Source organism: Prionailurus viverrinus, chromosome B1 (assembly GCF_022837055.1).
Source record: "Prionailurus viverrinus isolate Anna chromosome B1, UM_Priviv_1.0, whole genome shotgun sequence".
Lineage (NCBI taxonomy): Eukaryota > Metazoa > Chordata > Mammalia > Carnivora > Felidae > Prionailurus > Prionailurus viverrinus.
The window spans coordinates 161,226,624-161,348,519 of NC_062564.1; the positions used below are offsets into that span (position 1 = coordinate 161,226,624).

The 121,896-nt window shown below is 37.7% G+C and overlaps 1 protein-coding gene and 1 pseudogene across 4 annotated transcripts; one reads left to right on the forward strand and one right to left on the reverse strand.

The window, feature by feature from the left end:
• Nucleotides 1-45,588: 45,588 nt before the first annotated feature.
• Nucleotides 45,589-121,472, reverse strand: CEP135 (centrosomal protein 135). Of its 4 annotated transcripts, none has more exons than XM_047856707.1 (26): nt 121,252-121,472; nt 117,664-117,821; nt 115,842-116,032; nt 114,305-114,472; nt 111,345-111,486; nt 108,942-109,026; nt 104,924-105,052; nt 103,073-103,288; nt 99,644-99,709; nt 97,172-97,310; nt 93,873-94,096; nt 88,945-89,097; nt 88,034-88,186; nt 84,012-84,089; nt 76,057-76,208; nt 72,546-72,661; nt 72,320-72,474; nt 71,634-71,689; nt 70,741-70,909; nt 69,826-69,936; nt 69,300-69,485; nt 56,901-57,110; nt 55,861-56,063; nt 54,872-54,976; nt 52,052-52,165; nt 45,589-47,139 (listed from the first exon to the last, which is right to left on the reverse strand). In XM_047856707.1, the coding sequence occupies exons 2-25, from the start codon at nt 117,774-117,776 to the stop codon at nt 52,063-52,065; spliced, it is 3,423 nt and encodes a 1,140-aa protein (XP_047712663.1). In that variant the 5' UTR covers nt 117,777-117,821; nt 121,252-121,472; the 3' UTR covers nt 45,589-47,139; nt 52,052-52,062. The 4 variants fall into 4 exon arrangements, with proteins under 4 accessions (XP_047712663.1, XP_047712662.1, XP_047712664.1 ...); XM_047856706.1 differs by having other exon boundaries at nt 121,246-121,472; XM_047856708.1 differs by lacking the exon at nt 104,924-105,052 and having other exon boundaries at nt 121,246-121,472.
• Nucleotides 119,562-119,696, forward strand: LOC125165108 (uncharacterized; annotated as a pseudogene).
• Nucleotides 121,473-121,896: the final 424 nt, after the last annotated feature.

Consider the following 121,896-nt stretch of genomic DNA (forward strand, 5'->3'; position numbering starts at 1 on the left):
TGGACTCTGTGCTGACAGCTCAGAGCCTGCAACCTGCTTCAGATTCTGTGTCTCCCTCTCTCTCTTCCCCTCCCCCACCCCCTCCCCCACTCGCACTCTCTCTCTTTCTCTCAAAAATAAATAAATGTTAAAAAAATTTTTTAAATAAATTTAAAAAAAATTTTTTTTAAAGAAATGCTCAAGGGAGTCCTACAAGGTGAAATGAAAAGATACTAGGCAGTAACTCAAAACTGTATGGAAAAATAAAGATCTCAATAAAGATAAATACATGGGCAATTATAAAAGCTATTGTATTGTAACAATGGTTTGTAACTGTATTCTTTGTTTTCTACATGATTTAAAGACCAATACATTTAAAGAAAAAAGACAGTACTAGTGTGAGAGCTAGTATTACTATAACTTTGGTATGTAACTCCCAATCTTGTTTTCTACATAATTTAAGAAACTCATGCATTTAAAAAGGATTATTCATTTAGGATTTGGGGCACACAATGTATGAATGTAATTTTGTGACAACTACCAACAGGGGTGGGAATGAAGCTATAAAAAAGAGTTTTTGTATGTCATTAAAGTTAAGCTGCTATAAAAATCGTGTAAGAGTGTTTTGACTTTAGGATGTTAAGTGAAATTCTCATAGTAATCACAAAGAAAATAGCTATAAAGAAAATGAGAAAGGGATTTATAAACGTATTACTACAAAAAAAATCAACTAAACACAAAAGAAGACTATAATATATGAAATGAAGAACAAAAAAGCTATAGGACATATAGAAAACAAACAGTACAATAACAGACGACCTTCCTTATCAGTAATTACTTCAAATATAATTGGATTAAACTCACCAATTAAAAGGCAGAGATTGGCAGAGTGGATAAAAATACATGACCTAACTATAAACTGTCTACAAGAGACTCACTTGAGATCCAAAGACACAAACAGGTTAAAAGTAAAAGGATGGAAGAGATATTCCATACAGAAAGTAACCAAAAGAGAGCCAAGGTGGCTACTCTGGTATCAGACAAAACAGACTTTAAATCAAAAAATATTACAAGACACAAAAAAGAATACTCAATACTAATAATAGATTCAATACAGCAAGAAGATATAACAATCATAAACACACATCTAATGATAGATCACAAAAATATATGAAGCAAAAACTTCACATGGGACATCTTCCAGGACAGACCATATGCTGGGCCACAAACTAAGTCTCAATAGATTCAAACAACCAATGGACTTAAACAACCAATAGAGCAAAGAAAAAAGCACAAGAAAAATTAGAAAATACTTACGAGATAAAATGAAAACACAAGAAACCAAAATTAATGGGATACAGCAAAAAGTGCTGAGAGAAATTTATAGCTATGAACACTTACATTAAAAAAAAAAATAGAGGGGCGCCTGGGTGGCTCAGTCGGTTAAGCGTCTGACTTCGGCTCAGGTCATGATCTCGCGGTCCGTGAGTTCAAGCCCCGCGTCGGTTTCTGTGCTGACAGCTCAGAGCCTGGAGCCCATTTCAGATTCTGTGTCTCCCTCTCTCTCTGCCCCTCCCCTGTTCATGCTCTGTTTCTCTCTGTCTCAAAAATAAATAAACGTTAAAAAAAAAAAAAATAGAGCTCCAATCAACAACTTAACTCTACAACTTAAGGAATTGTTAAAAGAACAAACTAAACCCAAAGCTAGCAGAAGGTAGAAAATAAAAATTAAAGCAGAGATAATTTTTTGATAATTACTGAATGATAATTAATGAAATAGAGAATAGGGGCACTTGGGTGGCTCAGTCAGTTGAGTGTCTGATTTCAGCTCAGGTTATGGTCTTATGTTTTGTAGTTTTGAACCCAGCATCAGGATCTCTGCTGACAGTGCAGAGCCTGCTTTTGATCCTCTGTCTCTGTCTCTGTCTCTCTCTCTCTCTCTCTCTCTCTCTGCCTCACCCCCTCCCCCACAATCTCTCTCTCAAAAATAAATAAGCATTTAAAAAAAAAAGAACATATAAATTGAAAAAAATCAATGAAACCAAAATTTGGTTCTTTTAAAAGATGAATAAAATTGACAAACTTTTTGTCAGATGAACCAAAAGAAAAAAAAAAAAAAAAAGAAAGGACTCAAATTACTGAAATCAGAAGTGAAAGTGGGGACATCACTACTGATTCCACGAAACAAAAAGGATTATAAGTACTATGGACAACTGTATGCCAAAAAGTTGAATAACCTAGACAAAATGGGCAAATTCCTTAAAACACAAAACCTACTAAGATTAAGTCATGAAGAAAGAGAAAATCTAAATATACCTATAACAAATAAAGAAATAGAATCATTAACCCAAAATCTCCCAAAAAAGAAGAGTCCTGGGCCTGAGAGTTTCACTATGAATTCTACCTAACATTTAAAGAACTAATACCAATCCTTCTCAAACATTTCAAAAGAATTAAAGAGGTGGAAACACTTCCTAACCCATTCTATGAGGCCAGCATAACCCTGATACCAAAGCCAAAGACATTAAAAGAAAACTACAGACTAATATCTCTTAGAATTATTGATGCAAAAATCTTCAGCAAAAGGGGTGCCGGGGTGGCTCAGTCAGTAAAGCATCTACCTCTTGATTTCAGCTCAGGTCATGATCTCATGGTTCATGAGATTGACCCCTGCATCAGGCTGACAGCGCGGAGCCTACTTGGGATTCTCTCTCCCCCTCTCTCTGCCCCTCCCCCACTTGCATGCATGCTCTTTCTCTCTTTTTCTCTTTCTCTCAAAATAAACATTTTTTAAAAAATCTTCAACAAAATACTAGCAAACAGAACTCAGCAGCATATTAAAAAGATTATACACCTTGATCAAGTAGGATTTATTCCTAGAATGCAAGGATGGTTCACCATATAAAAAAGACTGAGCAATGTAATATGTCACATCAATAAAATGAAGAAAAAAATACCACATGATCATCTCAATTGATGCAGGAAAAAAAAATCTAACAAAACTCAACATCTTTTCATGATAAAAACACTCAACAAAATGGAAACAGAAGGAAACTACCTCAAATTAATAAAAGTCATATATTAAAAAAAAAACTCACAGCCGAGTTTTTTGTTCCACAGAAACAGAGATCACCAAGAGTACTGGACTACTCCTCAGCTGGCCCCTCCATGAAAGTTTGGGAAAGGAAGGGAGAATTCTTATGTTCTGATTTTAGAATTCCAAATTTAGAGTGATTAGAAAAATAAAGCAGTGTTTTTATTTCCACTTAAAAAACCCTCATAGCAAACATCATACTCAGTGGTGAAAGACTGAAAGTCTTTCCTCTAAAATCAGGAACAAAGTAAGATATTTGTTTTTATTAAGTCTATTCAACATAGTACTGGAAATTCTAGCCAGAGCAATTAGGCAAGAAAAAGAAATAAAAAGTATCCAAATTGAAAAGGAAGGAGTGAAATTATTTCTGTTTGCAGATGATATGATCTTATATGTAGAAAATCCCAAAGACTCCAAACACTCACACTCACACTCACTCACACACACACACACACACACACACACACATACACACACACAGGTGTTAAGATAGATGAATTCAGCAGAGTAACAGGATACAAAGTCAACACAAAATTATAAGTTGTGTTTCTACACATAAACAATTAGCCATGTGGAAAGGAAATTACAAAAACAAATCCATTTACAATAGCACCAGAAAGAATAAAATACTTAGGAATTAACTTAACCAAAGAGGTAAAAGACTTATACAGTTAAAACTACAGAACAAGCGCACCTGGCTGGCTCAGTCATTACAGCATGTGACTTGATCTCACAGTTATGGGTTCAAGCCCCACGATGGGCATAGATTTTACTTTAAATAAATAAATAAGTAACTACAAAACATTACTTAAAGAAATTAAGGAAGACATAAACAAATGGAAACACGTCACATGTTCATGGGTTGGAAGACTTGGTATTATTAAAACGTCAGTACTACCCAAAGTAATCTACAGATTCAATGTAATCCCCATTAAAATCCTGAAGGTGTTTTTAGACAGAAATAGAAAAACTCATCCAAAAATTCACATGGAATCTCTGGGGCTGATAATAATCAAAACAATCTTGAAAAAGAAGAACAAAACTGGAGGACACACACTTCCTAATTTCTAAACTTACTACAAAGCTATAGTAATCAAAACAGCGTAGTACTGGCGTAAAGAGAGACCTACAAACCAATACAATAAAGTAGAAAGCCCAGAAATAGACTCCTACATATATGGTCAAATGATTCTGACAAGGGTGCTAAGACCAGTCAATGTGGAAAAAAAAGTCTCAACAAATGGTGCTAGGAAAACTTAACGTTCACATGCAAAAGAAGGAAACTAGGTCATTACCTAACACCATATACAAAAATTAACTCAAAATGGATCAAGGACCAAAAAGTAAGAACTAAAACAATAAAACTCTTAAAGAAAACATGGGACAAAAGCTTCAACACGTTGGATTTGGCAACAACTTCAACACCAAAGGCACAGATAACAAAAGACAAAATAGATAAATTGGACTTTGCAAAAATTTTTAAATTCTATACATTGGAAGATACTATCCATGGAATAAAAAGGCAACCCACAGAATAGAAAAAAAAAATTGCAGCAAATCATATAATGGATAAGGGATTAATACATAGAATACATAGAGAACTTCTAAAATTTAACAACAAAAAGGCAAACAACCCATATAAAAAGCAGACAAAGGACTCTTCTCCAAAAAAGATATAGAAATGGCCAATGAGCACACAAAAAGATGCTCAACATCACTAATCATTAGAGAAATGAAAATCAATCAAAATGACAATTAGACATCACCTCACATTCAGGATGGTTATTATCAAAAAACAAACAAACGAAAAACAAAAACAAAAAAAACAGGGGCACCTGGGTGGCTCAGTCGGTTAAGCATCTGACTTTTGATTTCGGCTCAGGTCGTAATCTCACGGTTTGTGGGTTTGAGACCCATGTCGGGCTCTGCACTGTCTACACGGAGCCTGCTTGGAATTCTCTCTCTCTCCCTCTCTCTGCCCCTCCCAGACTCATGCTTTCTTGCTCTCGCTCTCTCTCACTCTCTCAGGAAAAAAAAAAGTGTTGGCAAGGATGTGGAGAAATTGGAACCACTGTGCACTGTTGGCAGTGATGTAAAATGGTAGAGCCACTGCAGAAAACAGTATGGCGGCTCCTCAAAAAATTAAAAATGGAATTACCATATGATCCAGCAATTCCACTTCTAGGTCTACACCCACAAGAACTGAAAGCAGGATCTCGAAGAGATACTTGTACACCCATGTTCACAATAGCGTTATATACAATAGCTAGGATATGGAAGCAACCCAAGCATCGATCGACAGATGAATGGATAAGCACAATGTGGTACATACATTGAGTGATACTCCCCTGCTTTTCAAAAGTTTATGTGCCACTTCACTTTTACAAAAGACTCACATTAATACTTAGTTTCACTAACTTAAAGAAATCTGAAGAGGATTTTTAATTTTACAAAAAAAAAAAGGCAAAAAGTAAAAACAGCATTCAGCATTTGTTTTACAGCAAGTGATTACAGAGGCAGCACCCATTCTGAACAGTGAGAGTGGCCCTGCCAAGCTCCTTCCCCAGGAAATACACTCAGCATCTCAGCATCAAGCCTCCATAGCTCTGAACTGTGTCTGTGAACACCCGTGCTTTATTGTGACTTATTTTGTGCATCCATTAGCAAGAGATGTCATAAATCCATGATCAGTAAAGCCTAAGAGGTTATTTTTGGGGTCTGGGAATGCTCAAAATATTTTTCATGTAAATTAATTGTAATTGTTTCTTCACTTTCTGCCATTTCAGCTTACAAAGGGTTTCCTAGGAATGCTCTACTTTCAGGCAGGAGGAGAAACTTGTATTACCTATTGTAACAAGTAATAACCGTGAGGATGTGGAGAAATCAGAACGCTTGTGCACTGCTGGTGAAATTTTAAAATGGTATGGTCAGGGACATCTGGGTGGCTCAGTCAGTTTAGCAACTGAGTCTTGATTTCGGCTCAGGTCATGATCTAGCAGTTTGCGGGATCGAGCTCCCCTTCAGGCTTGCACTGACAACACAGAGACTTCCTGGGATTCTCTCCATCCTCTCTCTCTGCCCTCTCCTTCTCTCTCTCTCTCAAAATAAATAAATAAATAAACATTTTTAAAAAATGGTATGTGGGAATGCAAGCTGGTGCAGCCACTCTGGAAAACAGTATGGAGGTTTCTCAAAAAACTAAAAGTAGAAGTACCCTATGATCCAGCAATGGCACCACTAAGTATTTATCCACGGGATACAGGTGTGCTGTTTCAAAGGGACACATGCAACCCCATGTTTATAGCAGCACTATCGACAATAGCCAAAGTATGGAAAGAGCCCAAATGTCCATCGATGGATGAATGGATAAAGAAGATGTGGTGTATATATATAATGCAGTACTACTCAGCAATCAAAAAGAATGAAATCTTGCCATTTGCAACTACGTGGATGGAAATGGAGGATATTATGCTAAGCAAAATTAGTCAGAGAAAGACAAAAATCATATGACTTTACTCATATGAGAACTTTAAGAGACAAAACAGATGAACATAAGGGAAGGGAAACAAAAATAATATAAAAACAGGGAGGGGGCCAAAACATAAGAGACTCATAAATATGGAGAACAAACTGAGGATTATTGGAGGGGTTGTGGGAGGGGGGATGGTCTAAATGGGTAAGGGGCACTAAGGAATCTACTCCTGAAATCATTATTGCACTATATGCTAACTAGCTTGGATGTAAATTTAAAAAAATAAAAAAACAAAATTAAAAACTAAAAAAAAAGAAAACCCCCCCAAAAATGGTATGGTCACTGCAGAAAATGATATATGGCAGGACCTCAAAAAGTTAAACATAAAATTACCATATGATTCCAGCAATTTTACTGGCAGGTATATATGCAAAAGAATAGAAAGCAGCCACTCAAAAAGATACTTATTCAACAAAGTTCATGGCAGTATTATTCACAATTGCCAAAAGGCAGACAACCCAAATGTCCATCAATAGATGAATAAATTTTTTTAAGATGTTATATAGATACAATTTTATTCTGCCAAAAAAAGGAATAAGGTCTAATATATGCTACAACATGGATGAATCTTTAAAATATTACACTAAGTGAAGTAAATCACCTACAAAAGGACAAATATTGTGTGATTCCATTTATATGCAGAATCTATGACAGGCAAATTTCATAGAGACAGAAAGTAAAGTAGAGGTTACCAGGGGATGGGGGAATGAGGAGTTACTGTTTAACAGGTCAAGAGTTTCTGTTTGGGATGATGAAAAAGTTCTGGAAATGAACAGTGGAGATGGTTGTGTGACATTCTCAGTGTACTTAATACTAATGAACTATACACTCCAAATGGTTAAAATGGTAAACTTATGTTATATATATTTTGCCATAATAAAAATACTTTTCGGGGCACCAGTGGCTCAGTGAATTAAGCATTTGATTTCAACTCAGGGTCATGATCTCATGGTTGTGAGATCAAGCCTCAAGTTGGGCTCCAAGCTGCTTGAGATTCTCTCTCTCTCTCTCTCTTTCTCTCTCTGTCCCTCCCTACTCCCATGTGCACACATGCTCACTCTCTCTCAAAATAAATAAACATTAAAAAAAAATAAAACAGGGGCACCTCGGTGGCTCAGTCAGTTAAGCATCTGACTTCGGCTCAGGTCATGATCTCACAGTTTGTAAGAGCCCCACATCAGGCTCTCTGCTGTTAGCACAGAGCCCACTGCAGATCCTGGTTCCCTCTCTCTATGCCCCTTCCCCTCTTGTGTTCTCTCTCTCTCTCAAAAATAAAATTCATAAATAAATAAATAATAAAATAAATATATTTTTAACCATTTGAGGGAAAAACCAAGAACACTGAAAATTCAAATATAATAATCAAATACTAGCATGACCTGATTAGTACAGTGTCCAAACAGAATTCCCCTTTCTCTCTCCCTCCTCCCCTTCCTTCCTTCCTTCTTTCCTTCCTTCCTTTTTTAGGTCTTTCCTTCTTTCTCAGGTTTTACAGCAAATAACTAAACATTTTGAGGAAGACAGATGCATGAGGGAATTTTAATGAGAATTTCGTTTTAAAAGGATAAATCATATTACAACAGAGACTGGCAGAATGAGGTAATCTATAGCAGGGATTATAAACAACCAGCAGGCAAAACCAAAACCCCAGAAGGTACTTCTATCTTCAGTAAAAGGGAAAACGAAGAAAGAACAAAAATACATGTGCAAGCCCCAAATTTTAAGTCCCTCAGTTCTAGGACAACTCCTTGTAACTATCTTAAAGGATAAGATGAGTTAAATAATTCAGGCAGAGCCAGTTTCACTGGCTGTGAACTACTAGGCAAGGAAACAAAGAAACATAGCCTGGATTCCATGCCAGCAAAGGTCAAGGATCACATCTTACACCATCTCTAAATGTACAGCCTACCACTCTAGCTTCCCAACGCTGCAGACACACTTTGTGGGAAATCAGTTTAAAACTCTCATGGTCCTCAATAGGTAGTTAAGTTCAGATTTCCCAACCTAATATCTCATAGAAAGAACAAGCCAGTTTCATCCATGTTCTTCTGCTGATTACTGCTCAACTATTTCACATCTCCAAGAAAAAGGTTATGGCCAAAGAAAAATGTTTGCATTCTTTAGCCTTTCACTTGATTTGACAAGGATCATCTATAAACCAAACTTTAAGAAATCAGGATAGACCTAACTTACTAATGATTCTTTAAAAAAAAAAATCATAATGTCACCGTTATGATTGTAACTGGCAGAAATGGTCTCCTAAGATGCATTCCAGCTCTAATTAAAACAGGGCTGTCCCAGAGCTCCCACTTAATTTTAATTTATATTAAAATAACTCAGAAGAGCTATTCGATATATTGAACAACCACCTTAAATCCAGTTGGTTAAATGTTAGCATCTTCCCTTTCCATTAGCCATAGGTTTAAGATGGATAATGTGCTGAGGGAGAGAGGCAGCATCCAAATTACCAACACAAGTGGCCTTTTTTCAGGCCAAAGAAATTGTTTTCTAAAAATGAGATTATGCTATACTTAGTCAAGCTATTTAAAAGATGGAGTGCTAAAAAGATTCTGTCCATCAATAACCATATCAGTGGAACTAATCAAAACTGTAAGAACAGCATCTAAAAACTCATTTTAATCAATGTTGAAGAGATTGAACTCCCACAGCTTTTCACTTAATTATACCGATGATCTGAAAGCTGGAAGAGATTCCAAATATTCTGACAGCTCTTCCACTTCATTCAGAGTTCTCTGGACTACTCTATGCAGAAACAGGACCACTGTTTCACTCCGCTCACTCAGCTTTACTTTTGTTAAAGCACTTACTACAACCTGACATTACATGATATAGTTACATGTTTACTAGTTACTATCCCTCTCCCACCAGAATATCACCTCCATAGCAAGAGGCCCTGTGTGTTTGCTCTTCTATCCCACCGCATCAACAACAGCACTTGGCACAGACCAAGCCTTTAGTAACTACTGTATCTGTTTACTGACTGACTGAATAATTCTTGCCCAATACCCTTTTATTTTATACATGAGATAATTTGAGGCCCAGAGGAGTAAAATGACTTGTGCAAGGTCATTAGGCTAACTAGAGGGAAAGCCACACTTAGAACCAGGCCTCTCAAATCCCAGTCATCCTTCCACTGTCAATGCAATTATGCCACTCTGCTTTTGATGGCTCTCCATTGCCTTACAAAAAAAAAAAAAAAAAAAAAAAAAAAAAGTCAGCACTCCTTACCTTTTTCAAATCTCTCCAAATTTTGCCTGACCCACTTTTCTAGTGCTATTTCTGCCACTCCTTTTCACGCCATATGTTCCTGCTACCTCAGTATACCATGGCTTCCATGCTTACCTTTCCATCTCCTCCCCATCTATCCAAATTCTCCCCACCCTTCAAGACCCAGCTCAATTATCACTTCCTCTGTAAGCTTCCTCCTTATCTTTCTTTATCCTTCGTCACCAGAATATTCACTTCTTCTTCTCAGTTCCCATGGCATTTTGACCTATTGGAGCATACTTTACATTCTGCCTTGTCTTTCTTCTTTACTAGACTGTGAGTTCTTCATTTTTTTAAATATTTTTTTAATTTTATTTATTTTGAGAGAGAGTATGAGCAGGGGAGGGGCAGAGAGAGAAGGAGAGAGAGAGATCCCAAGCAGGCTAAGGTTAAGTACGTGTAACCGACTAAGCCATCCAGGCACCCAGCGAGTTCTTCATTTTTATATTTACTAGCAACTTCATAGTGCCTGATATGAACAGCTGATCAAGGGGAAAAGGAAGGAATACAGGGGAGGTGTGCTACCCTTCTATGCTCAGTATGACTCCCAATGTAACAACACCCTCCCAGCATCCCAACTGGCTGCTCCAACAACAAAGGACAAAAGTTAGCTACGGTTAAAAAAGGGAGGTGACATTAAACAAGACAGCACATGGGAGTGCCTGGGTGTCTCAGTCAGTTGGGTGTCTGACTCTTGGTTTTAGCTCAGGTCATGATCTCATGGTTTGTGAGTTCGAGCCCCGTATTGGGCTCACACTGGCAGTGCAAAAGCCTGCTTGGAATTCTCTCCTCTTCTTTCTGCCCCTCCCCTGCTCATGCACACATGTGTGCTGTACTCTATCAAATAAATAAATAAATAAATAAAATAAACAAACAAACTTTAAAAAAATGACAGCACATGAAATCAGCTAGTGAAATGTAGAACACAAATTATATTACATTGTTCTGCAATAATGTAAAAAATGCTACCTTCTTTTCTTAAGTTAACTCTGCAACAAAGTTATTAATACTTTTGCATTCAAGTAATCTGCACTCCCCCAACCTTTGTTCTTTTCATGCTTTACCCATGGTGCCCAGCCCAGGGTGTGTATTCAAGGCATGTCTGCTGACTAAAGATAAACTGGGTTTCCAATGACTCAGGCTGGATGGGATGTGGGTGGTCATGGTGCTTGTAAAAATTAATGATAGGATACTTCATTTAGAATGAAGTAGAGGGACAGGAGGGGGGTGGGTACTTTTCACACCCAGCACTCAGGTCAATTTCAGACCCAAAGGGAAGTGGCACATTGCATGCAGGTGGATACTACCTTACTATCAAAGCTGGAGGAAGGAATGTTTCCTCCTCCCCCTCCCCAACAGCCCAGCCACAGACAGGTAGTCACAATTCAGCCAATAAGAAGCCACTATACTTCCAACACCCAGTTTACTCCAGTGGACTTTTACTTCATAATTGTCCCTCCCAACACCTCCCTTTCCTCTATAAAAGAGCAGTCCTCTGCTTTGTTCTCCAGTCTTGCCCATGGTACTGCCATAGCTTCCATGTCCCAGACTACAATTCTCTGCTATTGCCAAATAAACACATCCTTTGTTGGTAAAATAAATGGCAGTTTTATTTTTTAAGGTCAACTAATTTTTCATTAAACTTCATACCAGAAGGCACTGTTACTTATTTTGGCCTACTCAAAGGTAACCATTAACAGATTGCGATCTTGTTTTGTTTCTTTATATCTAGGATCAACCGAGTTTTTTTTAACAGACAAAATGCATAGAAAGATGGTAATTGGGAAATATTTTTATAAGCCAACCCTCTGGAAGTAAACCTGTATCTTCTTTCAACCTCCACACCACCCCTACTAGCTAGTATGGATGATGAGATTAATTGAAATGTCAGGGGTTCCCTGACCGTCATTGTTCACTAGTTGTCATTAGGTCACTGATAACAAACTGATAGTGACTTAGAACTGTGTGGGCCAAAAAGAAAGACTAGACCTGAAGGTGCATAAAGTGAACATCTTTAGGATGTTAATTTGAGCTGCCCATGCTGATCAAGAAACAAAAATCTTAACTAGAAATAATAAAGACAACAAATTTGGTCCTGAGGTTTTCTTCTTTTTTATCGTTGCCAATTAAAGACCAGTATGTTTGATTCATCACATCAATAAAAGAAAGGACAAGAACCATATGATTCTCTCAATAGACGCAGAGAAAGCATTTGACAAAATACAGCATCCTTTCTTGATTAAAAACCCTCAAGAAAGTAGGGATAGAAGGAGCATACCTCGAGATCATAAAAGTCATATATGAATGACCCAACGCTAATATCATCCTCAATGGGGAAAAACTGAGAGCTTTCCCGCTAAAGTCAGGAACAAGACAGGGATGTCCACTCTCGCCACTGTTATTCAACATAGTATTGGAAGTCTTAGCCTCTGCAATCAGACAACACAAAGAAATAAAAGGCATCCAAATCGGCCAGGAGGAGGTCAAACTTTCACTCTTCGCAGATGACATGATACTCCATATGGAAAACCCAAAAGATTCCACCAAAAAACTGCTAGAATTGATTCATGAATTCAGCAAAGTTGCAGGATATAAAATCAACACACAGAAATTGGCTGCATTTCTATACACCAATAATGAATCAACAGAAAGAGAAATCAAGGAATCAAACCCATTTACAGTTGCACAAAAAAACATAAAATACCTAGGAATAAATCTAACCAAAGAGGTGAAAAATCTATACACTGAAAACTATAGAAAGCTTATGAAAGAAATTGAAGAAGACACAAAAAAAATGGAAAAAGATTCCATGCTCCTGGGTAGGAAGAACAAATATTGTTAAAATGCCAATACTACCCAAAGCATTCTACATATTCAACACAATCCTTATCAACATAACACCAGCATTCTTCACAGAGCTAGAACAAATAATCCTAAAATTTGTATGGAACCAGAAAAGACCCCAAATAGCCAAAGCAATCTTGAAAAAGAAAACCAAAGCAAGAGGCATCACAATCCCAGACTTCAAGCTATACTACAGAGCTGTAATCGTCAAGACAGTATGGTAGTGGCACACGAACAGACACTCAGATCAATGGAACAGAATAGAGAACCCAGAAATGGACCCACAAACGTATAGCCAACTAATCTTTGACAAAGCAGGAAAGAATATCCAATGGAATAAAGACAGTCTCTTCAGCAAGTGGTGCTGGGAAAACTGGGACAGCGACATGCAGAAGAATGAACCTGGACCACTTTCTTACACCATACACAAAAATAAACTCAAAATGGATGAAAGACCTCAATGTAAGACAGGAAGGCATCAAAATCCTCGAGGAGAAAGCAGGCAAAAACCTCTTTGATCTTGCCCGCAGCAATTTCTTACTCAACACGAGTCCGGAGGCAAGGGAAACAAAAGCAAAAATGAACTACTGGGACCTCATCAAAATAAAAAGCTTCTGCACAGCGAAGGAAACAATCAGCAAAACTAAAAGGCAGCTGACAGAATGGGAGAAGATATTTGCAAATGATATATCAGATAAAGGGTTAGTATCAAAAATCTACAAAGAACTGATCAAACTCAACACCCAAAAAACAAATAATCCAGTGAAGAAATGGGCAAGACATGAATAGACACTTCTCCAAAGAAGACATCCAAATAGCCAACCGACACATGAAAAAATGCTCAACATCACTCATCATCAGAGAAATACAAATCAAAACCACAATGATGGCTCACCTCACACCTGTCAGAATGGCTAACATTAACAACTCAGGCAACACTAGATGTTGGCGAGGATGCGGAGAAAGAGGATCTCTTTTGCATTGTTGGTAGCAATGCAAGTTGGTGCAGCCACTCTGGAAAACAGTATGGAGGTTCCTCAAAAAACTAAAAATAGAACTACCCTATGACCCAGCAATTGCACCACTAGGCATTTATCCACAGGATACAGGTGTGCTGTTTCAAAGGGACACATGGACCCCCATGTTTATAGCAGCACTATCGACAATAGCCAAAGTATGGAAAGAGCCCAAATGTCCATCAATGGATGAATGGATAAAGAAGAAGTGGTATATATATACAATGGAGTATTACTCGGCAATCAGAAAGAGTGAAATCTTGCCATTTGCAACTACGTGGATGGAAATGAAGGGTATTATGCTAAGTGAAATTAGTCAGTCAGAGAAAGAACAAAAATCATGACTTCACTCCTATGAGGACTTTAAGAGACAAAACAGATGAACATAAGGGAAGGGAAACAAAAATAATATAAAAACAGGGAGGGGGACAAAACAGAAGACACTCATAAATATGGAGAACAAACTGAGGGTTATTGGAGGGGTTGTGGGAGCGGGGGTGGTCTAAATGGGTAAGGGGACTAAGGAATCTACTCCTGAAATCATTATTGCACTATATGCTAATTTGGATGTAAATTTTAAAAGAAATTAAATTAAATTTAAAAAAAAGAGGAAGTCAGGAAGATTCAAAGCATGATAAGGATTCAACACACCATTGGTGACTTGAAGATGTGTGGGTGTGGGGAAGGCACATGATGAAGACTCTCTAGAAGCTGAGAAAGGCCCTGAATGACAGCCAACAAAGAAACAGGAACCTCAGTACCACAACCAGTAGAACTAGATTCTACCAGAAACGTGAATGAGCTTGGAAGTATATTATTCCCTAGACTCTCCATCTAAGAGCCCAAAGTGGCTAATATCATCATTTTTGGCTTTGTGAGGCGCTAAGCAGCGAATCCAATTGAGCCTGCTCAGACATCTAACTTACAGAACTCTGATAATAAATGAGTGCTGTTTTAAGTTTGAAAAAAAAAAAAAAAAAAAGACGAATATGTTCATAAAACTGACAAGAAGCCCACATTCTGGGGCCATGGCTTTGTACCAGCCAACTCTGGCTACTTCTTCCTCAACTGGAACATCAGGAGCTTTCAGGGTTAGAAGAGAAAAACTAACACCTCATAGCTATTTCTTCAAAACACAGGCTAAGTAAGCACTCTCTCTTCTATTTAGCTCTTTTCCTCCCCAAAAGATACAGCCTGAAAATCTTGCTGCTTTGCCCATCAAGGTTTATTCAACACTATCTGAAATTTTTGTAATAAGTACATTTTAAAAGGCCTTTTTAATGAGCACCGTCTTATTTATCTGAGTTACAACGGTTAATGTCTAATATCTTAATGTGTTTTTCTCAGAAGTAAATAAAGCTATAAGGCCTCTGGCCTATAGAGGAAGCTAAAACTGAGTCTAAAAATCACCATTATAAGCAAAACAAACTCTCCCTCCTATCTATGTATGCGCGTGCATACAATCACACACAAATTGGCATTAACACCTAATATATAATGACTCAAGAACATATCTTGCAACTTAATGATAATTGCAAGCACTAAATGGTCCTCTAACAGTTCAAAGAGCTCCATCTTCCAGAGCACCTAACCTATTAGCAAGAAGAGATTACAGACAACGGAAAGAACTCAGCTCAGTTACTTAACCTCTGAACCTTAGCCTTCTCATCTGTAAAATGAGGGGCTGATCTAGAACAGTGCTGAGCAGTAGAATGCAAGCCACAAATGTGAACTGGATATATACTTTTTAATTTTCTAGTAGGCACATTTAAAAAAGCAAAAAGAAACAGGTAGAATTAATTTTAATAATGTTTTATTCAATCTAACATAGCTAAAACTTTCCTTCAACATATAATCAACATTTTGAAAGTATTAATGATGTATTTTACATTCATTTTTCATACCAAGTATTTGAAACCTACCCCACATCTCAATTTGGACAAGCCACATTTCAAAGGCTCAACAGCCACATGGGACCAGTGGCACCATATGAGACAGCACAAATCTAGATGATCTTTGAATTCCTCTCAATACTGGACGTAATTTTAACAAAGGGGAGAAGAGATGTATACATCAAAGTAGACTTAGAAAAACTGTTAAGTTTTTAAATTCAGTGAAGTTGGATCTGTAAACAATTGAGTAGGTGGTGTGATCTACTACTTGCAGACTTAACCTGTTCACGTTACCATAGCCACCATCCTACAAACGTAACAGAGAGATTAAGCACATTCAGGACAGCGTACAACTGCTTAATGAATGAGACTTCTAGAAAATCCTAACTACGAAAAAACAACTGTTAAAATGAGACTTCAACAGAAACAACAAAAGAAAAATAATTGACAACCATGTTATCTTCCACATATTAAGATAATGCTATGAAACACAATTTGCACATGCTTTTGGAATTATTTCTCTAATTACTCAACATCCACTGTTCTAGAAAGAGTCACGCTGTTCCTCTCACACTGCCTTGCTTATTAGTCCCTTTGTGATCAATGATCTGCCTTCGCCAGATGGCCAGTCTGGGTTAAGACTACAATATGAGATCAGAGAACAAAGCAAAGCTAACTGGCCTTCCCAGGAACTGAACCTGTGACCCTGACCTCATTATCTCTAGAAAATAGTTAACCCCTCACAAACGTGCCTGGGCAGCTGCATCATAAATAGTGCCAACAAAGTCCACTGCTGCGTCTGTCACAATACTCTGGTAGAGAAAAAGTCACTCTAAATTTATGAAGAACTTTGCAAAATGAAGAAAATTCTGCATGCTTCCTTTAAAGTAGTCTGGAGTTCAGCAGCAGTGTCTTACTAGCTCTGCTGGATCAGTCACGAGCTCCCTGAGAACATTAGCTGCGGCCCCCACCTAAGACCACACATGGCTTTATCAAGGGGGTTCAGTTGTACTGATGTTTCCTCTCCCCAAATCAGTGGGCATGTCCTTTCCTTTCTATGTCTCCTATGTGAGGAAACCATGGGTTAACAACTATATACAAGAATTTTCACAGATTATTTATTGAATCCAGCTTATCTCACATTTAAATAATAACCAAATTTCTCTATTGCATCCCCTCCCTGCCTGCTCCCCTTTCCCTCTTAGTGCCAGCCAATCCCTCACCAGGTGAGTGGGGTGAGGCCAGTGGACTTCTGGGTGGATTGTTCTTACCTTCCCTGGTAAAAGCCCAACACCTTTTTAGTAAATTGTCCTTCCTTTCTTGTTATTGAGAATAATAACTCTTAGCAGCTGCTTCTTGCTCTTAAATTCTAACAACCTGTCTCTAACGAGCTCAGTACTTACTTCTGATTTAAATATTTCCCTGAAGTGTTTCAGGGATGCTGTTTCTGTATCTTTTCCTTAAACATTTAATAATTTAACACAGTACCAGTTTCAGAAGCAAGTTTATCGAAATTTCCACTTAAGCTTCATAGTAGGCTTTTGAAAAATTCTACAAACATCTGGAAGAGCTGGTGAAGATTTTTAAATCTGACTGAAAATATTCATTGTCACATTTCAAATGGAATCACCTTTCCACATGCAAACTTACTACAATATAAAAGCTATGACATATGGTTGGGCTATTTGGCTTCTTAAATGTTTCTGATAACATGTCTCTAGAAGACATTCAACATCTCTTAAAGGTTTTTTCTCCATTTGTTTTATTTCCACAAAGTTACTTCAGAATTTTTTTAATTTATGGATTAAGAGTCTATAATCCTGCACTTCTCATACATCTGTGGAAATCATACATATATGTAAATCTAATATATGCATATGTATCTGCCTCAAAGCTACTAGTATAAATAAACATCTAAGTTGATTTTGCTCTTCTTATCTCCAAGGATTTTCACATCAAGAATAATAGTACTATCAAAATGTTGTACACCTAAAACTAATAACATTGTATGTCAATTATACTTAAAAAAAAAAAAAACAAAAACAAAAACATAGAACAGTGCAAAATATAATGGTAACCAAGTTTAGTATCGAATTACAACAACCATTCAATAGCTGGAACGTTTCTTGATGCTCACAGAAACTATACCAATTCACTGAAGGGTCAAGTGTTAGACAATAGGAATAACTTAATAAATTAAACATAAGACATAAGCTTACTAAATATGGACACATTTCATTAGGGGAAAAACCATTTCTTGAGGGCTAACCTAAGGATGAAATCTGATACTGAACAATAAATAAAATAATATATTCACTTTTATCTCATCTTAACAGAAAATGAAGACTGAGGAACAGAAATGTATGGATTTTCAAACCACATAAATAAACCATGAAACTGCTGTTCTTTGTCTAATATATCAACATGATCTACACAAACTCTGATTTTAAAATTATCAGATCTGAATAGACTAACATCAATTCAACAAATAAACTATTTAAACATACAGTTAAAAGTTTAAAGCTCCATGTACACAGACACTAAAATGCAAAAGGAACATAATTTTATATACCTTTAAGTACCTGGTAGTCATCTTATTTATAAAAGACACTCCCACATGTCAACAGCAGTAGGCAAACCATACCCTACAAGAGTCTGAATCTGTAAGATGTAAATGTGAAAGAAATAGTGAAATCTGCTTTTCTATTGTCATTTAAAATCATCTATTCGTAAATTCTCAGTACTACTTATAAAACATATTCCCTTATGGCATTCTTTCTTTCTGACAATATTTTTAAAAGAGGAAATTTCCAGAAATAAAATAAAATACTGCTAAAAATTAAGAAGCACTTGCAAAGAACTAAAATAAAAAAAAATTAATAGGGCATTTAGTTGTGCTTCATTTCAAGTACTTTACAAAATAAATACTTTAACTGCCCAGTGATTTTGAGACAAATCAATATACTATAAAATACTCTTGCAGCTCTTAAGTCTTCATTCTGTGCCTTAACAAAAGCTGGCATTCATTCGTAATGAAGTCTTTTTATAGTTACACAGCTATTTCATGTCTCTTTTGAAGACATATTAAACCTTTGGGTGCTCAATAAAACTGACCAATTAATTGACTTTATCGTAAAAACCTGAGAAGCTATTCCCAAATATTTACATCAAAGAGCAGACAAAGTCAAAATGAATTACTAGTCTATCCAATGTTTTCTTACTTGACTAAGTTGAAAATTTTCTTCAAGTGGGTCCTTTCAAAGGAAACCACAAAAGATGTACCACAAGGGGTAAATTCTCGATACCGACATTCAAATTTACATAAAAGGAATGATGTATCTACAGAAACCATTGTGACATATCAGAACAGAGGGTGAGGGGCAAGGCAGCAGAGAACTTTGGGGTCAAACAGAACTCAGTGTGAATTCTTGCTTCATCTCTCCTAACCTTATGACCTTGGGCAAGTTAATAAAACCTCTCTGAGTCTTAATCTCAATTATCAAATGGAAACACAAGGCCAAATTACAGGCTGCTCTGAGCACTAAATTAGATAACATATATAAATAGACTGCTTACCACAGTACCTAAATCATAATAAATACTCAATAAATAAATGAAATTACTAAGAAATGTTTAAGAATCTATTTTCAGTGTAATTTAATATTCAAATTCCAACTGGTGTAAATTATTAAAAGGAAAAATACAAAGATTCATTAGCAGATTTTTCTTTCATTTAGCCTGATCATCCATTACGTTAGTGCTTTTCAACCTGCAGGTCCTAGCCCATTAATGGAATCTGAAATCATTTAGTGGTTCTTAACTAGCATCTTTAAATAAGATAGAATAAAAATATAAGAATGCATTGCACATCAGAAGTCTAAGCATTGATTCATGAGGTCCTTTAAACATACTTGTAATGTGTTTGTATACTAGATGGCAATATAAAATTCACCTCTTACTGTACAAAAAACATTAAAATCCACTGCTTTATAATAATGAAAATAAAAATAATTAGTTGACGCTGAATGCCTCGTGTGTTCTAGACCTTGTGCTAAACACATACATGATTTCATGCGATCCTTCCAAAAACCCAATAAGGTAGGTACTATTACTTCCACCATTCTACAGATGAGGAAACTGAGACTTAGAGACATTAAGTCACTTGCCAAAGATGCAGTGCTATTAACTGGTAAATCGAGGGTTCAAATTTAGTCACCTAACTCTAGAACCTTCAGTAAGTACTAGGTTGTAAAACAGGTTTTCCTAATATAAAAGTTATTCAAAAAGTAGATTTTTTCATGAAGCCTAATTTGATAGTGATTTTCTGGAGTACAGTATATCCTGAAAAAGGCAGTGTGACTCAGAGGTGAAAACACTAGGCATGAGATCCAGCTTCTGTCCCTGGCATTGCTGCTTCAGTGGCAAGGAGTTGGCAAGTCATTTAATCTCGCTGTGTCTGGATTTCCTCACCTACAAAACGGGAATGATAATATCTGGCCTGCCTCCCCATAGGCCACTGTGAGAAAGTATATGTACATACAACAAGTGAAATACTCTATTGTGCTACTCAGTTATCTGAGATGATCACTGATACCACCCAAGGGGCCTCATTCTTCATGGAAACATACATCAAATATGATCAAAAAAGGAAGGTCACCAGGCTTTTATAAACTGTATGTGGAAACATTCTGCAGTTTTGACACATAGCAAGCCTTCAGTAACTGTTCATTAAACTAAAAGAACTAATTCAATCTGTATACATATTTTATCCATTTGTATTTTATTTTTCATCGATTCATTCTTTCCATAACTATTTAAGTTTATTTATTGAGAGACAGAGACAGCACGAGCAGGGAATGGGCACAGAGAGAGGGAGAGAGAGAATCCCAAGCAGGTCCCGCATCTTCAGCATGGAGCCCAACCTGCGGCTCGAACCCACGAACTGTGAGATCATGACCTGAGCTGAAACCAAGAGCTGGCTGTTTAACCAACTGAGCCACACAGGCACCCCTCTTTCCATAACTATTTATTGAACACCTACTCTATGCCAAATTCGAAATGTGGACTACAAACAAAGACTATAAACCGTCCCTTGCACTGGAGAATTTCACATTAATTTCAATTAATTTTTGTAAAATACAATTTCTTCATCTAGCAATAATAATGGCTTATAGTTATTATAGTGCTTGATAGTTTAGAAAGAATTATGTGGTAGCTTTTGTTTCCTGCACCAACTGCCTAAGTATGTCAAGTCAGTATTACTATTTACTGACTCCAAATTCAGTGCTAAGTACGGTCTTTAGAGTGAAAGTTTCTCGATGTCAGAAGTGACCATAAAAATAAGCTTTTGAAGAAAATACATTTTAATACGGGAAAGGGGCAATCTAGTAGCATGATTTTTCTTTCCTTCACATTTCAGAGTTGAAGTAATCTATAGTGCAAACATATCACCTACAGAAGATGCATTTTTCAAAATGTTTCTTTAAAAACTGTGGCTTTGAAATTTCTTCTACAATTTTCTGTTGAATATATTGAACCAGGATTCAGTTTCCTCATAGAATAAAGGAAGCAATAGTGTAGGTGTGTTTCCTTTGTTGACATTTTAAAATTACTCAAAATTGTTGTATTCAGATTTCAAAGTCACATACAATACCAAATAATTGTTAGCCATTTTATACACAATTTAACAACTAGGATAGGTAATTTTTACAGGTGAACACCAATTTACTGACAACTTAATGAACTGAAATTTGCTACACAGTATTTACTAAGACCCGTTTACTAAAATTGCCTTATTCTTTGTATTCTAACCACTCCCTCTTCATCACCACCACCCCCAACATACTCACACTCCCTCACCTACACCAGATCAGTTTCTGGGCCATTATTCGTAAAACCATATTAAAATTTCACAACACATGGTCCTAGTTACTAGGTTCCCCCCCCACTCCCCTCCACCTGAGCCAATGTGTCTTTATATACACATTCTCTCTGAAAATCCAGAATTCAGACAATATTACGATACCTCTTTTCTGAGAACAACAAACATAAAATGTAAACGTTTGCCTTTCTGTTTACTGATAACCATGAATAAAACCCATACCCCACCTACCGTATCCGTAGGGTTAGGAGGTCCAATCTCACCACTACAGAGCTCTGCAAGAAATGACGGTTACAGGACCAGGAAAACCATCTCAAGAACGCCTGGGAGAAGATAAGGAAAACACATTTTACACCACTGGCACTGTGCAGTCTCCCGGCTCCAGCCCTTGGTAAACAGGGAGAACCTTTGTCTTGCCTCAGCCATCAAACTGGTGGCTCATCAGAATTGGGGCAACAAGAGTTTGTGCGAAATGGCTTGGCAGAGGTTAAACAAAGCAATGCAGCTCCGGCGTGGGGAGAGGGCTGAGCACGGTCAGCGTCCGAGATCGCAGACGGCGAGGTCTCGCTGTGCCCCCTTCGCAGCTGGGACCCGACCCTGGGACCCCGGGACCCCGGGATAGGATGCCGCGGCGCGGGAAGGAGAGAGGGAATTAGAAGGTCCCACGCTCTCGGCAAGTTCCCGGGGCGCAGCCCGTCCGCAGGTTCCCTCGCGTGAGATCCAAAGCGGCGCACACCCTGCGCCGGTTCCTCGGGGAGGGTCCGCATCGTACACGCGGGGACACCGCCCCAAATTCCACCGGCCGGCCACACCGAGCCCACGCCCCCAGGGCAAGGGCAAGGTCGGGAATCCCGGGGCGTCGCGGGGGTGCAGCCCGGGGGGGTCGCGAGTGCAGGGGGAGAAGCCCGCCCGCTGCCCCCATTGTCTGGCTCTGGCCGCGGGCCGACAGGGCGCTCACCTGAGTCCCCGCCTGGCTCCGTGGCTGGCAGAGCGATTGGACGGCGACCGGCGGTCCCGCGCGGGCGGCGGACGCGACCCAGCCAGCGGCTGCCCCGCAGCACGGGCAGCCTCCGCAGCAGCACCAGCAGCGCACCCGCCCCTCAGGCGGCCGCGGCCTCCATTGCTCTCCCCGCCGCCGCCACCGCGCGGCACTGCGCGCCCGGCCCCGCGCGGCGTGGTCACGTGCTCCGCCGGCGCCTCGGGCGCTCGGACCCGCGCCGCCGCCCCGCCCGGTTTCGCCCTGGACCGCCGGTCGCCGCCGGGCACCCGGCGCCCGAGTTCTCGCGCCCGCAGGGAAAGGCGCGCGCGGGACAGCTCCCCTCCCTGGAGGTGCCCAGACAGCGGGAGCCGGCCAAGGGAAGGGTTTGGGATTGGTGAACGCCTTCCCAGCACTGCAGGGGATGGCTCGAGGGACCGCTGAACGCGTGGGGGTCTGAGGTTGCTGTGGGGGGCTCAGAGGGAAGCTCGCGTGGGGTGAGAGCCCGGGACCATCAGTCACCACCCCGCCGCGGGCAAAGCTGGCCCCTGGTTAACTGGGTGAGCCGGAGACTAATGCGAGCCACCTGGATTCTAGAGGGAGTTTACCACTACCCCCAACACCGGCCCCGCCCCCGCCGCAGAGGCCCAACAGTGAGAGAGAGCACTGGGACTCCTTCCTGAAAGTCAAGCAAGTTGAAAGATGCCACACGAAATAGAAAGGTTCAAAATTGCTTTGCTGAGCCTCTGTACATCAGAACAGAGTGACATTGACTTTACTTATTGTCCCCAGCCATAATGAAATTAAATCTTGAATTTGATATTTTAAGGAAGCTATGTTAACTTTTCGTCTTGTGTCGTAACTGGGAACACAGACTTTTTCTCCATACTTTTTTTTTTTTTTTAGTTTATTTATTTTGAAAGAGAGAGAGAGAGAACGAGCAGAGGAGGAGCAGAGAGAAGGGGGACAGAGGAGCCAAAGTGGAATCTGAAGCAGGCTCTGTGCTGACAGCGAGAGCCAGATGTGGGGCTCCAACTCATGAACAATGAGATCATGACCTGAGCCAAATTTGGATGCTTAACTAACTGAGCCACCCAGGCGTCCTTCTCCATACTTTTTGCTTTAACTTTAAGTGGAACCCGGAAAGCATTTTCTAGTGATCTTTTCCTTCACTATACATGCAAAGATGCTAAAAATAATTTAGTATCGGGGCGCCTGGGTGGAGCAGTCGGTTAAGCGTCCGACTTCAGCCAGGTCACGATCTCGCGGTCCGGGAGTTCGAGCCCCGCGTCAGGCTCTGGGCTAATGGCTCGGAGCCTGGAGCCTGTTTCCGATTCTGTGTCTCCCTCTCTCTCTCTGCCCCTCCCCTGTTCATGCTCTGTCTCTCTCTGTCCCAAAAATAAATAAACGTTGAAAAAAAAATTTAAAAAAAAATAATAATTTAGTATCATTATAAATCAGGAAATTGGAAACAAAGGAAAAAAAAATCCTCTGTGACAAAAGATGACAGGTAACCCTAATCAGGTACTTGATATTGAGTGAGATATCCCAATGCCAAAAACAGGACTATTGATTGTAATGTATGTGCATAGCTTTGAAGAATAAATCTGCATGTTGCTTTATCGACTGGTTTTTTCTAAACTTTTTAATTACCAGCATGAAATATAGTTGTGTATTTTTGTGAATATAGGTTTCACTCAGTTGTTCAATGTTTGCATATTCCAAATGATGCCTGCTTAATTCCAAATAAACATAATGAAGAATTTTACAAAGGACTCAGCAAGTTTCTTCTGATTTGAGGATCACCATAGTGTACACCTGAAACTAACACTGTTAACTAAACTGGAATAAAAAAAAAAATCCAATTTGATCAAAGAGCACTAGGAGTTCTCAGCCAAAAATTTGTGCTGGACATATAACTGAGGTCTTTTCCTAGACATACTTAGTCTCGCCAACTACCTGAAAACATAATCTATAAAAATTCATATTTACATAAGCCAAGTGTAGATCTACTGTCTTTTAATTTTACAGGGAAAGTTACCCAAATTATACAGCCTTCAAATATTGAAAGAGTTCTAGAGAATTTATGCTCACGATAGAACTTTCCAGTTGGACTTTGTGTCTCATGGCCTCAGAAATCAGAAGCTATCATGGCACCACTTTTGACAGATGCTGTTTTTTCCCTCAGTATTCTTTTGTTTCAAGTTTCTGTTTAAATTCTAGTTAGTTAACATATAGTGTAATGTTGGTTTCCGGAGTAGAATTTAAGTGATTCATCACCTACCTATAACACCCAATGCTCATGACAAGTGCCCTCCTATCACCCATTTAGCCCATCCCCCATGCACCTCCCATTCAGCAATCTTCAGTTTGTTCTCTGTAGTTAATAGTCTTTTATACTTTGCCTCTCCCTCTTTTTTTCTTCCTCCCCCTATGTCCAACTGTTTTGTTTCTTAAAATCTACATGAGTGAAATCATATGGTATTTGTCTTCCTCTGATTTATTTCACTTAGCATAATACACTCTAGCTCCATCTATGTCATTGCAAATGGCAAGATTTCACTCTTTTTGATGGCTGAGTAATATTATATGTATTTACCACATCTTCTTTATTCATCAGTTGATGGACATTTAGGCTCTTTCCATAATTTGGCAATTGTTGATGGCACTGCTATAAATATCGGGTGCATGTGCCCCTTAGAATCAGTTTTTTTTTTTAATTTTTTAATGTCTTTATTTTTGAGAGACAATGTGGGAGCAGGCAAGGGGCAGAGAGAGAGGGAGGCACAGAATCTAAGCAGGCTCCAGGCTCTGAGCTATTGGCACAGAGCCCGATGCAGGGCTCAAACTCACAAACCGTGAGATCATGACCTGAGCTCGAGTTGGACGCCCAACTGAGTGAGCCACCCAGGTGCCCCAGAATCAATATTTTTGTATCCTTTGGGTAAATACGTAGTAGTGCAATAGCTGAGTCATAAGGTAGTTCTATATTTAACTTTTTGAGGAACCTCCATACTGTATTCCAGGGTGGTTCCCTCACTTTTCAAACACATTGTTTGAAAATCATAGTTCGTACATATGGGGCTAATAATATTGTGACACATCAAACCAAGTATTAGCCCACTCTTCCACTTTTGAAATAGCTGCCTGTCGGTTAAGACATAGATTTTCAGAGACCCTAATACAATACAAAAGATGCAGAACATTTGGAAATTTTTAAACATTTAACCACTTAACTGCTATATTAGAGGTTATGGAAAGGATGTGCAAAAGAGATTATATGGTTAAATCAGTAATTCTTGGATGTGAGTAATTTTGCCCTCTAGGAGACATTGGCAGTGTCTGGAGACATTTTTGGTTGCCAGAACCTAGTGGGGAGAGGCCAGGTATGCAGCTAAGCCTCCTACAATGCACAGGACAGCCCCCACAATCAAGATTTATCTAGTCCAAAATGTCAATAGCACCAAGGTTAAGAACCCCTAAGTTAAGACGATTGACTTCCAAAGCCTCTTGATTCTATACTCCATCATGTTTGCTTATCAACCCTTTCCATGTACATTAACATCAAATTTTCTTAGTGCTCAGTAAAGAAGTACCATAACAAAGTCTTTCACTGAGTGAAGAGACTAATAAGCTGAGTGGGACAAAAAGCAGTTATGCAAATAAAAGTCATTTGGATAATAAATAAAGAAAAAAAGATAGGAAAAAACTAAAGTAGTAGAAATATTGTGGTGTGGGAGGATCTTAACTGTCCTTGTGACTTTTTTAGAGCCCTGTTGGATCTTCCCAATAGCCTTGACCTCCAAAATGAAAAAACTGAAGTATACCATCATTTTGAAAGTTTCCATTAAACAGGAATAAGGTTAGTAATTCCTTCCTGACCACTCCAGGGGATGAGCTGTTGTGAATATTTAGAATTCAATGTGAGTGAGATGGACTTATTTAGATGGCTCAGAGGGGTGCCTGGGTGGCTCAGTTGGTTGGGCAACTGACTCTGCTCAGGTCATGATCTCACAGTTGATGAATTCAAGCCCCTTGTCGAGCTCTGTGTTGACAGCTCAGAGCCTGGAGCCTAGTTCAGATTCTGTGTCTCCCCTCTCTCTACCCCTCCCCTGCTCACGCTCTGTGTCTCTCTGTCTCTCAATAATAAATAAACATTTTAAAAAATTTTAAATGGTTCAGAAGTCAGAAAATAGCTTCCGGGTTGAGGTGAGAAATCAGAACACCTATCCTATCTATTGTGCCTATTTTCTGCCTCTATGCATGGGTCTGTCATTCAAACTTTAAACACTTCATCAAATCTGTGAAATGGGGATTACTGTTGAATCTCACATAGCAAACATCTAAATTACAAAGTTATGATGATATGTAAAAGTAAAGGAACAAGAAGGTATAGTAGGTAAATACTAATTAAAAAAAAAAAGCATGTGGGACAACTGGATATCCAGATGCAAAAGGATGAAGCTGAACAACTATCTCACACCACTTACAAAAATTAATTCAAAATGGATCATAGATCTAAAGGAAAGGGCTAAAACTATAAAACTCTTAGATGAAAACATAAGAGTAAATCTTTACATCCTTGAGTTAGACAATGGTTTCTTAGATGACACCCAAATGCACAAGCAACAATAACAAAAAATAAATAAAAGTAAACTACATCAAAATTAAAAACCTTTGAAATGATACCAGCGAGAGAGTGAAAATATGACCCACAGAATGAAAAAAATATATTTGAAAATCATATGTCTGATACATATGATTTGTATATGTATTTGTATTTGTATACATATACATTTGTATACATATACATATGTATATGTATTTGTATTTGTATATGACTTGCATACAGAACATATAAAGAACTTATACAACTCAATAATTAAAAAGGCAAAGGACTGGGGTGCCTGGGTGGCTCAGTCGATCAAGCATCTGACCTCAGCTCATGTCATGAACTCGTGGTTTGTGGGTTCGAGCCCCGTGTCTGTCTGTGTGCTGACAGCTCAAAGCCTGAAGCCTGCTTCAGATGCTGTGTCTCCCTCTCTCTCTGCCCCTGCCCCGCTTGCACTTTGTCTCTCTGTCTCTCAAAAATGAATAAACATTAAAAAAAATTTTAATGAGCAAAGGATCTAAATAGATACACAAATAGCCAGTAAGCAAAGGAAAAGATGAGTAACACCATTAACTATCAGGGATACACAAATCAAAATCACAATGAAATACCCGCTAGATAAGAACATGTGTTGGTGAGAATGTAGAATAATTAGAACACTCATACATTGCTAGTAATGTTGTGAAATGGTGCAGCCACTTTAGGAAACAATTGGCAGTTCCTTAAAATGTTGAATATGAAGTTATCATGTGACCCAGAATTCTACTCCAAGGTATATACTCAAGAGAAATGAAAACATGTCAGTGCAAAACATGTACATGAATGTTTACAGTAGCATTGCTTATAATGGCCAAAAAGTGGAAACAATCCAAATATCCATCAACTGATGAATGAATTGAACAAAAATGTGTTATTATCCATACAGTGGAATACTATTTGGCAATAAAAAGAAATGAAATATTGATAAATCACACTGTATGGGTGAACCTTGGAAATCTTATGCTAAGAAAAAGAAGCCAGACATAAAGACCACATATTGTATGATTCTATTTATACCAAATGTCCAGACAGGCAAATGTATCTATAGAGACAGTAGTAGCTTCATGGTTGGAGGAAGAAAGTTGGGGAAAATGGTGAGTAGCTCTTAGTATGAGGTTTCTTTTGGGGATGATGAAAATGTTCTAAAATTTATTGTGGTAATGGTTGCAGAATTCTGTGAATATAATAAAAATCATTAAATCATACAATTTAAATGGATGAATTGTATGAATAAATATAAATTATATTTCAATAAAGCTGTAGCAATATTAATACCTGATAAAAGAGATGTCAAGATAAAAGTTATCAAATGCTAAAAGGTACAAGCCAAGAAAGTAAAAAATTACAAAAAGGTACAAGCCAACAAAAAAACACAACAGTCCTGAAACTTTACATATCAAACAATAGAGCTTTTGAATTATTTAATCCAAAAACTGAGAAAAAAGGAAAAGTTAAAAATTTGCTCTTATACTGGGAGACTTTTAACTTTTCTTAGAAATTCACAAATCACACAACAATAACCATACAGAATTAACAAGCTTGATCCAAAAGATAACAGGTAACCATACAGAATTAACAAGCTTGATCCAAAAGATAACAGGTATTTTGTCCTAGACAAACAGAAAGTAATGTATTCTGGGGCACCTGGGTGGTTCAGTCGGTTAAGCATCCAACTTCAGCTCAGGTCATGATATCACGGGTTCCTGAGTTTGAGCCCCATGTCAGGCTCCGTGCTAACAGCTCAGAGCCTGGAGCCTGCTTGGGATTCTGTGACTCCCTCTCTCTCTGCCCTTCCCTGCTCATGCTCTCTCTCTCTCTCTCTCTCAAAAATAAAATAAGCATTAAATTAAAAAAAAATACATTCTGTACAAAACTATTGGGAACAATCACAAAAACTAACCAAGTTTTAGGCCAAAAAAATGAAACCTCAATAAATTTCAAAAAACAAAATCCATGCAGACAGGATTCTTTGATCAAAATTCAATAAAATGGGGGCATCTGGGTGGCTCAGTCAGTTAAGCATCCAACTCTTGTTTTTGGCTCAGGTCATGATCTCACGGCTCATGAGATAGAGTCCTACATGGAGCTCTGCACTGATGGTTTGGAGCCTGCTTGGGATTCTCTGTCTCCCTCTCTCTCTGCCCCTCCCTCACTCTCTCTCTCTCAAAAATAAATAACCACTTTTTAAAAAAACTCAATATAATGGAAATTTGTAATACTTATGTGAAAAAGTTAATACTTCCTTTTAAATAAGACCTGTGTTGGGGCACCTGAGTGGCTCAGTCTGTTGAGCTTCTGACTTCGGTTCTGGCCATGATCTCATGGTTCATGGTTCAAACCCTGCCTCAGGCTCTGTGCTGACAGCTCAGAGCCTGGAGCCTGCTTCAGATTCTGTGCTTCCCTCTCTCTCTGCTCCTCCCCCCGTCACACTCTGTCTCTCTCTCCCCTTCTCAAAAATAAATAAACATTAAAAAAAATTTTTTTAAATAAACAAGTCCTATGTTAAAAATAGGGTGACCATATTTTCCAGTTCACCCAGAACAGTCCTGACTTATACTTATTGTTCTGATATAATCTTTATATTTCATTGTCAAAAGTGTCCCAATTTGGATGATAAGTTATATAATGACCTCAGTTAAGAAATAATCCAGAACTGAAATTGGAATTTATTTAGAAAGCAATGACAAATAATGACAAAACACCTGTTGGGATACAGCCAGAGGTTCTCAGAGGAAATTTTGTAGCTTTTAATTAATATGTTAGAAAATAAGAAAGACTAAAAATAAACTAAGCAGATAACTCAAAAATGAAAACAAATAAAAATAAAAAAGCAGAAAGAAGGAAGGAATGAAAAGAGAAGTCAATGAAATAGAAAACAAATCAAATAGTAGATTTGATCAATAAAATAGAAAGTTGATTCTTAGGGAAAAATTGGCCAGTGTCTGGTCAATCAGTGAAGAGACACACAGAAAAAGAAACACTGTACAAGAAAAGAGACATTACTAAGGTACAGATTTTTGAAAACTCTATATAAAATAGATGTTTCTGAAAAACTGAATTATCAAAACTGACTTGAGAAAGGGGAGAATATCTGAATAGATCCATATTTGTTGAAGAAATTGAAAAGGTGGTCAAATGTTTTCCTCAAAAATAGATGTCTACCCAGGTGATTTCATGAGTCAGCTCTAACAAACTTTTAAGGAGGCATCAATTCCCATGTAATGCACAGGATTCCAGAGCATGGGAAAAGAGGCATTTCATAACTTATTCTAGGAGGCCGACATAATTATGACATCAAACTAGACAGTGCTGCTTTCACACAAAAGATGACTATGGGTCAGTCCCACTGACAGGCACAGATAAAAGATCTGAATAAAATACTAGAAAATCAAAACCAGCAGTGCATTAAAAATAGTAACACAGTTCGAATTATACCCTTAAAAATTGTTAATATGGTAGGGGGCGCCTAGGTGCCGAAGTCAGTCAGTTAACCATCCAACTCTTGATTTTGGCTCAGGTCATGATCTTGCAGTTCATGAGATTGAACCCTGCATCTGGCTCTGTGCTTACAGCATGGAACCTGCTTGAGACTCTCTCTCCCTCTCTCTCTGCCCCTCCCTCACTCACATTCTCTCTCTCAAAATCAATAAATAAACTTAAAAAAATTGTTACTGTGGTAAGTTGTATATATATGTTACCACAATAAAAGAAATTAACATTACAAGTATTGGGAGTTATTTTCCACTCCCAACTAAGCTCTTATTCTGCCATTTTAGAACAGAGGCCCTGACAGTTTTTGCTCTGGACTATCTTTCAAAAATGTTTGTCTAGCTTTGGAGGGCATAGATAGTGTCACTCTAGCCCAGGGGGACAGATTTGTTTGCTGTCCAATATAAAAAGATAATGTCTCCCCTCCTCCCTTTCCCCGGGGAAAGGTTGGGCAGGTTTGCTTGAAGCTGCTTATAAAAGATGGAAGTTTCTTAATTTCTGGTTTCTCAGCTGTGATATAAACCCACTCTATGTGCAGCATCCATCTACGCCTACTTGTGTGATCCCCGTGGGATTTGGGGACATGAGGAATTGGTGTAAAACACATGTTGCCCACTGTGTGTGCAGTAATAAAGAGCTTTGTCTCTGATCCAGAAGTCTCGTATCTTCTGTTGGCACTGAAGAACCTGTGACAGGCTAACCTGCCAGGTTGGAATAGGTGAAAAATCTCAGACCACTCACAGTTCTTCACAGTTTGGGCAACAAGGATAGGCTGCTGACAGATGTGGAAGAGAAAGGATGAGGTTAGGGGATATAGGAAGATTACACAGAAACTGGTGGTGAATGTTCTCACCCAATAGTCCGCAACACTCCTACAGTATTTTATTCAGTCCTGTTCATGAATATTTAGAATCTGAGCAATGAGAGGTGGGTTTGAGACAAATTGTCTGAATGGTGTTCTCTTCGGGTAGGATAGGAGATGCAAGCCTGTGAGGGCCCCAGATAAAAGGCAGTATGACTATGGCTGCTAGATCAAGAGATCTCTAAAGCTGAAATAAATGATGTCAGCAGAAAGGGTACAGAATTTTGGTTTTGTTGAGCCTGGGCCACCATCAGCCACTTGAAAGTAAAAATCAGCACAAAGCTTTGCTTTCTGAGGAGAGCTAGTCTCTCCTTCTGTGCCCTCTGATCTCTCCTTCCTTCTCTTTCCTGACCTCAGGAATGTCCTGCTACTTTAAGGGAGCAAATGATTGGGTCAAGATCTCCCTGTTCCCATGGAAGACTGAAGGCCATACACACTCTGTACAAATATACTGAGGAACTTCAGGGAAGGAAGGGACTCAAATTCCTACAGCTCCTTTTGGGTATAGACATCCAAGTCACCATCCTACCTGGTCCAAGAATGCTCAGATTTAACTGATGGTATTTGGACAGGGTTCTGAATGGGGACCAGAAGCTAATATGACTTTACTGGTATGACTTGTTGGACTAATTCAATGCACTGTTGTCGCTTGCATGAATAGTAGGAATTGAGGTGTTATATGTTTATATTCCCATCTTGTGTCAGAGGGGATTAGCTCCATCCAGGAAGAGCAGAAAGTAGCCATGCTTGTGGGACAAACTCACTGCCATTTGTCACTAGATGGTGAGCCAGGAGTTAGCATGCGTGCCTCTACTTCTGATTTCAAAGTTTTTACCCTGAAGATGATATCCTGTTGGTTGGCAAGTCAGAAGTTTCCATTTCAAGGCCCCAGACACTCACACTTAGCACTGGCAGGGCTGGCTGATAACTCTCAACAAAATTCAGAGGACTGTTTGCCAACTAAAGTTTCTTGGAACTGTATGGGCAGATTCACAATGTTCAATTCTTCTGGCTGTATCTCCAGCCACGGCCCAACAAAAAGGAGGTTGAGCATCTTGTGGGACTTTTGGGGAACAGGAGATAGTGTGTGCCTCTACTGGGCGTTCTATTTGGTCCTCTACATCAGCTAATTCACAAATCAGCATTCTTTGAGCGGAGCCCAAACCAATAGCAATGAATGCTTTCTTTGTCCCCTACAAAGAACCTACATTGCAGCCTGGCAAAAAAATCATATGGTCTGCCTGAATCAAGAAACTGCAGTGGCTGGCAATCTAACCTGCTTCTATATCTGTCATCCCTGTCCATGTGCTATGAGAACATAAACATTCATGTGGGCATGGCTGCTCTTGAGCCATTTTGTCATGCCTAATTGCCATCAGTGGCCACTCTCAAACATGGACTCTGCCTTGTATATGTACAAATGCACAGATAGGCACAATCTTTTTTTTTTTAGTACAATCTTTTAAAAATCTGATTGCTACAAATTCATAGGCTTCTCCTGACTGCTGAGCCACTTATGTATGCCTATCAAGGCTGCAACTACTCAGTGACATAGCTCATGTTTCTTAAACAAACCAGTGTAATGATGATCTAAATCAAGTTTCAAAAGAACCCCTAAACTAGAGTGACTAAGTGACTCTTTGGGTTGTCTGTAGGGGGGAGAGATGGCCACAGCCTATCTCTCTATTGTGGATGAGGGTTGCTTTTTGGCTCATCTATTGCCCCATTAACAATATTACCAGAGATTAGCAGATCAGTCTACATTGCAGGACTCATAATGAATAACAGATTGACTTCAGACTACATCCTGGATGTCTAAAATAACACCCACTGATGCCCATATTTACTCAGAATCAGCTGTGTGTATAATCCTGGGAAGCATGGTTGAGGTCAGTACTGCTGGTCAGCATCTTCCTGCTGCCTAGAATCTTATTGATATTAGCCTTAACTAATACTTTATGAGACAAATTGAACAGTTCTGGTCCCAGCCTCTTTTGGTCAGATTAAGCAGTGTGGCCATGGAGTGGCACGCTTATATAAGAACTTAAGGTTGGCCAAGAAGATATTGGGTCAAGGTGTAGATTATTTTTGGGAGAGGCTGCCATGGACTCTGAATATCCCTGTATATTCTTGTGGTGGGTATGCCAAGAATGCAAGGCCCTAACTGATCTTTACCCAGGACATTTTTCAGTATTGTGTTTGCAGTGAGCATTGTGTTTGCAGTGAGCAACATGGAGGGGTGTGGCAATGTCTCCTTCTGGGACAAAGAGCAGGATTACTTATTGCTTGTTATCAAGGAAATGGATTCCCTAAACTTAGTGTTCCTAGGCTGTGACATGAACCTCTGCATGTTGGTATTCATCTGGGCCCCGCCACACTTTCCCCTTGGTGTTTGGGGGGCTAAGGAGAACCAGATCAGACATGATGCTTATGCTGCTTGCTGTGCTGTGAGTAATAAAGGCCTCAGTCTCTGACCCAGGAGTCTCCTATTTTCTACCAGCATCTAGTAAACTGGGATATGTTAGCTTATTAGCTAATAATTAAGGAAAAATATGATCCCACACACTTATATTTGACTATCTTTCAATTTCTTTAACACATATTGTTCTAGTTGAGCTCTATGTTATTTCTTGTACCAAATTTCAGCTTTTTTTTATTTTCATGCACTAATTTCATACATTATATTAGCACATAACCATTCTTCATTCTTTTATTTTCTTGGACCTGATGTATTTGTAATTATTTTTCCCTTTTGTTTTGATTTTTGTATATTTTTCTTGGTAAGTTTTATTTCAAATAAAGTTTATTAATCAGTTCTTTTATAGATTCAACTCTTGGCTTGTTAATCTCAACTTTTGCAGTTGACATTACTGTTCTCTAACTCATTGTTTTCTATCCATCCTTATTTAGCTGTTATTTTGAGAAGGCGCAGAAAGTAAGGGTTGCTATTGCTTTTTACCAATATCTTATTTCTTGATTAACATATTTAAAGTTATAGTTTCCCTCTACTCCTACTTCAGCTGTGTCCCACAGTTTTGATTCTAGTGGTTTATTTATCAGTCTAAATTATTTCATCTTACGATTTTCATCTTTATTAAAGGATAATTTAGAAGGATAATTTTTAGTTTCCAAATACAATGAAGTTTTTCCTATCCTTTTATTATTTTCTATTATTTCTTTTTTAATTTAATTTTTAAAAACTTGGGGCGCCTGAGTGGCGCAGTCGGTTAAGCATCCGACTTCAGCCAGGTCACGATCTCACGGTCCGTGAGTTCGAGCCCCGCGTCAGGCTCTGGGCTGATGGCTCAGAGCCTGGAGCCTGTTTCCGATTCTGTCTCCCCCTCTCTCTCTGCCCCTCCCCCGTTCATGCTCTGTCTCTCTCTGTCCCAAAAATAAATAAACGTTGAAAAACTTAAATCCAAATTAGTTAACATATAGTGTAATAATGATTCCAGGAATAAAATTTAGTGACTTATACACCCAGTGCTCATCCCAACAAGTGCCCATTGCTCAACCAGCTTATCCCCATACCCAACACCCCAGCAGCAACCCCCAGGTTGTTCTCTGTATTTAAGAGTTTCTTATGGTTTGTCACCCTCTCTGTTTTTATCTTATTTTTTCTTCCCTTCCCCTATGTTCATCTATTTTGTTTCTTAAATTCCACATATGAGTGAAATCATATACTTGTCTTTCTCAGACTGACTTATTTCACTTAGCGTAATACCCTCAAGTTCCATCCATGTTGTTGCAAATGGCAAGATTTCATTCTTTTTGATCACCAAATAATATTCCACTGATATATATACCACATCTTCTTTATCCATTCATCAATTAATGGACATTTGGGCTCTTTCCACACTTTGGCTATTGTTGATAGTGCTGCTATATGCATTGGAGTGCACATGCCCCTTCAAAACAGCACTCCTGTATCCTTTGAATACCTAGTAGTGCAATTTCTGGGTCGTAGGGTAGTTCTATTTTTAATTTTTTTGAGGAAACTCCATACTGTTTTCCAGAGTGGCTGCACCAGTTTGCATTCCCACTAGCAGTGCAAAAAAGTTCCTCTTACTCTGCATCCTTGCCAACATCTGTCATTGCTTGAGTTGTTAATGTTAGCCATTCTGACAGGTGTGAGGTGGTGTCTCATTGTGGTTTTAATTTGTATTTCCCTGATGATGAGTGATGTTGAGCATCTTTTCATGTGCCTGTTACCCATCTGGATGTCTTCTTTGGAAAAAAGTGTCTATTCATGTCTTTTGCCCATTTCTTCACTGGATTATTTGTTTTTTGGGTGTTGAGTTTGATAAGTTCTTTATAGATTTTGGATTGGTCTATAGTTCTCCTTTTTAGTGGGGTCTTTGTTGTGTTTTGGAATTAAGGTAATGTTGGCCTCATAGAATGAGTTTGGAAGTTTTCCTTCCATTCCTATTTTTTTGGGAACAGCTTCAAAAGAATAGGTGTTAGCTCTTCTTTAAATGTTTGGTAGAATTCCCCTGGAAATCCATCCACCCTAGACTCTTGTTTGTTGGGAGATTCTTGATTACTGATTCAATTTCTTTGCTGGTTACGGGTCTATTCAAATTGTCTATTTCTTCCCATTTCAGTTCTGGTAGTTTATATGTTTCTAGGAATTTGTCCATTTCTTCCAGATTGCCCAATTTGTTGGCATATAATTGCTCATAATATTCTCTTATTTGTTTGTATTTCTGTGGTGGTGATTGTGATCTCTCCTCTTTCATTTGTGGTTTTATTTATTGGGTCCTTTCCTTTTTCTTTTTGATCAAACTGGCTAGGGGTTTATCAATTTTTTTAATTATTTCAAAGCTCCTGGCTTCATTGGTCTGTTCTACTGTTGTTGTTGTTTTCAATATCATTGATTTCTGCTCTAATCTTTATAATTTCCCTTCTTCTGCTGGTTTTGGGCTTTATTTTCTATGCTTTTTCCAGCTCTTTTAGGTGTAAGGTTAGGTTGTGTATTTGAGACCTTTCTTCCTTCTTTAGGAAGGCCTGGAAGGCTGTATACTTCCCTCTTATGACCGCCTTTGCTGCATCCCAGAGATTTTGGATTGCCGTGTTTTCATTTTCTTTGGCTTCCATGTACTATTTACTGTTCTCTTTAACTTCTTGGTTAGCCCATTCGTTTTTTAGTAGGATGTTCTTTAATCTCCAAGTACTCATGGTCTTTCCAAATTTTTTCTTGTGGTTGATTTTGAGTTTCATAGCACTGTGTATGAAAATATACAGGGTATGATCTTGATCTTTTTGTACTTGTGGAGGTATGATTTGTGACCCAGTATGTGATCTATTCTGGAGAATATTTCATGTGCACTCAAGAAGAATGTGTATTCTTCTCTTTAGGATGAAATATTCTGAATATATCTGTTAAGTCCATCCAGTTCAGTGTATCATTCAAAGCCATTGTTTCCTTCTTGATTTTCTTTTTGCATGATCTGTCCATTGTTGTAAGTGGGATATTGAAATCCCCTACTATTATGATATTATTATCAATGAGTTTCTCTATGTTTGTGATTAATTGGCTTATATATTTGGGTGCTTTCACGTTGGAGGCATAAATATTTACAATTGTTATATCTTCTTGGTGGATACACCCCTTAATTATGATATAATGCCCTTCTTCATCTGTTACAGTATTTTAAAATCTAGTTTGTCTGATATAAGTATGTCTACTGCAGCTTTCTTTTGACGACTATTAGCATGATATATGGTTTTCCATCCCCTTACTTTCAATCTGCAGGTGTCTTTAGGTCTAATATTAGTCTTTTGTAAGTAGCATATAGATGGGTCTTGTTTTCTTATCCATTCTGATACCCTATGTCTTTTGATTGGAGCATTTAGTCCATTTACATTTTGAGTAAGTACTGAAAGGTACAAATTTAGTGCCATTGTGTTGCTTGTAGAGTTGGTGTTTCTGGTGATTTTCTCTGGTCCTTTCTAGTCTTTGTTGCATTTGGTCTTTTTGTTTTGTTTTATCTTTTCACCACTCAAAAAGTCCCCCTTAAAATTTCTTGCAAGGTTTAGTGGTCATGACTTCCTTTAGATTGCGTTTGTCTGAGAAACTCTTGATCTCTCCTTCTATTTTCAATGACAGCCTTGCTGGATAAAGAATTCATGGCCATATATTTTTCTGATTCAGCACGTTGAATATATCCTTTCACTCCTTTCTCTTTGCCATGTTTCTGTGGATAGGTCTGCTGGGAACCTGATCTGTCTTCCCTTATAGTCCAAGGACTTTTATTCCCTTGCTGCTTTCATAATTCTTTCCTTTCTGTGTATTTTGAGAATTTGACTATGATATGTATTGGTGATGGTCGATTTTGTTAAATCTAATGGGAGTTCTGTGTGCTTCTTGGATTTTGATGTCTCTATCCTTGACCAGATTAGAAAAGTTTTCTACTATAATTTGCTCACATAAACCTTCTGCCCCTTTCTCTCTTTATCTTCTGGGACTGCTATGATTCGAATGTTACTCCTTTTTAATAAATCACTGAGTTCTTTAAGTCTTGTACTGTGATCTTTTGCCTTTGTTTCCCTCTTTTTTTCTGCTTCATTATTTTCCATAATTTTACCTTCTATATTGCTGATTTGCTTCTCTGCTTCATCCATCCTTGCCATCATGGCATCCATTCGAGATTGCATCTCAGTTATAGCATTTCTTAATTTCAGCCTGACTAGATTTTATTTCTTTTATCTCTGCAGAAAGATTTTCTGGTGTATTCTATGCTTTTTTTCAACCCCAGCTAGCATTCTTATTATCATGATTCTAAATTCTAGTTCAGACATCTTACTTATGTCTGTGTTGATTAAGTCCCTGGCTGACATTTCTTCCTATTCTTTCTTTTGGGGTGAATTCCTTCATTTTGTCACTCTGGAGGAAGAAAAAAGTTAATAAAATTAAAAATTAAAATTAAAAAATTAAAAACAGGGGCGCCTGGGTGGCTCAGTCGGTTAAGTGGCCGACTTCGGCTTGGGTCATGATTTCGCCGTCCGTGGATTTGAGCCCCGCGTCAGGCTCTGTGCTGACAGCTTGGAGCCTGGAGCCTGTTTCAGATTCTGTGTCTCCCTCTCTCTGACCCTCCACAGTTCATGCTCTGTCTCTCTCTGTCTCAAAAATAAATAAACGTTAAAAAATTTAAAAAAAAATTAAAAACAAAACAAAATATCAAATAAAGGAAGCTAGGACCTAGGTGTGCTTCATTCTGCTTGTTGAAAGAAGCTTGATAGAACAGAGAAAAAAGGGAAAGGAAAGGGGAAAAAAAGTTAAGAAAAATTTAAAAATTAAAAAAATTATATAATAAAATAGAATAAAATAAAATAAAGAAATTGAAATAAAATAAAAATTTCTTAAAAATAAAAAATCAAGTCAAAACAATTTCTCTTTCTGTATCCAAGAAAGAGAAAGAAAGAAAGAAAAAGAAAACCATTTAAGCAAAAACATAAGCAAAGAAAACCAACAAATAAGTTGAACCAACAAATGGAATGTAACCTGAATGAAGTTATATCCGGTTTCCCCTAATCGAAACTATGAAACACTCTATAGTCCATACACTAAACAGGTGGAGTGACTTGTTCTGGTCTTCTTTGGAATGTGTTTGTAGGGCACAGTTGGGAAGGACTTGGTGTAAGGCTCCCTTCTCCACTAGGTGGAACTGCTTAACTTACTGGGGTGGATCAGTGTGCATGTGTGCATGTACAGCAGAGGTGGAAATGGCTTCATCCAGTTCCCTAGTCTCTAGCACAGGAACTTTGTCACTCCCTGACCATTGATCAAGCACCCCTCCTTTGTCTCAGGCCTCCATCCACTCCCTGCCTCTACCCTGTCTGTGTCCAAGCCATCAGCCTGCCAGACGGTACCTCCCTCCAGAGTTTTATCTCAGATGACGTTTTGTTCCAAAACCCTACACTTCAGAAACCCCTGTGGCCTGAACCCACACCGACTTTCTGGGGGAGGGTCTCGCTGAGCAATCGCTGGGTGCCAGCTTGCCCCAGAAAATGTTTGTGGAATCATGCAGTAGTAGAGGTTCAGAGATTATGGCAAATCACAACACACAGCCGTTGCTAGGTTTTACCACATTCTGACATCTTTGTCCCAATACCAGCAAACATGTCTTCTCTCCTGGGTCTGCTGGGACCTTTGCCTGTGGGGAGGCTGTATGGCCTCTACCAGATGCACTCCAAGTAGGGAAACTGCTTCTCTCCATGTGGCACAGAAATCCCTCAGACCCTGCTGCTTGTTCCTGAGGATTTGCCCTACTCCCCACCAGAGCACTGCCAGGCACTAAACTCTGAAACTTCAGACTGCACTCCACTGTTTATAGAATCCTGGTGGTATTGAAACCCTTTCCTTTTTCCCCGTCAATGGTTTTGGGAAACAGAGTTCTTGTTCAGTCTCCTGCGAGTGTTTTCATTCTTTCTCTTTCTCTCCAGCTACTTTCTGGAGGAAGGCTTTTCTTGCATGATCCTGATGCACCTCTTTCTCTGTCCTCTTTCTGTAAAAACGGCTGTCTACCCTCCATGGCTTTTCTCTCTCCCCTAGTTCACCTCTCTCACTGAGTACCTGCCGAGATCTGTGGCTCAAATTATTCAGATCATTGAGTTAATCCCCAGATCAATTTCCTAAGTGTTCAAAATGGTTTGGTACTGATCTAGCTGCATTTCAGGGACAAGACAAGCTCAGGGTCTCCATGCTGCTCTGCCATCTTAACTCCTCCCTATTACTTTCTAATTTTATGCAACATGGTCAGAGAAATGATATATGATTTAATCCTTTTGAATTTGAGGCATCCTTTAAGGGCTAACATATGCTCTATTTTTAAATATGAGAGATGTGCTTGAAGAAAATGTGTATTTTGCTTGTTGGATGCGAACTTTTATATATGTATATGTATATATATATATATATATATACACACATACAGCTGTACGTTTGAAATGGCTGTACATTTATGTTCTATTGTTGTTCTTGTTCACCAGTCTATAACACCTTGCTTTTGTCTTTTTTTCTTTTCCCTAGAATTCTATCTAGTCAGATAAGATTAGTACTCTAGTTTTCTCTTGGTTCCCATTTGCCTGATGAATCTTTTCCTTTTATTTTCAAATTTTCTATGTATTTTTTTATTTTAAATTTATCTCTCTTGTGGCTGACATTCTGGTTCTTTTTAAAAATTTTTTAATGTTTATTTATTTTTGAGAGAGAGAGAGAGAGAGAGAGAGACAGATCGTGAGTGAGGGAAAGGCAGGGAGAGGCTGAGACACAAAATCCGAAGCCTGATCCAGGCTCTGAGCTGTCAACACAGAGCCCAATGCAGGGCTTGAACTCACAGTGAGATTATGACCTGAGCCAAAGTCGGATGCTTAACCACCTGAGCCATTCAGGTGCCCCTCACATAATGTTTTTTAAGATCCAATCTGACTCTGCCATTTAATTGAAGAATTTTATCCACTTACATTTATTTTGGCTACTCTTACATAAAGATTTACTCCTGCTATCTTTCAAATTTTCTAATATACTTTCTATAGAGATCATGTTTTCTTCTGCTGGTTTAAATATTAAATCACTTTAAAAATTGTCTAAAAGTGAATTCACCATTACTAGTAATATGTCCACAAGCAAGTGTTGCCTGTGTCCTCATCTATGAGAATAAAGAATATGATTACTGTGGGAATTAAATGAGGTAACACATGTAAAATTCTCAGAATAGTGCCCAGGAAGAATAAAGTTCTAGAAAAGTGTTTTAGTATTATATCATTATGACAGTTGCTTTTGACTCATAGCTGTGTTGTTTCTCCCTGTTGATTTCAGTATTTGTATCTTCTCCCAATAACACAAATGTTTGGGGTGCCTGGGTGGCTCAGTCAGCTGAGCTTCCGACTTTGGCTCAGGTCATGATCTCACAGCTCGTGAGTTCAAGCCCCGCATTGGGCTCTGTGCTGACAGCTCAGAGCCTGGAGCCTGCTTCTGATTCTGTGTCTCCCTCTCTTTCTGCCCCTCCCCAACTCGTGCCACATCCTCTCTCTCAAAAATAAATATTGAAAATCTTTTTAAAAAACACAAATATTTTACCTTTTCTCATGTTTTTATTGTCTTTCTTCTTCCTATCTAGCATGTTGGTATTATCCAGATCCTAGAAATTTTGGTCTGAATTTTTATAGATTCCCTCCCTCCCTTTTCTCCTTTCTTCCTTCCTTCTTTCCTTCCTTCCTTCCATCCTTCCTTCCTTCCTCCCACCCCCTTCCTTCTCTTTTTATTAACATAATAGACTGTACTAAAATATTTGATTAATTCACAAATCTCTTGCAGTATCTCCTACACTTACTTCTCTAATTGATTCCTTCCTCCAAAAGTGTTTCAACAGCTAGTTAAAAGTTTCAAAATTATTTTCTTTCAGAATTCTAAAAATAATATGTGATGCTTGGCTCTAGTGTAGCTATTGAGAAATTTGATGCTGTCTTAGTCTGTTTGGATTGCTATTGCAATATGCCATAGACTGGGTAGCTTATAAAAAAATTGAAATTTACTCCTCACAGTTCTGGAGGCTGGATGTTCAAGATGAAGGTGCCAACACAGTTGAGTTCTTTGGGGTTGTACACTACCAACTTCTTGTTGTGTCCTCACATGTCAGAGAGGGTGAGAGAGTTCTGTGAGGTTAGTTTTAACAAGGGCACTAATCCCATTTACTAGGGCTTCACCCTCATGACTTAATTACCTCCCAAAGACCCTACCTCCTAACATCATTACATTGGGGAGTAGGGTTTTCACATAGGAATTTGGTGTCGGCGGGGCGGGGGGGCACATTCAGTCCATAAGAGATGTAAATTTTTGATCCTTGTTCCTTTTCAGGTGACCTGTTTCTCTCTGAGCCTTTTAAAATTTGTTTCCTTGTCTTCATTTATTAAAAAAATTTTTTTAACTTGAGAGACAGAGAGAGAGAGAGAGAGAGTATGTGTGTGGGGGGGACTGGGACAGAGAGAGAGAATCTTAAGCAAGCTCCATGCTCAGCATGGAGCTCGATGCAGGGCTTGATCCCATGACTCTGGGATCATGACCTGAGACCAATTCAAGACAGACACAATTGATTGAGCTACTCAGGTGCCTCAAAAGATTTTATTATTTTTTTAAGTTTATTTTTGAGAGAGAGTGTGTGTGTAAGCATGGAAGGGGCGGGGGGGGGGGGGAGGAGAGAGAGAGAGAGAGAGAGAGAGAGAGAATCCCAAACAGGCTCTGTGCTGTCAGCATGGAACCCAGCTTGGGGCTTGCACCCATGAATCATGAGATCATGACCTGAGCTGAAATCAAGAGTTGGACACTTAAATGACTGAGCCACCCAGGCACTGCAAAAAATTTTAAGTAGTCTCTACACCTAATGTGAGGCTTAAACTCACAAACCTGAGATCAAGAGTCGCATGCTCTACCAACTGAGCCAGCCAGGTGCCCCTCTTCCCTTGTCTTTAATATTGTGTCTAGATGTGGGTTTTCCCCTTCCTTTCTACTTGGCTTTTTCTGAGCCCACTTATTTTTTTAATGTTTATTTATTTTTGAGAGAGCAAGTGAGCGAGAGAGTAAGCATGAGTAGGAGAAGAGCAGAGAGAGAAGGGGAGACACAGAATCTGAAGCAGGCTCCAAGCTCTGAGCTGTCAGTACAGAGCCAGACGTGGGGCTCGAACTCACGAACCAGATTATGATCTAGGCGCTTAAGTTGGACGCTTAACTGACAGAGCCACCTAGGCTCCCCTTTCTGAGCCCTTTTAATAAAGACCTCAGACTGTATCCTTTGATTTGGTGACATTTATCTCCATTATTCCTTAAAATATTTTTTGCACTCCTAATATTTCTCTCTTGTGAGGCTCAGTATTACCTGGATCTTGGCATTCCTACACATACCCTCCATAATGCTTTTCTTTTACACATTCAATCTCTTTTTCTGATGCCTTCCGGAAGAAGTCCTTAATCTCATCTTCAAATGCACTTAGTTTAAAGCTATGTCTGTATCGAATCCTTCCTCAAAGGAAGATAGCAGCAGTATCAAATAAGAACAAAATATAACAAAAAGCACTAACAAGAAATATTAAGTGTGAAAAAGGAAACAAAGAACACATGGAAGTTGGTACCTTGACAAAAAATGGTTTGGAGTAATGCGAATAAAGCATCATTGGGATTGTTCAAGAAGGAAAGGTGGTGATGAAGTGAGTATAGATTAACACTTGTTAAGGATTTTTTGTTCTACAGGGTGTAAAAAAAATGGGATGGTCAGGTCTGGCAGGGTTTAAAAATGGGAAATTAAAAGGATGCCTGGGTGACTCAGTCAGTTAAGCATCTGACTCTGGATTTCGGTGCAGGTCATGATCTCACGGTCATGAGATTGAGCCCTGTGTTGAGCCCCACTTCAGGCTCCGTGTTGGATGTGGAGTGTGCTTGATTCTCTCTCCTCCTTCTGCCCCTCCCCTGCTCACGTTCTTTCTCTCATGCATGGGAGGTATGCATGCAAGTGGGAACAAACCAAGTGAGCAAAAATGACTCAGGAAATGTGGTGTTAATTATAGAATCTTTTGACTAGTAGAAAGAATGAATACTGGTTATAACTAGATAAAATAGCTAGACGGTAGAGATGGTTCATGTTATAAGAGGGAAGGAAGTTCTACGGATACAGATGTATTGTTAATAGATTTGAAGGGTGAGAAAGTTTCCCTAGTGTTTCCATTTTCTCAATGAAAGAAGAAACAACCTGAGAGCAAGAAAGAGAGGGATTGAAGGTCTGAATAAAGAGGTGTGAAATGCTTGTTGGGGAGAGGTTAAGTGTGAATTGACCAGGAAAATGTATAGGATCCTCACACAATGCTGTGGGCCCTTGATTTTCAGGGTCATAAATTTCAAGTGAAATTGGAACCAGCATGGCTGGTTTTTTCTCTATCCCTGTTCAGCTGCTTAGGTACAGATGCAGCATAGTTGAAGTAGTTGGATACAAACAAGATTTGAGTTTTCAGTTTAGAGGGACAAGAGAATTAATGTATATGCAAAGAAAATGAAGCCTATGCAAGATAGAGGAAAGTGAGGGACTTATAGACAAAGAATAGGGGAGAGAATCAATTGTCTGGAGATCCTAGTTGAGTCAAAGGATTGGTTAGGCATGACTGAGTGACCTAGAAAGAGGTGTGAGTAGCATGCTAGAAGCTGAGGTTTTTGGAGGTAATGATAAGATCTACAGCAGTGTTTTCAAGCTACAGGTTGAGTCCCATTAGTAGGTCAGTTTGGTGGATCAGTTTCTAAATTAACACTTTAAATCCACTACACATTAGAATCATCTAGAGAACCTAAAATTAAAAATTAAAATGCCCACACCTAATTCCCAGAGATTCTGATTTATTTGGACAAGTGTAGGGTTCAGAAATCAGTTTTTCATTAAAACTGTCCAGGTAACACCAATGCAGGCCTGGTCAATAACCACTGTTCCAAGATAGTGAAATTAAAAAGACTGATGATAGAATAAAAGACAGTAAATCTTCTAAGAACTGGGGAGAGGGGGAGATCAGATGTGTGGTAAGTTGTAATAAGGTGATGTGGCAGGTGGCATAGTCAATGTAGTTAAGGTTCTCAACACAGAGCATATGAAAGAAAAATGTAAACACACAAGCCTGTTCAATCATTTTGTACATGGATTTCAAACAGAAACTTTGACTTCATTTCTTGAACTAGAAATAAATCAAAACCATTAAAAAAAAAGTATCTCACACATTAAGTACAAGGATTTACCCAAATCCTACCATGATAAAGTTTGAATTGTTAATTTTAGAGTTAAGATTATTGCTAAAATTTAAGAAAAAACTATTTGTAAGAGAAAATAAATTGACTGGAAAGTTTAATGGAAAATCTATGTCAAGCGTAATTTAAAAATTTTTAAAACAAATTAAAAACATCTACAAATGGTGAGAACATTCAGTATTTTAAGATAAAACTAATTTAGGAAAATTGTAGTAACATGGTTAAGAAAATAATTATGGCAAGCTACACATTTTTAAATTACGAAAAACATTAAAAATAAAATATCTAATAAAATAGGCTTTGCTATTGCTTTGGGGGAAAAGGTGGGAATATTTTTTATTTTATTTACATATATTTATTAAAAGATTTTCCATATGACATTGCAAATTAGTCCCATTTCTCTTGTATTTTGCTATATGAATTCACACAAAGGAGATGGAATACATAAAATTACAAATATGGTAGAAAAATAAACCACATCACACTCAAATACACAGTGAATTACTGCAAATGGCATATACCATATCCCAGACATATAAGGCATATTAGTTTTAGAAAAGAGCAATGCCCACCCCCAGGTACACACAAACACACATACACAAATTCCACTGTGTTAAAACCACAAGAGGAAACAAACTGTATCATAACCAACTGGTCTTCCACTTTCTTATGTTCGTTCTTAAGTTCTTCTTTTTCAATCATAATGAAACCTACCAAGAAAAGGATTTTCTCCAAATGTGTATGGTTCAAACACGATTAGTTTTTGAATCTGACATTCTATTTTGTACTTCTGTTCTTTTATTAATGTGTGTATATATATACATATTTAGATATACCTAAATTCCTTAAAACTACAACCTTGAAAATTAATTGTAAAAAGTTGTTTTCTATTTACATGCCACAGTTCAGTGTTTACATACTATTCTGTAAGACTAATAAATTACAACATACAAGTTTAGAAGCAAAAACTGGTATTATTGAATGTATACTGGCATTTTAACAAAATCTTTTCCTATATTTACCCCATATACTTTTATGGTCTGAATTTTTTTCTTAATACAGGGAGGAATTTTATTTACTGAAAAAGTGTCCCAAATTTCTGTTCTATTGTTTTACAAAATTCTGAATGTGGCTTTTAGTTTGATTTTGATAGAATTTGTATTAAGTGAAGAGTCCATGTGATAACCAAAATAATAAAATATTGCATATAATATATAAATGTATCTTTCCCATCACAGTTCTTCAAGTTGACAATAACAAATGATATACAGTAATTATTATTTTATCAAGACCTCTGCTATTGTGAAAATAGACCTGAATATATTACCCTTGATGATAGACAGCAAATTGGTGAACAATTTTACATTTAGAAGAAAAAGCATGACAGCACAGCATCAAGATTGATAATCCTATATGAATGTATTAAAGATATGGGTTATAAACACAGGCATGAAAACTGAAAACACTTTGAAAATAAGTATTGTAAGAATATTTATATACACATATGGCTCATTATGAAAAAGATTATTAAAGCATAATGTGAACAATACATTATATTAATTCACAGTATAAACACACACTTTGAGGAGCAATTTAAGTGAGGAATAATATAAATATAGATATAACATTAGTTAGCACTATTAATACATATTTTGTTCTGTCATATATATAAAAATATACACATAGATATGGCTCTTTTAAACCAAAATTTTTATATAAATATTCACTGATTTAAATAAAAGTTGACAGAGGTAGAATTTGTGTCAATGTTCATGATTTTCAAGAACAAGTACTTCAAATATTTCATTACTGTTCTGTCCTTTAAAAAATCCACAGAGGTAACTCATTGAAAGCCACCATTCTGAAAAAGGGGGGACAGGAAAGGGGAGTTAAGAGAAAAATGAAAAACAAAAATTACTTGATAAATTCACAAAAAACTAAGAGACTGTTTTCAGTTTTAACCAAAATTATAATCTCTAATAAAGCCTTTGCCCATAATCAAGTTATAGTTAACAGCTCTATACTTCAAAATATATTCCCCTCAGACCACCCAAGCACATCAAAGCATATGAGGACTAAATGAATGATACAGAGTGAAAAGAAAGGGGTAACACAGGATGTTAACTGAGAAAAATCACTCAAAATGAGGAATAATATGATGTCTAAGTTAATGTACAAGTACTGTAAATTGTGTCTGAGTCTTAAAACAGCATATTATGGACAAATATTTTTTACCTTATGTGCTATCTAATCACCACCCCAATTAAAACACACACACACACACACACACACACACACACACACACACACACTAAAATATGAAAAATTCCACAATGGAAACATGTGATGAACTGATAACTATTTTATTTATTTAAATAAAAAAAATGTTTAATGCTTATTTTTGAGACAGAGAGAGACAGCACAAGCTGGGGAAAGGCAGAGAGAGAGGAGACACAGAATCTCAAGCAGGCTCTGAGCTGTCAGCCCAGAGTCCCATGCGGGGCTCAAACCCATGAACTGTGAGATCATGACCTGAGCCAAAGTTGGACGCTCAACCGACTGAGCCACCCAGGCACCTGATAACTATTTTAAAATGGCATTTTTGAGGAGCACGTGGCTGGATCCATTTAGTGGAGCATGTGGTTCTTGCTCTTGGGGTCCTGGTTTCAAGCCCCACATTGGGCATAGTGATTACTTAAAAAATAAAACAAAAAATAAATCATCTCTTGTAAAATTCCAAATGTAAATACTATCTCCTGGCAGAAGGAAAGAAAAGGAGAAAGGAAAGGAGAAAGAAAAAAAAAAAAAAGAAAAGAAAAATAAAAAGAATAAAATGGCATTTTGAAAATACTTTTAATGATTAGATGCTCTCAACAATTTATTAAGGGGAAAAACCCCAAAGAACAGAACAAAACAAAATATAAGATAGGATAAAAAATTATTTTGAGTATGATCTCTATTACAATTATATATGTATGGCTATGAATGTGTGTGTATATTTATTACAAATCAAACAAGAAGGAAGTATATACCAAAATGCTAATTGATATTTTCTCTGGGTTATAGAATTAAAAGTGATTTTGACTTGAACATACATTTTCACAACAGCCAAGAGATAGGAGGAACCCAAGTATCTACCAACTCATAAATGGTATATTCATACAGTGGAATATTGTTTAGCACCAAAAAAGAAAGAAATTCTGACACATGCTCCAATATGGATGAACCCTGAAAGCACTGTAAGTCACAAGGACAAACACTGTATAGTTCCAATTATATGAGTTAAACAGAGTAGTCAAATTCACAGAGACAGAAATTGCAATGGCAGTTGCCAGGAGCTGTGGGGAGGGGAGACTGGGAGTTAATGTTTATTTCATGGGTAGAGTTTCAGTTGAGGAAGATAAAAAAGTTCTGGAGATGGATGAAGGACATTATTTTTTCACAATAATGTGAATGTACTAATTGTCAGAGAAATGTGGACTTAAAAATAGTTAGAATGATAAATTTGATGTTATGTATATTTTACCACAATAAAAAAAAAACGTTTAAAAAACTGATTTGGGGGGGCACCTGGGTGGTTCAGTCGGTTAAGCGTCTGACTTCGGCTCAGGTCATGATCTCGCAGTCAGTGAGTTCGGGTCCCGCGTTGGGCTCTGTGCTGACAGCTCAGAGCCTGGATGGAGCCTGTTTCAGATTCTGTGTCTCCCTCTCTCTCTATTCCTCCCCCACTCACGCTCTCTCTCTCTCTCTCTCTCTAAGATGAATAAAGGTTAAAAAAAAATTTTTTTTTAAGTGATTTTGGTGTCCTTCTTTATATTTTTATATTTTATGTTTTCTCGCTGAGGATATAGTAGTTAAACACAGAATTACTATATGACCCAGAAACTCTACTCTTAGTTACTCCCAGAAGATTTGAAAACAGGTACTTGAACACCAATGTTCACAGCAGCATTATTCACAATAGCTAGAAGGTGAAAACGACCCAGGTGTCCATCAACTGATGAGTGGACAAACAAAATGTGGCATAAACACACAAAGGAGTATTATTCAAGCATAAAAAAACAAACAAATTGTGTCAACATATGAGTCCTGAAAACATTATGCTAAGTAAAATGAGCCTGACACAAAAGGACAAATACAGTATGATTTCACTTATATGAAAAGCTAGAATAGGCAAGAGACAGAAAAGTAGATTAGAGACTTTCAGGGCCTGGGGAGGTAGACAGGGGACTGAAGAATTATGGCCTAAAGGATATAGAGTATCTGTCTGGAGTGATGAAAAAATTTTGGAAATAGTGGTTTTGGTTGTACAACATTATGAATTTAATGCCACTGAGTCGCACACTTTAAAAACAGTTAAGATAGCAAAGTTCATGTTACATATATTTTATCACAATTAAAAAGTGTTCTAATTTGGGGGGTCTGGCTGGCTCACTTGGTGGAGCATGTGACTGTTGATCTCAGGGTTGTGAGTTTGAGCTGCATGTTGGACATAGAGATTATTTAAAAAAAAACGTTTAAAACAAACAAAACAGAAAGTTTTCTAAATAATCACAGCTTTAGAGATTGCTAAATCCAGCATGTTCTAAATCAGTGGTTCTGAAAGTATAATATGGGTATCTCTGGAGTCTCCAAGACCTTTTTTGAGCATCTATAAGGTAAAGCCTATTTTCATAAAACCAAAGAATTATTTGTTTTTTTCACTCTTATTCTCTCACAGGTACACAGCAGAGTTTTCCAGAGGCTACATAGTGTGAAAAGCCAGGGAGTAAATATTTTAGATTTGTGGGCCACGGGGTCTCTGTCACAACTACTCAATTCCACCTCTGTAGGAAAGCAGTCTTAGACAATGTGTAAACAAACAGGTGTGGCTATGCTAGATTTACAAAAATTGGCAGTGGAGTGGATTTGGCCCACAGACCTTAGTTTACCAATCTCTGGTCTAAAATGCAGCTGTGAATCCAGTATGAGAAAATGTATGTGTCACAACTGTTACAAGGCTTTATAACGAGAAGCTGAACCTCCATCTAATCACATTCAAATTAATGCAGCAGCTTAGAAGTTGTGAGGACACAGTGATTGTAGCCAGCACTGAGAAGTAGTCCTCAAAGTGAAAGAGGAAAATGCATGTTTTAGTCAAACAAACACACACAAAAGAAAAGTACAGCAATCAGGACTCATTTAAACCTACGCCCTACAAATACCAATAAAACCTGGCGGATCAGTATGTCAAAACACACTACATAATTAATGTTCATAATGAGAATTCTGAGTCATTGAGGAAATGCTTAATTATCTTCTATATGCTTCTACTTAAAATAAGGCAAAGAAATGCATATTTTTAAAAAAGAATGACTTTACTATTTCTGTCAGCAAGCCTGCATTTTGCGGTCAACCTACCTTTCAAGCCCTGGTCCTGCAGGACTTCTTTCCCATTCATTCCCATCTCCAATGAATCAGCACATCCCTTTGACCCTTCTTCTGTTAAATGTATCCTACCTCTTTACAACCACTTTGCTCTGTCTACTCAAGCTTGAACATATGCATGTCCAGTGACCCAACAACTTCACTCCTACGTGTATACTCAAAAGAAATGCACACATCTGGTCACCAACACACAGGTACTAGAATAGAATGTTCATCGTTAACTCTACAATAGCCCAAACTGGAAATTACCAAATGCCCATCAACAATAAAATGGGTAAATGGACTGTGGGGAGTTCATGCAATGTAATACTATGCAGCAACAAGACTGAACAACCTACAAGAACACACACCAGTACGAATGAATCTCACAGATGTACTGTGGAGGAAAACAAGCCAGAAATGTAAGATTTTGTTTAAGAAGTGTCCAAAAACAGGCAAAAGAAATCTATGTTTTTAATAGGCAGAATAGTTACTTCTGGAGCAGGGCTTATAAGCAGGAGAGAGCCCAAGAGGGATGTGTTTTGTTTCTTGATCTGGGTGTAGGTTATTCACAGGTGTATTCAGTTTGTGAAAACTCACTGAGCTGTATGCTAGGATACGGCACTTTTCTATATATATGTCATTTGTTTTTAAAATTTGTCCTAGCTTTCAACATTATTCCACAGATCCTGAACTGAATATACTGTTCCTCTCATAGCTCTTTCTGGTCTCTGCCTCTCATTTCTATCTTCCCCAATATGGCCCAAATATAGTTATGAAGTTAATCCACCATCTTAATCCCTCCCTTGTACCCATATTATACACAGAAGCACCTTCAACGGCTCCCCTTGACTTACAGAGATAAGACTACAACCTCTAGTTGAGCCTCACATTCAATATACCCTCTGTGTCCCACCCTGCCTGCCATGCCTTTCTCCCTCATTATTCCCCGACAACCTGCCATTCCTGTCAGATTGAGTCTACTGTGTCATGTGCATTCCCATTTGTACACTGTTGTCTATACTTTTACCACCTGTTATTTGTATGTTGAATTTGGCACTTCATCAAGTGTTACTGTGTGATATCTCATCCTGTCATTTAATATTTTGCTGTGGATGCCTTTTCTTCTTTAATTGAGGTATAATCTACATACATTAAAATGCGTGGACTGTTAATGTTCAGGTCAATGAGTTTTTACAATTGTATATACCGGTGCAGCCATCACCAAGACGCAGAACCCTTCATTACTTCACAAAATTCCCCTGATCACCTTTGTAGGCAATCTCCCCTCCCTCCACACTGAAAACTACTTTCTGAATTTTTATAATTACAGATTAGTTTTGCTTGTCCTAGTGTTGCATACTTACCTTTATGATAATTAACAGCTTATATGTTCAGGAGAATGTAAAGGAGACCTCAGAGTTGAACTAAGGGGTGGTGTGGGAAGACCATGTCGACGCATCTCTTGGATTGCTCTTTCTCTGTCAGTAAAGATCAAGGAAGAGATTATACAATTAAGTGGTATACAAAATATACGATGTTGTGATTTTTACTGATTAATTTCTCCTCAATTAACTAATGAGTATTTCTACTAAATTTAAATGCAATGTTCTTATAATTTTTAAGTAGTGAGTAAAAGATTTCAATGAAAGGAATATGTACTATAGGAGGTTGTTCAAAGCCCCTCTGAATACAGATTTGCAAAGTTGGTTCCCACCTCTGCCCCTTCCTTTCCCACCTCTTCTTGAACATAAATCTAGCTTCTTCCTTCTTCCTAAAAACTCCCAATGTCAGAAGTGAAATAACCCTTTTCTCTACTACACCCTCCTCCCCTGTGTCTGGGTCAGCTCCACAAAGCATGGTGACTGTGTTTCTACTTCTTTTGTGGGCTATTCAGGGTCTCTGGCCTAGACTTTCTGTATTATATTCCTCAGTATCCAAGATTTCTACTTAGTTGGGTATTTCACAAACTACTTTTTCATTACGAACCCCCTTAAAGAAACTTTTTAAGATATTCCCTCCCCCCAAATTATCCACTCTTCCCAATGAAATTTTAACATATAGATATGTTATTTATGTACTGAGGTCCTCTGGCAGGTTACGAGTCATTGTAATACCTAAAGTTTTTTTGCCACTCCCTCAACCCCCAAGAACCAATATTGTTCCCTGGGGTGGCGATAATGGCACTTTAAGAATGCATAACCTAGTTGGATGATAAGGAAAAGGAGATGTCCTGTTGGCCTACGTTTCTTCGGGGACCAGGAACAAGGGAAAAAGAGGAATTAAGGGGGTCTTATAGCCCTACGCAGTAGGACCCCCCTTGGACTGAAGAGAATTTAAGTTATCATTAAGAAATAGAAATCATGTATGTACAGTTTAGCACACTGAGAAACGAAATCTTCTCAATTACGAGAAATTAGTAACACTGGTTTTATGTATTGATGCTTTTCTTCATTTCTCAGGCTTCCTTTCTCTTTGAAATCATAAATATCGATTTCCTAGCAAATTTTGTCTATACTACAAATGGCATATCTTTCAAAAGTTTTGATGCAAATAGAAAATAAGAGAAATAAAAAAACTGACTCGATAAGCAGCAATTTGACCACTATTTGCGTACGAAATCTCAGGAATGTTTATGTCTATGGTATTAATACAGCAAGAAAGAGTAATGAAAGAAAAGTAGCTTGACAATTGATTTGCAAATTAGACTTCAATTTTAGCTGTGAAAGCAAGTTTCATCCCTGTTTGTGGCACTTGGAGATTAAGGTTTTCAATATACAAAGCAAATGAACTGAAATAAAAGTGAGTATGAAAATTAGAAAACTACTAAGCGGGAGGGAATATACTGTATATAAGAGCATGGGGTTTAAAATTAAACAGATCTGTCTTTATTTCAAAATTTTATTTATCTTTTTAATTCACATTTAGTTAACATAAAATGGTTTGTTAGTTTCAGGTGTATAAGATATATTTTGATTTTAGTTTTGGCTCTGCCATTTATTATTTGTGTGACTTCAGTTTCCTGTAATATATGCATAATAATAGATTATTAGTAGCATTAATCAGATATGTATATGGTATCTGGCACATACTTATCAATTGCTCTTATGATCATCATCACTTTTGTGATGATCTGTATTTGGAGTTTCCTATTGGACCACATTGTGCTTTTTTTTTTAATTTTTATTTTTTTAATGTTTATTTATTTCTGAGACAGAGAGAGACAGAGCATGAGTAGGGGAGGGGCAGAAAGAGAGGGAGACATAGAATCAGAAGCAGGCTCCAGGCTCTGAGCTGTCAGCACAGAGCCCGACGTGGGGCTTGAACTCACAGACCGTGAGATCATGCACCCGGGCTGAAGTCGGACGCTTAACAGACTGAGCCACCCAGGCGCCCCATTTTTAAATTTTTTTCAAAGTTTATTTACTTGAGAGAGAGAAAGAGAGAGAGAGAGAGAGAGCGCACGAGCAGGGGAGGGACAGAGAGAGAGGGAGACACAGAATCTGAAGCAGGCTCCAGGCTCTGAGCTGTCAGTGCAGAGCCTGATGCGGGGCTCGAACCCACAAACTGCGAGATCACAACCTCAGCCGGAGTCCGATACTTAACTGACTGAGCCACCCAGCAACTCCAGTTTGGGGTCTTGTAGCATCCTTACTCGCCTGTTGATTCCCTATTATATTCTTTCAAATAATGCCCTGATTTTGCCCTGAGGAATGCTATAGAAAACATGTAGGCAATATTTGCTACTTTATTTACTGTAAGGATATTATCTCCCACAACACTTTTGACTTTTTAGGAAGAAATATCAGAAGAAGTTTATTTATTTATTTTTTTAATTTTTTTTTTTTTAACGTTTATTTATTTTTGAGACAGGGAGAGACAGAGCATGAACAGGGGAGGGTCAGAGAGAGGGAGATATGAAGCAGGCTATTCACAGAATATGAAGCAGGCTTCAGGCTCTGAGCTGTCAGCACAGAGCCCGACGCAGGGCTAGAACTCATGGACCACAAGATCATGACCTGAGCTGAAGTCGGCTGCCTAACCGACTGAGCCACCCAGGCGCCCCAGAAGAAGTTTATTTTTGTATGAACACTGAAAGAAAGTTGGCTATTTTTAAGTCCTATTAAATCTTTTTTGGGACAGGGAATAAATAAAAACACTGTCCAATGCACAAATCTTTTTCTTACCGTTCATATCTTTCAGTTGAAATCTGCCTTTTCATAGAATCATGATCGGTTTGTAACTGTGTCACTTTAGCCCGAAGCATGGTGTTTTCCCGGCCTAGACTAGTTCTTAAAAATAAAATTTAAAAATAAATAAATAAATAAGTAACAAATATGTTGTTTTGTAGAGTCTAGTGCTATGGAGTTTTGTTTATGCTAGTAATAAATACAAATGGAGGTGATAATTAGGACAAGAAAAGAACAAGTCTTTTTAACACTACTTTTCTCAACTTCAGGAGCTTCTATCACTAAGTTTTCTTTCGTTCATTCATTCATTCATCTTATTTATTTAACAAACAGTTAAACTAAACTTCCAGTATGTGCTAGGCACTGTAGCAATGCTGGAAATACAAATTTGAATAAGACATGAATTATAACATCAAGATGTAAAGTATCTTCATTGGCTCTTTCTGGACTCTTGCCTCAGAAAGACAAATATTATTAACTTCTTTTAAAAGTTAACTATTCTACTTGTACTATCTACTCCAGATTTTCTCCCCTCTTCCATCAAATATGTCCAAATCTGGCCGTCTAATAGACACTATCATCAATCTCCTAAAAGGTAATTAATCACTAAACTTATGTGAGTCAAACTACATGCCATTTTGATGTCTTTTTCTAGTCCACACAGTAAAAGACACAGATGGCTTTCCCCATCCTGAAATGCTCTCCCCTTTGCTGACTCCTGTTTGTTCACAACTCAACTACAGGCATTTTTCTAAAGTTCACTCATTCACTTCCATGGGTACCATCTCTGTGGTGAAGATACACAAATCTGTATCTCCAAACACAATGTATCTCCTTAAACTAAACCCCCAAATTCCTAAAAGCAGCCACAATGTAAGTAAAATATTTTGGTTTTGTACCACCGTACACACTCCCATCCCCTTCTCTCACCAAAAATTATTTTTGACAAGCGATTTTCTTTAAACAGGTTGATTTATGCCACTTACAATTTGCTTTCTGAAAGGGTTAACTTCTCTTTAAGTAGCTGAATTTCTGTATCCTTCTCATGGGAGGTTAAATGAGAATGAAATTCTTTATCTCTATTTGTAGCCAACAATGATTCAAGGCTTTTAATTGTATGTCTCTCACTTGCCAGTTGTTTCTTCAACAGCTCTGCTTCTGATTTTACATTTTCTAATTCCACCACAACCTACAGGGAAAACAAAGTAAGATTACTTCAGTACAATTTGAGACTCACTCTAAAAAATTATTTGTAGAGCTATATACACTTATCAGTTGCTTTATTTTGGGTACCAGTTAAAGATTTTGAACCATTTCTTTAAGTGTAAGAAAGTCATCTTATTTTCAAAATAATTTTTGCTTATTTGGTATAAGACCTATTGCTATGAGTTTCACTCATACTTCCTTGCCAAGAGAGGGTCATTAACATAAAATCCTAAAATGTGGCCATCCTATCAGAAAGGAAGCCCTTCTGATCTATTATGTGTACTCTGACCAGACAGTCAAGCCAGCACTGGAGCTTCTCAGTAGCTGAAAATAAAGATACTATTAAATGAATGAAAACTGAAAACATCTGTATTTGAAAACATGCACTGGGATGTTTAAAGTAATGCTCAGTTTGAGAATGGGAAGTTCCAGGTAACTAGACTTTGAAAATTAAGTAAGATTTAAATGCCTTGAGATTTTATCAGAAAGACTACTCTATTTAGGAAATAATGAACTGCTCAGTCCTTCATTTAAATCTTACCTTCAAACAGAGAAAGAATATACTGGGATATGTTCCTATTGTATAATAACAACACTCCTATTTTCCTAAATATCCATCTATTCCAAAACAGAAAGCACCTAATTTCATCACTATGCTTGCTAGAAAAATCTTGGCAAAGAATCTAGTTTTCAAAATCCTGTAGTCAAAAGTAACTCCTTAAAGGGAAACAAACTTTATCAAAAGTGCTTGATAAAATAAAACAATGAGAGTAAGGCTCAATAAAATAATGTGCTACAATGAAGTCTTTTAAGTCCTTACCCTCTCAAACTCCAGGTTTTTGGAATTCAGTTGTTGGGTCATAAGATCTTTGCCTGAATCCAGCTTAATGCAAAGTTCTCTGAGAGACGACAAATCATTCAACGCTGCTGCTTTTGCATCTTCTTGGTGTCTCAGCTCTTCTTCTAATCTAGACATGGCTTTTGCCATTGATGAGATCTGAGACTCATAAGCATGATGTGCATTTATGTGCTGAGAATAGAAAAAGAAACCGGTAAAAAGTTAAAGTAACCCAGTAATTTTAAAGGCTTGAATCTGTGCAGCCATGACCTCACTTTAAAAAAAAATAGTAGAGCCAAGTTTTGCACATTTTAAGATACTCTGATGGAGCTCCCGGCTATTTAAAGATGGCCTATTTAATGCTTAACCCAATGAATTGTATATAACTACTAACCACGGTAACTAGGTACCTCACGTATATATTTGGAAGATGCAAAGATAAAAATCATTGTTTTAGGGTAAAAAAGGAATCTTGGAAGTTAGATTAAATTTACCTTTATAAATTGTTATAATGCCTTTTCAAGAAAAAGCAACATATTTACTTCTCACTCCTCAGTTGTCTTTAAATTCTAAATTGCAAAATGGAGGAGCGCCTGGGTGGTTCAGTCAGTTTGGTGTCCGACTCTTGATTTTAGCTCAGGTCATGATCTTGCAGTTTGTGAATCTGAACCCCAAGTCAGGCTCTGCACTGACAGCATGCAGAGGGAGACTGCTTTGGATTCTCTGCCTCCCTCTCTCTCTCTGCCCCCTCCCCTACTCAAGTACATGCTCCCTCTCTCTCTCTCTCCCTCTCTCTCTCCCTCCCTCCCTCAAAAATAAATAGCTGGGAGGGAGGTAAGTGGGGGGGGGATGGAATAAATGGGTGATTGGCATTAAGGAGGGCACTTTTTTTGCAATGAGCACTGGGTGTCATATGTAAGAGATGAATCACTGGGTTCTATTCCTGAAGCCAAGACTACACTGTATGTTAACCAACTTGAATTTAAATAAAAAAATAAAAAGTAAAAACAAAATTTTTATTAATAAATAAATTTCAAAATGGAGTTTGTTTTAAAACTGAATACCTGAAGTTCTATTTAAATTTAACCTAATAGTAATCCACAACTTTATAAGATTTTAATAACTGAAATAATGAACAAAGTTTGAAACACTGATAAAACTCTCTTTCTAGAATAATCCACATTTTAAGTTCCCCACAATTTAAATTGTGAGTGATAAATACAAACTGACAAATTCTAGTCTAGAGTTTAATAAGAATTCCACACTTGAAAAATAAAATGATTTTAATAGGTATTAACAAAATAAATTGACATTAAGAATCTAACTGTACAGAAAAGTAAATATTTGGATTTTCTAAATTAATGAATTAAAAATCAGAGTTCCCTAAAACTAAATATAAATAGGTAAAAGTCAGTTTTACATACCACAAAAGAACACGAACAATGACAGACAAAAAAATTAAAGAATAGTTTCTTCCGAGAATTTTGAAAGCTGAAAAGCATTCCTCTAGTTATACTCTTGATAGGAAAACTTCTAGAGACAGGGTGCCAGTTTCGTAGGACTGCTGTAACCAATTACTACAAATTACTGGGTGGTTTAAAACAAACAAAATTTATCCTGTCACAATTCTGGAGGTTACAAGTCTGAAATTTAGATGTTTGCAGAACCTAGAGGTTCTGAGAGAGAATCTGTTCCAGGTCTCCCTCCCAACTCCTGGTGGTTGCTAGCAATCCTTAATGTTCTTGCCCTGTAGACACTTCACTCCAGTCTCTGCCTCTGTCTTCATCTGGTATTCTCCCCTGTATCTTCTGTGTCCAGATTTCTCTTACAAAAGACACCAGTCATTGAGCTATGGCCTGCCCTAGTCCAGTATGACCTCATCTTAACCTGATTATAACTGTAAGAACCCTATTTCCAAATAAGATCACCTTCACAGGTGCTGGAGGTTAGGATTTCAACATAACTTTTTGAGGTCCATAATTCTATCTATCCTTTAGCTCCCCAAAATTCATGTCCTTCTTATGTGCAAAATACATTCATTCCATCCTAACACATTCTAGCATCAATTCTAAGTCCAAAATCTCATCTAAGCATCATCTAAATCAGATACGGGTAAGACTCTGGCTATGGCCCATTTGGGGACAAAACCACTCTCCCTCCCCAGATCTGTGAGCTAGCAAACAGGTTATCTGCTTACAAAAACAATGGGGAAACAGGCATAGAATAGACATGCCTACTCTGAAAGGGAGAAAATAGAAGGAATGAAGGGGTTACTAATCCAAAGCAAGTTTGCAACTAAGCAAGGAAAATTCCATTTGATTTTAAGGCCTAAGAATAATTATCTATGTCACGATAGTCTACGTTTTGGGCCTGCTAGTGTGGCCCCACCTTCTCAGCCCTCAGCAACAGCCCCACCCTCTTGGCCCTCAGTGGCAGGGGCCCTGCACTCTGAGACCAAGGAGGCAGTAGCCTCACCCCCTGGGGCTGTACCCTCTGTGCCTGTGGTGGCAACAGTAGCCTCATCAGAATCTGAGCTGCCCATGGCAGCCCTGCTCATCTCTGAGTTACCTTCAGAACCATTCCTCCCTTTTCTCAAAGGAGAACACATATTTGTAGCCAAGTAACTCTGCTAGCCTGTTTCCTGCTAGTAGGATCCCAGACATTCAGCCTTCTTTCATTTCATCCTATTTCTGTCCCCATCAATACAAGTTGGCAGTGTTTCTACAGAGATGACTGACTGCATTCATGAGCCACATACCAAATGTGTTCACCAAGAGGTTGTGTGTGAAGCCACACACTTGGCTGTCTCCAAAGCACATTATCTGCATAGGCTAAGAATTTTCCAAATCATCAAGACCTGATTCTATTTTACCCCCTAAATTTTAAGTCTAGTATACTTAACATACACTGTTATATTAGTTTCAGATGTACAATATTGACCCAACAATTCTCTATATTACTGAGTGCTCATCATGGTAAGTGGTACTCTTAATCCTCTTCACCTATTTCACCCCTCTCCCTACCCACTTCCCTTCTGGTGACCATCAGTTTGTTCTCCATAGTTAGGAGTCTGTTTTTTGGGGAAAAAAAAAGAAAAAAGAAAAAAAGATCTGTTTTTTGGTTTCTTTTTTTGTTGTTGTTCATTTGTTTTGTTTCCTAAATTCCACTTTTGAGTAAAATCATATGGTATTTGTCTTTCTCTTATTTCACTTAGCATTATACCCACTAGATCCATCCATATTGTTGCAAATGCCAAGATTTCATTCTTTTTTATGGCTGAGTAATATTTCAGTGTGTGTGTGTGTGTGTGTGTGTGTGTGTGTGTATACACATTGTATATATATGTATATACATACAACATATCTTTATCCGTTCATTTATCAATGGAAAATTGGGCTGCTTCCCTAGTTTGACTATTGTAAATAATGCTACAAGAATCAAAGGGGCAAATATACCTTTTGAATTAGTGTTTTTGTATTCTTGGGGTAAACATCCAATAGTGAGACTACTGGATCAGATGGTAATTCTATTTTTAACTTTTTGAGGAACCTCCATACAGTTTTCCACAGTGACTACACTAAAATTTTACATTCCCACCAACAGTATATATAGATTCCTTTTTCTCCACATCCACACCAATGCCTGTTGTTTCTTGTGTTTTTGATTTTAGCCATTCTGACAGTTGTGAGGTGGTATTTCACTATGGTTTTGATTTGCATTTCCCTGATGATTAGTGACATTGAGCATCTTTTCATGTGTCTGTTGGCCATCTGAATGTCTTCTCTGGAGAAACATCTGTTCATGTCTTCTGCCCACTTTTAAATTAGATTATTTTTTTGGTATTAAGTACTTTATACATTTTGTATACTAACCCTTTATCAGATACATCATTTGCAAGTATCTTCTCCATTCAGCAGGTTGTATTTTTTTTTTTTAAAGTAAATGTGGGTGGGGCTTGAACTCACGACACGAAGATCAAGAGTCACATGCTCTACCAACTGAGCCAGCCAGATGCCCCCGGTAGGTTGTCTTTTAGTTTTGTTGGTTATTTCCTTTGCTGTGCAAAAGATTTTTATTTTGGAGTAGTCCTAATAGCTTATTTTTGCTTTTGTTTCCCTTGCCTCAGGAGACATATCTTGAAAAATGTTGCTATGGCCGATGTCAGAGAAATTATTGCCTGTGCTCACTCCAGGATTTTTATGGTATCAGGTCACACATTTAGGTCTTTTTTTTTTTTTTAATGTTTATTTTTTTTTTATGAAATTTATTGACAAATTGGTTTCCATACAACACCCAGTGCTCATCCCAAAAGGTGCCCTCCTCAATACCCATCACCCACCCTCCCCTCCCTCCCACCCCCCATCAACCCTCAGTTTGTTCTCAGTTTTAAAAAAAATTTTTTTTTTTTCTCAACGTTTATTTATTTTTGGGACAGAGAGAGACAGAGCATGAACGGGGGAGGGGCAGAGAGAGAGGGAAACACAGAATCGGAAACAGGCTCCAGGCTCTGAGCCATCAGCCCAGAGCCTGACGCGGGGCTCGAACTCCCGGACCGCGAGATCGTGACCTGGCTGAAGTCGGACGCTTAACCGACTGCGCCACCCAGGCGCCCCTGTTCTCAGTTTTTAACAGTCTCTTATGCTTTGGCTCTCTCCCATTCTAACCTCTTTTTTTTTTTTTTTTTTTTCTTTTTCTTTCCCCTCCCCCATGGGTTCCTGTTAAGTTTCTCAGAATCCACATAAGAGTGAAACCATATGGTATCTGTCTTTCTCTGTATGGCTTATTTCACTTAGCATCACACTCTCCAGTTCCATCCACGTTGCTACAAAAGGTCATATTTCATTTTTTCTCATTGCCATGTAATATTCCATTGTGTATATAAACCACAATTTCTTTATCCATTCATCAGTTGATGGACATTTAGGCTCTTTCCATAATTTGGCTATTGTTGAGAGTGCTGCTATGAACATTGGGGTACAAGTGGCCCTATGCATCAGTGCTCCTGTATCCCTTGGATAGATTCCTAGCAGTGCTATTGCTGGGTCATAGGGTAGGTCTATTTTCAATTTTCTGAGGAACCTCCACACTGCTTTCCAGAGCGGCTGCACCAATTTGCATTCCCACCAACAGTGCAAGAGGGTTCCCGTTTCTCCACATCCTCTCCAGCATCTATAGTCTCCTGACTTGTTCATTTTGGCCACTCTGACTGGCGTGAGGTGATACCTGAGTGTGGTTTTGATTTGTATTTCCCTGATAAGGAGCGACGCTGAACATCTTTTCATGTGCCTGTTGGCCATCCGGATGTCTTCTTTAGAGAAGTGTCTATTCATGTTTTCTGCCCATTTCTTCACTGGGTTATTTGTTTTTCGGGTGTGGAGTTTGGTGAGCTCTTTATAGATTTTGGATACTAGCCCTTTGTCCGATATGTCATTTGCGAATATCTTTTCCCATTCCGTTGGTTGCCTTTTAGTTTTGTTGGTTGTTTCCTTGGCTGTGCAGAAGCTTTTTATCTTCATAAGGTCCCAGTAATTCACTTTTGCTTTTAATTCCCTTGCCTTTGGGGATGTGTCGAGTAAGAGATTGCTACGGCTGAGGTCAGAGAGGTCTTTTCCTGCTTTCTCCTCTAAGGTTTTGATGGTTTCCTGTCTCACATTCAGGTCCTTTATCCATTTTGAGTTTATTTTTGTGAATGGTGTGAGAAAGTGGTCTAGTTTCATCCTTCTGCATGTTGCTGTCCAGTTCTCCCAGCACCATTTGTTAAAGAGGCTGTCTTTTTTCCATTGGATGTTCTTTCCTGCTTTGTCAAAGATGAGTTGGCCATACGTTTGTGGGTCTAGTTCTGGGGTTTCTATTCTATTCCATTGGTCTATGTGTCTGTTTTGGTGCCAATACCATGCTGTCTTGATGATGACAGCTTTGTAGTAGAGGCTAAAGTCTGGGATTGTGATGCCTCCTGCTTTGGTCTTCTTCTTCAAAATTCCTTTGGCTATTCGGGGCCTTTTGTGGTTCCATATGAATTTTAGGATTGCTTGTTCTAGCTTCGAGAAGAATGCTGGTGCAATTTTGATTGGGATTGCATTGAATGTGTAGATAGCTTTGGGTAGTATTGACATTTTGACAATATTTATTTTTCCAATCCATGAGCAGGGAATGTCTTTCCATTTCTTTAAATCTTCTTCAATTTCCTTCATAAGCTTTCTATAGTTTTCAGCATACAGATCCTTTACATCTTTGGTTAGATTTATTCCTAGGTATTTTATGCTTCTTGGTGCAATTGTGAATGGGATCAGTTTCTTTATTTGTCTTTCTGTTGCTTCATTGTTAGTGTATAAGAATGCAACTGATTTCTGTGCATTGATTTTGTATCCTGCAACTTTGCTGAATTCATGTATCAGTTCTAGCAGATTTTTGGTGGAGTCTGTCGGATTTTCCATGTATAATATCATGTCATCTGCAAAAAGCGAAAGCTTGACTTCATCTTTGCCAAGTTTGATGCCTTTGATTTCCTTTTGTTGTCTGATGGCTGATGCTAGAACTTCCAGCACTATGTTAAACAGCAGCGGTGAGAGTGGGCATCCTTGTCGTGTTCCTGATCTCAGGGGAAAAGCTCTCAGTTTTTCCCTGTTGAGGATGATGTTAGCTGTGGGCTTTTCATAAATGGCTTTTATGATCTTTAAGTATGTTCCTTCTATCCCGACTTTCTCAAGGGTTTTTATTAAGAAAGGGTGCTGGATTTTGTCGAAGGCCTTTTCTGCATCGATTGACAGGATCATATGGTTCTTCTCTTTTTTTTTGTTAATGTGATGTATCACGTTGATTGATTTGCGAATGTTGAACCAGCCCTGCATCCCAGGAATGAATCCCACTTGATCATGGTGAATAATTCTTTTTATATGCCGTTGAATTCGATTTGCTAGTACCTTATTGAGAATTTTTGCATCCATATTCATCGGGGATATTGGCCTGTAGTTCTCTTTTTTTACTGGGTCTCTGTCTGGTTTAGGAATCAAAGTAATACTGGCTTCATAGAATGAGTCTGGAAGTTTTCCTTCCCTTTCTATTTCTTGGAATAGCTTGAGAAGGATAGGTATGATCTCTGCTTTAAACGTCTGGTAGAACTCCCCTGGGAAGCCATCTGGTCCTGGACTCTTATTTGTTGGGAGATTTTTGATAACCGATTCAATTTCTTCGCTGGTTATGGGTCTGTTCAAGCTTTCTATTTCCTCCTGATTGAGTTTTGGAAGAGTGTGGGTGTTCAGGAATTTGTCCATTTCTTCCAGGTTGTCCAATTTGTTGGCATATAATTTTTCATAGTATTCCCTGATAATTGTTTGTATCTCTGAGGGATTGGTTGTAATATTTCCATTTTCATTCATGATTTTATCTATTTGGGTCATCTCCCTTTTCTTTTGGAGAAGCCTGGCTAGAGGTTTGTCAATTTTGTTTATTTTTTCAAAAAACCAACTCTTGGTTTCGTTGATCTGCTCTACAGTTTTTTTAGATTCTATATTGTTTATTTCTGCTCTGATCTTTATTATTTCTCTTCTTCTGCTGGGTTTAGGCTGCCTTTGCTGTTCTGCTTCTAGTTCCTTTAGGTGTGCTGTTAGATTTTGTATTTGGGATTTTTCTTGTTTCTAGAGATAGGCCTGGATTGCAATGTATTTTCCTCTCAGGACTGCCTTCATTGCATCCCAAAGCATTTGGATTGTTGTATTTTCATTTTCGTTTGTTTCCATATATTTTTTAATTTCTTCTCTAATTGCCTGGTTGACCCACTCATTCGTTAGTAGGGTGTTCTTTAACCTCCATGCTTTTGGAGGTTTTCCAGACTTTTTTCTGTGGTTGATTTCAAGCTTCATAGCATTGTGGTCTGAAAGTAAGCATGGTATAATTTCAAATCTTGTAAACTTATGAAGGGCTGTTTTGTGACCCAGTATACGATCTATCTTGGAGAATGTTCCATGTGCACTCGAGAAGAAAGTATATTCTGTTGCTTTGGGATGCAGAGTTCTAAATATATCTGTCAAGTCCATCTGATCCAATGTCTCATTCAGGGCCCTTGTTTCTTTATTGACCACGTGTCTAGATGATCTATCCATTTCTGTAAGTGGGGTGTTAAAGTCCCCTGCAATTACCACATTCTTATCAATAAGGTTGCTTATGTTTATGAGTAATTGTTTTATATATTTGGGGGCTCCGGTATTTGGCCCATAGACGTTTATAATTGTTAGTTCTTCTTGATGGATAGACCCTGTAATTATTATATAATGGCCTTCTTCATCTCTTGTTACAGCCTTTAATTTAAAGTCTAGTTTGTCTGATATAAGTATGGCTACTCCAGCTTTCTTTTGGCTTCCAGTCGCATGATAAATAGTTCTCCATCCCCTCACTCTCAATCTAAAGGTGTCCTCAGGTCTAAAATGAGTCTCTTGTAGACAGCAAATAGATGGGTCTTGTTTTTTTATCCATTCTGATACCCTATGTCTTTTGGTTGGCGCATTTAATCCATTTACATTCAGTGTTATTATAGAAAGATACGGGTTTAGAGTCATTGTGATGTCTGTATGTTTTATGCTTGTAGTGATGTCTCTGGGACTTTGTTTCACAGGGTCCCCCTTAGGATCTCTTGTAGGGATGGTTTAGTGGTGACGAATTCCTTCAGTTTTTGTTTGTTTGGGAAGACCTTTATCTCTCCTTCTATTCTAAATGACAGACTTGCTGGATAAAGGATTCTTGGCTGCATATTTTTTCTGTCTAGCACCCTGAAAATCTCGTGCCAATTCTTTCTGGCCTGCCAAGTTTCAAAAGAGAGATCAGTCACGAGTCTTATAGGTCTCCCTTTATATGTGAGGGCACGTTTACCCCTTGCTGCTTTCAGAATTTTCTCTTTATCCTTGTATTTTGCCAGTTTCACTATGATATGTCGTGCAGAAGATCGATTCAAGTTACATCTGAAGGGAGTTCTCTGTGCCTCTTGGATTTCAATGCCTTTTTCCTTCCCCAGTTCAGGGAAGTTCTCAGCTATTATTTCTTCAAGTACCCCTTCAGCACCTTTCCCTCTCTCTTCCTCCTCTGGGATACCAATTATGCGTATATTATTTCTTTTTAGTGTATCACTTAGTTCTCTAATTTTCCCCTCATACTCCTGGATTTTTTTATCTCTCTTTTTCTCAGCTTCCTCTTTTTCCATAACTTTATCTTCTAGTTCACCTATTCTCTCCTCTGCCTCTTCAAGCCGAGCTGTGGTGGTTTCCATTTTGTTATGCATTTCGTTTAAAGCGTTTTTCAGCTCCTTGTGACTGTTCCTTAGTCCCTTGATCTCTGTAGCAAGAGACTCTCTGCTGTCCTATATACTGTTTTCAAGCCCAGCGATTAATTTTATGACTATTATTCTAAATTCACTTTCTGTTATATTATTTAAATCCTTTTTGATCAGCTCATTAGCTGTTGTTATTTCCTGGAGATTCTTCTGAGGGGAATTCTTCCGCTTGGTCATTTTGGATAGTCCCTGGCGTGGTGAGGACCTGCAGGGCACTTCCCCTGTGCTGTTGTGTAACTGGAGTTGGTGGGCGGGGCCGCAGTCAGACCTGATGTCTGCCCCCAGCCCACCGCTGGGGCCACAGTCAGACTGGTGTGTGCCTTCTCTTCTCCTCTCGTAGGGGCGGGATTCACTGTGGGGTGGTGTGGCTCGTCTGGGCTACTTGCACCCTGCCAGGCTTGTGATGCTGGGAATCTGGCATATTAGCTGGGGTGGGTAGGCAAGGTGCACGGGGGCAGGAGGGGCAGGCTTAGATCGCTTCTCCTTAGGTGATCCACTTCAGGAGGGGCCCTGTGGCAGCGGGAGGGAGTCAGATCCGCTGCCGGAGGTTTGGCTCCGCCGAAGCGCAGAGTTGGGTGTTTGCGCGGAGCGAGCAAGTTCCCTGGCAGGAACTGGTTCTCTTTGGGATTTTGGTTGGGGGATGGGCGGGGGAGATGGCGCTGGCGAGCGCCTTTGTTCCCCACCAAACTGAGCTCTGTCGTCCGGGGGCTCAGCAGCTCTCCCTCCCTTTGTCCTCCAGCCTTCCCGCTTTCCGAGCAGATCTGTTAACTTATGACCTCCCAGAGGCTAAGTCGCGCTTGCTGTCGGAACACAGTCCGTCAGGCCCCTCCGCTTTTGCAAGCCAGACTCGGGGGCTCTGCTTGGCCGGCGAGCCGCCCCTCCGCCCCGGCTCCCTCCCGCCAGTCCGAGGAGCGCGCACCGCCTCGCCGCCCTTCCTACCCTCTTCCGTGGGCCTCTCGTCTGCGTTTGGCTCCGGCGACTCCGTTCTGCTAATCCTCTGGCGGTTTTCTGGGTTATTTAGGCAGATGTAGATGGAATCTAAGTGATCAGCAGGACGTGCGGTGAGCCCAGCGTCCTCCTAAGCCGCCATCTTGCCCACATTTAGGTCTTTAATCCATTTTGAGTTTATGTTTGTGTATATGGTATAAGAAAGTGGCTCAGTTTCATTCTTTTGCATATAGCTGTCCAGTTTTCCTAGCTCCATTTGCTGAAGAGACACGTTTTTCCCACTGCATATTCTAGCTTCCTTTGTTGGAGAGTCATTGACTCTACAATTGTGGAGTCATTTCTGGGCTCTCTATTCTGTTCTTTTCATCTATGTGTCTATTTTTTTGTGCCAGTATTATACTGTTTTGATTACTATAGCTTTGTAATATATTTTGAAATCTGGGATTGTGATACCTCCAGTTTTGTTCTTCTTTTTCAAGACTGCTTTAGGTATCTGCAGTCTTTTGTGGTTCCATACAAATTTTAGGATTATTTGTTCTAGTGCTGTAAAAAATGCTGTTGGCATTTTGATAAGACCTAGTTCCTTTTGTCCTTGGCAGTTCCTTTATCAATTTATCTCTGTCCATTTTACTATAAGCAGCAAGAAGAAACCAGGCTACACCTTTCACACTTTGCTTAGAAATTTCCTCAGCTGAATATCCAAGTTCATCACTTATGTATAAGTTATACTTTCCTTCCAAGAGTAGACCATAATTCAGTCTAGTTCTCTGCCATTTTATAACGAGGATCACCATTCTTTCAGTGTCTAATAACATGTTCCTCAATCGCATCTGAGACCTCATTAGAAGAAACACTAAGATTTCTGGAAAAATTCTGTTCTTGAAAATTTATGCATTTTGTAAATAACATAAGTTTTCTCTACACTCTCCTTTTTTCTGAGCCCTTACTAGAATCCCCTGTAATAAGCATCTACCAACAAGCTTTTCAAAGCAATCTAGGTTTTTTCTCTCAAGCACCTCAAAACTCTCCCAGCCTTTGTCCATTACCAAATTCCAAAACCACTTTCACATTTTTTATGTTTGTCATAGTTTGTTACAATTTTCCTCATGGAAAAAGGTATGGCAAGTCCTGAAAGCAATCAAACATAAAAAAGATCTTGCTTTCGCAATTCCACTTCTAGGTATATCCTCAATAACAGAAAGAATTTGAAGAGATATTGTACATCCACGTTCATAGCAGTATTCCTGGTAGCCAAAGATGAAAACAAATTAAATGTCCATCGACAGATGAATGGATAAACAAAATGTGATGTATATACATAATGGAATGTTTATTCAGCCTTAAAAAGAAATGAAATTTGGACACATGCTACAACATACATGAACCTTGAGGTTAACTGAACCTTAAGGCTAAGTGAAATAAGCCAGTCACAAAAAGACAAAATATTGTATGATTCCATTTATATGAGGTACAAAGAGTGGTCAAATTCATAGAGAAACAAAGTAGGATGGTAGTTGCCAGGGGCTGGGATGGGGAGAGTAAGGGAGTAGGGGGTGAGGGATGGGAAGTTAGTATTTAATGGGGACAGAGCTTCAGTCAGGGAAGATGAAAAAGTTCTGGAGATGGTGGTGATTTTGCATAACAATGTGAATGTACTGCGCACCTAGGTGGCTCAGTCAGGTAAGCATCCCATCTGCCTTAGGCTCAGGTCATGATCTCTAGTTCATAGGTTTGAGCCCCACATGGGGATCTGCACTGGTGGTGCAGAGTCTGCTTGGGATCCTCTCTCTCCCTCTCTCTCTCTCTGCTCCTTTCCCCACTTGTGCTCTCTCTCTCAAAATAAATAAATATACTTTAAACAACAACAACAAAAACAATGTGACTGTACTAATTGCCAAAGAACTGCACTCTTAATAATGGCAAATGTGATGTCATATATATTTTACTACAGTTTAAAAAGAAATAATGGGGCTTCTAAGCAAATTATTAGAATTAATGACAAAAGATTACCATTGAACTTAATTTTATCAATGCTTAAACCTTACTTCGATAAAGTATCTTTGAATGTTATAGCTTTACTAATAATATCATCACAAGACAAATGAATACATTACCTCCTGAATTTCCTTTTCTAGTAGCTCTACCCTTTCTCGAAGGTGTCTCCTCTCTGTGTCAATAGAAAGAAGTTCCAGTCGAACTGAGCTGCTTTCTCCCTCAGCTTGATGGGCTTTGACCTCCCAGTCTTCAGCACGGTTATGAAGCATCTGAAATCTATCTAACAAATCTTGATTTTCTTTTTCCTAGTTTTAAGCATAAAAACATTGTTCCTAAATTAGTAACTGTCACCCACTGGAACACTCATATCATAAACATATACGGACATTAGAAAATTTGTTTTAATTCGGAAACATATGCTATCTATGCAGACAACATATACTAAGTAAGATCTGCAGGGAAGTATAAAAATATAGTAGATAAGATCTCAAGTATAAAAATATAGAAGATAAGCTCTCCACTCAAACCTTATTATCTAAGAGAGGAGACATACATACATACATACATACATACACAAGACAGAATAAACACACATGAAAAAAATTTTTAAATGTCTTAAATCCAACTTAAATAATGTTTTTTCACCTTAGCAGCCATTAAGCTCTCCCATCGTGACACCTCAGTTATGTAATTATGAACTCTACTCTTCATTTCTTCTTTTTCTTGCACTGCTGCTTCCAATTCCAATGAGATTTCCTATAAATCAGAAAATTGAAGACAAATCTACAATGAATGTGATACCTAATGAGTTCTATTTATATTCAAATAGCTCCTTTTGAATTGGGGGAATAAGAGTAGGAAAAAGTAAAACTGTTCCTAAGAGTTATTTTCTTACTTTTTTCCTGACTGATTTCGACTTTTTAACCAAATATTACCACTGATCTCCTGCAAGAGTTAGGACCGTGTATCTGGCATTTATACTATGGGGCTAGCTACGCTCATGGGTTGACATTTTTTAAAATTCATATATCAACAATATGCTTTACATTGAATACTGAAAGTAATTTTTTTAAAACAGGAAAATCATTCATCTTCTTTGTATAATCCTTTAATAAACCAGCAAAAACAAAGTCAATAATTTTGAGTAACTGCTATTCTAAAATATTCAATAATTTACTTAGAGATTCTCTAAGTTGCTGGAAGGAAGTATGAATAATTAAAATCTATTGTGGGTCTTTAAAACGCAACACTTTGCCCTGGGAGTGATCCTGGGGGTGACAATAATTTCTGCCACAGAGAATCCTATGCTCTCAGCTTTAGGATTCCCAGTAACAAAGACCAAAATGGTAAGGAGACCATAGTTGCATCAACTAGACACTCTGTGATATACAGCAGCTTTCTAAACTGCATTTTTAATACTCATAAATACTATTCTCCTTACAGAGTTCTTTATGTTATTGATATTTAAAGCATTAAATATTAGAAAACATATTTACAGCTTTAAAATTTAGCAAGGAATGACTGTATTATAAACAATCCATTTATACAGTGGACTCATACCTGGTTTTCTCTTGCCATTGTAGCCAAATCATCTTGTAATCTTCTGTTTTCCTTAAAAGACACTTCTTTAGATCTTCCTACTTCATCAAGTTCTTTGTGAGCTGTATCAAGCTGGCGCCGGAGGCTGCTTATTTCTCGGTCCCGACTAGTCAACGTTTCCTTTAGCTGGCTGTTACATGAAGGATATGGAAATAATAAAGAAAGCTTTTTAGAAAATTGTAAATCACTTAAAAGAAAACTGTATACTCTGAAATTAAGTACAATAAGAATACAAGAAACCACACTACATTAAGACACTGATGAATTAGGTAAAGCAGATATTTTAGATCTCTATCAATCATTAAATGGAAGTAGTAGTCATAAAATAAATTTATAATTCCGTAAGTAAAAATAGAAGACTTTCAAATGTTATGAGCAAAACATTATAGATTCAATTGGCAAATACTATTTAATGTTTAAGTCCCCACTACTATGTAATATGTAAAGATATATATAATAAATACAATTAGTGATTTTTGTCTTGAAGTAGAGACCAGACATAAAATGTAAAATTTTGTAACTGTTCAAGATAGATTACGACGTAGAACAAATTCAATACTGACTACTAAAGTAATCTAAGTTTTAATAATTAGGGTCCAAACAGGGTAATTACTGTAGAAATAAAAAGCATATAGGCATGAAAAGAATAATGAATCAGACACAACTGTTGAGATACTGATGATGGAGGAGGGGAGAAAGTTAAAGAGGATGGCATGTTCACCCTCTTTAGCAGACTTAGATGCTGCCACCGGCAAAAACAGGAAAACTGAAGGAAATTTTCCTATGGTCTAATTACTACTTAAATAGATAAAGCTGCACTCACTGAAAATTTCTAAAAAGCATTTATCACTTACTTCATAGAAGAGTCATACTCTGAGACTGTTATCTTCATCTGAGCAATAGCTTTTTCCTGTAGAAATTATGAAAATATATGATTCTAAAACATTCATTTAGAAATCTTTCCTTGAATTTATATAACTTATGACATTTATATAAATTATGCTATAAAAGAAAGCTACAAAGTAAACATATTTCTATTTCCCAACTGTACTTCACATATTGGCATATTTCTAACCTACTCTAAGAACTTGAATTGTTTCAGGGCTCCTGGGTGGCACAGTCGGTTGGCATCCAGCTTTGGCTCAGGTCATGATCTCACAGCTCGTGAGTTCGAGCTCCGCGTCGGGCTCTGTGCTGACAGCTCAGAGCCTGGAGCCTGCTTTGGATTCTGTGTCTCCCTCTCTCTCTCTGCCCCTCCCCCGCTCAAGCTCTGTCTCTGTCTCTCTCAAAAATAAACATTAAAAAAAAAAAACTTGTTTGAATTTGCTGTAATCACATCTGATAAAATTACATTACATTCTATCAATAGAATTTTTAAAGATCCAAATTATTGGCATAAAATGAAATTTAAGCATATTAAAAGATATGGCTCTGGACCTTAGCAACCTGTATATGGGGGGTAAGAACTGCATATTTGTGAAATAGAGAATGAAATCGTTTCTGTTCAGATGCTAGATAAAGGTATTGAACAGTCACATACTTTATTAGCCAGGTTTTCCTGCAAGTTTGCAATCTTTTCGGTCTTCTCATCTACAGTCTCCTGAAGAAAGTCTTTTTCTTTATCAATAGCACCAATGGTTTTTTTCATTACATGAGCCTCTTCACTCTGTGAAGTCATCTGAAGGTGTAGTTTACCTGGAAATAAAGAGAAATGTTTGTTAGACAAAGTAAATTGTTTCGTGAAAACAAAATTTAAAAAACCTTACCTATTTTTTCCTCCAGTAAGTTAATTTGTGATTGGGCTGATTCAAGTTCACCTCTTTTTTTGGAAAGCCGATGCTGACAATCATCAAGTGACTGCTGTAGCTGCTCATTTACTAACCTAAAGAATCAGTGGACCAAAAAAAAAAAAAAAAGTCTACTTTATCTCTGGTAAAAATATTTTTTCATTTTTTATTTTAAAGCTTTTCTAGTATAATTAACAGCATTATATTTATATATTATTTCTTGCTGTCTGTCATTCTTCTTCAAAATGGTTCGTTCTACTTCCTAAAAATAATATAGTATAAAAATCAAAATAATTGTCTACACTTTTCTAGAGGCTTCCCGGTAGTTTCAAAGCTCTTCTCGGTTTCCTTGTATCAACACTCTTTCCCTTATAAAATCTATTTTCAATAGTGAAGGCAAAGGCATAGTTTTATAGTATGCTTTTACTTATTTATTTTTTTAAACGCTGATTTATTAAAAAAAATTTTTTTTTTATATTTATTTTTGAGAGACAGAGTGAGACAAAGTGAGACTGGGGGAGGGGCAGAGAGAGAGGGAGACACAGGATTGGAAACAGGCTCCAGGCTCTGAGCTGTCAGCACAGAGCCTGACACGGGGCTCGAACCCACAGACTGTGAGATCATGACCTGAGCCGAAGTCGGACGCTCAGCCGACTGAGCCACCCAGACGCCCCTATAGTATGCTTTTATAGTATTACCTGGTACTTCTTCAAAGGATTATCCATAAATCCTGACTAGTGGGCTTTTATTTATGTTTTTTAATTCTTTTGAAGTAGGTTCCATGCCCAACATGGAGCTTGAATTCACAACCCTGAGATCAAGAGTCGCATGCTCTACCAACTGAGTCAGCCAGGAGCTCCTGACCAGTGAACTTTTAATTTTGCTTTCTATTTTGACTTTTTTGGTGGGTATCAACTGGAGGTCAAACTAAACAGGGAAAGTGGACATTATACACACACGCACACGCATGCGCGCGTGCGTGTGTGTGTGTGTGTGTGTGTGTGTGTGTGTGTATGGAAGAGAAGATGGGTCTATCAGGTGGATGGAAAGGAACATATGCTTCATCTACCTGAGTATCAGCTTCAAAAATGTCTTCATGTCAAGGGTAAAATAAGTTTATGTGATTAAAAGGGCAGCAAGATCTCTATTAATGATTTTGAAAGTGGCATGAGGTGGCAGCTCTTTCTGCTCATGGGTCCTGTCCCTGTGCTTTAATAAAATCACTTCTGCACCAAAAAAAAAAAAAAAAAAAAAAAAAAAAAAAGTGGTATGAGGTTTGGATAATGTGGCTTTGTTTCTGTATAGTGCTTCTCATCGTGGTTTGTATTGGCTTAGCTTTAGATTGGATCTGAAGGCTTGAGCTCATGACTCTACCAGAGTATAGTGATATGGAGAATGTGACTGGCACCCTTTCCTCAGAGATAAGTCAGGTTTTTTCTGTCAGAGCAAAATAAAGTTATGTAACCGTGCAATTTCCCCAGGTTATACAAGGCAGACAAAAAAGTCTTCAAAATCCTTTCCTATAACACAGTGACTGTGAGGGAAGTAGCACAATGAGCTCACAAGACAAAAGGATATTATTATAACAAAAAAAAATGTGAAAGTAGCTGTGGGCTTGGGATCCAAGAAAGGCCAATGAAAGCTCTGCCTTGTAAGACTGCTAAGGGCCTCCTGTGAGGAAAGGAAAGAGGAGCTGTGACCACAGTCTGAAGGAAAGAGCAAAATGGATTAAATGCCAGATCCAGTCAGCTGAACACAAAAGGGAAACAGGTGGACTAGTAATTCTGGGTGACAGAAATCTACCATAGTGTCTGTATTTTGGAGCTGAATATAGACATGAACCAGAAGAAGAGAAGCTGGTTCATTCAGCTAGCTCTCCATAGGATATACGTAGCACTTGAGAAAAAAAAAATGCAGCTTTCACCTTAGATAGTCTTAAAGTCTGATTAAGACCTGTAGTCAGAACAGCAGAAGGGCAAAAATGGAGATCCTCTCTGAGTCCTTAAGACAGTATTCCTTAATTAATCACAGATTAATTAATTAACACAACCAGCTCTTGATCTTATTTCATTTAGTTTGTTTGATAATCATGGACCCCTTACGAACAGACTCTGGCTTCCCTTTTCCTAATTATTCCTTGGATTTCAATCCTGCTGTTTATTTTACTATATATTTTGCAATTCTCATTATTTGTATATTAGGTCTGTGTCTTTTATCTCATCAACTTTTTTTTATTCTTCTGGGCTCTGAATTCTAGATGAATTTCTTGAGTTTGTTTTCTATTTTACTGACTCAGTTTTTGGAAATATCCATTCTGTTCACTACCATTTTCAGTTTTAATTTATTGATCTTTTTTCTAATCATTACTATAATTCTTTCTGATCTCAAGTTGTTATTACTTCATAATTTAGTTTACATATGCAATGTCATGTTGGCATGTGAAAATCTTTTATTGATCCTTACTGCAAATGTAATTTAGAGAGGAATATCTCCTCTGCTTCTTCAGTGATCCCCTTCTTCTAATCTTAAGTCTTTAAAAAGACTTACTGCAGCTACCCAGTCCAGAAAAAAAATTAACTTTGTTGACTTTTTATTTCCTTCAATGTTCTGTATTTTAAATTCACTAATGTCTAGCCAATGACCCAGTCTCATAAGGCAAACACATTTCTGAAGTACTGCATCTTTCTCTCATCTCATAGAATCCATTTCTCATCCAATCGTTTTGATTCTATGTAAGAAATGTTTCCTAAATCTAGCCTCTTTTCAAGTTCATTGCCACTATTTCCAGTCCAGACATACAGTCTCCCCTGTTTGCCATTAGTCTCTTGTGACTCCAAATCCATCTTCCCAATTTCCACTAGAGTTCACCTCCTAAAAGGCATGCTAATCACATTACCTCTCTGGTTAACATGTGTTTCTTCTCCATGTTTACAAAGTAAAATCCAGACACTCCTGCTTATCATATGAAGTTCTTCACAACCTGCCTCTAACCTGTAGATACTGCCTATGTTTCCATATTGACCTTCTTACCTTTCAGACACATCACCTTTTTAGACTCTGTATATGAGTATTCTGATTTTACATTTCTTTGAAAGAAGAAAGATAAGGACAATGATGAGCAAAAAATTCTGTAATTTTCAGCAATCTTACACTAGGGAGTGCAAACAATCCAAAATATGGAAGGGGAATTTTTGAAGGATGTAGGTCTAAAAACTTATGCTATGCCTGCAATTGATTGCCTGCAATGATATCAGTCTGTGAAAGTCTTTAAAAATAGGGATACTCAAAACCTACCCAGGTTCGCTCAGTGAGTAAGAACCTCCAGAGATCAGCCCTTAAATCCATACTTCTCAAAATCTCCCCAAGTGATTCTGCTGCAAGGCCAACTTTCACTGCTCAAAGGTCCCATCCAAAATGCCACCACTAAGAACCTTACATAGCCACTAACTCATTCCTAGAAGTGAAAAAACAAAACTTTCAAAAAACTTACCTAAGTGAGTTCATCTCTGTTTTGTGATGAGATGAGTCACCAGCCACATGGCTAAGTTTTTGAGCTTGGAGTTTTGCTTTGTTCTCTAATGACTCTACTGTTTCTTTCATTATTAACATTTTAGACTTTAATTCACACTTTTCATCTTCATGCTATAATTTAAATTAAAAAAATTAATAGGTGTATGTCTATTTTGTTTTCCTCAAGCACTCTTTAATATTTCTGGAAGAAAACTAAGGAAATAGATTTAACAATACTTTAAAAGTCATGTGTACACTTTAGGTTCTAGATGTCAGAATGGGCATACACATTTATCTCTCCTTTTCATTCCTTTTTATTATCAGTGAAATGAAAAAAAAAAGATACCAAAAAAAAAGCAATAAAGGAAGAAAAGAACATATCCATAACAGCAATGAAAAAGGGAAGGTAAACCATTAGCAAGCAGAGCAAATATTCTGAGAAATTTCTAACAATCAGTAAGTACATTGGACTGAAGAAAAATCAGCAGAAAATACTGTAACCCAAACACAAAATGGGCAAGACTTAGATGAAGACACTATAAAATTTTCCTGAAGGACATAAAACACAGCCTGATTTAATGTAAAGAGTCACCATGTTTCTGAATGGAAACACAATATTGGAAATGTATCAAAATTTCCTGAAATAACTGTTAAATTCAATGAAATTTCAATAATAATCCTACCAGGACCTTTTTAAAACAGGGAAAGTGGCTTAGATTTCATTCTAAAGTTCACTTAGGGAAAATAAGTTAAGAAAGCAGGAAAAATTGTGGGCACTGGGGGGAGAACGTAGGTAGACTTGCCTTATAAGGTATCAGAATGAATTAGAAAGCTACTATTAAAAGAGTGTGGATTTCACAAGGATGAGCAAATGCATGTACACAGATGTAAATTTAGAAAAGGTAGCATTTTAGGAAAGTGGGAAAAGAAAAGGGTCTTTAAAAACAGTTGGGAGAGCCACTCATTGGAGAAAAAAATTTGCTAGATTTCTATTTTATTTTACATATAAAAATAAATTCTAAATGGAATAATGATCTATATGTAAAACTCAAAATGAAGAAATATTTGTGATAAAAAGAAATTTTCCAGTGAAAACTGTAGACTGACCACCCATATTTGATATCCCCTCCGTCTGGAAACTGCTAAAATGACAGTAAAGGAATAGAAAGTTACACACTCACAAGGGCATAGAGAACAAGAAGGAAAACAAGAGTGGATGAGTGACTTCAACAACTTGTGGAAGACAAAGAGTAGACAGAATAGTGACTCAGAGCAGAAGAAGGATACACCCTAAAGCAAAGTTTCTGAAACTAGGAACTACTGACACTTAGAGCCAGGTAATCCTTTGCTGAGGGGGGCTGACCTGTGCATTGTGCACTGTAGGATGTTTAGCAGCATCCCAGGCTTCTGAGTAGGCGAGGCCCTCTAGCATTATTTCCAGGTATGAGAAGCACCTTCTCCCCTAGCTGTGTTAAGCGCAAATTCTCCAGATATTGCCAAATATCTCCTAGGAAGTGGAAGTGATCTAAAGAAACACTGATCTAACGTGACCGGAGTAAGTAATATCTATGAGCAACTAGCTGATTTGCCCTGAAGAAACTCAACACACGAAGGCACCAAGTGGTGGGATGAGGTCAGGAAAAGAATTGAACAAGGAGATTGGCTAAAAATCTATACGGGGACCATCACACACCAGAGAGCTCCTCCCATCTCTTTCCAGAAATTTTTCTTGGGAAGTAAAAATATAAATTTTAAAACATATCAATAGAAGACTTAGAAGATAAAGTTGAGGAAATCTCCCAGAAAGAATAAAAAATCAACAAGAAAATAAGGGAGAAATGATAAGAACCTCAGATCTCTTTAGGAGGTCCAAAACCAACGAATAAAAGTTCCAGATGGGCACCAGGCTGGCTCAATAGTTAGAGCATATGACTCTTGATCTTGGGTCAAGGGTTCAAGCCCCATAATGTGAACAGAACTTACTTAAAAATAGAAAAAGTTCCAGAGAGAGAAAATAAGAATAGTATATCGGGGTGCCTGGGTGGCTCAGGTCATGATCTCACGGTTTGTGAGTTTGAGCCCCGCGTTGGGCTCTGTGCTGACAGCTCAGAGCCTGGAACCTGCTTCAGATTTTGTGTATCCCTTCCTCTCTCCCATGCTCACACTCTGTCTCCCTCTGTCTCCCAATAATAAATAAACATTAAAAATTAAAAAAAAAAAGAATAGTAAATTACCCAAGAAATTAAAAACAGGAGGTAAGGAGGAAATTCTAAAAGTTTTCAGAAATAAAAACATATCATGTACAAAAGACTAGGAAACATAAGAGTATCAGATATCTCAAAGAATTTTAACAATGGAAAACAGTATTCAAAATTTTTAGTGAAAATAATTTTTAATCTAGATTTCCATATACACAAGCTGAATCATAAATCAATTTATGAAATCTGAATAAAGACATTTCCAGACAAGTAGTGTACCAAAAACAATTCCTCCCATGTATTCTTTTCCAGGAAACTGGAGAATGTGCCATACCAGAACAAAGGGAAAAACCAAGAAAGAAGAAAATATGAGATTCAATAGAGGAGAGGGAGACAAGGAAATTCTTAAGAGGAAGACATAGTCTACAACTGAGCAAGAAGAGAGAAAGCTCAAGAAGGAAAGTCTTCAGCGGGAAACAACAGAACTGATGGGTTTGAATATTCAAAAAATATTGAAAGGCATGTGGCAGAGGTTGGAGTTCTTAACAAAAATTAGCAATGGGTTTAATGAAAACAGAAAAGTGACAAAAAACAAAACGAAACAAAACAAAAGCAATTATTAACTCCAGGAAAAAGATCTGTAAGAGAAAAGGCAAGAGTGGTACTATCCCATTTTGCTGACCCATGAGCCATTATAAGTCATAATAATATAGACAGTTAACTACCAAAGTAAATATTATATGTAGTAAAATTATGTTTGAAGTAATGGGGGAAGAAAAAGGGAAGAGTGCCAGGTCATCATCTAACATCACAGAAATTCATTAAATAATCTTAAATCAATAAAGTAAGACTGAGCAATCACAAACACATTATTTAGAAACAGGGAGGTAAATAAACATCAGGAGGAGTTAGATGTTGTGGGTGGTAGTTTTGGGGATAAAGAGGTAGGAAAGGAAACTGTTTTTTGTGGGGTTTTTTTTGCATTAAAAATATTTCAAAACTCCTTGTAAAAACAAGAGTACATGTATAGTATAAAGAATAAAAAAAATGAACATTTGTGTAGCTATATTATCTGGCATAAAAATATATTACCTGAACCTTGAAACTACTTGTGAGCAGTATGGATCCCTAAACAATACATAATTTAGGTGTGTGTAATGTGTGTGTGTGTGTGTGTGTGTGTGTGTATATATACACACACACACACACTCATGTGTGTATATATATATATATATATATATATATACACATATTTTAATGTTTATTTATTTTTGAGGGGGGGGAGGGACAGAGAGAGAGGGAGACAGAGAATCCCAAGTAAGCTTCACGCTGATAGCAGTGAGCCCGATGTGGGGCTAGAACTCATGAACTGTGAGATCATGACCTGAGCAGAAGTTGGATGAGTAACCAACTGAGCCACCCAGGAGCCCTAAGGTTTATATATTTTTGAACTCTACATAAGTAGATAAAATCATACTGCATGTTCTTTGACATTGTATTTGTAAGATTCGTGCACACCGATGTTTGTAGTTATTATTCATTCATTTTCACTGCTTTGTAATACTTCACTGTGTGAAATACTACTCCCATTTATCTATTTTCCTCAAAACTGACATCAAGATTATTTTTCATTTTCTACCAGGGAGTTAATTATTTTAGGCTCTATTATGGTCTATGGTCTGGTCTAGGTCTATGGTCTATGGTCTGCTGCCATTACTCTGTTGTAATACAAAAACAGCCACAGGCAATATGTAACAATGAACATGGCTGTGTCCTAACAAAAACTTTATTACAGACAGACTAGAGGCCACAATTGTTCTGGGGGCCATAGTTTGCTGACCTCCAAGCAAGGTTCATGTCTAGAAATGGACTTGCTGGATCACAGAATATGCCTTTGCTAGATAATGCCAAAATATCTTCCAAAGGGGTACCAGTTTGCACTTCCTGACACTACACATACTTGTTAAATAATGTTATAACTTGTTAATTTCTGATGTGATATAATTTTCTGATAGATGTGAAATGTTTTTACTATGGTTTTAATTTGTATTTCTGCTATTACAGAGATAGAACCCCTTTTATGTTTATTAACCATTTGTAATTTCTTCTGCCATAAAGTGTCAATTTACGTTTTCTGTTTTTTTTAGGTGAAATGTACAGCACATTCTCTCAGTGGCTTGCCTTTTCAATTTATGGCTATTTGGTGAACAAAGAAGTTCTTGTCAATGTGGCCCTGTTTATCTGTTTTCTTTCATTTGTATTTAGGAGCATACATTTTGGCAGCAGACACTTGCTGGTTGTGTGATGTTAGGCAAATCTCCCCGGCCTCAGTTTCTTTATGAAATAAGGATAATATTAGCATTTACTTCCTATGGTTATTATCGAAATTAAAATTGCATATAATGTTAACAAAGTACCTAACATAGAGTAAATACTATATAAGTCACTGCTGTTATTATTATTTCCCCAAGGTCAAAAAGATTTTCTCCTGTATTTTCTTTGAAAACTCGTAGCTATTTCTTGAACATTCTAAATTTCAAGTCAACTTGAACTGATTTTTGCATATAGTATATTTGAGGTAGGATGAATTCCTTTTTTTCTTTTTTTAAAGTTTATTTTTGAGAGAGAGCACATGCATGTGAGCGGGGGAGGGGAGAGAGAGAGGAAGAGAGAATCCCAAGCAGGCTCTGCATTGTCAGCACGCCCCAAGCGGGGCTTGATGCAACAAACCCTGAGATTACGACCTGAGCTGAAACCCAAAGTCGACACTTAACTGATTGAGCCACCCAGACGCCCTCTAATTCCTTTTTAATACACATATAATGTGAATAGCCAAGTATCCCAGAAACAATTACCAAATAATCCTTTCTTTTCCCATTGATCTGAGTCCTTGATATATCAAGTTTTTCATATATCTCTGGGTTTACTATCTACTGGATTTTATCATTCTCTTTTAATCCTTGTGATCTACCACTAGATTAGATTAATTACTGACTCTAAAGCCTTCATACCTAGTAGGTTACGTTCCACCATGGTCTTCTTTAAAATTTCTTTGTGATTCTTAGCTCTTTGTTTCCACGTAAAATTTAAAATCTATTGTCGAGGGGCACCTGGGTGGCTCAGTTGGTTAAGCATCTGACTTCGGCTCAGGTCATGATCTCGTGGTTCATGGTTCAAGCCCCGTGTCAGGCTCTATGCTGACAGCTCAGAGCCTGGAGCCTGCTTCGTGGATTCTGCCTCCCTCTCTCTCTGCCCCTCCCCTCTCATACTCTGTCTCCCTCTCTCTCAAAAATAAATAAAACATCAAAAAAGATAATAAAATCTATTGTTGATTTTCACACACACACACACACACATACACACACACATACATCACCTTCTTGGGATTTCAGATGGAATTACATCAATTCTATAGATCAATTTGAGGAGAATTTACATTCTTTTTTTTTTTTTTTTTTCCAACGTTTATTTATTTTTGGGACAGAGAGAGACAGAGCATGAACGGGGGAGGGGCAGAGAGAGAGGGAGACACAGAATCGGAAACAGGCTCCAGGCTCTGAGCTGTCAGCCCAGAGCCTGACGCGGGGCTCGAACTCACGGACCGCGAGATCGTGACCTGGCTGAAGTCGGACGCTTAACTGACTGTGCCACCCAGGCGCCCCTACATTCTTTTTTATAAACATGATGTCTGTCACCTTTTTTATAAACCTGATATATTTCTCCACTTATTTAGGTCTTCTTTAATGTCTTTCAATAAGGTTGTATAATATTTTTTATAAAGGTCCTCCAAATTCATACATAAGTATCTTATATTGCTCATCTCTATTAAAATGGTATGGATTTTCTTTTTATTTATCTTCTTTGGGATTTGTCATACTCCTAGCATTCACTGTCCATTTGGAATCCGAGGATTCCTGTGTTTTTAAAATACCTAGAAAATTATCAATCATTATCTTTTCAAATACTACCTATCTCTCATTCTATTACATTATCCTACAATTTTGACAAAATACATGAGACTTTCTCACTTTATTCTCTAAGACTTTAACTTATTTTACATTTTTTATATCCCAATCTCTTTCCAATGACTTCTAGTACTTTAGATCTATTTTTCAGTTCATTAATTCTATCAGCTCCTGGGCAAGCTGAAATGCCAGGTACCCTTTCACCTGAAATAATTAAAAATTGGGACAAGATACATGAAACAATGGTTTTCCAGACACTGAACATCAGGCAATGATGGACACTGACATGAGGGACAAGAAACAAATGAGATGAGCCCTATGAGCTTACTGCTTCAAGAAAATCCAGGCTGTGGCATAGGGATAGGAACTCAGGTGAAAGCTGGTGGTCTCCCCTAAGTTCAGAAGACAAGACTGAGAGTCAAGGAAAGCCAAAGCAGCTGAGGTTTGCAGAGCAGATACTGGAGAGCTACACAGACTAAAAGTTCCAGAGATCTTTTAAAGTTACCACTCGAGTGCAGAGCTCAACACAGAGGAAGCTACTCAAGAGAAAGCCAGAGAATAAAACCGTCAAAAAGTTAAAGGGAATAATACTCAGGGCTCATACAGGGATGGCGTAACTCCTATTCCCATGAGTCATTTGAAAACCTCATAATTCATGGGGCAATACATAGTGTACTCAAAATGGTTTTGTCCCAGTGGTGGAACAAAATTAGTCCAGGACTAAATGCTACTCTGGTCCCAGTTTTGCTAAAAGCAAAATTGAAAAGTCTCAAGCTACTTTCATCGACTAAACTATATCCCAGAACAAACCTAAAAAATATTTATAGGAATCCACCAACCAAGAAGGTGAAATTCACAATATCTGACATCTAAAGTAACCAGGAATGAAAAGAATCAGGAAAATATAACCCATGATGAGATGAAAAAAACAAAACCCAACTGACACAAAGTTGATAAAAACAGATAATCAAATTAGTAGACATGGTAAATAAAAACAGTGAAGACACAGTAAAGGAAATCAGCCAAAATGAAATACCAAGAGAAAAAAGACTGCCAGAACACATATATCAATTTGTTAAAAATATTCTACGTATAGAGAAAGCAATAAGGAATGAAAACAAATTTCATTTTTTCTTCCATGTCTGTACAATGATTTTTAAAAAAGAATAAAACAACAATAACTAATACTTACTGAATGCTTACAAATGCCAGCGACTCTTCTAAGTTCTTGACATATATTAACTCATTTAATCTTCACAAAAACTTAAGAATTAAGTACTAGCATCACTCCTATTTTACAAATAAAACTGAGGGATGGAAAATTTGAGTAGCTTACCTACAGGTAATAGGTAACAGAGATGGATATGAACCCAAATAGTCAGCCTTCAGAGTACACATTCCAAATAACTGTTACACAGCATCTCTAGAACACTATTTTGTAATATTATCTTTTATTTTAATGTTTATTTGAGAGAGAGTGCATGCAAGTGCACACTGGGGAAGGGCAGAGAGAGAGAGAGGGAGACACAGGATCCGAAGTGGGCTCTGCACTGATAGCACAGAGCCCCATGTGGGGCGCGAACTCACCAACTGTGAGATCATGACCCAAGCCAAAGTCGGACGCTTAACCGATTGAGCCACCCAGGCACCCCACTACTTTGTAATTTTAAAAACATACAGTAAGGGGTACCTATAGTATAGTATATTGAAACTATAATTGAAATAGTTATTCATACAACACAATATACCCCAAATCCAGTTTGATAAATTACCTGATGATTAACACGTGTCAAATGTTCGATAGTTTTCTCTAATTTTGATTTTTCAAAAATACTCATTTCCTGGAGATTCTGAAAAAAAATTTTATAGAAGATGTTCATTCATATCAGATAACAAAATTACCAGAGTAAACAAGTCTACAGTATTATTCTGTTTGTCTTTTTATAACACGGAAATGTTTTAGAAAGAAAATCATTAGACATTTTACAATAATGCTTTGGGTTGAAAAAAAAAAGTGACAGGAGTTTCTTGTTTTTTATATTCTACCTCCATGTGTAATTGTAACAAAAGACACAGAATGGTATGGATTTGTTTTTAACAATTTATCTAGATCAATCCATTAGCACAACTATAAAGGGAAAAACCGAGCAGGTTAAGTAAGATCAGGAATGTGCCCTAATGAGAGATATCAGAGGAAGAGAGTGCAAAGAAGAAATCACAAAGACAAAGGAACAGAATACTACAGGGCCATGCAAGAGATCAGAATTTCAACAATGGGCTGGTCAACAGTGCAAACAAGTGCTATTTCTATAGTTATGTTACCTTATCCAATTATTGCTGATACTAAGTGTAGAACAAGTGATACAAGTTGGTGTTCTCTGAGAATTTTTCTAGTGTAGATTCATACTTCTATCCACGTTACTCATTAAAAACAAATAGATCCCGATGTTTGGATTACATATCTGGTTGGAAGGGTCACTACACTGTATTCATTTTTTGTTTATTAAATCATTCAACCAGTATTGAGTACACACTATATACCAAGCACCAAGCAAGGTATTAGGAATGCATAGTGAGTAAAATGGATAAAGCTTCTGACATCATAGTTACTAAAGACTAGTAGAAAAGACAAACCTTAAACAAGACACTATATAAAACCATGAATATTCTGCTAGAAAAAGGAACTTTATGGCAACATATTGAAAGGGAATCTAGAGCCTAGAGTTCGCTTCCTATGTGAGGAAATAATGTTTAACCTGGCTCTAAAGGATGAATGGGAATTTGCCAGGTGAGGGTACTCAAAGAGATGAACAATTTTTCAATAGCCTATATAGAAAACTGGGGGCAAGAAAAAGTCCATTAAGCTTGGAGTCAAGAAAATGAGGGGTGGGAAATGGGGAGATAAGTTTGGGGAAAAGAAGGCTAGACCGTGAAGTAGGCAAGAGCCAATCACTGAAGTCTTTGAAAACAGTTAACAGATTTAAATAGGAAGTGATGTGATCAGATTTATACCTCTGAAAGATGACTCTAACTTCAGTGTAAAATATAGATTTGAGAGGCTGCTAATACACAACTACAGTTGAGAAAGAATAATGGCCAGAACAGGATGGCAGAGGAGTAATGAAAGAAGTACACAGATTGAAGAGAAACTAACGTGAGCTCAGGAGCCAGACTCCATGTGACTTGATAGTTAGGTGATCTTGGGCAAATTATTTAAATTCACTGTAACTCAGAGACCACATCTGTAAGCATTACCTATCTGAAAAGGCAATTGTGAAGATTTACTAAGCGCATGGAAAAAGCACTTAGAACAGAGCTTCCCACATGAAAAGGGCTTAATAAATGTTAAATATTATTTAAGAGGTAGCACAAATAGAACTTGGTGATTGATTGAAGGACAAGAAGAGCTTTAAGGGAGAGAGGAGTCAGTGATGATGCCTGGTTTGACATCTGGGTGGGTAGCAGAATAAGAGGAAATTACAAGAGGAAGCTATGGATTGAGATGATTAGTTTTAAGTAAAAGACCTACTGTAAGCTCATAAATCCTGCCTCCTACAATCTAGAAAGATTCTGGTAATATGAATATCATTTTTTTCTGAGCTTTTAGTACTACTGCATTTTTAAATCCTGTTTTTACATTCCTTGGTCCTTTCAACAAATATGGAAAAGAATAAATCAGTAGCTTGTGCTAAAAGTTGCCATATTGCACAGAAGTTTTCCATTTGGTAGTTTTAACACTTATTTTTATAAGAAAGCACATTCTGGAAGGCAGTATTCCAAAAGATCCTAATTAAAAGTATTGTGTTGGGGTAAAATTTTAACTGAAAATGTATGCAATAAGGACTACCTTTATAATGCTTTAATGTCCTTATTCCTAACTTTAGCTACTGATTTCTAAGCATTAATTCAATGATACCTATTGAAAGTAAACTACACAATCTATAATAGTAACAGTAATAGCTATGTTGAGTTCTTACAATGTTCTAAACTCTATTAAGTGCTTTGTGTACATTAACATATTTTTTGGAGATTATAAAAGAAAACATAAAATACTGTGCCTAAACAGGACACCAAAAGCACAAACAACAAAAGAGAAAATACATAAAATGGACTTCATCAAAATTAAAAACTCTTGTGCTTCAAATGGCTTTAAAGCCATTTAGAGCACACCATTTAGAAAATGAGGGGCGCCTGGGTGGCTCAGTTGGTTAAGCAGCCAACTTAGGCTCAGGTCATGATCTCACGGTCTGTGAGTTCGAGCCCTGCGTCGGGCTCTGTGCTGACAGCTGAGCCTGGAGCCTGCTTCCGATTCTGTGTCTCCCTCTCTCTGACCCTCCCCTGTTCATGCTCTGTCTCTCCCTGTCTCAAAAATAAATAAAACATTTAAAAAAATTAAAAAAAAATTAGAAAATGAAAAGGCAACCCACAGAATGGGGCAGAGTATTAGCAAATCATGTATCTGATAAGGGGCTTGTACTAAAAGTATATAAAATACTCTTATAGTTCAATAACAATGAGATAATAATCCAATGTAAAAATGGACAAAGCATCTGAATAGACATTTCTTCAAAGATGATATACAAATGGCTAAATAAGCACATGAAAAGATGCCTGAAATTATTAGCTATCAAGGAAATGCAAATCAAGACCACAATGGATACTACTTCATACCCACCAGCATGATGATAATAAAGAAGACAGATAATAACATGTGTTGGTGAGGATGTGGAGAAATTAGAACTCTTATACAGTGCTGGTGGGAATATAAATGTTACAGTTGCTTTGGAAAACAGCCTGGCAGTTGCTCAAATGGTTATGGTTATCATATGAACCTAGGTATATACTCAAGATTAAATGAAAACCCATATAAACAAAAAGCTGTACATGGATGTTCACAGCATCATTATTCATAATAGCCAAAAAATAGAAACCACACAAATGGAAATTAAAATGTTGTCTGTCTATCCATACAATGGAATATTATTCCACAATAAAAAGGAATAAAGTATTAAAACATATATATGCTACATGAATGAACTTGAAAACATTATGCAAAGTGAGAGAAACCAGAAGATAAAAACCACATACTGAATGATTCAATTGATATGAAATGTTCAGAGTAGGCAAATCCACAGGGACAGAAAGTAGCTTAGTGGTTACCTAGGCCCAAAGAGGCTGGGGGGAAATGGAGAATGGCTGCTAAGGGGTTACAGTTTCTTTTCGAAAATGCTCTAAAATGGACTGTGGTGATAGGCTTAACAAGTTTGTGAATATACAAAACCACTGAATTTTACATTTTAAATGGGTAAACTGAATGGCATGTGACTATCTCAATAAAGCTGTTTTAACAACAACAAAAAGATAATGTCCCTCCACCTGAGGAACTTCCTATTGAGATCAGAGGTCAGTAATTTTCTATAAAGAACCAGATAATAAATATTTTAGGCTTTGTGGGCCAGTTTCTGTGGCAAATACTCATCTGTGCCACTGCAGCACAATAGAAACCACACAGAATACTATGGTAAATGAATGAGCGTGGTATTCCACTAACGTTGACCAATGATGAAATTTGAATTTCATAGTTTTTGTGTGTCATGAAATACTCTTTTTATAGGACTTAAAAATGTAAAAACCATTCTTAGCACATGGTCATACAAAAATACAATGGTCTGGATTTGGCTCATGTGTCATTGTTTGCCAACCCCCTAAATAAATAATCACTTTACAGGAAAATATCTATAAAGACCTCCTTTTTCTCCATAAATTTCAAAAATAAGTCGATCTTATTACTTACTTTTAACTTTTCTTTTAAAGCTTCTTTTTCTGCCATAATCCTTCTTAAGTCAGATAATGCAAGTTCTTTTTCTTTTTCCATAAGACTAATAATATTATGGGAGGCTGTGGTTTGGGTGGATTCTTGTCTTAGGGCACGTAACTGTTCCTGAGCCTTAAAGAATTAAAAGGTATAAATAAAAAATGCTTTGGATATGCTCCCATGTAAAAAAAAAAAAAAACAAAGGCAAACTAAACACATGCTACTTTGCTCTCTTGCCAAATCTAAACAAAATGAGTAAAAGGTATTAAAATAGTAACAACAATAAAAAAAACCCAAAAAGACAAAGAGATTAAGGGGAAATGCAAGCTACAGAATTTTGGAAACCAGACAGCAGATGGACAATTAGTAATTAAGTAAGCAGACCCAAGAAAGCTGAAATCCAAGCCACGTGGAAAGCCCAGAAATCAATCAATTTGCAACTGCAGATTCTAAAAAAGCTTCAGAAGTAAAAACAGCTTTTTCAACTTGACCTTTTAACTTACATGCCCTTCTCCCTCTCTCAAAGTAGCAGTGGAATTTCATGGGAAATTGATATGGAACAAATATATCCAAATCATGGGTGCTACCCACTGTTTGACAGACTATTAACATGTCTGAATCCCAAGGATAAACTTGGCTCAGAATCAGGCTAAGACCTGTTCTAGGTAATTTTAGAAGAGACTATCTAACAGACCTGACACATAGACTAGAGAAGGAGAATAAATATGAAAGAATAATAGAAATCTCTGCTTTAGGAACAGGATGATAATAATAGATAATTCTAATTATGAAGAAATATCACAAGGTCCATATATTATAGTAATTTAAAAGATTTACACTGGTTCCCTTAAGCTATTCTATAGAATCTGTTGGCTTAATCAATTTCTTACTTCATTATATAAGACACTTAGTTTATCTCTTTCTGCTGTCAACAATTTAACATTGGACTGTATATCCTCCATATGTCTTTCAAATCTTTCCAGCATACGCTGAAGTTCATCTCTTTCTCTTGTGATCAGATGAACTTCTGAGTTGTAATCACCCTGAAACATAATTTAAAAACAGAAGTTATCACTTGTTATAATTATCACCATATGGTTGTCACAGGATGCTGGTAATGACAGTGACTGAATAATGCTAACAGATAAAAGAACACAATTTTTTATCTAAAATGAGAACAGAAGATGAGCGTGCAGGCAGTATTGGGGCAAATCTCCTGGCCTTCAAATGCCTAGGAAGGGACTTCACTGCCAATGATACCACTTGATCAGATCCCATCAGATGCTTCAACTGTCCTTCTCCCGGAGTTGTTTATAATAGTAGTAACTAGGAACTTGTTAGATATGCAAGTTCTGTGGGCCTACCCCAGACAGACTGAATCAGAAACTGTGGGCACTGGGCCCAGTAACTATGGCTCATCAAGCCCTCCAGGTGATTATGCATGCTAACTAACTGTTGGCAACCACTAGTTTACAACCCACTCCAGGGGAGGGACTAGGAGGGTATGTGTGTGCCTATTACCCACTGCAAGTTAACTATTACAGCCTAGCACATCCCCCAGTGTCTTTTTTGTTTGTTTGTTTGTTTTGTTTTTTTTACTGAATGTAAGATCAATTTCCCAGCCACACCAACCACCCCACCTGTCCCAGCCCCAACCTATGTGAGGTCTATTTTTGCAATGAGATAAATATAAATATTTCTACCGAGGAGTATACATTAAGGATGATGTTCACCAAATAAGCAACTACTTCTAACATTTCTAAAACAGGATTATGCCTATTATTCTAGTCCAATGCAAAAGACCCACTATCTTCACTATTGTGGAAAATAAAGGTGATAAATGTCGACCTGGGATCTAAGATATCTTAGCATTTAGGTACTAATTGCAGAAGCCCCACATAGGGATAATCTGATAATCAGGTACACTGGAAAGCATTCTGATCTATGTCACTCACTATCTACCGTGCACATAACCATGTCCAATGTAGACTTGGTATCTGTAAGTACCCCTAACCTGCCACTTGGAAATAAGTTATCCTTTTGGTTAAACAAGCAAAATCAAGGGATAATGGATGAGATTAACTATCTGGACACTTAAAAGACAAGACATTTTACAGGACAAAAGCAGATTAGGGTTTGAGGGCTTAATTAAGGCTTAGATAAGTATAAGAGAAACTCTGTAACCTAACCATATCTACATAAAAATATCTTACAGAAAGGAGGTAGTTTACATAGATTTTAAAAAAGGAGAACTCTGTGAATAAAGATTGACAGTTCTGCAGATGTGGTCATTGAGCACTAGAACGAAGCAGAGCTGAGCCTTGTATTGTCCCACTGCACTAGAGCCACAGATGGGGTCACGGCCAACAAAATTCAGCAGGCTAGGGCAAAAGCCCAGAAGTGAGGGGCTCACTCTGCATATCTCTCTGAGCTCTGGGCTTGGCAAAAGTGTTGCTGCTCATCCAGCTTCTCTCCCAAAGCTCAGGTGAAGATCTGGGGTGGGGTAGGAGCTGGGGGTCTGGTTATAAAGAAAGTTGGGACATTAAAAAAAAAAAGATTTTTATTACTGTCTTGGTCTCAGCTTAATGGTAACTTTCTCTAAGGAATCTTCTGATTCTCCAATCTAAAATTTTTTATTTATTTATATTATTTTTATTTTAGAGAGAGAGACAGTATGAGCAGGGGAGAGGTGCAGAGGGAGAAAGAGAGAGAATCTTAAGCAGGCTCTACGCTCAGCATGGAGGCCAACATGGAGGCTTAATCCCACAACCCTGGGATCATGACCTCAGCTGAAATGAAGAGTCAGTCAGAGTCTCAACTGACTAGGCCATCCAAGTGCCCCTCCAATCTAATTTAGATCTCCCTGTATGTATTCTCAGACCATTATGAAACCTTCTTGTATCTTTTCTTCACTAACACTATAAATGAGCTTATAAAGTTATTAATATGATTATGTGTTTAAAGTACATCTTTACCATTAAAATGTAAGCTCTGTGAAGGACATAGTAGGTATCTGGTTTTACTCACCATAACTTCAGTGCCTACCATGGTACCAGGTAAAATGTATAAATTCTCTAACATTAGTGACTGGCCTTCTCCTCCTCCGACAAATTTTTTATTTAAATTCTAATTAGTTAACATATGGTGTAATACAGGTTTCAGGAGTAGAATTCAGTGATTCATCACTTACATGTGACACCCCGTGCACATCACAAGTGCCCTCCTTAATACCCATCACCCATTTAGCCCATTTCCCATCCACTTCCTTCCATCAACCCTCACTTTGTTCTCTATTGTTAAGAGTCTTTTATGGTTTGCTTCCCTCTCCTTTTTTCCCCTTCCCATATATTCATCTGTTTTATTCCCTAACTTCCACATATGAGTGAAATCATATGGTATTTGTCTTTCTCTGACTTATTTCACTTAGCATAATACACTCTAGCTCCATCCATGTTGTTGCAAATGGCAAGATTTCATTCTTTTTGATGGCCGAGTAATATTCCTGTGTGTGTGTGTGTGTGTGTGTGTGTGTGTGTGTGTGCGCGCGCGCGCACGCGTGTATACATCTTTATCCACTCATTTGACTGGCCTTCTTAAGCAGGAACTCTAGCTCTTTTCTAAATATATCCTGTATGGACATAAATATGCAGGTATTTATATTTGTGTTCATAAATGTTAATAACGCCCTTATACCACTCCATCATTCCTCACACACATACACAAGCTCATACACACACATGCAAAATACTAAATGCTACAAGCATAGGAATTATGTCTTCTTTATCTCATGTCCAGTGTTTAATTCATAGTTGGCACTCAGTATGTGTCTGCTCAACTGAACCGAACTTTGTATCTAGACCTGATGTACTTCCCCACTTTGTAAAGGAGGAAACAGGGGTTCCATGAAGTGAGGGAACTTATCCAAGGTCATAAAGACAGTCTGTAGAGTTGTAACTTCTATCAGGCCTCCAACTCTAAAGCCCTTTCTACCACCAATATACTCAAAACTCACAATTGGAACCATAGTGAGTACAAGGTGAGAGGAGGCAGTGCCCACCCTGCAGACAGCAGAGAATCAACAGGTGTATTTTTGACAAAGATCACTGATATTAAAAATAGCAATTTTTTCCCAAGTTACTACAATCCCAAGAAACTGTGCCTAACAGTGAGCCATAAAGCAGGAGTTGAAAACTCAAAGCTTGTACCAAATCCAGCTTTAGTGAGGTCCTTGTTGTTTGCCATGTAGTTTCTAAACATGTTGAAAACACCCAAGTTGAGGTGCAGATGCACAGAACTGTGCATCACAACTGTTTTATCCTCCTCCCATTTTACTCACATACACACCCACAATTCCCTACCATTCTTGCAACTTATTAGAATTCCAAAATGCTCTGAATACTCTACTTTAGAAAATGAATTCTTTATCTGAGTCAGTTAACACTAGAATATTTTAAGAAAGTAAGTTGAAGGTGATAAAAGTCTCTCCTAAACGAGTATCTCTTGTTTTTCAATTGTGAATCCCTATCAAGGAGTTAATTAAATCAAATAATTATGTTAAAAGCCTTCAGATATTTTCCTACTCAGTTTTATTTAATAAATGCTTGATTAAACTAATCAACCATTTTGCAGGAAGATTCTCCTACATAATGAAGGTGATCAATTCACTGATTTATTTTTTCTGAGTCCTAAGTATAAATGGGGCTTAAAAAGCAACTCAGTAAACACATAAATTAACTTACAGTGTTTTCCCACCAGTTCCCTCTACTTGTACCAGATAACATAGAATAGTGTTTCTACTAACACCAGTAAATCAAATTCAGCCATTAGCCAATAAGGTTAAAAAACAGAGTCTAATCATAAAACAACCTAAAACCATTCAACAACAGACACAGGATCTTCAAGAAAAAGATGATGAAACAAGTAAATTCAGCCAAGTCTGAATTTTTTTAACCTATTATCTTCATGTATATGTCACAGTGACTTGATATTTTTAAACATTTGTAATGAAATGTTTTGAGTTTTAACTTTAACCCCAACTTCCCCTAATTTTATCTAGTGTGTAAATAATGTTAGAATCATAAGCCTCCAGGACTCCTATAGCTCTAAAGCTTAAAAAACAAACAAACAAAAAAAAAAATGAAGAATTCAAATTATACTCATGAAACACTGAAAATAACTGAGACCTAAAAGAGAGATACACAATTTTAACCTCTCATGAAACATGGTTAACTTTACCTAGTTTTAGACTAGCAACTTGTAAATGTGGTTGTAGTAGACAAATGGGATGATCTGCCCCACACTTATTCCCACCCTCTACCTTGTCCTGCTACATGGTTAACATGGAAGATGTCTGGTGTGTACAACGTGACCCACCTTCCTGACTGGTCCAAGGCTGGGAATAGTATGAAGCCATGTTGTCTGCCATGTGGACAAAGCCACTTTGCTTTGAGAAAGAAAATGCAGCTGATAACAAGAGTAAAGGATAGAAAGAAAGGAAATGTCCAGTAGCATGAATTACTGGTTCCAGTTTCTGGAAGCCCAGATGTCCATGCACTTACCCTACACCCTTAATGAACTATTCAATCTTTCCTTAATTTCCAAAAATCAGTACATTATACTTTGTTCTTAAATAGTTTTCCTAATAAATGCAGTGTCCCTACAGGATATAGGTCATGTAAGAAAATAAGAATCAAAATTAAGAAAAACTTTTAAAAAGCAAGTGTGAATAAAGTTATATTTAATACAATAATAACACCAGAAAAGCTGGCTCATAAAAATTCACTCTTGCCTATTAATCATCTTTAAAAAGAGGTATTACCTTTTCTAGTGTTTTAAATATTGGAATTTTTTCACGTGTAGAATGATTTGTAGAACAAGATCTTCGCTGTATTATATGTTGGAGTCTTTCCAGCTCTTTCTTATAAAAATCTCGTTCTTCTTCTATACCTTTCAGAAATGTATCTAAACGAGAGGGTGACTTGTCTCGACGTTTTATTCCGTGTTCTAGCCTCATCCTTTCAACTTCCAGAGTAAGTTCTCTTTCTGTAAGTTCAAGTAGTTAAATATTAAAACAGTGTTGGATATAAATTGTACAATTAGCCAAATAAATTATTTGAATAAGTTTTAGAATACAAGCTACTAAAAATCATTAATCTTTGTATATCACCTGGTGCTCATCATGACAAGTGCACTCCTTAATCGTCATCACCTATTTCACCCATTCTCCAACCCACCTCCTCTCTGGTAACCATCAGTTTGTTTCTTTTTTCTTTCTTTAAAGATTTTACTTTTAAGTAATCTCTACACCCAACATGGCAATTGAACTCACAACCTCAAGATCAAGAGTTGCATGCTCTTCTGACTGAGCCACTCAGGCACCCCAAGAGTCTGTTTCTTGGTTTGCCTCTCTTTTTCCCTTTGCTCATTTGTTTTATTTCTTAAATTCCACATATGAATGAAATCATATGGTATTTGTTTTTCTGACTTATTTCACTTAATACTCTCTAGCTCCACCCATGTTGTTGTAAACAGCAAGATTTCATTCTTTTTTATGGCTAATATTCCATTGTATAGATATACCACCTCGTCTTCATCCATTCACCAGTCGATGGACATTTGGGTTCTGTCCATAATTTGGTTATTATAGTAATGCTGCTATAAACATCGGGGTACATGTATCCCTTTGAGTATTTTTGTATTCTCTGGGTAAATACTTAGTAGTGTGATTGCTGGATTATAAGGTAGTTCTATTTTTAACCATTGAGGAAACTCCATACTATTTTCCAGTGGCTGTACCAATTTGCATTCCCACCAACAGTGCAAGAAGATTCCCCTTTCTCCACATCCTCGCCAGCCCCCGTTGTTTCTTGTGTTGTTGATTTCAGCTATTCTGACAGGTGTGAGATGATATCTCATTGTAGTTTTGATTTGCATTTTCTTGATGGTAAGTGATGATGAGCATCTTTTTTCTTTTTTTAAAAGTTTATTTGAGAGAAAGAGACAGAGAGAAGAGTGCATACACATGGGGGGGGGGGGCAGAGATAAGAGAGAGAGAGAATCCCAAGCAGGCTCCACAATGTCAGTGCAGAACCTGATGTGGAGCTCAAACCCATGAACCATGAGATCATGTCCTAAGCCAAAGTCAGACAGACACTTAACCGACTGAGCCACCCAGGCACTCCTGATGAGCATCTTTTCATGTGTCTGTCTGCCATCTGTATGTCTTCTTTGGAAAAATGTCTATTCCTGTCTTCTACCCACTTTTTAACTGGATTATTTGGTTTTTGGGTGTTGAGTTTTGTCAATTCTTAATATATTTTGAATACTAACTCTATCAGATATGTCATTTGCAAATATCTTCTATTCCACAGGTTGCCTTTTAGTTTTGTTGACTGTTTCCTTTGCTATGCAGAAGCTTTTTATTTTGATGTAATCCCAATAGTTTATTTTTTCTTTTGCTTCGCTTGCCTCAGGAGACATATCAGGGTGAGCATGTTTAAATGCCAATGGACAAAAACAGAACAAACTAAAATTATGGAAAGGAGACTATTAATATGCAAAGTTTTAAAATTAGAGATCCAGAGAACAGATGGAGGCAGTGGCCTTTCCTAAGAGGGACATACTTCCACAGTAACATGAGGGAAGATAATGACAGACAGTTTAAGATCTGGGGACAGAAAACTGACAGAAGGCTTCCCTGATGGCTTCCATTCTCTTAGGGAACCTGAAGATTGCCTACTCAAAATGGGAAGTGGAATGAGAGTCACAGCCTTATTGAGAATTGAAAACATTTGAAATGTTCTCTGCAGAGAGTAGGAAATCAAGTGGTAAGAAATACAGAGTGAGATTTCCATACATCATTGAGTGCGCAGCTGAGATTCAGGACCATCTAATTTACAGTGCTAGTGATGCGTCTGGTGCATACACATGCAGTGGTTAACTGTTCATGTGTAAATGTGTAGAGGGTAAATATTTTGGTTGACTTGTGCCTGGATTTTTGGCAGGGGGGGTGCATTCACAACAGAGAAATAGGGGGTTTCATGTATTCGAAAGATCACACTGAAATGACAGGTCATGGCTAGCTATAAAAGAAAGTAAACTGCAAACTTCTGTATATAGATCTAAGCACTTTAATGTATTAACCCATTTAATCCTCACAACAATCTTTTGGGTAGGTACCATCATTAACACCACAGACAGGGAAACTAAGGCATAGAGAGGTTAAGTAATGTGCTCAAGGCTTACAGCCAGTAAGGAGAGAAGGGGTCAAATAGATTACCCACTTGGATGCTAAAGAGCCTAGGATATAGCCTCTTCTTAATATAGCACACTGGCTTTCTTTTACTTTCCAAGACACATGGAGTTTGAGGGCATCAGGCTTCTGCTCTTGCCATTCCTTCTGCCTGGGAAACTCTGCCCCAAATTTTCATCTGGCTGGTGTCTTGTCTCTGAGACCTTGGGCCAGTCAATTTCTAGCATATCTCCCCCTATTTTATTACCCCTTATCATCTCAAACTGGCTTTTTCATTTATGTGCTACTAACAAAGGCTCCACAAGAGCAGGAACCTTGTATATTTTGTTCACTACGATCATATACCCAGTACCTGAAACAGCCTGGCACACAACAAGCTCATAAACATTTTGAATGAATGGGTGAGTGGATGAATTCTTAGGTGTTTCCTAAACCAACTCATTTAGTGCTGTTACCCTACTGAGAGAGAGAGAGGGAGAGAAAGAGAATGAATGTGTTCTTTCAAGTGATACAAGTATATTTCCTTATAAAGATTCTGCCCTTCAATTTTTCACTATTTCAGAAGTTTTCCTCTTAGTCTTAATTAATTCTATAATCTGCCTCAAAGAAGGACATACTTCTACTGGAAAATATTCAAGCAGGGTTCCTTGTGCCAACTAGTCAAAAATATAAAAGAATCCTGTAAGGTTGTTGAGGGACAGAGATTTTTCACTGTATTTACAGCACTTAGTATGGTTTCTGGTATATAACAAGCACTCCACAAATATTCATTGAATGAATGAAAGAAAGATAATCTACTAAGAAAAAATAATGCCTCAGGAGGAAATCACAATCACTTTTTAAGTTATTAACATTTTATATTTTACCTGTAACTGCAAAACTTTCCATTTTTTTGTTAAGTCTTTGCTTTTCTTGTTCAAGCTGATGAACAACAGTTTCCAGGTCTGATTTTATAAGGAGTTCATCACTCAGTCTCTCCTTTTCTTTATGGCATAAGTTTAATTCCTGCAAAATTTAATACTATAATTAAGATTTCTAACAACCTTATAAAATATCATAGCACTTAAAATAAATATTTAGTAGTACCTTAAATTAAGAGTAACTGACATACACACAGACACACATTTTCAGTTAGTCAAGTATACGGTTTCAACTAGAGTTAATTGTCAATTGTAGCTAAAAGGATCATAAAACCCAAATGTCAATAGTGCTCCTTTCTGAGAGTTATTAAATTTTGTTTTCATTTGCTCAGTATACTGTCCTACTTTTTAAAATGAATAAAAAGTTTTAAAACGTTATTTTTAAAGGAAGGCAGAACAAAGACACAGTGCTCTAAGACTATCATATGTCTCAGTAATTATGCTGGTCATTCTCTTTGCCTCATCTGCACAGTGGGGATAAGATCAGTACTTGGACACCAAAGATTCACTTGTGAGGATGGAACTAAGGCTATGAAGCACTCTGCACAGTGTCTAGCACATGGAAAATGCTTAATAAATGTTAGCTATTAATTTCATTAATATTTACCTTAAAAATATATAATATAGCACTAATGGAAAAAATAAAAAAGGTCAGAAAATAACTACAGCATCTTACTGTCAGCCAATACTACTGAAACTTGGTCAGAATTCTCAGACAAGCATTATGAACCACATTTGACTGTTTATAGTGTATATACAACAGTAGTGAACAAAAGCAAAAATCTCTGCATGACACTGTTAGTAAAAAATCACCAAAACATCTACTTTCTGTTTATTGACTTCATGGGAGAATTTCACAGTATCTTTGAGATTCAAGAGTAGACAACATCTAGCAGGTTTAGTTAATTCAATTATTCAGTATTGACTTAAATACCTGTAGTTGAATAAAAAGGAAGCCACTGCGATTCACAGTGAGCACATAAAAATCAACAAGTATTCAAGCACCTACAATGTGCCAGCATATCACAATGGCTCCATGGGGGGTGGGGTGGGAGGGGAGTTTCATTTTCTAATTTGCTTTAAGCCACCAGAACATTGCTGCTACACTGTATATATGAGAAATATGTGTCTGTATGTATATATACGTGTGTGTGTGTGTATATGTATATACATATGTATACGTGTGTATATATACATATACACACGTATACATATAAAAGAGTATATAGAATGAAAAAACTTGGATTAGTCTCAGTTTCTAATCTTAGCAGAAACTCATCCCATTTAATGGCTATTTAAAAAAATCCCCAATCATCTTTTGGGTGACCACCCAGGACCTTCCACCTGTAAGCAAGACATTCTTTCAGTTCTGGACTACAGAACTTTATGCTATTTCTGGGTTTATGCTGGGATGATTACTACTTTTTTCATTTGAAGACTATCAGAACAAATAATATCTAGGAAAATGGTTTATAATACTAAACAAAGCTTTTTAAAAGAGGACTGAGTGTTTTTGTTTAAAATTTTATTTTTAAGTAATCTCTGCACCCAAACCAGGGCTCAAACTCATAGCCCCACAATCAAGAGTCGCATGCTCCACTGACTGAGCCAGCCAGGCACCCCAAGACTGAGTACTTTAATAAAAGTCAACAATGTTTAAAGTAATTATCAATTTCTAGTCTTTAAATTTTTTTTTTTCAACGTTTTTTATTTATTTTTGGGACAGAGAGAGACAGAGCATGAACGGGGGAGGGGCAGAGAGAGAGGGAGACACAGAATCGGAAACAGGCTCCAGGCTCTGAGCCATCAGCCCAGAGCCCGACGCGGGGCTCGAACTCATGGACCGCGAGATCGTGACCTGGCTGAAGTCGGACGCTTAACCGACTGCGCCACCCAGGCGCCCCTCAATTTCTAGTCTTAATATTACTAAACTGACAAGTCCTGAAGTAGTTAAAAGAGTATTCCTAATAGGTTTTCCAAATTTGAATTTAACTTGCAATCTACTATATATGAAATTAAAGAATTACAAAAATATAAACAAAATTAAATATATCCATTCAAAAGAATATGACTCAGCCATAAAAAGGAAGTACTTGTTACAAGCATGAACCTTGAAAACACTGTGCTAACTGAAGGAAGCCAAACACAAATGGCCATATATTGTATGATTCCACTTATATAAACTGTCCAGAATAGGCAAATCTATAGAAATAGAGGTAGATTCGTAGTTACCAGAGGCTGAACAGAGGAAAATGGGAGTGACTGCTAATGGATATGACATTTCTTTTTGGAGTGATGAAAATGTTGTTACTAGAGTGAATATAATGTGTAAATTACATGTCAATTAAAAAATATATGCAATATAAAGCACACAAATTTTATTACCAAAAGTTCTGGCAATTCAACATAACTACTTACCAGTTGAAGTTTTGCCATTGTTTCTTCAAGATCCCGCATTTCAGAAAGCTTTCTTTTAATCTCTTTCTAGGAATAAAAAACTTACTAAGTACAGACCTGAAAGTCAAGAATACTTATCACTAAGTCACACTGCAAATAAGACCGTCATTTTTCAAGTAGTCATCCTTCTCACCAGGGAGATTTAGCTGTTTGTTGTTGTTTTGTTTTAAAGTTTATTTATTTTGAGAGAGAGAGAGAAAGAGAGAGAGAGAGAGAGAGAGAGAGAGAGAGAATTCCAAGCTGACTCCACGCTGTCAGCACAGCACAGCGTCTGACACAGGGCTTTTATCTCACTAATCATGAGATCACTTGAGCCAAAATCAAGAGTCAGAGGCTTAACCGACTGAACCACTCCATGTGCCCAGAGGCTTTAGCTGTTTTACTTTTTTTTTTAATTTTTTTAACGTTTATTTATTTTTGAGAGACAGAGAGAGGGTGAGCAGGGGAGGGGCAGAGAGAGAGGGAGACAGAGAATCCGAAGCAGGCTCCAGACTCTGAGCTGTCAGCACAGAGCCTGATGCAGGACTCAAACCCGTGAACCAAACTGAGATCATGACCTGAGACAAAGTAGGACGTTTAACTGACTGAGCTACCCAGGCGCCCCGAGGCTCTAGCCCTTTTAAGCCTCAATTTCAGTGAAGAGGAGACAACATTCAGGCTTCTCTTTAATTTCTTGGTATCCTGAATGCTTACAGGGAGCTATTTATAACATCTAAAACAAGACGACCACTTAAAAAATATTTTGCCTACATGCTTGTAGGGTCTTCCTTGAACCGTAATTTTTGGGTTCTTTTATGGCACCATCATTTCCTAATTTTCCTATCTTTCCACCTGCAACTACCAACGAGAGCGAGAGCACTGAATGCCAATGTTAAAATATTTTGACCCAAAAGGAATCTTTTGTGAGCCAAGCTATCATTCTTGACCAATGCCAATGGGACCTGAGAAGCTATATTCAGTATGTTGTGTGCATGAGCAGAGAAGATGCAAAAGGAGGTAGAAAGAGAGGAATGAGATACAGGACTGTTGCAATGAAACATGAATCACAAAAACAAAATTAAAACTGCACTATATTGTTCATTTTCTAAGTTTATTTTCTTTTAGTAATTTCTATACTCAATGTGGGGCTCAAACTCATGATCTGGAGATCAAGAGTCACGGGCTCTTCTAACTGGGCCAGACAGGAGCCCCTATATTCTTCATTTTCAAGACTCTTTTGGAAATTCTGGGTCCCTTGAGATTTTATAATTTTATAATCTTTTTCTGTTTCCATAAAAAAAAAATGCCATTGGGATTTGGATAGGGATTGTACAGAATCTGTAGATTGCTTTGGGTACTAAGTCCTCCAATCCATGAACATAGGATGTCTTTCTATTTATTTCTGTCTTCTTTGATTCTTTTCAGCAATGTTTTTTACTTTCTCAGGTAAGTTTATTCCTAAGTATTTTATTCTTTCTGATGATATTGCAAATGAGATTATTTTATTAATTTCCTTTTGGATTTTAATTATTGGCATATCAAAACACACCTGATTTTTGTGCGTTTTGTATCCCGAAACTTTGTTGAATTTATTAGTTCAAGTTTTTGTGAAATCTTTAGAATTTTCTACATATAAGATCATGTCACACAGAAACATAATTTTATTTCTTTCTTTCCAATTTGGATGCCTTTTCTTTCTCTTACCTAACTGCTTTGGCTAGTACTACGTTGAACAGAACTGGTGAGAATAGGCATCCTTGCACTGTTCCTGATCCTAGAGGAAAAGCTTCCAATCTTTACCACAGGGTATGACATGAACTGTGGGCTTTTCATATATGGCCTTCATTATGTTGAAGTATGTTCCTTTTAATGTACTAATTAGTGGATATGACACTGCATAAAATTGACTCAGTGATGTAGCGTACTGGTCCTCAAACTAGATCATATACCCATTCCTGAGGTAACATGAAGACTTCCCAAGTATTATGTAAAACTACTGTATACATGTAGTTTTAGTGTATCCATATCTGGATATACAATCCTTTTCAAGAATTATCTACCTGACAACCTGCATGTGATCTAGGTATCTCATGAGTTCTCCTCTCCCACTTTTCCTCTCAACTGTTTTTCTCACACTATTTTTTAAAATTTTATTTATTTATTTTGAGAGATAGAGAACTTACATGCATATGCTCAAGTGGGAAGGGCAGAGAGAGCGAGAGAGCGAGAGAGAGAACCCTAAGCAGGTTCCACATTGCCAGCACAGAGCCCAATGCAGGGCTCGAACTCACAAACTGTGAGATCATGACCTGAGCCAAAACCAAACAGTTGGACACTTAAGTGACTGAACCACCCAGGCACCCTCTCTCCCACTTTTTAAAGCAAAAGGATGCATCTAATATCACACTGTCTCAAAATATGAAAAACTTTTGAAGCATCAGGCAAAAAGATAATCTGAAATTTATAAAAGATACATATTTATTAAGATATGTATTAATAAGACATATCTTATTAAGACATGTATTTCCAATAAAATTTTACTTTTTGATTTAGTATGTATTTATCAACATTTGTTTGTATTTGTCACTCTGATCCATTGATTACTGATAATTATAATGATAGCACCATTCGGAGGAAAATGTTAACACTTTGAACCTTGTAGTCAAAGGACACTTTTAAAAATAAAAAATGTCAATAAATAAAATAAAATATTTCAATTCATGTATTTTTTTATTACAGAGAAGTTTGATAAGGTGATCACGAAAAGATATTCAAGCATAAATATGTTAAAAGAGGATAAAACTGGAGATTTCAAGAAGAAAGGGTCATTTAGATTCTACTAGCTATATTTAAAAGAACAATGTAACAGTTTTAAGAGATCGGTAGGTTGGAAATTACATCCTTTGTATCTATTTAATCTGTTTATTAATTACTATTTTTAAAGATTTTATTTTTAAGTAATCTCTACACCCAATGTGGGGCTTGAACTCACAACCCTGAGATCAAGAGTTGCATGCTCTTCCACTGCACCAGCCAGCTGCCCCCTTTCGTATTTATTTAAACTTAAAGATGAAAAATGTTAGCTACCAACTTAAAATGTGCAAGGATATACACTGTTCAAAAAATACTTTTAAAGGGTTCATGAGCACAAAATGACATAGAGGACAAACTTCCAAAGCTCACTCACAACACAGAGATAAAAGAACAGAGATGAAAATCTTGAAGGAAAAAAGGACAAAGTCTGGAGAGCTAGCCTGAGAAAAAGCATGTTTCAGAAACACACCCAAATTTAGACAGCAGAAAAACCTGAATTACAAAACAACCAAACCAAAAGACCCAATCAGGTATCAAAGGGCTTAAGCTCACTATGTTCTGGAAGAATTAAGAAACGCTCCCACAACCCAGACATACCTTTGCTTCCCCAAGTTCTTTATCAGCAGTCTCAAGCACTTCTTCTTTATGTCTTTCCAACTGCTGTGCTAACTGGTCTATTTCGGTTAATTCTTGGCAGAGTTTTTCATTTTTGTTACTTAAATTAACAACTTCAGTAGTTACGGTTTCCTTGGTTTCCATAAGCTCCTGTATATGCTTCTCCAGGTCTTTATTAGCTTGCTGAAGAAAGTCAACCTAAATTGAATTTGTAATTAACAGGTATATGAATTGGAAAATTATCCTAAATACTCAACTTTCAAAACACTTCAAAATACTCTATTTTTTAAAATACTGAAAATTAAACCAGAGGTATTTTACATTTGCAATCTTACACTGTTGATTCACAAAACTGACAATGTGTGGTTTAACAAAAATATATAGCCATTGGCATTCAACTTTTAAGCATGGAAGGAAAAGTAAAAAATTTGTGTGAACTTTTTCCCAACAGAGAGTTCTACCATTATGACAAGAATATCACTACAATGATAATATCACTCTGGACTGTGCTGTCCAATATAGTAGCCACCAGCACCCACATGTGCATACTGTAGAGCTAGTCCAAACTGAGGTGTGCTATAAATGTAAAACATATGCAAGATTTCAAAGACTTGGTACAAAAAAGAAAAAAAGGAAAATATGTCAACATCAACATTTTACAACAATTACACACTGCAATTATATTTTGGATATACTGAGGTAAATACATTATTAAAATTAATTTCATCTGTTTCTTTTTTATTTTATTTTAATCTGGTTACTAGAAAATTAAAAAACATTTTTTTAATGTTTATTTTTGAGAGACACACAGACAGAATGCAAGCAGAGGAGGGGCAGAGAGAGAGGGAGACCCAGAATCCGAAGCAGGCTCCAGGCTCTGAGCTGTCAGCACAGAGCCTGACATAGGATTCGAACCCACGGACCATGAGATCATGACCTGAGCTGAAGCTGGATGCTTAAACCAACTGAGCCACCCAGGCGCTCCCAGAAAATTTTAAATTACATATGTGGCTCATACCATATTTGTATTGGACAGCACTGCTCTAGGGCTACTATTGATATTCATGACTTACTATTCTGGTTCTGGTCCAGTCAGCAATGACATGTCTAAATTTCTAAAGGTGATGTAACATGCTTTATGGAACTCTCCTGTTCTTTTACTCCTAGGTCAGACACATGGCAAGGGAATCAATTACACGTTTAATTTTTTGGATTTCTTTCTACAAATCTTTTTGATATTATAAAAGAAATACAAAAACTTCGAAAACAAAGAAAATAAAAAAGAATATCTCATCACACAAAGATAAGCTGTTCGTATATTTTAGTGTATTCTCTTCCAGTGTTTTCTCTAAGTTCATACGCACATTTTTAAAAAGCAAACTGAAGATCCCATTGTGTCTACGGTTTATTCTCCTCCTCTAATTTTTTTTTAATGTTTATTTATTTTGAGAGAACGAGAGAGTGTGCTAGCTGGGGAAGGGCAGAGAGAGAGGGAGAGAGAAAGAATCCCAAGCAGGTTCAAACTTACGAACCATGAGATCATGACCTGAGCTAAAATCAAGAGTCAGATGCTTAACCAACTGAGCCACTCAGGTACCCCTATTCTCCTTTTAAATATTTAACATTATGGTGTATATATCTTTCTGCCTCATTAACTATCTTTTTAAAACATGATTTTTCAATAGTTGCATCCTATTTCTGGATAGTTTGGCTCTATCAAATTTTTCCCACTGTATAACTGGTAAACAACTCTGTTACTTTTACAAATCAATGAACTGTTACAAACACTTAACGATTGTATATACTCGGTGAAATGATTATAAATGTCATTACCTGAACATTTAAATGAGCAATAAGCTTTTCATTGGTTTTGTTTCTAGTCTCCAGAGAGAGGACATCAGGGGAACGGCCACTGTCCAATGCAACTGATAGTCGTTCTATCTCTCGTTCTCTTAGCTCAATCTGAAGACATAAAGTCATGCTATAATTTTAAAAAATTTGCTTTAAACTGAAATAATTAACACTGGACACTTACTTGGATATACTTCCATTTCTCTTATGCTTCACAATGTATATAAGAGATTAACACTCATACATGTATCCACACCAATATGGGATTATAAAATGCATATACACAGAGCAAAAATAAACAGAGAAAAATGTCAAAATAAGAATGTCAACAAAGTTTTCATAAGTATTTCTATTGAATAGATTTTTCCTAATGAATTTTAATTTTTTGGTTTTTTCCCCCCCTCCTCCAAGATTAGGCAATATTGATATAAAAAGAAATGACTGAGTACTAGAATGGAGTCTGAGTGACTTCAGTGCCTAGTGGAATAAATGTAGAATAAATGAATAAATGTAGAACAGAAAGAATTACTACTGAAACTCAATATTAAAAAGGATAGGAAGTTGGGGTGAATTTAATTATTATTTAGAAAACAACACACACAAAATCACAGAGATCACTATCAACCATGAAATCACACTTACATGCACGAATTTGGAAAAATGGATGTACACATTTGCAATGTTTTTTCAAAAACACTGAAAGCTAAAACCAAGCACTCAATTCAACAATATTGAGCACAATTCTAGGTATATGAAGATGAATAAAACATGATTTCTAACTTTCAGGAACACAGCTTTACCAAGAAAACTAGCAAGTAAATCAATAATTGCTGTAGTATGTTGTTCAGTGGTAGAATAAATAGATATATGACACCAAAGTGATTAAGGGAATAAACCGATTTACTCTCCATGATATACCCATATGCCTATGGAAATCAGTGAAGGCTTTATCAAATACATATGCCCAAAAAGGTTATAAATTATGCTATGAAGAGAAAGAAGAAAGGAGGAATGTTCCAGGCAGTGACACAGAAACATAAAGCCACATGGTATGATTGAAGGAGCAGAAATGGCTCGGTAAGACTGAATATACAAGGGAACTTATGGTTGGGTCTGAAGAATCAGTCAGGAACTAATTATGATTAAGTACTGAATACTTTGCTAAGGAGAAAGATTGCTCTGCACTAAAAGATGAGTAAGAATAAAATCAGAGGTAGGGAGACCTATTGGAGGAATGAATGAGAGATGAATAAGGTGTAAAATAGAACAGTGAGATGAGCAGAAGAAGTAAGTTTACAAAGTACATAGAAGTGACAGAATTTGGTGAGTGGTATGTGAAGGGAAGAGAAGGAGATCTAGAAAGACTACAGAATGTTGGCTTGGGCAGATGGTGATGCCACCAATGAACATAGAGAATATAGGGGGAAAAAAACAAGAGTTGAGGCAGAAGATAACAAGTTCAGTACCAGGCATATGGTACAAACAGCTTTCATCCAAGTGGAAATGCCCAGTATAAAATTGAACATACGGGTCTGGACCTCTGCAGAGATTTGAGCCAGAAAGACTGGGAAGTCATCAACATACAGAGAATATTTTAAGAGAGTAAATGAGACCTTCTGAGAAAATATACAGGGAAAGGAGTCAAAGACAGAATCCTGAAAAACAGTAATATTTCAGGGAAAGGGCAAAGGAGTCAAAGACAGAATCCTGAAAAACAGTAATATTTCAGGGAAAGGGCAGAGGGAAAAAGCAAAGAAGAAATTATAAGAGATTTTTTAAAAAGGGGAAACTGAAAGAAAATGAGTCATGGGATGGTTTCAAAGAGAAATTATCAATAATGCCAAATACTATAAAGGGGTCAAGGAAATGGAGACTAAAAGTATCCTTTTGGATCTAGCAATTAACGTCACTGATGTCATTACTAAACCCATTTATGTAATGGGAAGCAGAAGCCAGAAGGCAACAGGAGAGCCAGAGGTGAAGAAGTGGAGACAGAAGAGTAAGACACTCTTTAGAGAAGTTTACATAAGGGAGGAGAGAGCATTAGCAAGAGGGGTATTAACAAGAGGGGCTTTAGCAAGAGTTAAATAAAGGAGATCTTTTGTCAAAAAATTTTATTATTATTAATATTTAAGTTATTTATTTTGAGGGACAGAAAGAGCATGAGTGGGCAGGGGCAGAGAGAGAGAGGGAGAAACAGAATTCCAAGCAGGCTCTGCACTGCTAGTGCAGAGCACAATGTGGAGCTCAAACTCACAAACCAGGAGATCATGACCTTAGTCAAAATCAAGAGTTGGACACTTAACCAACTGAGCCACTCAGGCACCTCTAAAAGAGATCTTTTTAAGGGATGTTAGCAATGACCATGATAGCACCTCCCTCTAGGACTGTTAGGAAGATTTAAAGCATTACTAGTTATAAAGTGGCCATATATGAGTTTGTTAAAAAAAAAAAAAAAAAAAGAAAAGAAAAGAAAAAGAAAAATCGATTAAAGCAAGTAAGAAGGGAGGGAATAGAGCCACACACACAGGTAGAACAGGAAGAACACCACACTACTCATTAAGTCTGGAGAGCCTCAGTGTGAACGCTGATGATTTTATTTTTTAAAAGTGTTTATTTATTTTTTGGTTGGGGGGAGAGAAAATGTGAGCAGGGAGGGGCAGAAATAGAGAATTCTAAGCAGGTTCCACGCTATCAGCACAGAGCCCAATGCGGGGTTCAAACCCAGAAACTGTGACGTCATGACCTGAGCTGAAATCAAGAGTTGGACACTAAATCAACTGAGCCACCCAGGTGCCCTAACATTGTTAAATTTAAATGTAGAGATTGGAAGTAGAGACAAGGTGGTATCTTGACAAGGGTATTTATTATAGGTTGGTCAAAGAGCTTGAGGAGAACAGCAACATTTGGAACATAGACTGAGAAAAATAGAACAAACTCAAGCAAAAAGAAAAAGAAAAAAAAAAAAAAAAGAAGACAGGCAACTGAGTGGATTCAACTAAGATTGATAACCACAATAAATTGATGGTTTCAATCAGAATGGTCGGGCTATTTTCTCCAAACACCTCAGCCACCTCACAAAGATGGTAAAGACTGGTCAGCTTATGTTCATAAAGTACTTGGAAAAAAATGTGATGAAGTATGATTATAAATTAAAAAATAACAACATTCAACTTGTGCATATTTGATATTTTCAATCTCCATATAGTAAGTTTTTTGGTTGACATTATCACAATCCTTTTACTCCATTTTTATCTGAATAATCTTCAAAGTACTTTATAAACTTCACAGTTACACCAACACGTAAGTTACATTTATATTTGTATGTGCAGATCACTTCACTCCAAAAAAATAGTCATGTGCAGAAAATGAAAAACATGTTACCCAATTTAAGCTTCAGTAAGCATATTAAGAAAGAAAGCTGTAGTTATACAAATCAGAATTTGCCGAAATACCAACAGAAGGTATAAAAGAACAAAGCTTATTATGGTTATGATCTAACCCTGCATATTATATCAATTCCCCTACTTCTTCAGAGAACTATTTTACTAGTTCTTATAGAGAATACACAACAAAAAATATGGTACCACTCTCAAAAAGACTTCTGTTCAAGATGACAAAATCTACAGTAAGAGCAAAAAAGTTATTTAAGATACCACTTTAAAGCATAATACACTTCAATAAAATACCTCCCAAGATGGAAACAAGTAATATAATTAAGATATTTGGGGAGATAGATGACTCACCAGAATAAAAAAAAAAAAACAAAAAACTGCTATTTACCTCAATGCATAATGAAGGGACTGGACTGTTTGCTCTAAAGCCATCTAAGCTACTCCAGCTACTGTCCTTATTAAGAAACTGGTAGAAAAGGTAAAAGCTGTATACAAACTCAGTATCAATAATCCGAAATATAACCCAATTTTATTTACAATCACAGCATACCTATCCCAACAAGGTGACCATGCATCCCTACTATGCAAGTATATAAAAATCCTACCTGCTGGTTATAATCTCGCAGTTCACTTTCCATCATTGCTAACTTTTCTTGTAACTGGTGGACTTCCTCTTGAAGTTCTTGAATTCTGAAACACATTTATAACTAGTGCCAATATAGTTTTGTTGAGAAATACAAAATAACAAGAAATGAAACTAGATGTGTTGTCCTATAAATTCTCTACTTTCTATTTCTCAGTAAAGTATGAAGTGCTGTGCCAAAGGGTTCCCAAGCACAATATAATCAGAGTAACATTATCTTGCAGATTTAATTTTATATTCTAAGAATGGATAAAAAAATCCTGAGCGGTAAATAATTTGTAACCAGATACATTATGCCTACTATTGCATTTTGATCCTTAAAACTCTTTGAGGGGCGCGCCTTGGTGGCTCAGTAAGTTGGGCGTCTGACTTCAGCTCAGGTCATGATCTCGTGGTCTGGGTCTATGGGTTGGAGCCCTGCGTCGGGGCTCTGTGCTAACAGCTCAGAGCCTGTAGCCTGCTCTGGATTCTGTGTCTCCTCCTCTCTCTGCCCTCCCTGGGTCACACTCTGTCTCTCTCTCTCTCTCTCTCTCAAAAATAAACAAACATTAAAAAAAAAAAACAAAGAACAACAACAAAACTCTTCGAGGTACTGCTGTCAATTCTTAGGTTCAAGAAACTAGAGGGTGTAGTCCAGAATTCACAATATTATTAAGTGAAATAAGGGATCAAAGTGTGTTTTCTGAATGACCCTGTATTTTCTAATGAACTACCCTGCAATCCTGGAGAAGAAAAATATTGAGAAATACTACAATTTACCAAGTATCTACAGCAAAAACCTACTGCTTTCTGGAACTTGTTAATTCTAACAAAATCAAGATTTGTCTAAATTATCTGAATTGTACAACTGCTCAAATGTATTTGTACTATATCAAACTTTGCCAAACATTAACATCAATATGACATAGAGTAGAGTCAGTGAGGCTGGACATACCCTGTCCCTGCTGTTACTGGAACCAACATTTCCTGCTTATCTAGGTTTAGAAGAGTATGTATGCAACTGCACTCATATATATGCACATGAATGACTCTGCATACAAGCTATGTATACGTGCAAATGAAAACAAACAAGATGTTTAAGAGACTAATGCCACCCATGATGGTTTGATAGAAAAGAAACGTTTTAAGGAGAAAAGATAATGACAGAAAATGACATATATGCAGACCAAAAGCCTCCTTAAATATACTAACAGGCTGTCTGGGAAGTCCTAGGTTACAACTGTAACAGAAAAACAAAACACAAAATACTACACAATTAAGGTCAGATAATTATAGTTATGTAGCACTGCATAAGAATAACTAAGAGATCCTAACTAATACCTCAAGTAATGTTCCTTTGGATTGTTATATTGAGATTAATAAAGTGAAAAAACTCCTGCATACTTTTTACATAATCTAAAAAATAAAGTTATCTGCACTAACCGTTTCTACTAGTATAGTACGTATTTTATTTTTTTTTTAAATTTTTTTTTTTTCAATGTTTATTTATTTTTGGGACAGAGAGAGACAGAGCATGAACGGGGGAGGGGCAGAGAGAGAGGGAGACACACAATGGGAAACAGGCTCCAGGCTCTGAGCCATCAGCCCAGAGCCCGATGCGGGGCTCGAACTCAGGGACCGCGAGATCGTGAGATCGTGACCTGGCTGAAGTCGGACGCTTAACCGACTGCGCCACCCAGGCGCCCCTATAGTACGTATTTTAGAATGTCTCTCCAGCTATGACCATAGAGGCTGTCACTAGTGTTCTCTTGCTCCTATGAACCCCTTATAATTTTCTTAATGGCATTCTATGTATTTCTCTTGTCTCATTTTTACTGTTAGAATATAAGCTTCTCAAAAGCAATACTATCTTACTCATCTTTACATCCCCAAAACACTTACATTGTGCTTTTCTCGGAGTTTAATGAAGTTTCAATTAAAATGGAATTTATATCTGATTCCAATATAAGGAAAAACAAGTACATAGAGTTAGAGAATCATGAAGCAAAAATGTCAAAGCCAGTTACAAATCTATTCAGGTTCGTTGGCATTTGACATAATCTGAATAGAGTCCTGTAAAAGATGAATTGGGCAATGAAACTAAATATTAAAGCAATGCTACTAAAATAGGTTCTAGATGGCAATAAATTATTTTAAAGCAGATATGAACAGAAACATCAGATTTATGATCTATTTGAGATCAAAGTTTCAAAACAAGTAAAAACATTCTACATTGAAGATACATTCAGAAAGTACTTCTTGAGTGCTTATACAAAATTCTGTGGTAGGCCCTGGAGATACAACAGTCGAGAAGACTGAAGCCCTACATCGAGAAACTTATAATCAAGTTGATTAACTGAAACTAGCAAAAAATTATTTAATGCACCTGTTATCAGCCACTTGCAGGAGGTCTGCAATGTAAGGGTCATCTGGCTGAGGAACTGGATATGAACTGACTTCGGAGGGAGGGACTGGTTCGTCTATCTGCATACGCTGGCGCCTGAAAGCAATACTTCTTTTCTTGCCACCTAAAAACAAATGTGTACTTCAAAAACATTTAAAAGAAACAAAACGCTGTCTTAAAATTAAATATTCCAGAAGGTTAGGCTTTTTGTTATAAAGTATGCCTCTAGCTCATAAAACCTAGCGATAAACTATCTCCCCCCCTCACACCCTGATCTTTAACTATACAATGCATTCCTGAAAACCTCAACAAGACATGGTTATAAGACAAGTTTTATTTTCTGCATGCTTGGTACATATACCCAGATTTAATCTATTCCTCCACTAGATGGGGACAAGACTTTGGCAAGATTAAAGGTTGAGTGTGCCCTGTGGTATTTCCTATTATGAGCTCTAGAAATCATCACCAGCAGAAAACTATCAAACGAGAAGCTTAGGGAAGTAATAACTAAAACAGAAATGTTTATTAAGCAATGCCAAAAGAACAGATAAGAGAAACTTTATGTAGCAAAATTAGTATATAATGAAAGTCATCTATAATATAAAATGATGCTACAACCTGAATTAGTGGGAAATGTCTACTTAATTATCCTTGAAACTAGCAGGAGTAATTTCTTTTTATGAGTAGATACATACTGTCTTGGTCCAAATTAAATGGATAGTTTACCTTTGTCAGCATCTGGCCAAGATTAGAAATGCGCTTGAAAGACAAATCTATCGTCAGGAAGAACAAACACAATCCACAACCTTGTCTTCATTAGAATCCTAACAAATTTTGTATGCACTTACCTCATTTTGAGGATGAAGAAACTGGGTCAAAAGTATTTAAATGACTTGTTTCTAGTTACACACCTATACAAGGCAAACCATTATCTCCTTCCCTTACCTCCTGGTTTTTCTCCTTGGTTGCTCCTTGGAAGCTCTCAGCTTCTTACAAAGACCCTCTCCTTCCACAGTCCAAGGAAGTTAAATGCCAACTTCCCTAGGGTCTGTCTTTGGTTCTCCTCTCTTCCCAGTCTACACAATCTCACTAGCTAATTCCAATTACATCCATAGCTTCAATTCCCATGATACTCCAATGACTCCCAAATTCAAATCTTCATCTAGGACCACACTTCTTTTTTTTTTTTTTTAAAGTTTATTTATTTATTTTGAGAGAAAGAGCAAGAGAGCAAGCATGTGAATGGAGGAGGGGCAGAGAGAGAGGAAGAGAGAGAATCCCAAGTAGGCTCTACATTCAGGGCAGAGCCCCATGTGGGGCTTGATCTCATGACCCCTCACGAACTGTGAGTTCATGACCTGAGCTGAAATCAAGAGTTGGATGCTTACCCGACTGAGCTACCCAGGCGCCCCTGGGACCACACTTCTAAGAACAGATCTACACCACAAATCCCACTGCACACTAGAAATCTCAATGCAGATGTTCCACTAGTATAACATACAACACATGCAAAAGTGAACTCCTGCTCTGCTTTCCACCTTCTCAATCTTAAAAATGTTACCATCATCTACCCACTCATTCGCTAGAAACAGAAATCTGGGAATTCTTCTACTTCCCAAGTCCCTCATATTCAGTCACTAAATTCTATAGATTCCACCTCCTGAATCTCTCTGGAATCTGCCCCACTCTTTTCTCAGGAAATCTGACCATCGTTTCTCCACTTTAATCTAGTTACTTCTGAGACCTTTTCCATGTTTCTCGATCTTTTCTGCCTTTAGCCCAAAGTCCCCCTCTCCATCTCATTTCTTGCCATTTCAATCCTCATGGATTCCACTTGGCTACAGGCACACCATAAGATGACTATGTGTGGTCTTTGTCAACACTTGGAACTGTGCCAGCATAGAGATCTCCCTTCATCACCGTCTTCATTCTGACCAAATCACTCCTGGTTCTCACTGTGCTCCTAATCCCTCACTCTCCACCTCATCTCATGATCCAGCATTTTCCTACACCTCACTCACTCTCAATAACCTTCATCCTGTCATTCAGACATCTTGATGATCTTGTCACTGGTACTAGAGATTCTTCCACCAACTTTATGCCTGACCACCCTCAACTATGGATATGCCCCATCATTTCTTTTGTCCTGCTCGAGAACTACTGAGTATAAAGCTAAAAAACAGTAAAAATAAACTAAGGAATAGGTAAATAGATCATTTCCAAATTTTTGATGAGTACAGATTATCTTTACAACTAAAATAATAATGATAATATTGACATGGCAGCCATCAAAGAGTTCCTTTTATAGCTTGTGGATCTTCAGATTGATAATTCTGCCACTTTCATTTCATTTCCTGAAAGTCAGGGCTGGCTTGTGAAAAGTTGTTAAACAACATGTTAAATGTGAAATGTCAATCTTTACTCTGAACCTTTCCTGTTCAGAGCATCAAATGAAGACTTCACTAGGTTTTATAGTGGCTTTCTGATCTTGGTAGTCCATTGAATTTGGAAGTCTATTTCAAAGGAGTTTGAAAGTTGTTGTACACTGTTAACGACTGACTGCCCCTGTCCTCCCTGAAATACCATGATTGTTTATGAAAAGTATCTTTAATAATGCTGCAGACAATTTGGCTTGGAAAAAAAATAAGAATTATACCAATAATTTAAAAAAGGAACTTAATGATGAAGGAAATAAAACTCTGGGCACTGAAGTTAGACTACTTATACCTAAGAAGCTACTATTATATAAGTTCTTAAACACATACATAAAATACTAGCTGGATCTTCAGAAATAAATTTAAAAGTTTATGTGATGATCCAAGATCATCTTTTCAAGTACTAAAGTCTAAGCATGAAAATCCAAAGTCCTATTTTGGTCAACAGCTTTAATATCTTTAAAAGATTAGGTGTGTACAATTTGTTTTGAGAAGGAACAGACCTACCTGGAGTTTGTACTACAGCATGCAAATTCTTTTCTTGAAGTTGTTGAATTCTTTCATTCTTAGCTTTACTCTCTTTTTCCAAAAGTTTGAGTTTATGAACATATTGGTTATTTAGAAACTTCAGATCAGCTGTTTCACGTGCACACTTCTTCAATGTAGTTTTCAACTCTTAAAATGAAAAAGATTCAAAAACTATTTTACAGATCAAGAAATCAGTTAAGTCCTTCCATTTCACAAAATACAAAAAGTCGCATTAATTTGAAAGGCTCCATCCAATTCTTAGCCAAGCTTTGTTTGAAAGGCTATTACCTTTTCTACCACTGTTAACAAATAAGTCACTAAACAAAACAGGGAATTATATTTTTTTTCTGCTATGTGGCTTAAGTTATGGCTTTTGCTCCAACTTAGTAAACTGGGTATGAAACTGAGGGATTATGAATTCATGCCAGGTATTAGGGCTTTCTACTGAATATAACAAGAATTTATAATAAGATAGCCATACAATTACCCTCTGTCCAGGACTTTGAAATCATCCTTTTTTAAAAAAACTTATTAATGTTTATTCCTTTTTTGAGAGAGACACACAAACACAGAGCATGAGCAGGGGAGGGGCAGAGAGAGAGGGAGACATAGAATCTGAAGCATGCTCCAGGCTCTGAACTGTCAGCACAGAGCCTGATGCAGGGTTCGAACCCACAAATGTGAGATCATGACCTGAGCCAAAGTCGGACGTGCAACCCACTGAGCCACCCAGGCGCCCCAAAATCATTCTATTCAATCTTTGAGTTCAAAGACAAGGCATTAAAGATTCCAAATGATAGAAGATTCTCACCTCACTTTAGTTCTCTTACTTTCAGGAAGAGGTTGTTTCAAGGACATTTCTTTAGTTTCAGCATTTAATATTTTCTACAGTAATTTTATTTTTTTTATTAATTAAAAAAATTGGGGGGAGGTACTTGAGTGGCTCAGTCAGTTAAGTGTCTGACTTCGACTCAGGTCATGATCTCCTAGTTCATGGATTCAAGCCCCGTGTTGGGCTCTGTGCTGAGAGCTCAGAGCCTGGATTCTGCTTCAGATTCTGTGTCTCCCTCTCTCTCTGCCCTTGCCCCGCCCCCTCAAAAATAAACATTTAAAAAAATAACAAAAATTTTTTTTTCGAGTATAGGTGATAAACGTTGCGTTATTTTCAGGTATGCAACACAGGAATTCAGCTTCTCTATAAGTTATGCTATGCTCACCACAAGTGTAGCTACCATCTGTCACCATACAATGCTACTGCAATATCAGTGACTATATTCCCTATCCTGTGCTTTTTTCTATAGAAATTTTAATTCTAAAGATTTAATCCACATATAGTGAAGAAGAATATAGCTATGAAATGCAAATTTATTTTCCTTGTTGGGAACTCTTTGACACACTCTACATTATTTCAAGACTGTCAGGGAGGAAGACTATCACATTTCTGCATAGACGCCTTCCCTACATATAAAACAAAAAAGGAAAAAAATATTACATTTTAAAAATCACAAAATTTTACCTTTAATATGTTGGCTTGATTGTTCTCTCAGTTTCATTAATTCCAGGTATAATTCATTATTTTCCTTTATCAATCTTGCATTTTCAAGTTTATAAGGTTCCAAAACAAAATCAAAATTGGCACTTTCTTTTTCAGCTTTCACAGCAGATAATTTTGATTTCCGAAGACTTTCTGTTGTATGAACTAGGTCACTGAAATTATATAAAATATAAATACAAGGAAACATTCTCTTAACTTTTAATAACTAAAAATATATTTCTAAAAATGTTAAATGTTAATGCTAAGTAAGATGAAATCTAAAAACAGGGTGGTGGTTCAGTCAGTTAAGCATCCAACTCTTGATTTCAACTCAGGTCCTGATCTCCCAGTTTGTGATACCTGCTCCAAGAATGCTTGGGATTCTCTCTTCCCTCTCTCTGCCCCTCACCCGATCGTGTGTGAGTGCACACGTGCTCCTTACCTCTAAGCACACAGACCAGAATATTCATACATCAGTATTTACTGAGCAGGGAACACAATATAGAACACATTATCATGGAGCTTCTATCCAATGACAGTTTGTCAGGTTTTAATACTATATGATAAACTCAACAACTATTTCAGTGCCAACTATATGTTCAGCCTGTCCTAGGTAGAGCAGAGATAAAGTCAGTCTCTAGTCTTAAAGAGTTTGCATTCTAAAGGAAACACAAGAACAAGTTTCCAACAATGATTTAAGTAGTGAAGGTAACATTCAGCCGATGTGACAGACTCCTGCAGGCCATTACAGCTAAATGAGCATGGGCAGGAGGGAGAGGAGAGAGGGATTTCCCAGGCAGACAGAATAACACATGGAGATCAAGGGTGAGAGTACACTTATGTCTGGGGAGCTTCAAATGGTTACATACATGGGAGATGAAGCTGTAGAACAAAATCACTATATAAAAAGTCTCCCAGTTTTTGAAAGTTAAACACACTTTACCCTACAACCCTGAATCGCAGATCTAGAACTACATCATGAAGAGTTCTGGAAGCCATAATAAAGACCACCAAGTATCCCCCTCCAGTCTCTCCTTACCATCATCACAGCTTGAGCCCTACTGCAAAAGCTTCCCAAGCAATTTCCCTGTTCCTGTCTCAAATCACAGTAACAACTCATGTAGAAAAGAACAAAAATCACACAGAATCTTTCACTTAAAGTAACAGGTAACCACTAAAATAATGACCAACCACATAATGGAGAACGGTTATCAAATCACAGTAATTAAAAGACCAGAGAGGCAGACATAGAACTCCCAACTGTATCAGAAAAATCACATAAAAAAATTGTAATTCTATTCACAGAGAAAACTCTCAGAAATGTCTACTCTGAACAGTATAGTGTGAATGGTGACCCTGAGAGTTTTGCAATGTGGAGGACCTGAACTGATGATATGGAAGCAGGATCTAAGAATAATGAGCTTCAGATGATTGAAGGACTTTATAAAAACAAAAACCAAAAAAATCCACCCATTTCTTCACCGTAACACGAAGTTCAATAGAAACTAGATAAATGAGGGGCGCCTGGGTGGCGCAGTCGGTTAAGCGTCCGACTTCAGCCAGGTCACGATCTCTCGGTCCGTGAGTTCGAGCCCTGCGTCAGGCTCTGGGCTGATGGCTCAGAGCCTGGAGTCTGTTTCCGATTCTGTGTCTCCCTCTCTCTCTGCCCGTCCCCCCGTTCATGCTCTGTCTCTCTCTGTCCCAAAAATAAATAAACGTTGAAAAAAAAAAAATTAAAAAAAAAAGAAACTAGATAAATGGGATTAAGGATCACACAGGTTTAGAACTGTATTTTCATCTTTACCTGAAAAGTTTTTCTACCAAAGGTAAACACTCCACTGTCAGAGTCTGGCGGTATCCCAACTGATCCAATCTTTTTCTAATATTAATATACTTTCTTTCTGCAGCTGTAGTCATCTTGTCTTCCAAAAGTAGTTTTATTCACTCCCCAAAATTAAAGCCCTAAAAGAAAGGAGTAAAACATTACTGTTATTATAGTTATTATTACTGTGTCATGGTAAGAAGGAAAGATTATTTTAATATGAATCAACTACTTTTTGTTTCTCTTCAGGTAGGCAGCCTTCTGGAATATTTAGATTGATTTAAATGCAATGCTTATGATAGTCACATTGCTGCACTAAAATAAATCTCTCTTTATAAGCCTATATGTAAAAGTTAAAAAAATAAAGAAGAAAACAAAGAAGAATATTTTCCCAAACCTGAGGTAGGCAGAGAATCTTTTGAGAAGCCTTTTTTGAAAGCACTAAATATAAAAGAAAAACCTGATAAATTTTTAGACTTCATCAAGTTAGAAATGTCTATTCATCAAAATATTCCATTAAGAAAACAAAACAACAAATGAATGGGAGAAAATATTCATAGTATCTGATAAAGGATTTATATATGAGGTACATAAAGAACACTTACAGTTCAATAATAAAGCCCATCCAAAAGAAAATGGGCTAAAGACTTGAATAGGGACCTTGCAAAAGGTAACTGAATGGGAACAATCATAGGAAAAGGTGCCCACCACCTTTAGTTATCAGGGAAATACAAATTAAAACCACAATGAGGTATACAATTTCACCCATACTAGAATGGCTAAAATAAAAAGCACAAGACCAAATGTTGTCAAGGATCTGGAGCAAATGGAATCTTCACACTGATGACAGGAATGTAAAATCACTGTGAAAAAAAGTCTGGCAGTTTCTTATAAACAAACTTCTACCCTGTAACTCTGTAATTCTATTGCCAGGTATTTACTCAAGGAAATGAAAATAAACATCCACAAAGAGACTCTACAAGAATATTCATAACTTTACTCATAATAGTCCCAGACTGGAAACAACCTATATATGTCCATCAACAGCAGAAATATAAATAAACTATGAGGCATTGACACAATCCTACTCAGGAATGGAAGAGAAGGAATTTACTGATACATGTCAACCACATGAATTAATTTGGACATTTGAGCAATGGAAGCCAGACACATATACTGTATGGTTCTATTTACATGAAATTCAAGAACAGGCAAAATGAAACTATGTAGATACAAATCAGAACAGCTGTGGGCTGGGTCAGCCTGGGTCAACAGAGTGGGTGGAGACTGGCTGGAAGGTTTAAAAAGGAACTTTCTGGGGTGATGAAAATATTATGTTAACTGGGGTACCAGTTACACAGGTGTACTGCATTTATCAAAGGTTTTCAAATAGTACACTTGAGATCTGTGCATTTCACCATGTAAATTTTACTTCCATGAAAAAAGACACAAACACATAATAAAGTAGTTCTACACATATTTTTATCCTTGCCTTTTTCAATGCTTATGAATATATTCTCTATCAATCTGCCCTAAAATGGAGTTATCCAAAGATTGCTTGTGTAGAACCTTTGCTCTTTTCTAACCTTCACCAGGTAAACATAGTGCTAGTACTCATATTTCTAAGACATATTAAACTTTTGTTTTACAGCTCTATTGTTTTTCACAATTTATAAAATGTTAATGTATATGAACACATGCAAAATTTCATCCTCACAACTTACCCTATAAGGGAGACAGGGCCTACTAGACATCCTCCCAATTCAAAGGCAAGGAAAGGATGCCTCTAGAGAGTTTTCCCAAACTACAAAGCCACAAATCGGTGGGCATTCAGGTCTCTTGAGTCCTGGTCCAGCACTCTTGTTTCTCTACCAAGGTGCAATCCTTCTTGGCCTTTTGGCTAAGATCAAGTGTAGTATCTATACCAAGCTGCAGCAACTTACCAAATCACTTCTAAGGTAGTACCTCTCCTTGAGTACTCCTTTCTTTTTTTAAAATTTTTTTTTTCAACGTTTATTTATTTTTGGGACAGAGAGAGACAGAGCATGAACGGGGGAGGGGCAGAGAGAGAGGGAGACACAGAATCGGAAAACAGGCTCCAGGCTCCGAGCCATCAGCCCAGAGCCTGACGCGGGGCTCGAACTCACAGACCGCGAGATCGTGACCTGGCTGAAGTCGGACGCTTAATCGACTGCGCCACCCAGGCGCCCCTTGATTACTCCTTTCTACAAATCTTTTCTCTCCACGCTCTTGCTAACCTTTTCTTTCAGTTGTGTCTCCATGGACTTTCTAGGTTCCTTCCACAAGAGGGACCTGATTGATGCAGGTCAGGAGAAACTCCTGGAGACATCAGAAAAACACCTGTCAAGGGGTGCCTGGGTGGCTCAGTCTGTTAAGGGTCGGACTTTGGCTCAGGTCATGATCTCACGGTTGGTGGGTTCAGGCCCCATGTTGGGCTCTGTGCTGACAGCTCAGAGCCTGGAGCCTGCTTCAGATTCTGTGTCTGCTTCTCTCTCTGCCCCTTCCCCACTCAGGTCTGTCTCTGTCTCTCAAAAATAAATAAACATTAAAAAAAATTAAGAAAAACACCTGTCAAACCAAGAACTAGCAGGGCCTCACCACTCAAATATTTCTCCTCTTTGTCTATTACCAACTTTGGTTACCCAGAAATAATACTTCCTCACATCCGGGCTGAGGCAGAATGTAAATGAATCAAAAAATCCCCGAAACACAGGGCAGACAGAAAAGATTAATATCCCCCAAGAAGAACAAAAAACATGCATTATGCTTTCCTCGCCTATGGGCTGCTGTCTTCCCCCACCTACATCACCCAAGCACTGTGGCTCTCCTCAAATTTTCTAGCACAACCATATAAAAAGGTTAAGTTTGGAGGTCCTCCACGCATATGTGTTTAGAACCACTCGCTAGCTTGACTCTGGGGAAAAGCAGGTGTCTGAAAGCCAGTACATATTGTTTTTACAAAAGTGACTTGTGTGCACATCTGCACAGGGGCTCAAAACAAAACAAAAGGCCAAGCTAAGTTAGGTTGTCTCGAAGTCCTTCAGTGCCAAACTTAAAATAGTAGAGACTGGAAAGGGCAGGGGATGTTTTCGAAAATGCAAAACAAAAGTTAACAAACGGCTCTAGTCCTACACCTTGGGATGCTTTGTTTTTTTACAAAGAGCACGTACTGTTCTTACTCAACAGGGCACTTTAACTTTTAAATCAACCCATCAGTTGGCAGCAGGCAGGTGTGCACCCACCGCACAAACGCCCGCGGCCAGGGGCGCGGGAGGAAACCCGGCGGCTTGAGTTGCTCCAGGACCACCTCCGGGCCGCGGCTTCACTGCCGGGTGTCGAAGTGAAGGGGTGTCGGACGCGGGCCCGCAGGGAGTCTACGCGCCCCGCCCTGCCGGGCCTCACTTCCTGCCGCGGCCGCGCGGCCTCCCTCCCGGCAGCGCCCGGGCCCGGTCCCCGGGGACCGCCGGGGAGGCCACGGCGGGGAGGCCACGGCGAGGACGCCGCCGGCGCGCCCGGGCCTCCCTTCCCCGCGGCGGCACTCACCCGCACCTCCGGCCGCCGCTCCCTCCGCCTGCGGCCGCATCACCTCCCAGGCCTCGCCTCTCTCGCTGGCTCCTTCAGCCCTAGACTCCGGCTCCGGCTCTGGGACAGTTTGAAAATGGCGCGGAGAGAAGGTCCCAGCCTGCGCGGAGTCGGCGCCGCGGTTACCCCGGTAACGGGACCCGCAGGCGATTCGCAGCGCTCGGCGGCCGATGGCGGCGCTGGGCACGGGAGCCCGGAAACGCAACGGCCGGACGGCGCGCGGCCACGGCGCCCCCTGACGGCGGGCAAACCCGGAACCTCAGCGGATGCCAGCGGTGATCTTCACGTTGGCCGGGTTCGCTGACAGTCTACTGGGCTGAGGGTTAAAACACTGCCCTTGGTCCCTGCAGCGAATAAGCCTCCACACGCTAGCTGAACTTCGCCTGCTGACCACGAAAAGTCCAACCTAAAAATCACCTTTTCTTTGCTACTTTCCCTGATAACCACCCAATAAAATTGACTATTGCCGCCACATCCATGTCCCTGTAAAGCTCTGAGTAGCTACATTTATTATACTTGTACCATCATGATGAGTATAACATCATTAAGTTTTAATTCCATGAGTTATAGCTCACTCCATGAAAACGCAATTATTTGCATGTCTCTCCCTGC

Excerpts from the sequence above, each read along its gene's own strand:
- CEP135 (XM_047856707.1), bottom strand. The coding sequence starts at position 117,776 with ATGACTACAGCTGCAGAAAGAAAGTATATTAATATTAGAAAAAGATTG. Across the intron at positions 114,473-115,841 it reads ATCAAGCCAACATATTAAAG|AGTTGAAAACTACATTGAAG; the intron begins GTAAAATTTTGT and ends TTTCATTTTAAG. Across the intron at positions 71,690-72,319 it reads AGGAAAACCTGGCTAATAAA|GAAAAAGCTATTGCTCAGAT; the intron begins GTATGTGACTGT and ends TAATTTCTACAG.